The sequence below is a fragment of the Corvus moneduloides genome, chromosome 3 (assembly GCF_009650955.1).
Source record: "Corvus moneduloides isolate bCorMon1 chromosome 3, bCorMon1.pri, whole genome shotgun sequence".
In the NCBI taxonomy this organism is placed as follows: domain Eukaryota; kingdom Metazoa; phylum Chordata; class Aves; order Passeriformes; family Corvidae; genus Corvus; species Corvus moneduloides.
The window spans coordinates 60,203,435-60,345,663 of record NC_045478.1 but is presented as its reverse complement, the minus strand read 5'-3'; the positions used below and the strand labels follow the sequence as shown (position 1 = coordinate 60,345,663).

The window sequence follows — 142,229 nt, the reverse complement described above, 5'->3', positions numbered from 1 at the left end:
GATAAAGTCCTCACACTGCTCCACACAGAGCAGGGGAATAGCTGGAGCCGCTGCTGTGCACTGCCATTTACCGTGCCTATCTCAGTCAGTCATTTACAGAACACAGTTGCCTTTCCTTTGGATGTGGAAAACTTTGACCCCATCAATCTAAAGACCACATCGTGATGTTTCACCACATCTTGGATGTACTATGCTACCTCTATTATTCTGATTTAGATTAAAGGCATCTAATTCCCTTGGAGCTGGTTAAAAAGGTGTGGAGCATCAATGTTTCCCCTTCCCTTCCCTTCCCTTCCCTTCCCTTCCCTTCCCTTCCCTTCCCTTCCCTTCCCTTCCCTTCCCTTCCCTTCCCTTCCCTTCCCTTCCCTTCCCTTCCCTTTTCTGAAGACACACATCACATTCATTGATTTGTGAGTGCTTTATTTACTTTTACTTTGTTTGTAGAATTTGTTCCCAGGGGAAATACCAAGCAAAAGGGTATTATTAATTTACCATCGATTCTTACAAGTCAGATCCATAGTCATACCAAGCAATCTGCCAATACCACCACAGGACAGTGATCCTGTATGCAACGTATGTTGTAATGAAATTTATTGCTGTTGATACTTTCATGGAATATGGGATAATAAAATTAATCTCCACAGGCTTAATGCCACCTTTTGCATCTCAGTTTTCTTGTACTTTGCAACATCTGTTCCCATGGTGTCCTCAATTCCATCCCACCTTCCATTTCCCCATGGTAGGACAGCGCTCAGAGTGCGGCTGCTCAGCAATGCTGCTGCATATGCTGCACATGAGGAAAGGGAACAGGATTTTACCACATTAAGGAGCAGAAGCCTAGGATTTTAAGGAAGAATCTCTCTCTGCCCCCAGCGTCCTCCACAAGCTGTCCACATCCATCATGAGGTATGAGCTGAGAATCAGGGGTCAACGGAGGGACACTGACCTACCTCACTTCTGTCAATCTCTTGGGTGCCATCAATCACTTATCCAAAATGTTCAAGAGTTTTAATGTACCTGGTGATATTTTAATACCTTCATCAAGCATATGTATTGTGAAAGACTCAAGCCATGTCCACAGGGACATAGATGTGAACACCAGGAGTCTGGGAACACTGTTCTCGTGACCATGTGTGGGCTCAGGTGACTCTCCTCTGGCAGCTGCTTTCTTTGCAAGAGAGACTTAACACAAACCCCTCCTACATGCAAAGTGGTCCAGCAGTGGGATTCCTCTGAGCTTCTTCCATCTTTCATCCAGGAAAGATGGAGAACAATCACCACTAACAACAGATTAATTGGATTCAAGTGGCACTTCATTATGGTAAGCATTTTTTAAAAGGCTGTAATGTTGTGATCAGCTGGGTCAGCCACTGAACTTTGAGCAGATAGCAAAGTTTTGGGATCATTTACAATCTTGCTTTAGTCACTCCAGCAGGAAGGACTCTATTTACTCTGCACAACCCAGCTTTCTATTTTACATGACTTGTAAAGAGCATATTCCTCTGAGTGCCTATTTGAAAGGGTGTGTTCCTCATCGATGCTGTTTATTAATATTTCTGCATTCCCATCAGCTTTTTATCTCCTCCTTGCGATTAAATTGAAGATCAGTGGAGACAAAGAGTACTTTAATTTATGGGCCCACTACAAACAGTAAGGCAAAGACTTCCAAAGCAAAAAGTTTCAAGTCTGTCCCATTTCCCTTTCGGATTACTGTTTTCAAACAGCAGTTTCCCACTACACTTTTTTGCAACTGAAAGATGCTAAAACAACTGTTCTCTTTTACATATAGTTATTCCTTTCCAATGCTTTTTTTATGATGACCACAGAAAAATAATTTTCATAATGTCCATATACATCAGGAAACACTGGTTTTAACTGCAGGTGATGACAAATAAATGCTTTCCTTCCACACCTTCAGACAGTTCAGTCCAGCTACCATCTCTGCATAGCTGGTCTGACGCTGATTGCTTTCATTTCTACTCAGTAGCCCCCATGAATTAATCAGGAAGGTGGCTTCTTTCTGGCCTTTTTATGAAGAGACAATTTGCAGTGTGAAACCCACAGTGAAGGTAGTGTTAGCTCACACCAGACCCCCTCATATATCAGGCATTTTCCTCTTTTGATTCTTTGGGGGGCTGAATCCAGTCCCACCATTCTCCAAGAGCCTCCCAATTCTGACTTGAACTCAGTCCTTAACTGAAAAGCATGATCCCAGGTCCCAGAAACAGACCAGAAAAGGCAGAATAACAAGGTTAGAAGCAAGTATAACTCCACCAAAACAGAGGTTAAGATGAAGTTTGAAGCTTTTCCTTTCTTTTAAATATTAATACAGAAAAAAACACTATAATGACATCTTGTGTGTCTGGCTAATGCTGTGTACAGCCTGGTTTATGTTATTATTCAAAGCATGAATCATGTAAGTGGCATCTTTATACTGAAGCGTTTACCTCAATTATTAGTTCGCTTTTACAAGTTTGGAAATTAATTTTGGCACTGATGTTGCTCTGTTAGCAAGGTTGTAGATTACAGACATACAGATAAATGGTAAGAAGATTTAGCAGACCAAAAAAGCTGAAAAACAGTCCCCCAAAAAGGAAAAGCAAATACTGAGTCTGATAGCTCAGATAACCTCCTTTAATACAATAAAGTAAGTTGCTTTATGTTTGCATTTCAGATGTTTAGATACACGCCCCTCAAAGCAGATTCTGTATCCTGAATCAAGCAGCTCTGTGACGGGCCAGGAAAGTGACACTGCAAAGATTTCTGTTAAAGCCAAATGGGTGTCTGAAATAGCAAGCGAGCTTATCCTATGATGCAGGAGAGTGGGGAAGTGATCTGTGAAAGGCTTTGAGACGTGAAAGAGGAGAGGGCTAAGAAGGTAACTGAAAATTGGGACAAGATGCATCAGGAATGTGCCTGAATAACATGATATCATTTTTTTTATAGGATGGATGCCTTTCAGACGGAGGAATACAAGTCAGCCAAATCTCTCTGGACATCTGTATGATATCACAAAGGAATTATTAACTAAAACTGCAAAAATGGGAATCGGCACAGAAATGGATTAGGAGATGAGGACATTCCTGAGGAGATGACAAACGGTTCTCTCACAAAGAAATCTAACAAACTAAAACAGTTTTTTCAGGAGTGAGGCTAAGAATCAATTCACCATGACCACTGGCAGAGAAAATGGGAACATCCAGTAGTATTTATTGATATAAAACTGGTGGCATAATCAACATAGAGAAGACTCATGACCCAGAAGGCCAGGGTAATGAATCCAAACAAAATTGAATAATTTACAAAATCCAAGCTGATGCACACAGGGACAAGTTAGCCAAGTGTTTGCAATCATCAGGAGTCCTACCAGCTGAAAACAAGCATGGAAGGAGGCCTGTGTACATACGTTGTGTCAGGACCCAGAGCTCTCACCTGGCTCTTGTCACTCAGCTTCTGAAGCCAAACTGGGCAGTAGATGGGAAAAGGCAGGTGCAATACAGAAATTTCCAAAAAAGACAGATACAGAGTAGTGCCCCCTGGACATGGACAGCCCTGGGGAGACCTCGCAGGTCTGCTGTGCACAGCTTCCTCAGCTATTTCTGCGTTGAAGAAATTGAAGCAGTGAACATGAAGCGGATGCTGACTGTGGGGTTACTGGGGAGGGTGTATTAACACACCAGATGGGACAGGGTGGAATTTACAGCCAAAGGAAAGCTAAGGCTGAGAACAGACATGACTGACCTTTGTAAATGCAGTAATAGATTAAAAAGCAGAGAGGGGAAAAAAGCACCTTAAGCCAAGTACAAAGTTCAAGTAAGTATAAACCAGCCATAACTATCCTTTACTCTGGAGATCATGAGCATGTTCCTTACAACTGTGGTAGCCCTGTGCTGAAGCAATCTCCCAAACGTGCAGCAAGGACAAGAAGTCTCCCTGCTTCCTGGATGGACCTGGCTAAGGGCTTGGACACAGTTACATAATGGTTGTAGATGAGAGGACCAACCTTCATGACTCAGGAAATTTTTTCCAAGCCCATTTGTTCCATTTCAGCTGCAGAGGAAGGGCCAAGGAGTCAACAAAAGTTAGAAAAATATGGATGACATGTACTTACAGATGGGAATATGGAAGAAGGACACACCATTGAAATACATGGAGAAAGCCCCGGTGGATGGCAGTCCCCTATAAGCAATAGCATTTGCTTGTGAGAATCTATGTACATATAACTACAGCCATAATTAAACGCCACACTCTTTATCCATCAATTTTAAGATTCCTATTAACTCAAAATATCTAGTGAGACAATTAAAAACACCATTTCCTTCCTCCTCTGCTAATGACACCGGAACAGAAGTGGCCCTACCTGTGCCAGTTTGCATCATGGCAAGTGTGCATCCTCACTGTGCAGTGCAGAACCTGCATGGCAGCACCAGCTCCTGGCCTCCCTTCCCTCCCATAGGCAGCAAGGATCCTTCAACAGTCACCTGCAGTTCACCATCTCCACAAAGAGAAGATGGAGTGTTATGCCATGTTGAATTACAGATTGTGCCTAAGCACCTTGTGTAAAGGAGCAGAAAGCGAATACAAATTGACTCCAAAGTAAAAAAATCCCAGAGAAAGTGCAAAAGGAGCAGCACTGAATTTATTATACTTGACCCTTTTTGTTTTTCCATTTAGAGAAAAATTTGAAATCTCCAGGAAAATGTAGTGGGCCAGACTGCATTTGTTCCACCTGGATAAGAAGCTTCCTGAAAACCCTATGAAACAGCACAGAGTGCAGCTTTGCCTTTGCAGGAAAAAGTTATCACTGGTTGATAAAGGAGTCACTAAATGATCTGTGCCCAAGGCTTCAGTGTTTTGCTTTTAGTCTGCTTTGTCGAGGAGGAAGGGCAGGAGCAGAGGAATCTGCCAGGTTGGAGAGGGGATGGAAACCAGTGTTTGCAAATGTACAGTGTGCTGAAAATACTTACTGAACTTAAATAAAAGGTGAACTGCCAAGGACTATGATTTTTTTTCCATTTTTCATATGGCTGTTCCTTTGCAAGAACTGAACACGGAGTTGTTTGCAAGAAAAGGACTGATTTCCACTGAGAGAAAGAGGCTGGAGGTTTTCTCTTTTTAATTGACTTCATCAAGAACTTCTCAAAGAGGTGACCAGAGAAACAGAAAAACACATGCTTTCTAGTTCATATTTACAATGTTTTCTCTCTGAAATTCATGCACTGCTGTAAGACTGTGTAATACAGTAGTGCCTGGGGACAGGATGCAAGTGCGTGTTGGTGTGTACCTTGATCCCTGGAGGAAAATATCCCCTTCAATATTTTTCACATTTACTCAGAAATACCTAAACCCACTGCACTCCTTGCATGCCAAGAAGGGAGCCAAGAACTCAAGGATATTTTTTCTTCTCTCCAAATAATATATTTCATACTCAAAAGAAAAAAAAATCCCATCAGTCTGACAGACTTCCAGGAAGCAGGGGGATTATTTTTTGGTTGCCAGGGTCCAAGCTCTGTTTCTTTAGGCACTGACAAGAAAGGGGCTCTTCTACATCCCTGTTTACATAACTAATGAATACAGGAGAATGCTTAGCAACCTTTTGTCAAGCAGCATGAGATTCACCTTCTTAAAAACAGACTCATCAAGATGTGGTGCAATCATTTAGCTCTGTTTTAGTGTGTGTTAATAGGGGAAATTATTACTTTACTTCACGTTACAGAGTTTTTTCCATGTTCTCTAAAGGCTTCAGGTTTTTTAAAGGTACATTTTTATTTAACATTGATGACCTACTTTTCCCCTTTCTACTCAAGAAACCTTTTATCTGTTATTTCCTCATAAAAGAGCCTATTATGCTAAGAATATACTAAAATATCTTGTATTCTCCACATTCTGTTTCATCAACAAGGAGCTCTTAGATAATGGCAAAAGTGGTTCCCTTGAGGGAAAGGAAACAGATCAAGTGCAAGAAAGAGATGATACAGACAGATTTTTAAGGTGCTTCATTTAAGTGAACCCAAATGCCACAACTGCCATCTCAAAACTTACCTTCCTTCAGGGGTGAGCCAGCAGCCACTGTTTTCTCTAAAGGATAACCCCAGAAGTGGTTCATATGCAGAGGACAGCATACTGGCACCCCAAATACAATAACCAGTTTGCACAATATCACACCTGCTCAAGATGAATCTGGGCCCATGCATGAGCCAAAAGCAGGGACACAAAGAAGAGGGCTCTGTGGCCTCCCACACCTGACTGCAGCCACAAACAGTGAGGACAGGGCTGGATTTGGGGCCTACAAAAGTGAGTTTGGTCTTGCAGGTAGTTGATGGGCAAAGAGGGGATCAACTGGTTTTGACTTCTGGCCATGGGCAAACCAGTTCCCCCAAGACACCTCAGTAGCTGCTTGCTAGTTTACATCTGCCCATAGTGAAGCCCCAGCTCTCTTTCTATTGAAGTTTTAATTAAAAGTGGTTCAAGCTGCTCAGAGAGGCACCTGGTTTCCCAGGAAAATTACTGAAATACTTCCTTCACACTAACTTTTCCCTTCTCCCTGAAGCCAGCAGGTGACATCTGGAAAACATACAAAACAAAGAGAAGATTGTCATTTCAAAGGAATTAGTAACTCCACTCCATCTGTGTGGGCGCTGCAGCCCTGCTGACCTCCCGCACCACAGAGCCGGGAAGCTCTGCAGGAGCAGGGCCAGCACCCTGGCTGTGCATCACTTCCCCACCACAGATATCTCAGTGTGCCTTGTGTCAAAGGGAACAGGAATGTCCTGAGCCATAAGTGAAAGAGCATCCTGTGGAGTTTAGCTAAAACAAATACAATCTAAGGTGCTGGGTGGTATGACTCAATTCTAGAAGAGGATGTTTGTGGTATGAGAGGGAAGTCAGAGTGTTGCATGCAGGATTCTGCTCTCAATATGCTGGCACTGCGTTCTGCTGAGAGCTGGAGATAGTCCTGTCAACACCTCATAGCCAGCCACAAGAGAGCCTTCCCCATCTTGTGAGGAACATGGACATCAGTGGCAGGAGGAGCACACAGCATGGTCTTTGTTGCTGACCCCAGCGCTGCTGCTGGCTCAGGGCTCTGCAGTGGTGCTGTCAGAGAGACTTCAAGCATCACAGCTCTCTGCCTGCCTGCTCCACTGCATGGGCTTGACATGCAGATCTGCATTCTCAAATGCACAGGAGCAAAAGGAGAGGAATATAGAGACAAGAAGGAGTGAGACAAATGAGTAGGCAGAGGATACACAAGCCCTTCCTTCCAGGTCAGTATGTCACACGTTCACAAAAGTTGTGCTTCACATCTGCATTTTGTCAGGTGTACCTGCAGTCTCAGTAAGGGCCTTTCTTTTTCTCTACCAACTCTGCAAGTTGTTAAATGAGCTTTATTCTTCTCTCATCTTTTCTCATCTTTTCTCTTCCTGAGTCCACTGGCCTGGGACTGTCTGGAAGATTCCTCACGACTCCATCACCACTTTCCTACACAGACTCAGGCTGATTATTGCCTTCTTGTGACCCTCTGAAATGGGGGAAGGAATACCTTTGTGCTTCAAATACACAGTAATAGGTTTTAAAAAAATAAAATGAAAAAGACAGGTGCTTAGGGTGTGCAACAATGAATGCCATACATACACTGGACATCTTTTATTTAGAGACAAGAGATGCTGCAGGGCTGTAGATTTGTTTTACTACATGAAGCAAATTTGGTCTATGTGACATGGAGACACTGAATTTCCCCTCTCTGGTGGCACTTTGTGCAGCCTGGTAGGCTTAGTCTGCCTGTGCTGGCTGGTTCAAGTGGCTGTGATGCCAAGAGAAGGTAGTGCCCTTCTGCACAGTCTAGGGCTCATAAATAAGGAAAAGCACAGCATAAATAGCATCCTCTGGTCCCTAAATTCCCTATAGCATGCTGTGCAGGTGAATCTAAGTAACCACACACTTCAGGTGTAAGACAGAAAGGCATGCACAGGAGCTCTGTGAACCCGCCTGTGTTTGCGCAGTGGGAAAGAGCCAAGTGGGGAATCCACCTGTTTAATCTGCCAGTCCAAGAAACTAGATCTGAAGGCAATGACTGCATGGCCAGAAGCAGACTGGGATCCCAGATTTTGCTGTGTTTTGGCCCCTCTGGGGATGGGATTTGACCTTGGGCACAATGCCGTGCTCATGTGGCTGGCCAGCTTCCAGACCAGAGCCAGCGCTTGTCCTCTCAGCTGGGAGCAAGAGCCACAGAGCCGGGAGCATCTGGCTGCATCCCGCTGCAGGAGCACGTCCCTGGCCTGCCAGATTTTAGAAACATGTTTGATATGAAGTCCCTGACTCCTAGACTGAAACAAGAATAAGGATGAGATGGGACCTGCTCGAGTCACGTTAGCCTCGTCATTTTTGGCATATACTGAAATACAAAAACCCCCGTGCTATGCCTAGGAACTCATAAAAAAGTTGTACGCTAGTTGCAAATGCATTAAAAACATAACATGAAAGGGAGAATTATTTAAACTTTGCAGAGACTTGTTGGCTTTGACTTGTCTGATCAACAATGGAAAGTGAGGATGAGGAACATCTAACACTTTTTTTACTATGGACTTTAAAGCATGTTGAAGGAACATCCACAGCCAGACATTCCAAAACAATGCATAATACTCTGTGGTAAAAAGTTACAGTAATAATTAAATCACATTTTCTTTCAACACTGCTGGTATTGTAGTTGAGCTCAGTCAAATTAATGTCAACAAATGATTTAATGAGCAACATTATGCTGGCTGTGTAATGACAAATAGGAGGATTGGTACTGGTAGCTCAACAGAGGCTGAACCATTCCAACACGTGGAGTGATTAGATGATGCTTCAGTGTCCCACTCAGTCCTTCACACCCCGACATGGAGCTTTCTTTTGGACAGAGCTGTGGGAGAGAGAGCTGATATGACCAGCAGGAGGCAAGAGGCACAGGTGGCTCTGTGGTGCTCAGAGGAGATGAAAAACAGCTGTCATGTGGGAGAAAAGCCATATCTTTGCCATGCATATGGAGACTTTTCTCCCAAAGGACATGGTGTAATCAGAAATAAGAAAACTAAACTTAAAAAAAAAGCATAGCAATCTCAGTCTCTTCAGCAGGTGGGGGAAGCTGACAAAGGAGATGTGGGTGAGAGCTCTGACTTGTGGGAAGGAAAAGAGCGGCTGGAAGGTTGTGGGGGCACAGGGCCAGAGGCAGAAGGGCGCACAAAGCAGGAGATATGGGCAGGTACATCCAAGTCTCAAGAAGCAGGAGGTAAACAGCAGGGGACTATTTTTCTTTGAACCATCATGTCCCGAGGGTTCTCTCTTGCTTGTTTCCTCCTCTAAGCTTTCAAGGAGAAAGCTTTAAAAGTAGCAGAGAAGACAGATCAAAAAATCCAGAGGACCCACAGGAGAGACCTCCAAGGTAGACCAAAGGCCTCCAAGGAAAGTGACCTCCTGAAGCTGCTGCCAAACAATACCATATATACAGTATAAACACTCTTTCCTGCATTCTGGGAAATTATCAGAAGAGAGGTACATGAAATGTGATCAGTGCTGTCCTTTGCTGATAAATCAGCAACAACAAAAAATGGCATGTTGATTAATTTGACTAGCTTGGTTTGCTTCATATGTGGTCTTCCAGAATGCCAGGCAAATAGATGCTGAAGCAAAATCAAACTAAAAGTATTTTACCCTATGGGATACAAGGGAGGCCGCAGATTCATATTCAAACCCCAAGTTTCCCTTCAGCTTTTGGTTCTGAACTGAATCCAAAAACTCTGGGGAACTGTCTAACCTGCAGTCACATCTGCTGTGGCAAGGTTTGTCTCAGGACACAGGAAACATGAAAGACCACAACGAGGTTCTCTGAATTCTCATCCTTTCTAGACCCTGGTTTTCTTCATATTTACCTTAAGCCTGACCCTGTTCTGAAGATTGGCACCACAGTGCAGAATTCACCATGGAAGACACAGCACCTGCTGTCTCTGAATATCTCCTTAGGAGAAGGTAAGTTTTGCTAGAAGCCAAAACCTGCCCATTTTTATATAGGAGCTTCTCTGAGTATGTTGCATCCCATCCCCTGTCACCAAGCTGCTAGCCAGGTATGAAGAATGTTATCTCTCTTTGGCTTTAATACACCTCTATAACAACTCTAAAGAGTGTGGCTGGTCATTCTGCTTAGCAGAGGATAATCACCCCTACTAATAGTGAAGATGTCCAAATAAAAATTAATTTCCTGAGCTGGCACATTTCACCCAATTAATCTTGCAGCAGCCTGCCAAAGTCAGGCTTCATTTGCTCTTTGGGCTTTTTTTTCAGCCAGTACTACACGTGTTGGAGCAAACTTGCTTACTTGGATGTCATAACAACTTCTCAGGAAACCAGACTACAGGAACTTCAGAAAACTGAATTGAAAGTGTATCTTTGAGCTGCCACATAGCCTGTATCTCCCCTCTGTAGCATAAAGGGATAGCATACAGTCACATAAAGAAGTAGTTTTACTTACTTGGGCAGGGTAAGTTTATAACCATGGTTTCTAAATGTTTCCTAAAGAGCCAACCTGTCCAACGCTCTTCCTACATTTTCTTGGATGACATATGAGGCCAAGGATTTCCAGTTATCCAAAAAGCCAGAAATGGTGCCCAGAGTTGTTCCAAATGAAACTCTTACTGCAATATTTTAAAGCCATCTGTGCAGCTTCTGACCAAACAGACTCCCTTACCCTGGAGGGCAGGCTGTGGCATGGCAGGAGGGTAAGCCAATGCTTTCTATTTGCTGTCTGTGAATTCAGCCAAAAAGACTGTAGCATTACACATGCTATGGCATGGTCACAAAAACTTGCTGTTCCAACAAGAAAACAGCCTGGAAAGCCACTATACGTTATAAGAATCACAGACCAGTTGCTGTGACATCCTATGAGTTTATATCCCCAGAAGCAAATAAATTAAATGAGGAATGCCTTTGCTTTTCACACTGTAAAGGCCCTGTAAGCCTTTATTGCTGACTAAGCCAGTAGCTGTGCTGCACACACACAGCATGTTTCCCTGACTGCCTTCACTGTAAGACCTTCTTGTAGTTTAATCTGAACTTTGCCTGTCTTTAAATACTTTGACCAAGACTTTCATGCTGTGAAGATGGTTGATCTCATCCGAACTTTAGGCACCTAACAAGGTTAACCTGTGTAATGGATGGAAGCAGGGCTGTCTGAGAGGCTTAGAAGCCCCACGGAGGGGCAGCTGTCTATGACAACCTGGTCCTGACCTCCCTGGGTGTCTCTGTTTTAAGGCTGATGAGAAGATGCAGCTCCTCCTGTTCCTGGAGCTGTGGCTTCTGAGTGCTAATGGCTGTGAGGAAGCTTCAGACCACAGCAGAAGGATGGAATTTTAGGGGTCCCCCAGGATGGCATGCAAAGATTAGGAACAAACTCTGTGATTGGGAAAGCATGAATGAAACAGATCATGAAAAGGAGCTGAGGAATAACAGGGAATGATTACCTGAATCAGGAGGCAGATTTGGGAGATGGGAGGAAGAAGGGGGAGAGGTGTATACTGTCAGTGCAGCTATGAGGCATGTTTGGGGGTTAGATGAGGGCAGATAACCTGATGGGTAGAAAAAGAAACTTAGACCAGGAGCTGGGAAGAGGGAAAGACTGAAATGGAAGACAGAAAAGGTCTGGAGCTGGCAGCAAAGCAGGAGAGAGGTAGGAGCTTAGGCTAAGAGAAACAGGAGGCTGTAGTCAGTGACGAGATCCGATGAGAGAGATGATGTTATCAAAACCTCAAGGCTGGTTGGTGTGGCACAGGAAAGCTTAAACCTGGCTTTTTCTAAGTACTGAATGCTTGGCTTGCAATCTGTGCTGTGCTGTTTCAGAGCAGACTTCACACGTGCTTTCAAGTGCACATAGTTCTGAAGGCCTGATGAAGGGATAACATCCATGTCTGGCTGGTGTGACTTTTGAGGTGGACAAGTCACCAGGATAGCAGGACATCTCATCTCACCTTTGGCAAGTACATGCCCCTGTGGGGCAAGGAGTGTACACAAGAAAGCCAGCATGGATGGTATGCAGATGAGGAACCCAAGTGAGCAGGCAGTGGCACCAAGGTGATCACTCAATCCATCCCGGCCACAGGGACTGAATCCTGACTCTTACTTCCTGCTAACAGCTGAATTCAGATCAGGCATGTGCCAGGAACCAGCTCCCTTGACTGACGTGGAAGAAAAGATGGATATCTCTGCAGCTCGCTGCTGTCCATGGCTGAACGAGCACCTCCTCATGGTGCCTCCTCACCAGTGCACCGGGGGATGCTTGTGTGGATCAGCACTGCAGTGCACCCTCCTCAGGGACCAGAAGGTAGCCTCAGCTGGGAAAGGCCAAGTATCTAACTTTTCCTACTGCTTCTACAAACCCAGTTTAGCAGCGTGTGGTGTGCATTTACTCCCCTTTTAACCAGCCAGAGACTGCACTACCAGAAAGCTGGCATGGAACAGACCCTGAGGCACACCTACCCTCAGCCTCACCCGCTGCTGCTGTTTTAGCAGTGTCTTACAGATTTTTCCAGAAGAGCAATGACTTTGCAGGAGCCAGAGACGTCTCCCTGCCCACGGTATACCAGGCCAGCTGCTCTCCGCTGGACAGAGCCAGCGGAGTGATGTGACTCACACAGGAGTCGCCTGTCAGGAAACAGCTGGCGGCACTCAGCGGTGCTGGGGTGCTGGGCGCGGAGCCTTCTCCAGGCTATGAAAGGCATGCTCTGGGCCTTCATGATGGGCCATGTGCTTCAGAGCCAAAACTCATGGGGTTTGAGGCCAAACAGATGGACTTCACTGGGAGAGGGGGGAGGCCACCTGAGGAAGGGTAACTCAAGCCAACACCAAACACGTGTAGGGCTCCTTAGCAACCAGAGATTAGCCTAAGCATGCCATTGCATTGCAGACCTCTGGATATGCACGTGCTCTCTGTTACTCACACACACTAAAACCCTCCCTGGACTTCAGAATCCTAAGTGGCCTCCCTCCAGCACCCTCCCTGTGCTGCTCCATCCTGCTCAACAGAGCCCATGAGCCAAGTCCTGGCACTTCTTGTTGCTTTCCAGCACCAAGTAGTGTAATATCAAGCACCAAATATACCTCAGTCTGCCTTTTCTTTTTACCCCAGGGTATCACAGGCTCTTCCATATCTTAGATCTATGAGAGGAAGAAGAAGGGCAGCACAAGGGTTTCTAAATGGATACCATTACCACCAGCAGCATGCAAATCATGTCACAGTGCTGATGGCTTGTGAATATTCAAAAATGGCCAGAGCCAGTGGTGCCTGCCATGACTGGCGCAGCTGCTGCTGATGTTGCTAATTCAGAACAGCCTTACATCAGCAGGTGATTCCATTAAGGCTGTCCTTTAACTAAGCCCCAGCACCATCTGTCTGGGTTCCTTGGATGCAGTCCTTTGCTTGACTGCTCACAAGCTGCCCCATACTCCTGCATGGGTGTGTTGCATGCCCACTGCCTGTCCTGTTTTAGAGGCTCATGGCAGAGACATGATGAGAAGCAACCCAGGGAGCCCTCTCCTGGAAAGCATAACTGGGAGCTGGGCCATGCTCAACATTTGCTTCTTTCCCATATATAAAATCCTCCTCAAGATGGGAATGACATGTGCAGCAGAGAACTCTGCCTTCCTCTCAAATGCTTCTCCTTGGCTTGTTGCCTTTCATAGCAAAGCTATAACTCCTCTAGCAATTTCCTTTCATCAGGCATGCAGAGCTTGTCCTCTTGCTGCTACCTTCCCCAGCTGTGCCAATGCCCATGGCACTGTAACCCTGTCCCATGTGTGCAGGGGTATGTAAACTGACCTAGGGCTAGTGAAAAACCCCCACTCCCTCCCTATCTGGATCATGTGTTCAAAACCAAAACAGTCTGGAGGCATCACTGCTCCGTGTTCTGGGTCCTGTCATCAGCAGCATTGGCTCTTACCAGGACACAACCCAGCTGGTCCTTTTTCTGTGAGCTGCTCCTTGCTGTCATGATGTGATTGATGAGCAGAAAGAGCCATACAGAAGAAAGATAATAGGGAGCAAAGAAATGGGAGAGAAGGCAGTGGAAGAGAACAGTGGGGAAAACCCCTTATAATGTGAGAACAGGCAGAAAATGAAAAAGAAGAAAGGCAGGCGATGGTGAGCAAGTAGAGAGAAGGAAAGAAAAACTAAAGAGAGCAAAGAGTGTAAAGCAACAGGAAACTGAGGAAGTAAAAAAGGGAAATAATAGCTGAGGCAGTCCCCATCTTGAAGATAAACAATACAAGAGAAAGCCTTTTGGGTAGCACATGGTACATAGCTCGGTCAGGAGGTAGCAGATGCTGCCCTTTCTGGGGGTCTGGGGCAGTCATTTCTCACAGGCATGATCAAAGGCATCTGAAGAGACTTTTGAGGGAGTTACCGCAGTAGGATCAGAGGCAAAATCTGTCCTGCAAGCTGGAAAGGGTCATTAAATCAGTTATCAGAGAGCTGATCTCTTGCAAGTTCATGCTTGGTTTGTTTGGCAGCAGCATGTTTCTGTGCCCATGTCCTGCTCACTGCACTCGCCTGGGGAGCACAGGGAGTTCACAACACACCAGCAAGAAAACTTTCTGCCTCCTGAGAGAGTGGGGCCAATCTGTGCTGCATGCAGGGGTCTGTGCTCTCTTCCAGTGTAGCTATCCACCTAGTTATAAAGCTGGTCTCTCACAAAATAAAAGCCTATTTGAACTCTGCTTAATATATTTTTTCCATTGCTGAGATGAAAACCTTATGATGAAAGCCCACATTTTACCAATTTAAGGAATACTAAAAGAAAGAAATGCTGATACATTAAATGTCAAATCAGAGGAAATGAGTAAAACCCACTTTATTCTCTTTATAACCTTCTGAGGATACACATGCTACCAATCCAATTCTGACTTCATTACCTCCATGCAGTTCCACACATGGAAGGAGGCTGCAGGCATGAGTATGGGGGCAGAAGTTGTACAAGGAGGTTGAGGGAGTTCACAGCACTGCTGCTTTTGTCCCTGTGAGGACAATTACCCTGCTGAAGCACGTGGTTGCTGGCGCACACTAGGCTCGCTAGGTCAGAAAATGCTGGAGCCTGTCCATGGGCTCTTTGCTTTTGAATCTCAGCTCTCTGTGCTCAGAGTAACTAATTACACTGGTTTTTGGAAGGAGATTTTACTAATCTGCAAGACCTAGGGTAAGTTTTTCCAAAAAATCCCAAGGGATTTAAAAGCACTTCTTCTTGCTTTCTAGCAGAGGATAGATGCCTGCACTGCTCTAAAGCACCACCACAAATCAGAAAATGCTCACCAAACTATGCTTGTACATACTTGGTAAACAGACAGCAAAAAAAACAGTGGAGGAGACACAAGGGGGGATCCTGGCCTCTGTGTCACTGCAGGAGCAGAACTGGGGGCAGAAACCAGCTTCTCACTGCCTCCAGCTAGTGCCAACCATCCAGTTGCTACATTCAACAAAAATAAACAAAAATTTTTAAAACACAATTTCTGTTTTGGCCTGACATGAGCATTGGAAACACTCCTGGTGCAGATTCTGGACCCATGAAATATTTCTTCACTAAAAAGCTTCTTCACTCATAGGAAAAATTTCTTCACTGGAAGAGTGGTCAGGCACTGGAATAGGCAGCACAGGGAGGTGGTGGATACCATCCCTGGAAGTGTTAAAAAATCATGTAGATGTAGTGCTTAGGAACATGGTTTAGGGGTGGACCTGTCGGTGTCAGGTTAATGGTTGGACTTGATGATCTTAGAGGTCTTTTCCAACATTATTGATTCTGTGATTCTATAATATTAACTAAAAATATTCATCCTCAAGTTACAGTAGATAGGAAAAGTTTACAGCTGCTGTAAACTGATATCCCTATGCAGGAATCAGAGTTGGCTTTCTCAGAAATGGCTTTCAGAGAGCAATGGGAATTTGTGCCACATGAATCTCTGCTCTTGGGCAACCACTCTTTACATGTCAAACCACAAAAACATCTTTAGCATTAAAGGCTGAGCTGGAACAACAAACTCAGACTCTTCACTAATGAAAAGAAAAATTATCAAGAGATTAAGACAGTTACAATAGAAACACTATTTCTGATCCATTAGGGCATTTTGGAAGTCTTGGTTTTAAACACAAATCTTTCCCAGAAACAAAACAACAAAGGGAAAGGGAAGCAGCAATAACATGCAAATTAGACTTGACTAAATGAAGGCTTTTGGTAAGTAGAGTAACTAGTTCAATATTTTTAAACTCTTTGTAAGGATTGGGGTTCATTTTGTTTTAGAGCAGTAATGGCATGAAGGCATTTATAGGCATAAAATTGAGGAGAGAAAATTTTTAACTGCATCAGATGCAAAAACATCCTTCTAGACCCACACATATGCAGGTAAAGAAAAAGTACAAGTGTTGTGTCAAGAAAAAACAACACATACAGTTACATTGATGGTTTGTGGTGTGTATTTCTTAGATTAGCAAGTCTTTTAAATCCTGTTACAGTCTTTTAATCACCTTGCACTGAGGGAAGTTATTTCTGTTAGATAATGATGTGGTTTGTTGCATTGTGGTTGATGGATGAAGGTGTAGAGGGGTAATGCTGTCAGGCAGTACTTCTCCAGGGTTCCCCAGTCAAGGTTATAAAGAGCTCCCAATAATTCTTCACTGCCATTGGGGAAAAGGGTGTCATGACCCTTCTGACCCTGGAAGCAGAGTGTTTCTCATTTCTGCTGTTTCTCATGTTGTTACCTTGTCAGTGCAGGCTGCAAGGTTGCAAGAGGGTTTCAGCAGTTCAGAAACCTTTCTTCGCCATGACATTTGAGCATGACCCTTCTTGTTCGGATCCATTGTGCGTGTGATGTCTTGAAGCTGGATATGGATCTGCTACACTCTAACATCTCAGCTCTTCCTAGTGCAAAGCCTTTCCCTCTCCCTACACCACAACCATCCTGGAAAACAGTATTCTGAGATGGTGGCCACTGGGATTCAGCTTTACAATCACTCTCAGTAACAAGTGAGGGGACTGATCCTACAACCACACAGACCCTCTTACCCATGTCATTATCAGATCCACACTGTGACTTGGTTAATTAACTGTGGTTGTGCTCTTGGGCTATTTGAGGTCCATCTGTTGGAGCAGGAAAGCAGTCTCTGGGAGGAGGGGCACTGGTTCTCTCATTTCTGGATTTCTTCCTCTGGCTGTACCTTGAAGGATGTCTCTTCTTCAGGTCTCACTCTATGCAGCAATTTTGTGCCTCAAACTTTTATGGTGTTCCTTCAGTTTTACATCTCGTGGTAGCAGGTTTGTTTTAGACAGAGTTGGCCGAAGCTTTAGCAATGTGTTAATAGGAATGTGAAGCTGACATTTTCTAGAAACAAACTCAGGAACCACCTCATCTATTTTCAGTGCCTAAACTGAAGAAGAATTTAATATGTAAACATACAGTATCAACTGCCATAAGCTCTTTCAAAATTATTTTTATCTTTAAATTTTAATGTTATAAGTTCTTGGTCATAAAATCACACAAAATGTTTATTTTCTTTTAAAACAAAAGCTTTTTTTACATTCTTAGGAGATGATTTTTGTGACGACCTGCACTCAGTCTTGAGATATTCAATCCAACATTATATGAATGCATATTCATACAACTCGTAATAATGAAGCTAATCAGCATGTTATTCTTTCTCCAAAGGATTAACTTTTTCTTTTGTCACATCTGACTTTTAAAAACACCAGTCTCATCACTGGGTAGACTGCATTAACAGAGGAGATGAAATCAGTTCATGACAAATACTCAGTGTACTGTTATACGCTATTATTTCAAAGTCTAACTGCAAACTTCAGCTTTTACAAGCAGGACACCGGCCAAACTGCTTAGTTACCAAATGTGTTTGCATTTGTGTTTACAAACTGAACACATCCCTCCCTTCTTTTAATTAAAATAAAAAAATCCTTGTAGTTTGTTACGCTAATCCTGCACTTGCTCGCCAAAGGTTGGACAGGGAATGTCCTGTCCGGTCAATCACCAAAACTGGTGACTGCAGTTCTCCCCATCATCCCTTTGCCACACCCTGTGTCAGTGGAGACATCTCCACCCCACTCAGAAACGATCCATCTTCTCCAGAAAAAAACATGATGTATGCTAGGGAAATCAGCTGGCCTTTGGCAACTGCATATTTCTGGGCACTAGAAAAGCTCCCATGTTTCTGGTGTAAGGGGGGGGTGGTAATCCTTCCTTATCTGACAGGATTATTGTGAAATTACTGTATTTATTTTTGTAAGAAAGGCTGATATTCTCTGCAGTCTGAAGGAGAAGAGCCTGTCAAAAAAAACGGGGAGGTAGCTCTGCAGAGGATGCTGGGAACTGCCTGGGAAGTGGGATGAATTGATCCAGCAGAAAGGACATACCAATAGGATGCAAAGGTTCAGGAGAAAGTCAACATTTCATAGGCTAATTTTTCTGAGAGCTGATGGAAAACTAACAAAAAAACCCCTCCAACCCCTCACCAACCTCCCCCCCAGCCAAACCAACCAACCAACCAAAACCAAACAAAAAACAGAACCACAAAACCAAACAAAAACCACAACCAAAAAAACCCCCCAAACTAAGAAAAAACCCCTACAACCTGTTCATCATGTTACTACAGGAGACACCAACCAAGAATGACAGACTGACTGACTGGACTGGACAATACTGTAACATCATATTTTCTGAGGAGGTTATGTTAGAAAACAAAAGTGCACAGCCAGGGCAGTCAGCTGGGATTGTCTGTACCAGTACAGAGCCTTTGAAGAAAAAACACAAGCATTACACAGGACTAAGACCTCTTTGGCATGTGACAAACATAAATGGGAAGGAAAATGGCTCCTTCTACTCCTTCCCTTCAGAGAGGCTTTTCCAGGCTTCTCTGTCCCTGAAGGAGACACAACCCAGTATAGCTTTGGTGGAAAGCATGTAAACAGATGTAATATCAAACACTGATTAAGCCAAGCACTGAATTTTCCCTGGCACACATTACTACACAGTTGCAAAATTCCTTACGAGTCTGTAGAGGAGATTCCTGTACTGCATGATCAGAGACAAAATTCCCACCCACTTCAGCAGGGCTGGAGTTTTACCCGGTCTCTCATTCCTTCATGCCTTTTTCTGTCTGGAGGGGGAAGTTTGCACTGATTTTTCATATCATGGGCTGGTTTCTATATACAGTCAGTTACACCAAGCCACGGCTTGGCTCTGCACCATCCTTCAGGTGCAGCTCCCCGCCTTTATGCCCTTACAAAGCACAGCAGCCAGAGCTGAAGTAGCATCCTATTGCTTTCAATAAAAACACTCCTGTGGCCTTTGGATTTTTCAGTTTTGTTATTCCAAGTCAGTCACTTCAATTTTGTATTACTCAGCCTATATTTCAAAGTACTTTGCCCCCTGTGTGATCTGAAGTAAATTAAAAGTTATCATAAGCTAGAGGACTTAGAAAAGAAAATGTGCATTCACTGTCTGAGCAAATGTGCAGAAATCAAGTCCATTGTGGGGTTCTTGCCTTATAGAAATCCTATCCTTGATGTGCAACAGATAACAAGGCTGCCTGCCAGACATTTATTCTTCTTTCTCCTCATAATGCACTGAAAAAAATCAGGGGCTAAACCACAGTGATATAAGATAAGGATAAAAGTGACAGTCCAATCCACTGTATCCAAAAGCTCCAAGAGTCTCCACTATTCCCCGTATCAGAGCAGGCTGGTGGAAGTTCTGTGACACCAGATCCCTCCTCTGCTGCCCAGCCCAGGGAGCTGAATGAGCTAGAGAAGAGCCCTGCTGGATGCAGGTCCTACAGTGGGGCAGCCCATGGGACTGCCACATCTCATCCCACTGCTGATCAGGTCAGGAAGGAGTGCCCTGTTCCCACAGCTGCTGGCCTGGGTGCCGCTAAGGCTGGCCAACAGGGAAAACCACAAGTAAGCGGCATGCCAGAGGGAAAGAGGAATTCCCCCTCCATCCCAAAGTGTCCTGTGCTCACAGCGAGGCACCCAGCCCCTTCAAAGTGCTGACATCAGCAAAGGCATTTGCTGATGGAGGTCTGATCCAGGTGTCCCCACCACTACTGCAGAGCATGTTCCAGGTGGAGCCGCATGATCCCGCTGCCTGTGGGAACCATCACCTTGCACCCCTCCCAGAATCTGCTTGGCCCCCGCCTGGTTCTGGGCCAATCTCCAAGGCTGTCAGCTCCAATACCATCTCAGAGATGTGCTAGGGAGGGCTCTGCTTCCACTCACACTGGCCACTGAAGGTGCTCGCCAGACTCGACAAGGCCGTGAGCAGAACGAATGCATTTTTAGTATGTTTTCCCTAGGAGGAGAAAAACTACCACACTAAGAGAGAAGCTGTGTGAAAATTGAACAGACACACGCAATGCTTTGCAAAGGAGGTCTGGCTTTAGGAGTAGATCATTTAATAAGCAACAATTAAGTCTGCCGAAATACTTGCCATGTCAGGTCTCTCTCTCTATCAAAGGACCGAGCAGTGAAACCTGTATGCTGAATGGCAACCCTAATCACCTTCTATAAAATCACATTTATCTCCATACTTTGCTTACAAATCGTCAGCTGATCAGTTCAATTTAGCTGCACTTATCTGATGTTTATTGCATTTGCATGTCAGTGTTACTCTAAGAAACCAGCCACGATGGGTGTGAAGAACAGTGAAAACCTCAAACCACAAATAAGGGTGAAGATTTGTTTTTACAAAATGAAGTAAAATGAAAAGTATTCTAGGCATAGGTTGGAAAGTTTTTTGACACAGGTACAAAACTACTCTCAGACTGTGTTTTAAATAAAAAAAATTATGCAGAAGGACTGCATATCTAACTGAATAAAATGCTAGCACAAAAATTAGTATTACCATAAAAAAGGGTGTTAGGAGCAAGCACAGTCTGTAGGGCATGGAAAAGATGAATTAGTCAGTGAAGAAGCTTATGGTTAAAAGTTCAGGAAGTACAAGTATAGAAATTAAAAAGGCAAGTAGTTGCAAAGAAATGAAATATTTTTTTCTGCCATGTATAGAAGGTAGAAGGACTGAAAAGTGAGGCTGATGGGCAAAATGGAGAAGGTTGAAATGAGGGATAATCTAGACAAGTCCCACAACCTAAGTTTTTAGTAAAGATGGTGATCTTGAACATGGGAACAAAGATGTAATGGCTGACACTAGTTAGAGGGAGCAGGTGCCCAAAACTAGGATGTACATAAATTTGAAAGAAGATAATTCATGAAATGTCGATGGCACATACATTCCTTCTCCCCTAACTCTGGAGAACCTACAACTGGAAAAGGGTGAAGCCAAAGTAACTAAAGGCACTGTGACAAGTAGAAAAGACAATGAAACCTACAGTGCATTTCGTAGGGCTAACATGATTTTTGGGGTACAGAACAACTGCTTTCTGGAAAAAGAAAATGCAAAAAACCTGTTCTTTTTGACCTCGAGTAAAACATTTCCCACTGCATTTCTTGTGGGGATAGCTGCAAGTGACAGCAGACTAAATGCAGAGAACAGACTATGTTGGAAGGGATTGGTGGAGTTTATCCAGTTGAAAGTATTGGATCTCAGAACAACAATTTCAGAAATGACCTGAATGACCTGCTACAGTTTTTTGTGTGTTAATGAAATCTTTGCTAATGCAACAGAGAAAGGAACTGCCAAGAGAGAAGGACTGCAATGTCATTTGGGGAAAAAAAGGGATGACCTTGTGTTACGGCGGGGATTACTGTAACACGCATATATCAAACCAGGAGTCCCGTGGAAAGGAAATATATATGGACAGATTCGTGGTAGATGTTTCAGAGATGTTTATTTCCCCAGCCGTATGGCCGGGGCTCTGCTCAGGAACTCCTCCAGTCACGGGACCCGAGGGTCCTTCCCACACAGGGGAACACAAACCAACCAATGGGGAATGAGACTGACCAGGGGCAGGGAAACCCCGTGTCTCCCCCCCAGGGCCTCTCTCCCAGGGCTCCATGGCAGGGGGGGAGACCCCAAAAACCTTGAAGTCTGGAACAGTAGAAATTCAATTAAAAGTACAAAGTCATATACTTAATGTCTAGTAGGAAGGATCTCTGCTATATCACAGGAGTTTGTTTGTGTGAGAGGATGGAGGAGACAGACTGAAGTGTATTATTTAGGGTGATGTCAAGCCAAAAATGTGGTGCATCCATAAGAAGAGCAGATGTGATCACAAAATTAAACAGATATTTCGAACACAAGAATTCACAAATCCGTGAGATTACACCAACTTCTTGTGACACCTAATTTGTACTGCTATGCACAATTTTTTTGTAAAGAGTAAATTTAATTGGAGTAGTATTAAGCAAGGTTACTGGGGGGATCAAGTGACCAGAGAAGTTATTTGTCATGGTTTAGCATAGTTTGGGTTTTTAGTTAAAGAGGGCTCCATCAGCCGTGGAAGTGATTCTCTTGCAAAGAGGTGCTTACATCTTCCTCTAGACCTGACAGAACCAATCAACTGGCTAGTTTGAATATTGGCAACTTTTTTAAGCCACTTAAGAAGATTGACACACCTCTGTGATCCACATTTAAGAACGGACAAACCCCGGGAAAGCTCTGTTGCTTCTGGCGTTTGGACAGGTAACTGGGGGCCCGCGGCGCTGCCCAGCAAGGCCGGGCCGGGCCCTGCTCGGTGCAGCCTGGCCAGGTCAGCCATGGTGTGGCTTGGCTGAGATCTCAGCCGCTTCTGCTCACTGGACACCCAGCACAGCCCCCTCAGTGCGGACCAGGCTGGCCGGGACACAGCCACCCCGGAGCCGAGTGGCCCTGTTCCATTTGCGGCCCTGCTCCATGCAGGCATCCCGTGGCTCCGCCAGGCCGGCCCTCAGCCAGTGCGGCCAAAATTCATCTGAGGCTGCTGCCCGGCAAAGATCACGTGAGCAACAGCAATAAGGGAATTCCAGCTGCAGGGCCCGGGTGAGATCAACCCTTTTAGTGTTGTAAGTTTCCTCCAGAACAGATGAAGCCTGCAGACATCAATCCTCTCCCAGGTCAGAGGAAGAGGAAAGGTGAAGGCACGTGAAGAAAACACCACAGAGACACCAAAGTCAGTGAAGAAGGAAGAGCTGAAACCCTGAGGGAGGAGAAAGAGGAGATGCTTCAAACCTAGAAGCTGAAATTCTGTTGTAAAGCTATGGTGGTGATGGACTATGATATATCAGAGTACCCGTTGTAATTTCATGAAAGCATGGGGGCTGGAGCGTTCAAACTGCAATTGCGAGCAAAAGTATCTGTGCTAAAATAAGCAAATGTTGAAGTAGCTGTGATCTGGTGAGAAGCTTGAACAGAGAGAGATGAAAGTGATGAGGACCCTTGCTCCCAGGGAAGAAGAAGACCTCTGTTCCTAGAGATGAAGATGATCCTAGAGATAGATGAAGAGAACCTTTTTCTTCTGGACAGCTCAACCTTAAAATGGTACCCCAGTAGCTCAAGATTGGACCCTTGAAAGGAGCTGTGGGGAAAGCTGTAAGTCGAGGGAAGGGACTCTCACACGCGAGCAGAGAACCAACCCAGGTGGCTGTCTCACTGTGATACTGAAGCCATGAGAGAACTTCTTGTGGAGATGTCTCCATAGCATGAGCAAGAGAGACTCCTCTCCCTAAGTGAACTGAAAAAATTATTATAGAAGTGGTAAACTGACTGAAAATCTCAAGGGTTGCCTTTTTACATTGTCAGTGGGAGAAGGGAGAAAGGTGGGGGGAGGAGAAGAGTTCTGAAGGTGTGTTCTGATTTTTTTCTTTCTTTTAGGTCTGTTAATAAACTTCTTTATATTCTTTTAAGTTTTGTGCCTGCTTTGCTTTCTCCTAATTCTTATCTCACAGAAGGAAAATACGTAAGTAATGGATATTTCCAATCAAACCACTACATTATTCTACACGAGGAGAACAAAAAAGTAAGGCTGAATGTGTGCAATTGCTCTCTAAAGCTTTATCAGTTAAAACACAACAGGGATGGGAAATAGCTTTTTTTAAATGAAAGGTTAGTGGCAGCACAAAACCCCAATAAAATATGGTCCTTAAGCGACAGGATTTCCTGCAGCCAGCTCTGAAAAAAGGTTGGGGACAGGTATGCAGGCTTAAAACAAAGCCTGATCCACTCATCCTAGTAGTTGCTTTCAATAGTCATAGATAAAGGAGAGGAGAGGAGATTAAGATGCAGCAGAAAAAAAGTTACCTCTGAACTGCAGCTCTGACTTCACTGTAGAGGTCATTGGGTTCCAACCCCACCCAAGGCAGCTGTGCTCGAGTTTTTCAAACCAAGGCCAAAGCTTGTGACTTTGTTTTTGGCTGAAGGAGACAACAGAAGACTGCTTGAAATGAATTCTTGGAAGGAACAGGGAGGGTGGGAGAAGAAAGCTGCACATGATGTGCTGGTCAGGGAGGATGCAAAGGGGCATCTCAGAGGTGGTGTAGTGGAGATCCAACAATGGCTGGAAATACCTGAAAATCAACAGGATAAATTAAGGGTAGCCAATATGCAGCAAATGGGCATGCAGTAAGTGTGCCTGACACAAATAGCATGCACACAAATAGCACGGGCCCTTTGTGTCAAGCACTGAATACCTCTTCAAAGGCTTTTTTTTTTTTAAAGAAATGAAATTTACAACTCATCTGGGATTTATTTCAATTTTATTTTATTTTGTAGGGAAATGCTCTTCATTTCATCTAATCATTTGCAAATGGATGGAAAAGGTAGAATGTGTTTAGGAATCCCCAAGACATGTTTTACAAACAACCCTGAGACTCACCTACATCATTCCTGTGCTCTGGGTGAGTCACCAGCAGACATAAAAGTCAAGGAAGGAAGCACTGGGGTTAATGAAAAACAGCCTGCTTGCAGACTTAATTCTAATGTTAACAATCAAAGAAAACAGAAGATACAGTATTCCTTCCAAAAGCAAGAACACTCCATTTGTTCAGAGCAAGCCAAAACCTAAACAGGAATAATCTATTCCCCACAGTGTTGCAGAGGAAGAAAAATACAGAATGAGCACTATGCATAGGAAAGGTTCTGACATTTCTGTAGCACTGTCAATGGTAGCAGGAGCTGCATATGTGGAGAAGGGAAGCCACTCCCAGCCATGGTTAGTCTTTAAGTGGGTCTTCATTCACACAAGCTGTGGTCACTGGGTGGCCTTGCAGATTTTCTCAACATCCAGCAGTGATGGTGAGTGTCCAGCAGAGTGGATGTTCACAGGATACTGCTATCAGCATTCCTGCTTGAGCTTCCCTTTCAATTTATTAGGCTCCTTCATTTCAGAGATGTGGTTTTCCTAGTTTTCCAACCTCTTCTCACCCAGTAATGGTGGGCATACTGGGAAACACAGGAACTGGAAAAAGGAGACCCTGCAGAGGCAAAAGCAATGAAGCCTGACCACCTAACAAGAGCTACTGCATCCTGTGGCCCATGTTCTAATTATAGTATGTAAATCATTACTTTTATCCTTTCCTCTGTACTTCTCCTCAAAAGACTTACTTAGTCAGAGGGTCAGATAATTTCAGCAGCATAAAGAAGTGCCCTTTCCAAACAGGCCTGCCCTGAGAATGTAGGCCACTGTAAGGATGTCAAGTGCTGCTGATGCAAGCACAAAACTACCGGTTGTTGGGACAGCTGGACCCTGCTCTCTGGATGGAGCACTGCTGGCATGGTCAGCACCATCTGCCTAAAACTATTGCTGCATGGTGTTCCCCTTCTTCAGAATCCCCAAATGTGTCTGTGCTGGCAGAGCTCCTCTGTGCAGAAACCTGAGCTTAACATCCCATCCTGTCACATTCCCGACACCAGTCCGAACAGGATTTCATGCAGCAGGAATAGGTCCAATACCCTGGGGCACCTCTTTCAAAATAAATCTACAGATACTGTCTGCAAACAATATCTTGTGTGTCTATAGAGAGACAGAGAAGTCAATCAATCAATCAATGCACCTATCTGTATCAATCAGCATCCTCCGTCCTTTACCAGCTGCTCAAATGATCAAATATTCACCTGTAGACAGGTCATTAAAGGGCAGTCTCTACTTCGAGCCTACATCAGACTCACACCTCTGGATCTAGCGCCATTATAGTGCTCCTATCACATCTGGTCAAGTGCGACTCTATCACACGCATTCTGTCAGAAGGCATAGCTGCTAACAAGAAAGGAGGCTCCTGCAGATGAAAGACAGGAATTCAGCTGCCAAAGGAATCATGACCGGAGAAATTTCCCCAGAAAGCCTATTTCTTACCCCACATGTCACATCATTTGAAAACTTGAAATTCCTATAATCTTCAGAAATGGATAAAAGCAGATCCTTTCCTAAATGGCAGCTTACTTCAGGGCCAAGCAGAGAGTGAAATTTCTCTAGTGCAAGTTGCTTCTCCTCCTAAAGTCCTGAACCATAAGGCTTTGCACACAGTATCTGTTTCATTTACTGGCCTGCTTCAAGGTCTTCACTGTCTGTTAGAAAGACCTGCAGCTTGTTGAAATTATACGGCATCATAGTTGCTGTAAATTCCTTGTGCCTTCCCTTGGCATTTGGTCAAATAAGCAAATGTGTGAATAAAAGCCTTTTCCTTCTTAACAAGAAATCCTATAAAAAATAGAAAAAGAAATTACATCTTTACAAGTACCGGATAAATAAAACTAAATTTTTAAAAAATTGTACTTCCTGTAGGAAATGTTATGAGCTGTTTGCCCTGAAAAACAATTGAGAGCATTGACTCTGAAGTGTTTCACTAGGCTAAGAGTATGGAAAAAAGTTGCAGCAGTGGAAACTATTTCAAGACACTTCTGCAATGTGCATCAGGCTTGTTTAAGCATAACCCACCCCAGAGATGAACACAGAAAGCCAGACCATGAACATCTCTGTCCATTCTGCTCTGTGTCTGTCCATAGGACAGCGCTGCTTCTCTTCTGTGAACAAAGATTTTAAGTTGGATGAAACCACTAGGCCTTTAGACAATGATTAGTTCTTTTTTCTTTCACACTTAACTATGACCAAGCATCCACACCATGGTAGGTGATGCCATTTGGATGTGATGATTCTCCAATCTTTAAGTCCCTTTTCTGAAGGAGTATGAGGCTTGAGTATGAGCAAACCTTCCTCTACAGAGGTGGCTGCAACACTGGTGGGGAAGGACCTGTTTTGTCCTGATCTTCCTCTCTCATACCACCTTCCACTCCAGTATGCTGAGGCATCCTGGGATGAAGAAGAAGTGGTGCCAGCCACTGATGTGGGAATGGGAGCAAGGCCACGCCTGCAGAGGAGGTCTGTACAGGTGGCACCATCACAGCTGCAGAGAGAAGGACCAGGGGAGGATACATTTATGACGACTGAGGTTCACCAAATCATTTCCATAATATGAAACACTTCTAGAAGAAACACCTGAGCAGGTGCTGTGAGATATGGTAGAGTTCACCACCTGACATCCCTCTATTAAGATCCCAGCAGCTCTATGATGTTGATAGAGAAGTGCTGAGTTACAGCTGCTGAAAGGCTGGAACTTTTGTTTAATCTCTGAAGCAGCTCCAATTCAGAGTGATCAAAATCACTGGCAGACAAAGCCTGCATATCTTTTTCCAGAGAGGTGCTGATATTTTTGATATGTCACACTGATACATCAATATCTGACTGGAGATTTCTCATCTAGTCCTATTGATACTATAAATGTTCTGCAAGAGGACAAAGTTCATCATTTTTGCCTCAAAAACATAAAAGCAGACATAAATACATAGCAGAGAAGGGATCCACCCTGAAGTCTGTTTCCTTTGTAAGTGCTAAAAATATTTGGGTAACTCTTGATGCAGTCCCACAGAGTTAAGTCATTGTATGCTATTGACTTTGATGTAATAAACTTACTATTATCTACTGACATGCTTTATTATAGTTTCATACCCTGATTGACATAAACACTACAAAACCTCATATCTGAACTCAGATCAAAAGAGATTATGCACTAGCTCAAACAGATGCTTTTTATTCAGTTCTCTCAGAAATGCCTGGAATTTCTATGGCAAGCCTTCTTGGGACTTCTGCAGATAGCTGGTCATCCACTGAGCAGTCTGCAGATTTCCAGAGTTTGCGGCAGAACTTATGAGAGCTGGAAGGAAACTCATTTTCCGTATCTCAGGCCACATTTTTCTCTTCGAGAGCCCTGCATTCCATGGGTTTCACTGTCTGAGTTTAATATACATAACATTCAAATTTCTAAATGTGTTCTCAGTGAGAGAGGGTTTTTTTTGTTTGGTTGGTTTTTTGCTACCACAAATACTTTAAAGCAGGCATCACGATAAGAAAAACACTGGAAGAGAAGTGTTAGATGATAGAAGGGTGAAGTAACAGTATGATCATCTCTCAAAGGCTGATACACTCAAAGAAGTCTGCGCAAACTGGCCATTAATTTAGAAAGGAGGGTTAATAGGAGCTAACTGGCAAATTTTTTTGTTGGAGCCTGAAAGTCCCAATCCCTAGTGGCCACCAGCAACACCTCATTTCAACGCTTCCCAAGGTATGACACTCCTTCTGACACCAGAAACACCCTCTGTGTCAGGAGAGCAGACATGGAGTTTCTGAGCATACTGACAATTTTGACATTGTCTGACAATACCAACAGTCAGGAGGAGTTTCCTGTGAGCACAAGCAGCAAGTGCCCTATGTCATAAGCCTGGCACACAGAGTTATTTAGTTAAAAATTGGATCTTGACACACACCCCCACCTACATACCAGTAGTGCTGGAGCTGAGCACTGGGGTTCTGCAGTGACTTGCTTGAGTTGTGCTCCACAATCTCTATGGTTGCTTGTAAAAGCCTACTACCTGCTTATCAGTGGTTCCTGCAAGTGTAGGTGAGTTCTGGCAGCAAGAAATTGCTAAATGCACAATGACAGTGCAAGACAGGGTCTCGTTTCCTGTGCAATGCGTGCCACTAAGCTGATGCCACCCTCGGGGACAGGGGCCTTGCTATGGCAATTCTGTGTGCAAAGGTTTGTGGGGGCCTTGGTGTGAGGTCCAAGAGCAGCAGAAGATCCTTTCTCCTCCCTCCTCCTCCTTCACACCTTGGTCACCTTGGCCCCCTCAGGCAGCTGAAGGCAAACACACAATCCTGGAAAGATCCTAGTGCTACTCACTGTGTTCACAAATACCCTTAAGTCACTGCCCACGTCAGCAAAGCTGGAAGGTGAAGCCTGGCTGTAGGAAGGTTTACTAGAACTTGGCAAGTACTGGGTGACAGTTATCTCAGCAAACACTAAAAACCTGACCCCCTGCCCAAACACTGTCAGCTTACAGATGGAGGAGTGGCCATTCTGGGCTGTCCTGTGCCTGGCTCTGCCAGCATGGAGGGAAGAGCCGTGCACGGGGGGAATAAGGTGTCCCAGGGCTTGAATTTCGTTGTGATCCATCCCCCCTTGGATGCAGGCAAGGGCACTGAAATAGGCAGAAGAGCAGTTCTGCCCAAAACACACTTCTTTACAGGCAGCAGTGACATGAGAGCAGTCCAGAGACATTATGTCATCCTTTTTATCATCCATAAATCTCCTGCTTTCTGTACTCCTAGCCAAATCCATGACATGGATCAAAGTTTGCTGGAGAAGGAATAGGAGCCCACTTGTTATTTCTTATGAAATACCCTGTGGACCTGCTACAAAGGGATATCAAACACTGTTTATCCAAAACTATAAATCTTATAAGATTTAACATAGGGATTAGGATGTCATTTCAATGCAACTCAATTACGTATGCTGTAAGAGAAATAACTTTACCCTGAAGAGATGGCACTTGCAAGTTTTGAGAAACCAATGCCATAGAACATTTCCTTTGCTTCATATAAATACACTCACTAAAGACTTGAGCCTTTAGCTCTGCTGAAACCATCAAACAGGTAAGTGTCCCTTGTATCCAGACAAGCATCATGGGGGAGGAGGTGTCACCCTGAAATTTAGGACTGGTTTAATGTAAATGCAGTACCGTAGAGCAGACTGAAATAAAATTATTCAGGAGACATGTAGGAGAACAAAGATAAGGTACGTCCACAAGTAAGTATCCTTTTATCTAAGACATTGCTGCCAGTATCTAAGTATTTAAATCTCATAGGACATAGCAAAAATCCATGTTTAGCCAAGGTCAAAGAGCAGTTGACCACTACATTATAAAGAACACTCAAGGACATGTTCTTCTCTGTTGCAATGTATTACCTCAGTTTGATTGGCAAATTAAAAGAAACATTTAACTTGCAAAGTGAGTGCAAAAATGTTGGTGAGTTGAGAGCCCTCAAACACTCCAAAGCAAATGTGACAACCCCTGACAGCAGTCCTAGCATAATGCTCCACCCCAAATGGACTGTCTTAGGGAGAGGAAGATGCTTATCCGAGGCAGAGCCTGGACCTATAATCTAGCAATCCCTAAATTACCTTTGTATAGAAAAACCACTGTGGGGACTCAATGTTAGTGCCCCAATCCCACCTCTGTTCCTGTGGTACCTTCTATTTGTGACTTTTGCACCTTTACTAAGAGTTTTTTAAAAGCTATTGGGCAGTTGTAGCTGTGGGTGTGATGTCAGGTTGATGTCAATCAAGTGTGGGGCAGGAGGAACAAGTGTTCCATTGCCCTTTCCAGACTGAAGCCTGGTCCCTACTGCTGGTCTTGTGGACTGGGCTCATCCCATCACATTCACACCTGTACCCACCAAATAAAGAGCAAATTCGGGTTTATTGTTCTTCTTCACAATATATGTGAACTCAGACACAGAGGAAGGTGCCGAAGTGCCTGGGCCTCAAGGTGTACTTGTATGTTTCAGAAATCCTTGAAGAGCTGCTCACACTTAGAAAACTAATACCCTTAAGGGGCTGCCAAAGTTATGGTTTGCATGGTTACCAACAACATAAATGGCAGGTGCAGAAATGTGACTTTGCAGCAGGACTGGCTGCCAGAACTAACTCCTGTAAGCATTTTCTGACTCATTGGGTAGCCTCAGCCTTTTCTGACTCATTGGGTAGCTTCAGCCTTGCCTGTCACTGTTGCCAGGCACGGCACGTAACCAGCTTTCCATCCTGCAAAATCAGCAGAGTGACAGGAGCACAGATGAGGCAAACATTGGAAAGAACAGGTGTATGTTTGGCTCCTGCTGGGTTATTCACATCCATCATCAGCTGAACTCCCATATCCATAAACATTCTTGCCTTTGAGCCAAGAGATCTGTACATTGGCATGGATCAACATCAATACGTGTAGGGTATTAGCAAAATCACATTCCCTTCCTCACTTCAGTTCAGTTTAGTGGCCTTCCCTTTGTGCAAGAACAGATACCTTTGATTCCTGTTATGTGTAAAGTCAGCAGGAAAATTTATAGTGTTTATTCAGTCTTTGCAGGACAGGCATTTAGGTCTTTTTTTCTGAAGAGCTGTGCAGAACATTTTTTGATCCACCAAAGGAAAAGATCATCCTCCAGTTGATCTCACAGAAGTTCTGCCTCCTGAACACTAAAATCAGGTTTTTATTTGAAAAGTAATATACCATGGACAACTCAGCCCTCAACACAATATGGGTATCAACCATTCTTTCCCTGCAGCAAGGATGGAATGGGAGATACCTGCCATTGCATGGAAAGGAAAATTCCATCTCCCTGCTGCAGGGAAAACACCTAAGGTTAAACCTGAGCATTCTGTGATCCTCCAGAATCCCCATGCCTGATGTATCCTGCCAGCACACAGTCCTTATCAGTAGGTGTAAAGTAATTTTAAAGGGAGACTATTTTGTGGAGGAAGAGCTACAACACTGTGCCACCATGGACAGTCAATGAATCTGGTCAGAGCTCAGCGAGCATGATACAAAGGTGCTGTCTTGTGTGGATGTGGAGTGGGAGATGCCCATCCTTGTGTCCTGCAGCCATTAGCAGGTTCTGCTGGATTAAATGCAGCACTGATGTAAGAGATGGGCACAAGCATGTGCTGGATGTAGGTGCTGACACTGCTCAGTTTGGTTACAGCACCCTCTTCCCCTATACCTCACCCCTTATCTCATCTAGCATCAGTGGCTATCAAGAGCCATGTTCTTAGTAAGCAAATGGTATTTAAAATCTGCATCACAGAATCTGTAACTATTTAGGCTGTTACTTGATATTTCTTAAACAGTGCATCTGGCTTATTCTCACAGCCTGTGGGGCTGGAGCTCTTCTGTTTCTTACTTAGGCTGCTTACAGGAACATCAAATGAACTTTTTGAGAAGTATAGATTATTCATATTTATTTATATCAAGGACATGACTAGAAATTCTAGGCATGGACCAATGCACAGCTTTGTAGGGTGTTATTCAAACATGTAACAAAGTGATTGTCCACCCCACTTCAAGTCCATGATCAAAACAAGAGAGAAGAACAGAGCAGGCACATATGGAGCATAAGGAAGCAACCATGTATGACAAATGTTTACTGTATGACCTGCTGGGTTTGACTGATTACAGACTGTGAATGTAATTTTGAATGAAACTTCAAAATTAAACATAAGAATGGTTGTGCTGGATCAGAATAGGCTGCAGAGTTCCTTCTAAGTTCCCTCCTCAACATTATGCATGATCTCCTTGCTTTTCCAAGCCCAGGGCTGATACCTTTACTGGACTTCTCTGTGGAGATGGCTGCTCATGCAAGAGTGACAGCACATCCCCATCTATCTTCCTTGCCTAGTACTCCACATTCAGAAAAAGTGCATTGTGACTTAGACACCAATCCCAGAGGTAGCTCAGATCCACACACAACTCCCAACTCTGTCACTAGGGAATTTCCTCTGACCTGAGTGACTGCAACAAAGCCAAAGTTTGACTGGTGTACTTTATATAAGCTGCACATCATAGCCAGGCAATGGTGGCTTAAAACCCTCTCAGAGGAATGCAGAGCTGTTACTGATTTGCATAGATGCTCTGAAAAACAAATCCTTCCTTCCTTCCTTCCTTCCTTCCTTCCTTCCTTCCTTCCTTCCTTCCTTCCTTCCTTCCTCCCTCCCTCCCTCCCTCCCTCCCCAAACTTTGCTCAGTGAAACATCTTGCACCCATCTTTTGGCTCATTCACTTTACCGAGAAAATTTAAAGGTGGTAGAAGAAATGCAATTCCTGTAACACCGCACCACTTCCAGAAAGATACTCATGAAAACGAGATGCACATGTGCATTTCTGCCTGTGCCTACACAGCTACTCTTTCGAAGAAGAATCCAGCTGTTGTTCTTAGTTTTCCATTACTATTTCTTGCCCTCCCAATGGGTTTTAAAAGTTAATAGAGCTTCTTCAAAATGATTATAGTGTTTCCTTTTTCTGAATAACAGGAAAATATGATACTCACAGTAATGATTTATTTGAGAAATCTTTCCACTCACCTACAGTTATGAGTAACACTTAAACATGCTGTAAGATCATCAGTCTGAGATATCTGAGCAAATATTCTTCTTTCTGTGATAATTTGCAATGCAACTGAGGCTAATGGGATTTAATAGAGACATTTATACAAAGTGAGCAGTTTGGAAGAGAGTGTAAGAGCCCTTTCCAGGTGCAAAATATCTGTCACCTGGTCACCCTCTCAGCAGGTGCAGGTGGGTGGCTCCAGGGATGGAAATGCTTGTAAATATGGCACTCTCACCTCCTGGGAACTGGAAAAAAGTAAGGGTCCATCGCCTTCCTCTCAGGCATGTTGCTTGTAGCTGTTCACTTCCTTTCTTTTCTTGCAAGTTCTTGAAATAACACATTTAATCTGGAGTCAGAAGGGGTATTTCCTGCCAAACTATGTAGACTTAGTTTGATTCTGCTTCACTGGGTGAGAAACCAGACTTCCTTTTTCACACTACTTCAATCCAAAGCCAAATAATTTTTTCCCTTCGTCTGGCTTGACATAGCCTCACGAAGAAAAAAAAGTACAGCCATGTCCCACACCACCAACAGCTCAAGTCCAAGAGGAGAGGCAGGAGATGAGCACAGCCCTCTTGACTCCTGTCTTTGAAGAGGTGACAAGAGTGGAGGATATCTGTCCTGGTCCCCAAATTTATGGCAAGGGCTGTTGTTACAAATGCTGCAAGATGAGCTTCTCAATTCCATGATGGACCTTCATGTGGTGTCTGACATCTCATGGGCACCTGGAATGAGACAAAGACCATCTCTTTTCAGATACGCCAGAGACCAAAACAAAACTGGCATACTGACTGAAATAAAGAGGATCTTGGTAGTAGTTACTGAGTTTCTTACATCTCAGTAGCTGCCCTCCATCATTTCTGTGCCTTGGCATTTAACCCCATCAATAGTTGTGTCTCCATTACAAGTGAAACACATCAATCTCAAACCACAAGGATGTTTGTCTGGTGTATTGGTGGGGGAGATACATCAGCAATACACAACAGCATTAGTTGCTGCTCAGCAGGTGTTTGTGTCCCAGTCCCCTCAGGAGCTCCAGACACCCCAGTCTGCAAGCAGAACAGCCTCCACTACAATGAGCAGGAGAAATCACAGTGGCAGCATCCTCCTCCCAGCCCTGTTCTGTGTTCCAGTTAGCTTGTGGGTGCCTCTGCCCTGGCACAGGTACCCTGGTGTGGGCAGAAACAAGACTAACTTCCCCCCAGTGGTAAAACAGCAACTTCCTCTCTTGTGCTGCACATCTGGAAGCATCACTCTGACCACCTCAGCCAGCCAATCTCCTCCAGGCTGCTCAGGAGCAACACAGCCTTGTAGCCTGTGCTTAAGTGCAGGTACCTCATAAAGGGCAAAAGCAATTTCCATGGCAGTAGTCAATCTTTTCTCTCTAGAGGAAATCCTCCCAAAAAGCCTGTATCAAGTTCTGAGTGCTTGGGATTTTGGTAGAGGGTGTATAATTGATACTGAAGAGCAACAGTCAGTATATTGAACACTTGTGGCTAGAAGGGCAAATGGTTTGGCTGAGGCAATCCCCAGTAATTATAGGGATCACTGTAATTAGGAGGTTAATGCTGTCCCAGGAGCCTGGAAGAGGAGCTGTCTTCCTGCAGGGATCAGCAAGGAATTTCCCCTGCCATTCCTCACTATGCAGCATTACTTTGTCATGGGGATGTCCTGACAGACAGGCACCTTCCCCAGCCTCCAGCCTTGTGATCTGGTGGCCAGCAGAGAAGCACAGGAAATGACCAGTGCTGAGCTCCAGCCCTCAAGGGAAGCACCACAAACTTGAGGCCACCATGGAAATGAGCCACGGAAAACCTTTGTCTTACTCTAGAAACCACAGCCATGCCATTACAGAGCATTATCCAGGCTGTTCCACCAGTGATCACCATTGCACCCTGCTGTGGCTGCCCACATGGATCACCACTGCTTGGCTTGTGGTACATCAGTGCTCCTGTCCTCTTTGCAAAGTCACTCTGGTTTACCCAAACAGTGATTCCAAAAAACTCTTCTCCTCCTCTTCCCATGGCCCTGCAGCAAGGCAGCATTTTGGGAAAGTGCAGCTGAGGCAGGAGATGTTTGTCCTACAGCTGCAGAGGTAAGTGACAGGCTCAGGCAACAAAGCTAGACCTGAAGACAAAGGTCTTGTTCACCTTACCAAAACCTGGTTTTGGGGTGGGAGATGACAGTGAGGAGGATGTCATGAGTTATCTTTAGGACTTCCTAGTCAGGTATAGAGCTATAAGCATGGGCAGATTCACTTGATTATACAGAAATCATACATGTATATATAAATATATCTATATGTACGTAATAATATCCATGTGTATATAGAAGAGATCTCTGTACATGGCAAACCCATCAGTGAGCAGTCCTACTGTTTGAGCATGAAAAACCTTGGCTAAGATCACATTGTCTATAAAGAAGTAGAACATTATTTTTCCAACCTGTAGGCTGAGGTGACAGGCTGAGTTTTCCTCCTTCAGTTGAAGAATACTGAAATATTCAGAGGTCCCACATGGAGGGTAAATATGCCAATTCCATTAACTTCCTTAATCACTGTCACAGCTTCACCATGAAAACACATTTGTCCAGAGGTGAATTTTTCCCTAATGGGATAAACAGAAGTATCTGTAAGAAGTGCTGTGCCCCTTCCTCCTCCCACAGAAACTGCTTGAGAGCACAGCCAGGACAGGAATCTAACGAATGCAAAAGAGCACAGTGACAAAAGCAAAGGGCTCTCTTCAGTGGCCTGGAGCCAGCCAAAACCTTCCAGCTGTTCAGTTTACTTTCAGTGAGCACAAACCTGGCAGGTAAAAATGGAGAAACACCTTGGCAGTTGCTGCTGCAAGTTCAGGTCTTCCCTTCCCCATGCCCCACATTCCTTGGGGGCACCCCAACAGAGCTTTTGCCTTTTCCTGCAAGCCACCATCAGGCTACATGGATAGGAGATGACAGCCAGCTCTCTGAATTAAAGTGACAAGCAGAAGCTTCCAACCATGCTCCTAAAAGCCCTGTTTTCAGTGCAATTACTTCAATTCTTCTTATTAAATTGTCTGTCCGCTGCAGCTAATCAAACAGCAGAATGTTTTCTCTGTGAGTCAGGGAAGAGTTTGGTTTTGGTAACAATTAAAGATGACAAACCCATATTTTGCCTTAGGTAATTCAAGATGATACAGCCCAGAGCACAAGTGAAATTTGTAACCTGCCTGACAGTTATGGTCCAAATCTTCAACTGGGACTCTGAAAAAGAGATGGGAACAAAAGTGCCCTCAGAAAACATCATCAATGGAATTGCTGATCAATCTCACACCGTGAGATTGCTGCAGTATAATTCTCCAAACAGCAAAGGAGAAAAAACAAGCTAAACTAAGTTGCTGAGAACCAATGGACACACTGTAAGATTTTACCAGAAAAGACCTGAGGGATAAATGCAGAGGGATGTAGAGAACCTGCTCCAGGAGTAGCAGACGTACCACAAAGGCATGTGTTAAACGAAAATAAATTGCAGTGTGAGCAGTGGTGGAAAAGACAACACCCACATGGTCTCCAAGGGGAGGCTGGTGGAACAGGCTACTAACAGAACTTTGAAGTATCCATATAAGGATTTCATTATATTTGTGATGATGTTTCTGAATTCCTATTTCAGCCACTGAGCATAGTTGTAAAATATCACTCAGCAGATGCTTTAAGTCAAAAATTATATCTCATTCCAACATTTTGCCAGCAAGTTACAAACAAGTTTGTTGTGGCAGTGACATGCATTCGTGTTCAAATGTTTTATTTCATCTGAAGTTCACTTTTCACCCTCAAACAACGATTAGAGTGTGAGCACTTTTAAACTTCTATAATAAAATCTTTTCCTAGAAACACATTCATAAGTCTGCTGCCTGACTGAACTTTCAGCTAAGCCTCAGCCAACCCAATAAAAAAAGTTAGCCAGTCATTAATAGTATGCTGTTGATAGGAAATGTTTCAGGCAAAGCAGGTCCCATTGATGATCCTGCAAAAAGTGAACCCTAGAAGTCCAGTTGCTTGCTGAAATGTTCACACCCCCACACCGCTGTGTCTCCGGAGAGGACATCGTCTCTGCAGAAGTGCCACGTTTTCAGCACTAGAGCTAAGAAACATCTTAGGCTTTTCTATGTCTCTTATGTTCTGAAGCAACAGGAATAATTGTTCTTGGCAAGCATTCTCTCCAAAATGTGCAGATAGTTCCTATACAGTAAAAATGAAATATAAAATTGCACTGTACAAGAGGAAAACTTATAAAACAGACCTTCCTGAGAGGAGCCAAGCTAAACCTTTCTAGCAGTCTTGAGGAACCTGCTCTGCTTCAGCTCCTGTTGCCCAAACCACAGGGCAGTGTTGGGCTTGGCAAAACCCTGAATGCTTATGCTGTCAACCTGGTGATCCTAAGAGGCTGCTCTCCCTCCAGATGCAGTTCAAAGCCAGCACCATCATCTTTTCTGTGACAGGGCCAGAGGCTGCCCCCATTACATGGCTTTGCTTGTAGAGCAGCACTTCTACACATCTACAGGCTCATACTCTTCGTTTATTTCTAAAATCTCTCATGTGCTTTCTCTGAACAATTTGTTCCCTTCCCTATCATCCTTAGAGGTCTTCAGATGAAAAAATATCTTCAAGCTTATCCTCCTTCCTACTTCCCCAGTGATTGTACACCTTCTCTCTTTCCTTCTTTCACAGGCCTCCTGCCCACTGTGCCTGTGACTGTATGAGCTCAAACACTGTCCAGGTCTTATCTGCTCCATCGAAAACCTTCATTATGCATGATGTCTTGTCTGGCCACTGGCAAGCTTGTATCTTCCTGTTCTTCCTGCTGGATGGCACATGTCAAACCTGCCAAGGTGCATCTGCTTTCATGAACCAGCTGAAACTGGAAGTTTTTCATCATTTTCTTGCGCAACCAGAACCAATTTCTCTCACAACCAGGTTTAAGTTTATCCTAAGCATTCAAAGTAGAGCTTTTTAAAGAGTTTAACACAATACAGTGAAGAGTGTGAGGTCTGGGCTGCATCAAAAGAAGTATGACCAGCTGGGCCAGGGAGGGGATTCTCCACCTGTACTCTGCTCCCATGAGACTCTACTCGGAGTACTGCATCCAGCTCTGGGGTTCCCACCACAGAAAGGAGATGGATCTATTGGAATGAGTCGAGAGGAAGGCCATGAAGATGATTGGGGGTTGGACCACCTCTCCTTTGCAGACAGGAGACAGATTTGGGATTGTTCATTCTGGAGAAGAGAAGGCTCTGGGGTGACTCTTGAGCAACCTTCCCGTACCTGAAGGGGGCCTACAAGAGAGCTGGAGAGGCACTCTTGACAAGGGTGTGTAGTGACAGGACAAGGAGGAATGGCTTTAAACTGAAACCAGGCAGTTTTACATGAGATATAAGGAAGAAATCCTTTCCTGTGAGGGTGGTGAGGCACTGGATTAGGTTGACCAGTGAAGCTGTAGATGCCCTATTCCTTGAAGTCTTGAGGAGGCCAGGCTGGATGGGACTTTGAGCAGCCTGGACTAGTGGAAGGGGTCCCTGCCCATAGTAGGGAGATTGGAACTAGATGATCCTTAAGGTTCCTGCCAACGCAAAACATTCTATGATTCTATGAAGTCTCATGTCCAGGTGTTTCCACTGTTGTAAAGAGGATGGAGGATACACAGCTTGTTGAACAGCTGCAGCTCCACTGAGGCCTGAACCACCTGCTGCTGTACTTTGTGTTAGCAGTCATTGCTGAGTTAATCTGAACCATCTGGCTGCTGCCATCCTCTAACAGCCACACATTTCCTGCATATTTTCTTGTCATTGCAGTGCTGTGTCCCGGTGTCTTTGAGAAAACATCTGCCCTGAGGAATCCCCTTTTATAATATCTTTAAAATATGTCACCATCTGCTTATTCTTAAAATCTCTTCCTTGATCCCACCACAAGTAACTGGCCCCTCAGTGACCTCCCATTTCATAGCAAGGTGCTTGAGCAGGAATATTCATTTCTTTGCTTCACAACATGCAATACTTTCTGTCAGGTTTTGATCCACTGGTTTGTTCAGTGTATAGCAGAGAAATGCCTCTGCTTTAGCAAATGCCTCTTCTCTTGACTGCTGTAGGCTTCTCTGCTTCTTGGCATTGGTGCAGTGTCAGAAAGAAGACCTCCACCCCATCTCCCTCTGAACTAGCCCAACTCCAGGCAGAAATTCCTTTGGTTATTGCATTGTAACAAACTATTTTTCCCACTGCCCCAAAACCCATCTGCACTACACACCAGACAGGACCACTCTGGAATCTCCACTGCTTGTTCTTCCCCTTTGTCACTTTGTTTCTCCTCTGCTGTGTACATGCCACGCTCTTTTGCTGCGACCTCTGGCAGCCCACCATGGGCTGTCTCCATTTACTTTAGCTATTTTTAAGGCTCATTTGTCTCAAATAGTAAAAGCCAAAATGCACGGCATGTCATGGCCTTTGGACATCAGAGTGGCTGATTCGTTATACACCCCTGGATACTTCAATTCCCTATAGTGAAGAGGAAAAAAATGTGAAAATAGATTGTGAGGGCCCAAAAGCTGCTCCCTCATGCACAATGCGGATGGTTCTCCAGGTAGCTATTATTACGTTACAGCCAATTCCTGATAAGAACAGTTGATACCTGCTTTAAGATGATAACATTATCCCCAGGTCTTCTCCACAGATCAGGTTTTATCTGGAATTTTCTCATGTTTCACAAAGAAAGCCACCAGGATGCTCACAACTGCTAAGCAAATTGTTAGGGTTTTAGCTCCAGACTACCGGTATAAAGAAACACAACCTCTTTTTCCAAAAATTTGAGAGGCATAAAAATCTGTCTTACTAATCTGTCTTGAAACAGAGAACAAGGAGTAAACCTTTCCTTGCACCTGTCAAAACACATACTTTAAAAAGTGCGACATGATTTGATTTCCATGCAAATACAGGAAGATCAGAAAAACAGGCTTTGATTTCCTCAAGCAAGTTTATATACTAAGGGAGATTGATTTAGCTAATTTGAAAATGTGAAGCATGGAAAGGGTAAAACAGTTCTGTAAGAACAAATCCTGGGCAAAAAACATGGAGGAGGAACTGCCCGAAGAGAAGGATGTCACTGGCACCAGCGAAAGGGCGACAAACTGGACTGTAATAGCATTAACTTGCAAACTGGGAGAAACCCCTGGACTGGAGTGCTATGAGGATGAGTGACAGCCCCTAGACTCTGCTGGGGCAAGCAGATGACCACATGCAGAGAAGAGTATCTTTGGTTCCCCAAAGGGGTCTGCTCTGGTAGCTGTGGCTACACAGCCCTTTTAGCACCCCTCAGCAGAGCCTGGAGCTAATTTGTGGCAGGTGTTGTCTTTCTGCATCTGAGAGCTGAGCCCTACCCCAGCAATCCAGCTGGTCCTGGTTAAGGAAAGCATTGCAGAATGCTAGAGATAAATTCTAGCATCGTAGAGACCCAGAGGAAGTTACTGTTGCCATTGGACATTATTTTTGTTTGTTTGCATGCAGCATTCTAGAGCATTACCTGTGTTACTGTGAGGATCTGAAACTGGAATCTTTGAGATGAAAAGAAGAAATTGGTTGATTTTTTCCTTTCCTTTTTTTCCCATTTGCTTTTAATTTATTAAAATACATGTGAATTTTCCTGGAGATTCACCAGGAATAATTCCAGAGAGACTAATGCTCATCATTTTTCTGGATCCAATTAAATCTAACATCCACTGCCCTCATCACTAACATATGTTCAACAGAGCTAAATATTTCATCTTACTGTAAATTGCATATAATTTGGCTTCTTTGTTTTTCTTTTGTGGGCACCGATAGCTGTTCTCTGCTCTGAATTTGTCATCAATAAACCAGAACTCATCCAGAGAGAGCAGTTAACTGCTTGTGTAAAGTAATCTATCAGAAAAGGTTCCCAAAAATATTTGTAATGGACATTACAGAGAGTTACAACCATTTCTAAAATGGTGAAAATGTTGCAGTTCCTGCCACTGCTCGTTGCACAACTTGGCTTCTAAAAACACTGGCAGAACAGAAATACAGCACTGCCAACCTTTGCAATTGTATCATCGTTCCTGATACTGAACTTTTTTATGAAGTCCCCACTCCTGAAAGCATCTGGATTAGATGAAAATCTAAACTTTCATTTTTATAAAAACACTGTCTTCCTAAATCACATGGTTAGAAAAGCTTGGCAAAAATGGGTATCAACTCATCTGGTTATACCATCTGTAACTTAGACACCTCATACAAGCAGGTCACCTACTCCACTCTACAGTCCGTGAAAGAGGCTGGTACCTCCACAGATGAACTTGCCCCTCTCTACTCACTGACAGCTCAAGGTGAGCCTGAGCTCAGGCAGGTGGAAAGAATAGGGCACCTTCTCCTCCCCTGTGCTCACACGAGTCCTGCTTTGACCCCCCAGCAACTAGATTCAGCCCCAAATAACTTGGTTTCAAAGGAAATCCAGCAGTGGAAACAAGAAGCAAATCCATGTAGCTGTGTGGCCCCACCATCACCAGCACCCCAATATTCCCTCTCCAAAGATGATCTTAGCCTGAACCCTTGAATGGTGCCAGGTGTAGCCTGAGCCACAAAAGCCATCAGCTGCCCTGGCAGAAAGCTGTAAGAAAATAGAGGTGATGGAGCTGTGAGCCAGACTGGTCCCATGGGTGCCAAATGATATAGAAGAGAACAAGAACCACCGATTGTGACTTGGGAAATTTTACTTAACATTAGTAAAAATCTTTTCCTCAGGAGGCACTGCAGTGCTGGAGCAAGTCCCAGGTACAGGGTGTTCTTCCCTTCCTTGGGGGTTTCCCCAGGACCAACCTTGTCTGGTGTCAGTAAAGAGTAGGGCTGAACTAGGTGATCTTCAGGGGTACTCTCCTGCCTGGGTCTGGAGATACCATGATGTCCTCGCCCTGAAAGAAGTGGATTTCCCATCAGTGATTATGCCAGCCCTCCCTAGAGAGGACTTCTGAAACACTCCTCAGGTGCTGCTGGGAGTTGACAGAGAGCCTGTTTTGAGAGGCATGTGCTGGCACTTGCTCTCTTTTTGTTTTTAATACTCATCTTTTGTCTTCACTTTCTTACAGCAGCTGTGAAATAAGTCATAATGTTTTAAGAGCTTCCTTCAAAAAATGGTTGTGGCTCGGCTCCTCTCCTCTCCTCTCCTCTCCTCTCCTCTCCTCTCCTCTCCTCTCCTCTCCTCTCCTCTCCTCTCCTCTCTCCTGTTTTATAGCCCCAGAAGACTTGTTAGAGATGGGGGAAGTTTGATGATAGCTGGAAATATTGTGCTACTAGAGGGAAATGCAAGTTCTGTAAAAGAGAAGTATCATGTGCTATGTAACTTTAGTAAAAGACTATTTGAAAGACAATTAGTTTATCACAGGTAGATTAAAAGGGATTTTGAAAGAAGTGATGGTTAAGAAAACCTAGCATTTGCTCTCACTTTCTAAGAAAGATTCAAAATTTTAAAAACAACCAGCAGACAAGCTGGAAAACAAGAAGTTTTTTCTATGTAAGGTGTAGCTAGACATGGGAGTTAAGTATGCTACTGAAAGAGCAGGAAATGCCATGGGAGGAAGAACAGAGTAATGTCACAGTTTGAAGCTCAAAAGCCTATCAACATGGGGAACGCCTCCCCATAGACCAAAATATCACTGTATTTCTGCTTCATGAAAACCCCAGATGCTCAAAATACTGCATTTTAAGAAAACATAGGGAACAAGAAAAATGTCATCACAACGTGAGTAGCAGGAGTGCCTGGACACCAGAACTGGAAAGCAAACCGAGCTCTTTGGGGGTTGGAAAATCAGCCGCACTGGTTCTGGGGTGCGGCATCTGAAACACCACTAGGGTCTGCTGCAGAAAGCGTGCAAGTCTAGGAATAAGAGGAAGATTTTTTTCCAAGTCAAAAATTGGTACAAAAAAAGCAAACATAACCCTACCCCAGTGGAGCAACAGCCTATCACTGTGCGGTCGAACCTCTCACTTGGCATCTCCACAGCAGCATTACCTCATCTTGGCTACTGTGGTTGCAAAAGAGCAGAGGCAGAAACATGCTCATAAGGTCACATGCAGACTTAGAAGTTACATTAAGGAGTACCTGCGTTGCAGCCAGCAGTAAACAATCTCTGTCCATGTAAATTTGCTTTCAAGTTGCCATGTGTCCAGCACATGGGGAATACCCTGGGGAAACAACGCACTTAAGGGCAAAATGTGCAGGAACACACACAAGGGAGAAACGTCAAGAGCAGTGAAAAATTCACCCTTAATCATCTGTGTGTTTTTCACAGACTTGAAACAGAGTTTGTAAATGCAGAGTTCCAACACCCGAGCTGTAGCAGGATCTTGGTGGGACATCCTCCCTCTGAAGGGTCACCAACTGTGCTGCTGAGTGACTTCCTCCCTGCACGCATCTATTGGGCCTTGACTGAAAATGGCTGGCACAATGTTAGCCCATGCTGCCCTGCATGACCAGTCTTTTAAAAGGCATGAATCAAAATGATGGCAGGACTTTTACACTCCCAGGTTCCTCACAACACAACTAACTACAAGAACTGAACTCAGCAGAGAGCAGCACAGGGTAAACACACCCTGGGGCAGCAGAGAACGGTGCCCAGATGGACAGCTGGCAGGAAATTAGTTTAACCTTTCACTCCTGAAGCCACAGCATTCACATTTGCTCAGGAAAAATTGCCAAAAAAGCCTTTCAGTAGTTCTGATGGTCAGTCAGGACTTGAGACTATGAAACAGTAACACTGCCTGCCTTCAACCACAAAAGAGAGAGCTGCTGCAGCTTTGGAGGCCATTCTCCCCTTCTCAGAGGGATGGGGCAGAGAGGCCCTCAGGAAACCCACATGGGCTTTCAGTGAAGAGCAAGGAGGAGGTCAAGCCATTGCTGGACAATGAGCAAAGTGAAGAACACTTTGAAGGGTAGCTTTGTAATGTTTTTTACATTACTTTGCTGGCTGCATGGCAGCATGGAGCATCTGTTTCCAGCTACAGAACTGCTCATGGAAAATACTCTGGCGATGGCGAAGACTTCCTTCCCCCTCCCCAAAGCCTCCCCCCAAGCTGCACAGGGCTGGACTGCAGGCCTCACCGCTCAGGGCATTGTGCCTGTAATCACTGGCAATGGATTTAGACATGTAGTCCAATTATGTCCCAAAATTTGTGATTATAACAGGATGATTTATGCTGCAAACAAAAGAGCTAATGGGTCACAAGACTTGTCTTCCTGTGTTTCTATCTGTTTCCCTAATGTGTTTTTCCTCTTTCACTTTTGGGGAGTTGGAGTTTGGGGTTTTGTTGCTGGTTTGGGTTTTTTCCTGCCAGAGGAGCTGCTTCCTCATGGCTTGACTGTACCAGGGAAGAGGGAGGAGTCATGCCAGCGGGAAGCAGTGACTCGATGTGTCTTGTACAGTTAATTGGTTTTAATTTATGAGCTGCAGGCAGATGGTGGCTGCAGCATGTTAAAGCTTCTTTAGGAAATAACACATAGATTTTTCCCTCCAGTGCCTGAAAATTTTGCATCCTGAATAAAAAGTATGAGACTGCACAGCCCAGCATCAGCACTGGCATAGCACCTGTGTACAGCTGATGAGCCTTAGGCTCCGTTGTTTTCCAGGGCTTTTCTTGCATGAAGGCAGCTAAAGAAAAGCACAAGAGCTCCAATGAAATCAGAAAAGCTGATGACAACAGATGCTTGCTCCCTCTCACCCTCTGCAACACTGTCTCCGTATCTATTTATCTTCCCTGAACTGGTGAGAAACTTCAAAGGAAAAAGAGCAAAGTAAAAGCAAACAGAATCTTGGAAGAGAAGAAGAGCTGCTGCTATGAATAAAGGATGCCAGGTGGGAAAATCACAGCACAGAAATGCAGGGTGAGACACTACAGCAAGAAATATGGCTCTTCTGGTATACCTGGACCGCAGAAGGCAGACATAGTTGCAGACACTGTGTGTCAGAAGCTTGGCATACACTATTACCGTTACTAAATATTTCATCACCGGTCACTTGGAACATCTGGTTACAGAAAATGTTTGCAAGAAGATTGAGCAGCTCTCTGGATCTCACTGCTGACATCTGTAGAAAGGCAGATAAAACCTTTAGTTCTGTTCATGACATGAGAACTCCATCATCAATATCCTTCCACCCCAAATAAACTTGGCATGGGATGCTGCGGGTATGAAAGTCTACTTGGATTCAAGTAACAACTTTACACATTCATGAGACAGAAATACATCAAGAGCTATTACATATTCACTTCTAGCTGATACAAAAATTTCTGGAGGATAGGGAAGCATCCCTTTGTATTTGTCCCAGTCTTTACAGCATTCCCTGGATTCCAGTCTGAATAATGGCAGAGCTCATTTTGCTGGGCTGGGTGAACCTCTGTTCTGACCACTTGGTTGGTCTTATGTTCCTGTAAGATGCATTTTATGGCAAGTCTGGTCAATTATTGGTGGATCATTTCCACACCTGCTCTAAGATCTTCCTTCCATGAAAGAGCATATCAGATGTTACCTACACAGTAGTTTCCACTGGTGTAGTAGCTATTAAGTCTTTTAATGAGTCTGATTGAGCCAATGAGAGCTTACACACAGGCACAAAATGCCGTAATACTGTATTTTGACTTTGCTTAAACTTTTTTTATTTTCATCAAATGAAAAGAAATCAGAATAAGCCACTCTTTATCCCCAGTAGCCTACACCTATGCTGCCCTATATAGCCACGCTAGCTAAAATACGCAGTGTTAATTAATCCCTGGTATTTTGCATGGACATCAGGCCTTTCTTGCAGTTCCTTGGAGAGGGTCTCTTCAGCACCATGAAACCACAGTTGCAGCTGTGAACAAATTTTTGAGAGAGTATATAGAGGTGATACAATACTAGGGTCTAGCATGTCGCTCTGCATGCCACAGGGTTCCAGCAAACCCCTCTCTGGTTGCTGGGGGTTGAAATACTGCAGCATCGACACTCAGCATTTGTGCCTCAGATTTGAGGAGGTGGAGAGATATCTTTTCCCTGGGAAGACTGCTTGGAGTAATAGAATGCCTTCGAGGCATCTAGTCCCCATATGGGATGAGCACTTTGTTCCACTGCAGTCAGGAGAGCAAACCTAACTTGGATTTTGGACTGGTTTAGAATATAAGTATAAATAGGAATTATACCCAACACATACTTCACTCCTTGCAGTGACAGAATGTGCTTAAAATTGTTCTTTCCATTTGTTGGTCCCTGCTTCCAGTAAAATGATTCAGCCTTGCACACCATTCAGAACTTGAACCTTGCAGGGGTTATTTTACGTGCACAGGCTTGCAGAGATGAGAAACTCTTCTGGCCATAAGGCCATACTTGATGTTTAAAACAAAGTCATATGGAAAATATATTGCAAAGAACCATATTAGGAATCTTGAAGCTTCCAAAATGCAGTATTTAAAGCAGCCGGCTTCTACTGAAGGACAGTACAGAAGAAGTTGGTAAAGATTCATTGTATCCTAAACAAATCTCCAAGCAGAAGACAACACCCTTCATAATCCCAGTCTGATGTTAACCAGGTTCCTAACACTACACGCAGTATATACCCTAAGGCCAAAGCAACCAGCTTTACCAGGTCAATATGTTCAACCTGCCCTTGTACTCAAGAAAAGAAAGCATTGAAAGCCTCCCGGGCTCATCACAAAGAGCAGGACTGTGCCAATCCACATCATCAAAGAAGTGGAGCAACAGCACAGTTTTTGTTGGCACCACTTTGTGTAACTCACTGCTCAGTCCGTGCTGCTCCAGAGCCCGAGCACAGCCTCTGTGGGCAGGCTGCTGGGGAGCCTGCTGGTGCCGAGGGATGGTGCTTTTGCCCATTGGCGGCGTGGATCCATCCATGCCCTTGTCACCTGCAGGTGGGACAGCTGCCTTGGACTCCCCCAGGCTGCAGCTCTAGAGCAGTGGGGGCAGAAGCCGGCGGAGGCACAGCCGTGTCCGTGCCCCAGGTGCAGGGAGAGGGGAGCAGAGCCTGGGAGTCCCTTTCCCACAGGCTGGGTTTCCGGGAGCAGTGCGGTCCCCATCCAGTGGCTCCTGCCAGCACCGCTGTTTTCTCTCTGGGGTTCTCTTGGCTTCATCCTGTGCAGCTGTGCTCTCCATATCAGAAGGGACTTTTCACAGAAAAGTGAAATTAGCAAAAATAAAGATAGTTGAATGCATTTAGTTTCACCAGAGAGACTGTTTGTGGTTAGCAAATAGACATGAAATGTTATAACATAATTTCTAACAGTACCCTATAGAGATGACTTGTCTGTTAAACATGAAATAAAACTGGCAGGAAACCACCATATTGACTTAATAAAGCATAACATTAACTGACACCAAAAAGCAACTTAGTTAAGAAGCAGAAAACTTTACAACCTCAGTTATTTGAAAAATACAGAGGTAGCCCAGCAATTAAATCGAAAGTGATCATTAGGGTAATTTGCAGTATTCAGATCACTGCAATTAAATGTGATGCCATGAATGCATGGGGTTGGAATTTCTTTGACTCTATTTTCTCCTGACAACTTCTGATCAAAAAAATATTAAAATACTAACTGCCAGTTGAAAACCATACACTGTTTGGCAATATTCATTTAGAAAGATTTCTAGCTGAGCCAATTAAGGCTTCAGAGTTTATGGAGCACACATCTTCGCAGTGCATAATGGTACATACATTCTTGACATGCTCTGTGGCTCAAACTGGGTAACTAGAGGTACTGTCTGTGTCTAAGTGAGGCCCTGGAAGCAGGTATTATTAATCCTTTCTGGTTTTTAACAGGGGTTTTGCAAGAACATCTGTGCACAAAAAAGGTGAAAAAGATAGGAAGATGCTAAGCTGGAAGATAGTTTCTGGTTCACCCCTATGTTTCTGTAGTGTGTTCACCCTGGTCCTGACTTAACCCCTTGTGCTACGGGGCCCAGAATAGCCTCACAGTCTCTGCTGTTCTGCCTGTCCTGAGTAGCTTTGTGGAAAATCACAGGATGCTCAAATGGCTGGTGAGGTGGGATCAGTGTGAAATCCCAGAGAGATGAACATCACTTGTTCACGCTGCGAGCAAGCCCTTGTGGCAGTGCAGCTGTTATTATTTTAATTGCAATACCACAGTTCCAATTCCTGACTGTTTGTTTTGGGAATCCAGGGTACCAGATCATCTTCTGATGACTGTCAGCAAAGGCCTGGTATAACTTTACCTTGCATGATGTCAAAGCATGGCATAAGGGCCTATCCCCTAACTGGATGGGCCCTGACCCTATTCCTCTCTATTCTCCTCACTGTCTGAGGTGTCCCCTTTTTATCATATCTCATCTAATAGAACAGCTAGTAATTTGTTCACTTTTAGATGTACAGCTTCCCTGAGAGAGTCAGCAATTACCCCATTTCTCACTAAAGACAAGCACAGCCCATGTTGGGGTGTCAGGGTTGATTCCAGCTGCCTCTTTGCCAGGCTGACGCAATACTTCAAACACCCCTGGTGTGCAACAAGAAATACAGCTACTGTAAACATTTTCCCAGTACCTAGACAGCCACAGAAAGAGAGATAGGTGGGAGTTTTTTGGTAGTGGTGTGTGTTTAAAAAGTGTCTAGTACCATGGATTATTGCAAGTATCTCAGTCTCCTGAGCGGTAAGATATTATAAGGAAATTAATTAGGACAACAAAGTAATTATATGGAGTAAATATAAGTAAGTATAAGAGCAGTTGATTCAGCCTTCCTCCTTAAACTCTAGAGTTGTGGTGCCATTTGTCTAAAGATAGAAGACTTCAAATGCCAACATGCAAAGTTTTAATACGCTTTTTCCCTAAGGCTAAACTAAGAAAAATTGGCTGCACTTTCCTGGAGTTAACAGGTGACATTTATCGTGCTGCCACTTATGTTCAAGAACCAGCAATTTAACTGCTACTAACTGGCTTGGTTTGGCCCTCCTGAAACTGGAGATGGGCTGTGGTTTTTGTGCAATCTTATCTGCTAGAAGTGACTAATATTAGAATAACACAGGACTACAATCTTGGCATTTTGGAAAGCTGGTGAGATCCTATTCCCAAATTCTCCTCCTTAAATGCTGCTGGTAATTTCAGCAGTGTTTGTGTTATTACTATGATTTATATGTATAGGTCCCAGATAAGTTAACCACAAAGGAAAAGATAATTGACAAATTCTCCACTACTCTTCTGAGTTGTTTTTTCCTCTCCTGGGATCAAAATTTCTTTAGAAAAAAGATGATTATTCTCTCCCCGCAGCTATAAATTCCTCAGCCAGCTCCTCTGTTACCAAGCAGTCTGCTGGGCATATTCCAGAATTATTTCTGAAGTTTTCTCAAACTTCCATATAAGTCCAAAAATTCCATAGTCCTGCTCCCTGCCAGCATGACAGTCGACCCTTACTGCTTGGTATAAATTCTTGAAACGCTCAGTTCCACTGCGGCTGAGCAGCCAGTTAAATTAAGGACACAAAATCCGCATAGTGCTTTGGGAAAGTGCTGCCACAATAATCACAACCATCTCTCCAGAAGCTTCAGTTCTTTGCAGCAAACCAACCTGCCCCAGGAACCACAGGGGCAGAAAGCATCCAGCTATCACCACAGGGTCTAACACTGTTCACCACCAGAGGAAGAGGTGTTGGGGAGCAGTTATAAAAAAGAGGGGGGGAACCCCCCCAATATCTGTGCAAAAATACGTGAATGGTACTAAACAAAATAATGCTCCTCTATTGGAGGCAAATAAATCACTCCCAGCCTACAAGTCAAGCATGACTTAAAGCACTTTATGAAAATAGGTGCAGCATCCTCAGCATGGTCGTGTCCACAGTGAGGGCTTCCTACCAGAGCCTGGTGTCCCAGGCATGGTGTGGCTCCCACGCCTACCATGGAAGTGCAAGGCCAGTGTCTGCTCACGGCCTGTGCATCCCTGTTCCCTGCTAAAAGAGCAAGTTAGCCAACAATAACAGTGTTTGTTTTGTTGCCATCTCAGTAGACGCTCTAATAGAGCTAATAGGAAAAAGAAACCTCACCAGAGAAGAGAAAGGTCAGAAGGCTAATAAAACAAATGCAGCTATTGTGTGATCACTTGGCAATTCATAAGGGAGTGTAATTTTCTCTTTTTTTTTCCTCAGTAGCATAAAAATCTTCTAATGAATCCAAAATGAAATTTCAGCTTTCATGCAAAGCTTGTTACTGACAATCATGCCGTTGCAGAATTAGGAATATTAGAGATTTAGGTTTATGCTTATTAGATTCCCTCCTCATTTCATCTCTCTGGGTTTTTCTGAGGTTTTCTTTCAATCAGCTTTGGCTATCAAAGAGAAGTAGTGTCATACATGAGAAAATGTTGGCCAAAAAGGTAATTTTACATCAAGAGGCCTGTATTGTTCTTGAAGGGCACAGCTGGCCAACTGTTGCCCTTTTATAGCATTGCCCATCTAGGTAATTCATGGTTGGTTGCTCTTCAAGCTAGTGAGTGTTCCTCTGTTTGTAATCAAATACCTGCTGAAGTGTTTGGCTGTTCTAGGGCTTTGAGTCAACAAAACATAGTTTGAGAAATGGTTTTCTTCCAAGCACACTTCTCTCCAGCTCTATGTTGACACCATGGCACTGCTGGATTCAGAGACCGCCATTCCTGACTGTTTAAGTATACATACACACCTGTATCCTGTGTGCCTGGCAGTCACAAGGGACACACACAGCTGGAATTTGATCCTCATAGCAGTAGCAAAATCACTACAGTGCCATGGATAAGGGATTTAAATGCAGCTGCTGCTCCTTCTCTAGGAAAGATGACCCTGTGTTCCCCTGCCTTCCAGCAAGAGTCAGGGCTCTGAAGCTGCAAGAACAGCCTGGGGCTGTGGATGAGTGGGCACCTCAGGAAGACCTAACTGGTACCCCAGTGCCTGCCCTGCACCCAGGTAGGGCACACAACCAACGCAATAAATCCTCCTGCGCTGCCAGCCTTTGGCTCTCCTCATACTCTGTGGAGAGGGACAGACGAGACTCCAAAACAAGGCAGCTCTTGTAAAGGATCTGAACACAGGGCATGGTATTAGAAATAGCGCAGCACAAACTCAGGGAGAAAGTAGCCTGAAGGGCTACAAAATAAGTTGCATGGCCTCACTTAAGGAGGTTTGTTCCCAGGAACCACAACAGGAGGCCACCTGCCGCAATGAAACTCTCTCAGATCTGCAGAAGGATGCACTCAGGCCAGCCCTCTTCCCTGCTATGGACTCCTACAGAGCCATCAGCTGAATCAGCAGCATCTGCAACTCCCCTAACAGCCCAAAGACCTGGCCTAGTTTGACAAGCTACCAAACACAGGAGAAGGCTACATCCTGACTTCTTATATGGCAGGCTAATGCAAGCAAACACCCAAGCAAGCCCTGTGCCCTAGGGTGGAAGAAGGGCAGTGTTTTGGTGTGATACAATTCCCTTCCCAGCATACTGGAGAAGAAACTCACTGTACAAGAGAGGAAAACACATCTGTCATGCCAGCCAGCCCTCTACAGTAGTGGTTCTTTTTCCTAGGCAACGTTTATTACTTTAAAGGATCCACTTTGTGGCTTTTCCCATCAATCATTACTGAAGTTATGCCAAGATCACAAAAAAACTACTTTTGTAGTTTTGTCTGGTATACAAGCTTCATGGGTAACAATATATCCTGCCTCAACTTAACTTTACTTCTTTTCTCTATAAAAACAACAGCCTGAGATCCTCCACAAAGTTAATGGGATGCTGTGATAAATTAGTTCTTCCTGAAAGTTTCCTATCCTATTCCATGGAAAAAAATAAATTGTATTACATCAGTGTGATTGAGAGGGAGATTAGTTATTGCTGTCTCTAAAGCAAGAGATCATAATTTCTTTTTGAGGCTCTCTTGTATCACACAGAATTGGTTGGCTTTGGAAAACCTGGTTATTCCATACACTTTAGTGCAGAGGCTCAGACTAGCCACAGACATCCTACTCTACTGGGTTACACACATTAGAAAGAGGAAGGCAAGGATTTGATCAAAGCTTTCAGCTTCTGCAAGGAGAGAGGACTCAACTTCTCATCAAAGAGAAAGAAAGAGTAAAGCAGATTATGTGGGAAATGAGAAAGGAAAAAGATACTAAATTTACAGGCTTTAAAACACAAAGAGACACTGTGATCATCCATTTTCTACAAATTCCTGTGTAAGCCAGGCCACAATATGATTGATTACCTCCAAATAAATAGGTGTTAGTTCCTCTACAGCTGTAATTACAGGTGTTTTCAGGAAAAAACCCATTTACTTGCATGCTAATATAGCAGTATTTTACCAGCATCACCCATTCACATTTCAGGAATATATTCCTATATGCTGTTCCAGATGCTGGATGTGAACTTGTGCAAAAATCCCTCAGATATGGTCAATACATTCACTAGGGAACTTCAGAAGAATATGGGATTTCCCAAACCTCCTTGTTAGAGAACACATATTGCTATTCAAACTACTGTCTCAGATTTTTCTGCAAGCTCTCATTATTACAGCAATATTTATGACCATGCCTTAGGGGAGCAAGCAGACAGCCTCATCCATCCCCCACACAGTCAGCAGTTCCTGGACCCTACTTACACAGTGGGTTCTTTTAAGACTAAATTTATCTCAGGCCGAGGGTTCAGGCAATGACCTTCTAGACACCACCACAGCCCCAGAAATAATTGCTTGGACTGTTATGCCACATTAAATTTCATAACCTTAATCTGCTAAGTGGTACTGAAAGAAGAGTGAGCAAGTACTCTATCAGCTCCCAATGAAAAAATACAAAACACTTCTCAAGATACTCAGGCCTTCTCCAAATACATACAAATCTCATATGTTTTCAGGAAGCAGCAGCATTTTTCTGGTCTCTGTTGCTTATGTTCCTTCTGAAATGTATTGATGTCCTATCTCTTAAGGAAATTGCAATTGAAATTTCCTGTAGGACTTGTTAAGAATGAAAGTTTTATGTGCAGAGGGTGCAGGACAAGACCAGCAGGCGCAACTTCAAGGACTTCTGCAGCTCTGGAGATGTGTTGAGACTTGCCTGATAGATAGATCTCTGAAATGCAGCAGGCATTTTACTCCATGACACTCTTGGCTATGAACATCACATGTGAACAATTTAACATAAATCAGAGATAAATGTATTTGTTCACAATTTAGACCTCTACATTATTGACGTTTGAGAGAGCACAAGAAGCAGATGGGCTTACCATTGCCTGTTCTCTTCTGTCTTTTGCCACGTGGCAAAGAAAGTGACATAAAATGGATTATTTTGTTTCTGTGGAAATAAATACCATCTCCTGCTGGAAGTGCTCTTCCTGTGCCTTTGTAGATCATGGCTTAACATACAACTGTCTGATGGATTCATCCAGCTGCCTGCTCTGCATGACTCATGAGGATCTGGGCTGTGCAACTGCTGCCACTCAGGAAAGGTGGATGTTTGAACCTGGAATGGCAACACATCAGCTACAAGCAACTACAGGCTCTTCTGGGAGCATTCCCTTTGGTGATAAGGAGCAGCTGCCTCTAAGAGAGCAGAGGGTCCATACAGACATTAATGCTGCCTAGTTTCATGTTAGTCCAACTTGAGAGTGAAAACAACGCAGCGATAGGATACGTCTGGTCTAAGTGGGGCCTCTCTGTTATTTGACATATTTTTCTTAAAAATTACTGCTAATGAGGCTGGAGCATGCTTGACAATCCTTGACTGCAACCTGAGAACTTGACAGATGACGGCAGTGGAGGTAATGGGTTGTTTTGAGTGGATGGTGGTGATACTACTAACTTCTGTGGGCAGCTTTTAGTCTTCACCAAAAATATCCTGCAACAGATAACCAACTAACTGGCTTTCTACAAGCAACCTTTTTTTTGGTTTTGTTGTTTTCCAGTTATATTCTTTTTCTGATTCCTTCATTTGGGCTTTTTTTTCAGAAAACTTTTACAAATTTCTCACCATTGTCAAGAACAGTATGCAAATTAGTATGAAAGACAAAAACAGAGCCTTTCTCCTCTCCCTGTCTCTTCCACTGCATTTATTTTTCTGGTCAAGGTGAATGATAAAACCTGATTGTTTCTCCAACAGAAGGTGAGGTTATGTGGCTTCAAAAAAGAAAATTATTATCCCAGTTTTCTGACTGTAATCTTTTTTCTTTCCTTGAAAAAAACCCCAAACTAAAAAAAAACTAGTGCTGGGACTTTCCAGTAATTCTCTCCCTTTGATCTGCAGTCAGGTAGTTCTTTCTTCTTTTTCATGTTGCTGGTTCCTACTTTGTGCTAAATTTAATTTTGCACTATATTTAATTTTGCTCTCGTTAACATAACCCAAATGTCACTGCCAACTGCCACCAAGACAGTCATTCTGACTAGAGATGAACAAATTCATTGTGAATTCCTTTGGAAAAAAAAAATTCCACAGCCTGAATATCTGTGGAAGATGGAGCCTAAATTTGATCATGACGAAAATCAGTAAATCAGAGTTCTTGTTTAGCTGCTGTTACATGTTCTCTGACTCAGTCAACAAATTTGTTTCATTCCTGTTCCCCTTTCAAGCCAATAGAAAATAGTTTCATGCAACTGAAAAATGCTTTGGGCAAGACTGGGAGAAGCAAATAACTTACTTACTGAATATGGGGTGTTGACTGATTGAAAATGTCTCGCCAATTCATCTGAAGTCACCAAATGCTTCGAGCTGGAAAGAGGATGTGGGGCTCAGTTAGTGGAACGAGATCATGCTGAGGGCAGACGGCTCCCCTTGAGCAGTCAGGATACTGCCCACGGTATTTTTTTGATATCCAGACTCTCCTTATTCGGGGGCTACCTTGGGCACTGGTCTGAAGGGGGTCACCTTTGCCTGATTACCTCAACTAGTGAGCATTTCAGTCATTTTGGCTGCAGGAACTCAAAATACATCACCTCTGAAATGCTCCTGCCATGGCAGACAGGGCACACCAGTGGGAGATACAGGTTCAAGTCCATGTCAGCACAGGAAGAATTCCATGCTGCTCTCCTGAATTTTGGAATGTCCAAAGTGTCCACACAGACAGCAGAGGCAACGCTGCAGCACCCATGTCCTCCTTCTTTGCACAAACTGCACTGTTATCCTTTTCACTGCACCCTTTTCATTCATCTAGAAATAAATCAAAGAGGCAAGACGCAAGGTCTCATTTCCTTGTGTGTGTGTGTGGCATGTAAGGAAAGCAAAGCGTATTTTTCCTGAATTTCAGTTCAGAGGCTAACAGGAAGCATTCACTTTTATGACATTCATAGTGCAGGACAGATGTTTCACCTCTACAATATATCTGGGTAACTGCAAGCACAGTTCCAGCATAAGCAAGAGCTTTTTAAGGCCAAGGCTTTAGTGATGAAACACTATAGACATATGCTGCCACTTGGATTACCCTGGCAACACTTCCATGTAAACAAAGTCTAATGGTGGACACCTTCTGTCCTTCCAACACATTGTCAGATCACACTCTGCCACAAGGGATGAGTTCCTCTGCAGCACTCAGTCGTAGCAGGGAATCAAAGCATGGAAACCACATGAGCAGAGATTACACAGCCTCTCAAGTCTGGCAGCCAGATGCTGGCTTGCAAGAGTGAGTGTAACCAGATGGTTTTTCTGCCATTTTTTTCTCCAAACATTCAGAAGAGGTTAACTGAATGACACACATAGAGATAAATTCATTATCATATTTGCATATTTAGACACATACACATATTAGCCCCTTCAAAACTGTAATCCCTAAGGATTACAGGCAGGGCTAAGATTTTCAGATGTCAGGTCCAGCTCAGACTCTGCAAGAAGCTCCAAGTGAGTAACAGCCAGACTAGGACTTCTCCATATTGCTGCCCTGATGTCAGGATCAGCTCAAGGGGGCAGTCCACAGAATCCCTTTACAGCCGACTTTAAAACATGCTTCCTGGATGCAGTATGGGGACAGCTCATCAGCTGGCCATGGACATCTTTGCTCTTTTCTACCCATGCAGAACTGCCACAGTGAACAGCTTGGGATTTGGAATAAAAAAATACAGCAGCAAGATCACTGTTTGCACTGTTGTGCAAAATACTGGCTGCTGATGCAAAGTGCTCAGGCAAAGGAAAGAGGGCTTTGATGGGATAGTCCTATATCCCAATAGGATCTAGCTGCTTGGATACTTCTCTGAGGCCACAGAAACATGCTACTTTCTAATGAAGCTGACATCAGAGCCCGCTGGAGAGAAATCTGGGCAGGTCAGCTCAGAATCAGTAGGTGCAGATGTTACTCTCAAAGACCAGTTTCAAGGCTGAGCCCTCATCACTAGCCCACACCTCTGTCCGTTCCACAGTGCCTGTGCCAGACAGCCACATCTGGAACAAAACCATTTAGTTCCATTTAATATCCTGCGCTTTCTTGTATACCAGGCATGGGTTTGCCACTGACACACTCCATGTGCACTGCACAGTTTCATACCAGATGGAGAGAACGCATTTAGGACAGCAAGGAGTATCAGCAGATGGACAACAACCAACACTTAACTGCTACGACTTACATTCTAGATAAAACAAAATCCAGGAACAACTCTAATTTCCAGCTAGATAATACAGAAAAGCAGCAATTCTGGCTCTGAGCTGCTTTTGACTGAGCTGGATCTCATGAAGGCAAGCAAAAACTCCCACCAGAGCTTTTGACCCTCAGACAGGCTAATTCCTGTTGATTGCTCCCATTTTATTTAGTTATGCAAACAAGCACCAAGCCCTACACTTAAGCTGTTATAAATAATATCCCTTCATCCCCAAAAAAACAGATGAGAGTTTTAGTTTTTTGACTCTTATTCTTTCATAAGACTAATAAATAAGCAGAAATTAATGAACACATTTCCTTGTAAATACCAGTACAACTTATTGCAATTAAACCCAGGGAGAGGTGGGGGAGCCCAGATGGAAGAAAAAGTTAAAGTCCTTCTGACACAAGTTCCTCTCAGTGACTTGGGAAACGAACTCAAACACTCAAGGGAGCCAAGAGTCAAGCTCTTCTCCTGGCAGGCTGGCCAAGCTTGTGTGCATCTTTTATAGGAGGAAGAAATCGAAGACAGCTTGATGATGCATTCTTTGAAAGACTGCATTTCCCCTCCTCCCTACAGCCTCTTAACACAATTCTGCTAGAGGGATAAGAGTAGCTGGAAATATCCCAGTGAAGCATTTAGTCAGAAGACAGATACACAGAGAGACAGAGAGCTTTCTTAAACAATACCTTTATGAGCCCAAAAGGTTTTGTTTGAAACAGCTCTGTGTGAATGACCTTTGGAGAAGCCTGAGGCTTGAAGCCCACAACAGCTGCCTTCACAGACAAGACACCAGACTTCCCTGACAGCTGTAGGGCCTGGGGAGCTTCTGGATTCCTGGAAACACTGACAAGTTGTCAATTGTATCCAGTTTTGACCACAGCCAAAGTTCAAAATTCCTGAAAACTGGAACCCCTTGCTTTTAGCTACCTCAGGTCTGAACTTCTAGAGGCAAAACAAGGGTTGCAACATCACAATTTCCTGTCAAGTTCAAATATTGAAATAGTACAAATGAGTCCTTCTCAGAATTGTGAGACTACCTTCAAATCATGACACTTAAATGAACAGATACTCTTTTCTCTTGCCTTCTGATTTGCAGACCTCTGATGTGATGTCAGTGATATTTTTTGTAGTAAGTGAGTAAAAACTTCCAACCTTCTCTTTTAAAAACAAGGCAAAACTGAAATTCCTGTGCAGTAATCTTCTGATACTGTGAGTGTTGCAAAGGTTATGGATAAAAGTAGCTGAATTACAATGCTGCTTGCTTCTAGATCTGACCTTTTAGAGCTACAGTCCTAGCGCCAGTAGCATAAGCCCTTAAGATGCAGGCACTATGGAGCAGCTGGTGAGAAGCAACACAGCTGCAAGGAACAGAACTGCAGAGCTCGTTCCAAAGGAAGTGGGCTCAGTAAGGGACCTCAGGAGAGGTAGGGAGAAGCCAGGGAAGTATAGACTTGGTTCCCTCTCAGAAAGAAGGTGATGGGAACAAGAAAGGACTAAGGAAACGTAGTCTAACTGAAGACAGACCTGGACTTTGCAAAGTTTTTACCTTTCCTACCAGAACAAAACTCTGTCACAGGAAGTCAGATTCTTAAAGCCCCTGTCTGCAAATACCAAGTGCAATGACCAGCAACTTTTACATGTTTCCCCAGAGTTCCACAGAAATTAATACTGTAATTAAACTGTAATTTTTTCTTCAAATTTATATGCAACAGGAGCCCACAACTATGGGGACTGCCAGTCACTTCACAAAGCCCTAATGTTAACACTGCCCAAGTGCTGTGCTGTAGGGAGTTCTCTGAGCTCCAGGGATTTGCCATAAATCCAGACATGCTTTAAAACACTGTTATGGGACATATATCAAAGCTGCTTCAGTGGTGTCACAAGGCTGTGTGGGTCCACCACCAGCTCCAGCAGGTCCAGCAGCAGGTTTACCAATTTGTGCTAATTGGTCTATCCATCTCTTTAGGTGAGAAGATCCAGTGAAAAGCTGCTGCAGCAGCAGCCCTATAAAGCAGCACAGTTGTAACTGCAAAGCTCCGTGCCTCAGGTTGCGTACTCCCTGCAGACTTGGCTTAATTGCAGCAGTGTGACAGATTTCATCCCCTGCAGTTAAATCTGTGGTCTCTGGACTTGAAAGACCATTCAGGATGTCATGTACAGTGTCCCTACACAGACACGCTAAGAGCCTGATGAGGCAGATGGGAACCCTAGGAGCATCTTCGCTGTAGTTAGGACTACCTCCCTCTAGCCTCTGCCTGCCTGGCTCTAGTCACAGTAAATTCTTTATTTGACTGTATGTATTACCATAAACCACCTTCTCCACAGCAGCATTGTCTCCTCCCCACATACTGTTCACTGACGAGGGTCACCTTGATTATTTAGCAAGTGGAAATTCAAACACATCCCCTCCTGAGCAGTGAGAACACCCAGCCAGGTTCGTAACCTGACTCTTGGAAATGCAACTTGGAAGCCCGAAGACAACAGAGTAAGACAGACGGACACTCCCACCTAGTGGGGAAGGCACAGCTCTGGGTCTCCGGGACAGGAGCTGCTTCAGCTCTGCAGACTCACACACTCCTACCACAGAGCCCCTTGCTTTTTAAATCAACAAGAGTAATAGCAGCTATGACAAAATCTGAGAGCATGACTTTTAATTATTAAGCAGAAAAAAAAGGCAGGTTAAGCCTAACAAGTCACCAGTATTTTTATCTCCTCAGTATTAGACATGACTGCAAACACAACTCTTTCAGTTTATAGTAGCGTAATGATTAACTTCGGCAAGGTCAATGCAACAGGCATGTAAAATATTAGCAGAATGGCACAGTGGCATTTTAAACCTACTTTGCTACACTAGAGAGAACTAAATTCTTGAATGCAAACTAAAGACAAGTAAGTCTTCAGTAAATAAAGAGGCTTTAATGTCTATGAGAGCTTACCAGCTCACAAGCTGAGTCAACTGTCCATATTTTCTGGAGACAGTTTAGGGGTTTACTACTTTGGGGGGTTTTTAATACATGCTGTAGATAAAGGTAAAATAAAAATTTGGGAGGCAGAAATTAGAAGCTGGAGCACAAAAGCATCTTCAATCTATTTCCATTTCTGCATGCTCAGTAAAGACACCCACAGACCCCTCCTGCTTCCGAGCAGGATGTAGGTGCCATCCTGAGGGCTCACTGGGGCTGTCACGGGGGGCGGCAGAAAGGCTGCAAGAGCTCAGTTTGGCTGACCTTGAATTACTCCAATCTGTTCTGGTACAGAACAAGATATGCACACTTTGTGATTCACATTAGCCTTCAAATGTCTTTTTACAGGCCAGCAAAAAGTCACAAACATGCGCTTGCATTTCCCAGCAGCATATTGCCCTTTTGGACCCAACTGCATGTTTCTGAAAAACACTTCGGCCACCAAAACCAGTAATGTGCAAACCAAAGTCTCTGTGTGCAGCAGCTTTGCCACCTGCAAGTATTTATTATGGGATGCACCTGATGCACCCTGTTCTTTCAGGCCATGACACACTATCATTTCCCAGGTTTTGGGTTATGTACTGCAATTTGTTCCCCTCTCTAAAATTATTCCAAGGTTTTATTTGAACATACTGTGGCCTACACACAAATTAACTGTGTCTACAAACACAGCATCTTCATCAGCGACGTGGCTAAGCCCTGGGGACTGTCAGGATGCAATTTTGCAACTCTTCTGTTTGGTCCAGGTCAAAGACCAATCCAGCATGAAATTTGCAAACTCATTGCTCCTGTCATGCGGATCAAGTCTACAAATAATTCCATGCTCATTGATGAGCTCTGCACAGTTCAGGTTGGGGATGACTTTACACACAAACCTATTTTTACCACTAGGGCTAGGAAGCTCTAGGTAGAACAAACAGTTAACTTCATGTTTGAGTAATGGCTTTCAGATTTGTCCAGACAGGGCATTTGAGATCAGCTGTAAGGCTTTCCCTTCCTATTTCTCAATTCATGTAGGGAGACAAACCTGGCCACCACCACAGCAACTACTGTAACACAAAGTGCTAGTTCTCAGCAGCAATTCCAAGTTTACTGCCTAACATGGATTAGTAAGAGGTTTATGCACTTCCACTGCCCAGTCAACATCTTTGCTAGCAGACTTGCTAAATTACAGGCACATACTCCAGCTCATAGTGCCACAAGAACCACTTTCTCCAGATTTCACAGCAGTATGGAATTAAGAGTTTAACCAAGCCCTTACTTCAAATGAACCACATAAGAAACCTTTGTCCTTTACAGCTGTCCACCAGAACAAGCATTAAATAATTTTCACTGCTTCACTGTCCCTACTATTTACCTTCAACAGTTAGTAAGCTCTCATCTTCCTATCCCAGACATTCTCATTTGTTTACAGCCAAGGACTTTCCACATTCGGACTGACACAGGACACAAGGTAGCAGGACTGACTCACCAGCTGACTGGAAGCAGGAGAGGAGCTGAACTTTCTCTTAACCTGATGCACAGCAGAAACTGAGCCTTACCAGCATGTGCTGGGTTTCACACTCCTGCCTTTAGAGCCTCAGCAAGCGCTGGCTATGCTTGAGGAGCTCTCCATAGTTTAAAGCCTCACCACCCGGAGCCAACTCAGGCTTCCTCAACAGCTTAAGCACTCCTTTGCAGAGCACCAGTCTACAGGCATACTTACCTCCTGTTCCTTTGGAGTGTGCAGTACCAGGATGTCTGGCATACACATTACAGCACTTGCTAACAAAGCCCTGCCTCAGCAGTCACTCATTATGAGGAGCACTCCACCAGTTTTTCAATCTCTGCTATGTGGTACTTCACCGTATGTAATAAGGAACAGAAAAAAACTCCAGTTTCCTTCACCTTCAAGCAGACACTGTGGGAAGTACAACATGCCAACCATTTTTTTCAAGACCATGGGCATGCTCTATTACACCATGCAGGTTACTTCATCCCTGCTTCAAGCATCAAGTTTTATTTGCTACTACTGCTTCAGGAACACGGCTGTGCAGAGACAACTCATACTTGATTCCTCCATGGAATCAGTCTCTTTAGTTAAAGGACATTCTAAGACATACCTGAACAGCTAGTATGAAATGAGTGTCACATGCTGTCACTGAGGCCCTATATGAACAATCTGCCTGAGCCAGTACTGTAATCTCTTGCCCAAGCTAATGCTTCCAACACCCGTGCGTCAGTGCGATACACAAAGATCTCACTTAAGAGATGCAGGAAGGGGTAGGGATGACTGAAGACAGTCAATTCAGACAGGCACAGCAACACCTATTTCCCCTTTCATTTATCTTTTCAACCTTTATGAAAGCTCTGCAGCCTGTAATACAACAAATTACAAAAGGCACTTTTCTCTTCCAATTGTTTTAAAATCAAGTAACTAGACCAGATATTACTAAAAATGAGTCTCTTGCAGACAGTTACAGAAGATTCTTCTTTTGAGTTTTATTTGTTTATAGCAACAGTAGTACATATTTCCACTTAGGTATTTTAGTGCAACAAGGAAATCCATTACCTTATTAAGCTTCAGCAAGGTGACCTATGTTTCTATATGCAATGAACAGATTAAAGTGTCTCCCTTTGTTGCACAACAGTTTAAAGCTTCAGAACTCTTAAGTAAATACCTCTCACAGAATTAAACAAGCAGACCCTTTGCTTGATTATGAAATGCTTTTGTTGGATGAGTGAAGTGCTTACTGCAGTAGAACAATTCATTTGTAAGCCACAGGCACTACTACAAGAGTGGTATCAGAGTAGAACTGGTGACATTTTAGTAGTCTGTGCAAGAATTCCACTCTACTTTTTGCAAGTTGCATATCTTGAAGATACATTCTCCCAGTTGATCACATTCCAGATGGCTTTCAAATAATCAGGTCGAACATTTTTATACTGAAGATAATAAGCGTGTTCCCATACGTCAATGCCTAGCAAAGGAATGAGACCTGTGAAAAAAGAGGATGAATTTTTTAAATGCATGAAAACACACTTTACATGTTAAGTTTTATGTTGCATCCCCAAGCTGTTCCCAGTTTCTGAGTCTTACTCTGCAGGAAGACAAAGAGCTCTGCAGCACACGGGTCCTTATTGCAATATTTAACAAAACTGTGCTCACACACACACTCTGCATAAACTGAAAGAGCTGATTCGGGTAAACACGTATAAATACTCTGGAACTGCCCTGAAGACATAACCAAAACTAGACGAAGTAATTTTTGAAAGGTTTGTATCTTTCGCACAGTTATGCAAGCACTTTCATGAAAAATTACATTATAAAGGTTTCTTGCTATGCCAGCTCGCTTCCAATACTTTAATTACAGGCTATTCATTAAGTGCCTAATTACCTCCTTGCTTTTGTGCTAAAATACCCTTGTTACTGAATTTTTAATGGTAAATTTTCACAGGAGGGAGGGTGAAACTTACCCCCATTATGCTCTATGTCCCTATACTAAGTCTATAATTTCTTTTCCCCCTACTGATAGGCAATACACAAACTGCTGAAAATACATTAAATTCCTTGCCATTCTCTATGAATTCTGTGGAACATGTTTTAAAGGTATCTGCAAAATTATTTGGGTGAATGGACATTGCAGGCAGATTCTCACTGGCCATGACCTCTTCTCTCTGTAAAGGATGTCCAGCCTGCCATTACCACTTCCATGTCTCTCTAAGGAAGTAAGAATATCTTGGATAGAGATTATTGCCAGTGCTGTACTGCTTGCCCACTGTAACATTTAATCACATCCTAGACTAGTTTGGTTGACACTCATTACTCTTTGTCAATATAAAGGAAGCAATTGTAAGGCTCCATTTTAAACCCAGCCATTGGAACAGGAGTTACTATGTTCATCTTCCCCTCTCCTGTTGTCTGGCCTTCACTGACAGTGCTGTGAACAGCTCCTCTGCCAGAGGAAAAAAAATCTGAAGGCAAGAGGCTTAATTTAATCTTGCTTGATATGTGCAAGTTACTCCAGCTACTCAAAAATCCAAGGAAGCTGAATCTAAAATATTGGCCAATTAAAAAGCACTTTCACAATATGGCCCATCTATTTTCCCTTGGACTAGAAAGACACTTAATCCTACTGCTCTTCAGAGTTTTTAAGTCCTGCTTTACAAATGCTGCTCTAAAAACTGCGTTTTCACTTCTGCTAGAAGAGACATTTGGTTTTCCGGATCTATTTATCCATCAATTTCTTCTCAGCATTGTCCATAAACCACTTTTCAGCTCTCATACACTTGCCTATCAAAGCTACAGAACCAGAAGGGAAGGAAAGAAACTTGACCTGTTGTTCCTTGCAAAGGGTCTTGATTTGCACAAGCTGCTATCTGTAGGCGCCCCTGCTCCTTGTTATAGCCAAGCCACCCCCAGCCTGATCCTTGAACACCGACTGATACAGCTGTCAGCTTCTCCTTGAAGTTTGCAAAGGAACCAAAGTCACGCTTGATGGCTTCCATCAGCTCTCCTTTAACAGAAAAAAAGCACAAAAAGACCACAGCCATATAAACCTCCATCAAAACCTCTGAAGTTTATCACAACAGCTTTTGTGAGATCTGTACTATAGGGCCTTTACCTTTAATTGCAGGTCACTTGTAGGCAATCAGTACTCTATCCTCCCCAAGGGGATTCTTTCCTTTAGGCTTTAACTGCTAAACTATCCCTATCCAAACTGGAGCAAAACTCCAGCCACTAGGCTGGGCGGGTCTGCAGCACATTTCTTCCCTTTCTGTGAACCGAATACACACAGCAACTTAATTAGCACAGCTTTGTACAACTATTTTCTCTTATGAAGATGGAAAGGATATATACAGCAGCAGCCAGGCATTTTGCAGCGTATACATAATCAGCTCTAGAAATTTAAAATATTTGGTACGGGACTAGCTTTTTATACTCTTGGCTTACATCCAAAACCCCCTCAATACCTCAGAATTTTGGTAACTGTCACATAGAAAGGTGAACTAACTCTGAAAAATAAAGGTTCTCTAGACTTTTTCAAAGTGAGAAAAGATCATCAATTCTACCTATTAATTAGAACTGATGCAATAAACCACTGTAACACGCACTAACCTTTAGGCTCCCCCCCTCCATTAGGAGAAAGGTTTGTCCAGAAGATGGTGTGATTGATATGACCCCCACCATTGAACTTCAGTGCAGGCTGAAGTGACACCTGAGTTGTAACATCACCTAAGGATGCAGAAGATAAAAATACATAAATAAAAACATTATCACCACCACAACAGGCAGGAAGTTTCTATTAGGCTTCCACTGATCTCCAAAATCTTCCTATGAGCATATAACTTATCAATAGAAAACATAAGGTTTGTACTGTTAGCTGTATTTTAGACAGTCACAGACAAACTACAATAAAGATTTATTATCTTTGACCTTTTCTTATGCTGTAATAAGTGATCTGCAATATTGCAACTATTGGGCAGCCCATACTACATATGTAAGACCTACTGCCATTCTACAGCAGAATGAAACAATGAGCACAGCCAGAACTCTTTTGACGACCCAGCACTTATAAATTCTTCAGTATCATCACTACAAGGCAAGAGTATTACTCACCCATTAGCTCATTGATTTGCAAACTAAGAATTTTTAAACTTCTTTAAACAATTTACAGGGCAAACAGCTTGTGCTTGAGAAAAGTCAGTAAATACAGTGAGCACATAAACAAAATGTTGTTCTCTTTCCTATCTTTTGTTTCACTTGGGGTTTTTTTGGAGGGAGATACTTTCAGAAAAGTGACCCAAATAATTTTACTACACAACAGAATCCTGCATCTGAAATCAAGATTGAACAGCTCTGTACTTCCTCTCCCTCCACAAAATGCTGTATTCCTTGAAGAATTCACTGGTGCCTTGTGTCTCTGAACAGTGCTGCACCACTTCAATACAAATGTTGTCATCATTTTTTTGGCTTTTAAAAGCATTGAAGCATTTCAAAGGTTTTTAAGGCTTTTTCCACCACTGCAATACATTCTTTAGTAAGGAATCAGTGGGGGCAGCTGTTTCCTCCACTCTCAGGACTGAGTGGTAAATTTTCCAAGTCACCTCAACAACACAGACATGAAGACAAGCCTCAGACCAGTAGCACAACTCAAAGCAGCAGTCTATCTGTTACTAAGGTTTTAATTCAGGATTCCATGTTCTCAGCATTTCCTCACAACCTTCACAGATGGCTACAGCACTGAAACAAAGCATCCAATGCAGTCTGTAAAAACATTATTTGCTGGATTTAGATATCAGGTTAAGGTTAACAAGTCTCTCAGAGCCACTCAGATGGCATCTTCGGGACATTTTCCCTGAATTTTGCATGGCTTAATGACACTTGCAAGTTCACCCAGAGTATACAACATATAGCAAGCCAGAAACTAAAAAATAACTTAGAAGTCTTTAATGTGTTCATCACTCTTTATTCCACCATCCTTTAGAAGAACCCACTCCTCAGGACTACTAGGAACCAGACATGCCATTTGACCATTGTCCTTGTAAAACAGTATTTGTGCTGCTGAACTTTGCATTGGGGGAAAAAAAAACCCCACAAACAACTGAAAAGGGGTAACTTGCCCTTAAGTTACAGCAAAAGTTTATTGGAATTTATTGGTATAGAGTCCATGGACAATTCAGTAAACCAAGACAAGAAGCTCAGAGGTGCTCGAGAGCAGTCAGCTCAGTTTCTCAGTCTAAGTCATGTAAGAGTACAATCACAGGTCACATCATGGCCGAAGAAGAGCAGGGAAAACTATGGTAGGAACAAGTTTTCACTGAAAGTAAGTTTCAAGTTAATATCCTTCAATTAGCAAATCTGACACATTTTGATGGGCCAGTAGTCAGGACCAGTTGATGCTGAAACAAAGTCCTGCGCTGTCACAGAAGTGCACACGTATTTTCAAATGAACTGACAACATAAGCCAACAGGATGGCTTTTATTTGAGTTTTCTATGCAGATACAGATAGGTGAAGAACATGTTAAAGATAATCTGAAGAGAATACTTTACTTTCTGTTGCTGAACATAAGACATTGACAAGGTTCTGCTGTCTGGAAAAGAGATATTGATCCGATGTTATATAATCCAACACTGATACACAGCCGAGAAAGATTTTTGCCTGTGCTCAGTTTTAAGTATGAAAAAATAACAACAATATCGACAGAATGAGGTGACAGCTCAGACTTTGCCCTGGTCTTAAAACATTTTCTAGTTAGAGTCAAAATACTGCACACTGTATACTGGGATACCAGTTGGGAAAAAACCAACCAAAGAAACTGCACAATCATGAATATCCCAAGTAACTCTTTGTCTGCTTTGGTGCGCACGACCACAACCAATACATAATCCATTAGGAAAATAATCTCTGCAGAATCCTTAAGGAAAAGTTAATCTCTACCTCTACGTAAAACATTCCAACAGCAAGTGATGAGATGCTATCAAAAGATATGATTTTTTAAAAATAACTCAAAGGATCCACAACGCTGCAAATGCTTCTGATAACCAGAAATTCTGCCTCCAATAGTGGCTGAAGCCTTGGTCATTAAACAGCATCAGTAACAGCAGCAGCAGACACACTGCTTTCTTACAGTTCAGGTTCCCTCCCCAGTTGTGTTTGCACTAATTACATCTCCAGAATACACCTTTCCTGGATCTGCCACTGGCAGGGCAAGGCAGCAGTCAGTCTTGATCATCTGACTCTTAATCGAATCTCATCAGTTCATTAATTCAGACTGTACAAGTTATTTTTAGGCTTACTTAGGTACTTGAAAATCCCCATTCTCTATTCGAATACACTGGCAATTAATTGTCAAGGGATACATGGTTCAGGTTTACTCAGATTTTGGCAATTCTAACTTTCACCCAAGCCGATAAATTCCACTGTGAAGCTACCTGGCAAGCAGAGGAAACTGAGTCTATACAGTAATAATTTATCTGAGGTAAACTGATACCTTTTAAGAAGATCAACACAACAGCAACCCAGAAAATATTTCACCTTCTTAAAAAGATATACACATTATTTCACACACTTTCATCAGTTCAACTGAAATACTCAAAATTTAGAAAAAATGCATCTTGTGTTTTAGGGTAGCTCTGCTACAACTGCAAAGTTTCGCAGAAGGAAGCATATCTCCAGTTTTGAGATTGTAACCAAAAATTCCATGATCACTTGCTGCATATTTTAGTGTCTCACATGGGCTTGTGACCTACATGACCCCTAAATCTGACCCAGTGACATAGCTGGCACCCAAATTCCAGTCTCTCCACTGCTTGCTGTATACATTAACTGCACGTTTGTTTTACCTCCACTTGTAGGCAACCGAGATTACGTACCAAGAGTAAGCAGAGCATCTGATGTGAAAACTATCAAGGCCCACAAATTTCACTTTATCTAACTTTGCTATTAACCTTTTACTGCAAAGTACTTGTTCAGCAAAATGACTGCCATTTCCTACTGACTCAAGTCTTTGTTTGGTTCAAGTTACTAATGCAATATGGACTAGATCCACAACAATCAGTAATTATCTTCCTCTAGTTTTACAGCACTATAGAGAATGGAATTCATGCTTTTTACTCACATTTGATTTCCAATTTTCAGCACCACTGAAGCTACAATGAAAGATTTTCTCCTAACAATACTGCAGTGGCATAATCCAAAACTTTTGTAAGAAAACATTTCCCTCTTTTTTTTTTTTCCTTTTGTAGTTCTCCTGTATCATCTATGCCAATAAGCTTCCATCTCACCTGTTGACTGTGGATATACAAACCTTTTGCCAGTGCCTCTTTGTATTTCTCCTCGGCAACGTTCAGGTTGTTCACATAGGTAGCATGATGCTTGCTGTGGTGCAGCTGCATGATCTCTGCATTAATATGAGGTTCCAGAGCAGCATAGTCATATGGCAAGTCAGGAAGAGTGTGCTTCTGCCTAGACACCAAGCACCCAAAGGGTGCTACCAACTTAGCACTGCTTCTGAAAGAAAAAAAAAGAAAACCAGAAGGAAGTAGTCTTATTCAGTAAAACTTGGGCTTTGCCAGTGAAATAGACTGAAACCACTAATGTTATGATCAGCTGCTTTAAGTACCTGGGGTGATATCCTAGCCAAAGAAATCCAATTTCCATTTCTCAAGAGCTCAAAGCAAGCATACTTTGCAGCTTGACTGCAAAGATGAATTCACACAAAGGTCACAAATACAGGGCTTTGCAGCGTGATGTTGCTGCTTCTCAAACCGAGCCCCCAGGCCACTGCAAAGACTCGTGCACCCTCCCAAGCATGCAGGTGAGGGAAAAGCAGGGACAACAATGAAAAGCCAGTAGTAACCTGAATGACATTCAAAGCTTCACCTAATCTTTATTGATTAAAAATAGAAGCAGAGACAATTGCCGAAGTGTCCTTCCCTCGCTATCCAAAAGGTCCCTATACTGGGAAATAAAAAGCCTAAAAAACCTGCAGTCACCGGGTTCCCAGGACTGAATCTCTCCAGCATTTACACGGACGTTTCCCTGTCCCCACAGCGGGTACCGGAAAATGATACGGGGCGTCACGGCCGCGATGCCCGGCACAGACACCACGCAGGTTGTGTCATCCTTCCCCATTTTAACACCTCGTGCTTGTCACGCGACATGACAAGGGCCACGACGAGAGGAGAATCGCCGGGCCGGCAGGACGGTCACCTCTGAGGCCCGCCGCCGTATCGCTGGTGACCTTGCCATAAGCCAGGGACACACCGCGAGCAACGCCCCCGGGACCCTGAAGGGAGGCCGAGTGTGGCGACCCCGGCCAGCAAAGACGAGAGGGTCTGGCAGCACCGTGTCAGGCGACCAGAGCCCCTCGGCGGAGGGCGCGGGCAGAACCTGGGAGCGCTCAAGGACGACCACCAGCAGCCCCCGCGCGGGCCGGGGCCGACCCGGGGAGGCAGCCGGCAGCAGCGCGACCTCCCTGCGCGCGAAATGGCGGGGGGCAGACACCGAGGGGCGAGAAGACGACCCTCCCGCCGCCTCCTCCCCCGTTCCTGCCCTCCCGTCCCCGGGTCGGCGCCGGCCCGGGCGAGGGCGGCGCGGCCGCCGCCTCCCGGCGCGGGGCTCTGCCCAGCCCCGCGCTGCCCCCGGCGCGGCGCGGCTCTCACCTGCCCGCAGCGGCAAAGCGGCGCAACATGGCGGCAACTGCAGCCGGGCGCGACGCTCACGGCGCAGCCGCGGCCCGCCCGCCCTCCGCCCCGGCCGCGGGGGCTGAGCTCGGCTGAGCCGCAGGTGACGCGCCCCGCGGTCACCCGCTTCCTTCGAATTTGTGCAAATACCATTTCTTAGCAGTGGGTGCAGCACGTCGTTACGACCAGAATCGCTCAGACAGTCGTTATTTTACAACTCAGGCCGTCAGTAGTTCCAGCCGAGGCGATAAAGTGCCGCCCGGTGCTTCTGCCACCGTGAGGATTACAGCAGCACAACAGAGCTCGGCTTTGAAAACCTGCCTCGCAAAGACACGGTTCTGGCAGTTTGGTGACGGCACCGGCACCGCTAACACTACTGTTTCAGCTTTTTTGTCTACGACTTAATTTTGTTGGTTAACTTCTGTTCTTTTACCCCTTCTTTTTTTTTTTTTTTTTTTTTTTAAATCTTGCTTCCCCAACACCTGCTTTTCTCCTGGTAGCAATTCAGGCCTCTGGTGCTCATGAAAATGCTTCACCCAATTACCTTAACCCACTCAGCTAAAATAATCGGTAGTTAGAGCAAATGAGTCCAAAGATATATTAAAAACTGGCTCTCCAGTGAGGTCAGGGAGGAGAAGCTCATCCCTCCGAGTTAGGAGGCACTTCGCAGACAAGATAAACATTAGGTAAAATTTAAATTGAATGGAATTCATCTCTACAACCACAAAACCTTCGATTTTTATAATTTGTCTTCTAAAATAAATACATATAGTCTTAAGATCTTACAGCACCCACATTTACCAGACTATAAAAACTCAAATTTACAAAAATTGAATGGGGGCTAAGCATGAACAATTTTGTTGAGAATAAATAATCTCATCTTGCCAGTTGCCAAGAAATCCATCTGGAAAGACCCACACAGGGAATCCCAGCCCACTGGAAGGCACAGTGGTTTCATCCCTCACTTCTAGAGGCATCACAGAAAAGGGCAATAATTCAGTTTCTCTGAGCAGCCAGCGGTGCTCTTGCAGGAATATGAGCACTGAAAATACCTGCTTTATCAGTAGCTACAATACAATATAAGGCAAATTGTCCAAAATCAGCAAGTTGTTTCTTCCTCCCTGAATACTGAAAATACATACAGCAAGATATAGGCACCATCTAATTTTTTAAAGAGGAGTATGTTGTATTTATTGGATCAATAAAATGGCATCTTTTGTTAAAATGAACCAACTACATTCAGGATTATTAAGTGTCATAATACGGGCACCAATAGCCAGGCAAAATCATTAATATTTCAGGCATTTGGATGTGTACTATTCCACTGCAGTTCACTAATGCTTGTAGCAAGTGCTCCATGAAAGCAAGTCAATTATGTAATTATATTATTCATTTTATTATTAACTGACAGTCGCTGTTTTGCTTTCATTTTGGAAGAAAAAAAAAAAAAAAATCACACAAATAAAGCACCCAAGCCTGCTTATTTAGAAGATACCTTCTAAGCAGAGGATGACAAGGGGAATGGCTTGTCTTTTTTTTTTTTTTTTCAACAACTTTAAGTCTCATGGTATAATTTGTGTTCCTTTTTTTTTTTTTTTTTAAACTATTTAAAAACATGCCAGTCTTGAGAAAATAAAAACCTAATGTAAAGATGATTTTAAAGTCATTAATGTCCGGTAATACCTGACAGATTTAAGTAAAAAGCCATCACCACCTGAGAGCTATGCCTTTTTTTAAGGACCACAGATTTCCTCACAAGGCTTTGCACCATGTGATCACATAAAGCCTGATTACTCTACTGTGTTATGAGCATTTGAAGCTTCTTAAAAATACTGCATTTTACCATGTACAGGATCGAGGATGTACACAGACACATGCTACATAAGCAAGCAATATAATACTAAGATCAAATAAAATTCACCATCAGAGACTTCTGGGATCTAAAAATTCCTTTGGGTGCCAGATGCCAGTACCATTTTGTACAGATATTTGTCACTTCCCTTTCATGCATTCAACTGCTATTTTTCAGGAATAAGGCCTGAAGCAACATGTGAAAAGCAACAAGGTATCACCAATGGAATTTACACTTCCAGTGACCACTGTGAATCTTGGTGATCTTAGAACATTGATGTGAACCCAATGAAAACAGCAGTGGTGCCAGCCATGGACTAGCATGTTAGGTAGTTAGTTAATACAGACAACAGTAGCTGGTAGCATTTTAATTACATCAATTTGTCTTTGACAGTATTACTGCAGACACTAATTTATGCCCCTTAAAAACGCTACCAGAGAAGCCCTTCTATAATCTAAGAATTTACTGTAACTGTAAATTTAAACAAAGTCAAGTGTGCTCCAGAACTTTGGAGAAATACTGCTTTCAAACAAGTCTCTTTCCACAGTGACCTGCAAAGCAGTAAGCTATTTCTGATAATTTTAGTGGCTACATATGCATTTATTTTATTAGTCATCTGGTAATTACAAGATTCACAGGTAGAAAAATGTTGAAATTGGACTTAAGTCCACCCTAAAGTACACCACTAAGTACTTTTGTCTTACCTTTGAACAGTGCTTTTTCATCTTCTTGCTCATGTGCTACCATCACTAAACTAGTAGATAGAAAATAAACACCAGAAATCCAGGTTCTGAAATTCATAGCTCATTGCTACTGCACAAAGTATGTTTAATTAAAGGAAATTTTTCATTCTCTGCACGTTAAGAAATCAGTTTCCTCAGGCAGGCATTTAAAAACAAAGTTTAGAAGGCTGAATTGCCAATCCGTTACATTTTTGTAGTTTAAATTTGTGCATTTACCTGTTAGGTACTTCCAGCTTTTCAGTTTGGCTTGTTTTGGGGTTTTTTTTGTAATTGTTAATAAAACCAGGTTCAAACTCCAAGGTTTACTTTCATTAAGTTCTCCTTTCCACCTCCCCCCACCTCCATTTTCTGTCAGTAACAACAAAACCTGTGCAATAAGCACCATGAGGCTGTCCTGAAATTAGTACTAGTATACACCTATAACTTCATGTGTTTGGCATATGCTGTATCAGATAGGACTGACATAGAAACAAATTCAAAAGCAAGTACTATAAATACACCGCATACAAATAAGCCATGTAAAGCCAATGCAGAACAATGAAGAAATTACATTATTAAAAGTTTTTATTTAGGTTTGGTCAGTACAGGTAAGATAATATTGGAGTCACAGAGCAATATGCATCAACAGGATACAACAGTTCTTAAAAACTGAGTAACTATGCACACAATTCATAAACATTCGGTCACCTAAGGAGAAAATGCACAGATGTATGGTGGGAAAAACTGTAATTAACACTGAAACTACTAGAGGACTCCCTCAGTAAGTCCATCTTTTTAGTGATAAAACTACTGTACTGGGCAAACTTGGCAGTCATAAACCCACAGCTATTATGACAAATCTTGAAGGTGGTGTTAAGTATAACAGTATGAGTAAGAATGCCCTTACACAGCACAGGTTCTAGATATACACAGATTTGTACAGACATCATTTATGTTATACTTTATGGAAATAATTTCCATTTCAACTTCACATTAACTCATATAAAAATAACTTGAGCTACACAAACGTCCTTTTAGCAACATTCAACGTAATTAACTGTTAAAATTTCCAAAGTGGCAGAGGTATTGAAGCAAAAAGAAACCCACAAAAAGGCAAAATTGTGACAAGTATGCACTAATTTAAACGGCTTCTGGACAGTATCCTCTCCCAATTTCAAAGACACTGTATAAAAATTTTGCAGAAAAATGTTACAAAACTGAACCCTGCACATTTACACTGGAGTCCAAACCATTCTGGACATGACGAGAACCCACAGTTCTGTTACCTTTCATGCTCACTGTTTTCTCCTCTTGAGGATCATGATTGGAGTCTGTGTCATTTGAGTGGTGAGTGAGAGAGTTTTCACTGCCAGTGGGAGAGTCTACACTTTCATACCCAGTACTGAGCTGGTTTATGTAGCTACCACTTCCTCTACCAGTTCTATCTTCAGAGTGGTTGGACAGCTTATTACCATTCCCTGGAGAAGCTGGGAAGTCATCTTCCGTGCCGCTACCCTCCCTATAAAATCCAGGCCCAGACGTCCGCTGATGGGAGGAGCTGCCATTGCTTGGTCCGTTTGCCAGGCGGCTGCAGTCTTTGCCCACAGCCTCTCCCTGCTCTGTGGGCTCAGAGGATGGAGTCCTGCTGGTACCTGGGTTGGAGGCCTGGGACTGCTGCTGCTGGTACTGTGCCAACTGCTGGCGAGTCTCCTTCAACTGCTGCTGAAGAACTAGAATGGTACTCTGCATACCCTCTACCTCCTCATCAAGCTGGATGATGAAGTCATTCAATTCTATGTAAAGAAAACACATTTGTTGCAAACACTTAGTAGCCCATATATAGCTTGGATCTCAGACAAGAAATTAAAATCCCATAACTCATTATTTTATGCTGAAATTTTTCAGTGAACTATTTCTTAGCCATCAGGTATGCACTGGTTTTGATACTCTGCCTCTGAAGGAGAAAACGCTTAAAAATTGTGGTATCTACCTGTTTTCTATATTGCTATTCAAAATATGTGAGAAAAATTTAATTGCTGGGCAAGAATGGAAGGTATTTAGAAAAAAGCTCAATTACAATAATTAGTATTTTGCAAGTAAATCCTAATGTGTCTTTTGCTCAAGTATAAATCTCTAGCAGAAATACTGTAAAAGTGACCATGAACCACATCCATACGTAACAGATCTGAGTTACTGTCAAACCCTATTCAGTAGCCAAAAAGAAGGAATTATTTTTATCGTATTTTGAGGAGGTTTCAATTCTTACTGTGCTTAATCCTTTAAATCCTTCAAGCGAGGACACGAAAAGACCTTACCAACAAGAGTGTTAACAACCTTCACAGGGTGTTTTAATATTTATGTATCAGAAAAAGGTTTTTACAATTAGGACTGCATTCTGGAACAAAACAAATTTGATCTCAAAACAGTATAAGAAACACTGACTCAGTCTTCAATCCAACTGCACCATCAGTATGACAGAGCAAATAAAATGCAAACTGCTTAATATTGTGAAAATAAAAAAAGTGTTCTTGCTGCTATGGAAAACAATCATTAGGAAAACTTATCACAGGAATATCGATATCTTGATTCATGTATGGGGAAGAAGCAATTCAGTGCTGGAAATTACTACATAAAAGCAGCAGTCTTTAAAGAATGTCTACACTTGCTTCAATTACGTACTTGGTGAATTCTGCTGAAGTGCATTACCAAAATAGTAGTTACTATTCCCACAAAATGACATTATACAGTCATCTACCTTGAGAGTTCTAGCTATTTTATACTGTTACTTTCTCAAAGAGATGAAAATATGATCTATCCTTAAAAATGCAGGACATCCCAGATTTGATGCCGTTATCAAGTTTCTGGTATCTTACAAACTTCACATGTAAAACAAACAAAAAGATATTCAGGTCTATGTGATGTCTAGATAGGTTATATCCCCAAACTTCAGATAACCTACTCTAACATTGTATGAAGAGCCACTGACACTACAAAGAATTTGAGACTGAAGACTTTTAAACTTGCATTTTCCCCTCCATTTGAATTATGCAAGAGGTCAGAGTTTTTAGACAAATTCAATTTAGGTTTACAGTGTCGCAAAATTCAGACTGTAAACATGATGAGATTTTCATTCATCTGAGCTACCAAAGGGAAAAAAAAAACCCAACAGTTTTTCATATTCTTAGGCGTTGTTAAAAGTTGCCAATTTTTTAAAATAAATTCCAAATGAGTCAGAGTTAACAAGAAGCTTTCTGTTCTCAGCGCATGCCTAGGCTTTATGTAATGTTAACAGCCTTCATCTTGCCAATTCACCAGTAATGCGTGGAGTCTAAACATTCCCTATTAAATAGCAAGACTTACAGGACAAAAATCTTGATTTCAAACACCACATTACTGGAGCTGCGAATCCCACCAGCTCCCCCAAAGTTAAGGATTCTGTTTGTTTAACTAAGACTACCAGTTAATACTATTGTCATATTTTACTCAATATTACCCTTTCATACTGGCAAAGATGGTTTTGTATTATGTGTATCATCACAAAATTAAACTTGCAGAAGTGCAAGGCAACTTCTATTTTTGTTAAAAAAATCCCTTACCATCCTGACTGCTTTTAAGTTCCTCACTATATTTCTTCTGTAAAGCCAATTCTGCCTCAAGCTGTGCAATACGTCCTTGGGACAGCTGCCTTCCAAGCTCTTGATTCTCCTGGATAAGCATTCGACACTTCGCCATTAACTTTTTCCCTGTTTGGCTGCAAAGGAAAGAGCCATCTATCACAAAACAAATACAAAACCTTCAGTTATCTTCCTCAATCACAATTACAGACAAAAAGGAGATGCAATTTCTGCATGTCACAATTCAAGGAACATTATGCCTCAACATAATTGTCATAGCAGAAAGTCTCCCTATAGTTACCACATGCTGTTCCATCGCCAGTTGATCTTCTGTCGCTGTCCCACAAAGTGGAAGGCAAGTTTTATTACTGAAAATATGAATAAGCATATTGTACTTTTTCTGATACCAACATCTGGATTATCAATATGCACAATCTTGTATGTACTAATTCTTAAAGGAGTTACATATTTGATTAAAGATGTGCTTTGCAATTCAAAAGAGCAAGGATTGCACAGCAAATTATAAGCAAAATCATTCCCCATTTGCTGTACTAGTGAAATTTAGTAATTGAATTTGAATGAAGAAAAGGAAGTTGCTTGGGGGAAATAATAAATCTCATGTTCATTTTTCATACTGACATCCATTTTTCTTTAAGAGGTTTAAACATTCATTTGAATGCTGTCCAGGTACTCTTGTTTAAAAAACGAGATGTCTGTTTTTCAACTCAGCTTATATGTTTGACAGTCACATGCAGTGTCTGCTTCATGATTTCTATGGTCAGCATTTCTAAAGTACATCTTGTATGGTGAGGAGGAATGAAAATGTAGCTAAATGTTGGAAGGACATCAAGGAAAGGGTATATTATCTATCTACTTCCTTTAAAATTACGTATTTCAGATCATAAGTAATGATCATTAGGCTGTTCAGTTTCTGAAGGAAATGTGGAACAGGTAGGAAAACTTAGTTTGAACTGACAGGATTTCCTTTACTAAATTGGTAACATTACACATCTTTAATCTTCATGATAAAAATCTCATTGTAAAGCATTATAGGAAGTAGTATGCAAATTAATATATAGGCAATACAGCTGACTCCACAAAAGAAAAATTGAAGTCCTCTAGGACTCTTAGTCTGCCAAGTCAGGATAGCATCCCCAAACAGTTCTCCTTTTCATAGGCTCAGCACCACAATGAAGCTGTCATCTTTTCTATAGAAGTGTAAGCTCTGCCAAAACCCCCAAACTTGAACAGTTTTATTGTGAATTCAATAGCAAGACTTGCATTACTTTTCAAGACCAAGAAGGTCATTTAATTTTTTGTATGCTTTTAAACAAGTGACAAATACTGGAAAAAAATTGAGAATTAAAAAAGTAGAACAGGACATTTCTGCTACAATCACAGCCACAGTTCTCTCCTGCAACCAAAATACCCAACCAGACGAATTTAAAACAGCAATTTCCTTAACTACCTTCTGACCACTCAAGCCTTAGACAACTTTTAAGTTCTGCCAACTCTGCCCCATTTAACATTTTTCAACTGACTTTCCCAAATCTTTCAGATGGGCTGCTCCAGAAGGAATCTGGCTGTGTAAAGTCCTGGAGGCCTGAAACTCTGCTAAAGGCAGCAGCCTGTTTTCTTTCTTGATGTGATGTCCAATGCCAGGTCCTTGAAGTTTAAATTGTGCTGACCTAATACAGTCCAAGTCGCACATTTAAGATGCAAGTTTCCTTAGAGATGTTCATTCTGTGTAAAGCAGGACCACTTTGGAGATAACCAATGTGACAGATCCCAAAAGTTATTAGGCAGACATGATTTTTAGCCATTTGCAAATTCCTGTTACTGTATTCATCATCACTACAAGTAGAAAAAGTTTACAATGCTTAAGTCATTTAATGCTTTTCTCTTCACAAACCAACATCAATTGCAGAATCAGCAAGTACCAGTTACCTTGGAATTGGGACAATTTTAGAATCCCATTAATATCTTCAAGTTAATTCCTGCCAAAATGTAAAATATTTATTACCTGTATAGAAATTTGCATAGTTACCTATAATGCTATTTCTTCCCATCAAAATTTTTCCAGATGTTCTGAGCTAGTAGAGAGTAACCCTTACAATTTACAAAAAAGACAACACATTCAAGAACATCAAATCCAATAACTATTAAAATAATTCCTATTAACTGTAAAACTAAGTTCAGCATTGTTTTCACAAATCCTCTGGAACATACAGGCAACAAAACCTGTAAGAATGTAAGTGGTTAAATTTCAGAAGACTAGAATTCGTTTTACTAGGTTTACCGCAAAATGACATTTCAACTAATTTTTATTCCAAGTTTATACTCCGCTTAATGATGGTTAAAATGGCTTAGCATAGCCATTCCTTTGATTATGTGCCCTTTTATTTCCCCCTCCAGACATCAGTAATGTTTATGCTGCACAGCCTTATCTACATTAAGGTCCAGAACTAACTCTGCTTAGGGCTGCAGTTAACTTGTTATCCACCCCAAGAACATCTGTTTAGGATGTGAATAGGACCACTGACTCTTTCAAAAACTAAGCCAGATGCCATGAAATGAGTAGTTGTGTACAAGGATGGGCAATTAATGCTATTAAGAAGGGGGGTGCAAGATGCAAAGAATGAGAAAAAACTACAAATATTTTACATGAGCCAATTTCTTTACCTTTCAAGAAATAAAAACCAGTAAAATCTTAATCCAGTTAACAAAGACAGCCTCAATTATTTACCAGGCAATAACTCTAACTTTCTATATTCCAGCCACTGCATGTATGAATTATGCACATTCACACCACTGACTTAAAATTATATGATGCAAATTATGTATGATGCTACAGAAATAACGTTTTGACACTTGAGTTTGAAAGGAAGTCACAAGTTACTTGTCTCTCCTCAGTTGCACACACATTTAGAGCCTGAGGACTTTAGAAAACAACCAACCTGTATCTAAACGTATTAAATAATTTTCTCAACTCCAAGTTAGAAACAAGCAATCTGCATGGCATGTCTCTTTCAACACATTATAGTGAGCTTTACAAATGGCTTGGTAACACATTGACAATTTATTAATATAAGTCTTACCTCTGTTTTGATGCTAGATCATTAAAATCTTAGATACTGCTATAGCAAAATCATTCCGGATGTATCACTTTTAAAAAGGTAAAATTTTTCTGTGGATTTTTCTTTTGCTGTTAAGTCATTACTCATGCAAAAAAAAATAAACCTGCATAAGTATACTACTCTTTGATCCCGTATTAATCATCTGAAGCACAAACAGTTAAAGATACTTCCAAGTCAAAGTTATTAATGGCATCTTAATAAAAGTCATCAAAACAGTTAGAATACATCACCTTCTGTGACAGCTGAATGTATCTTTTTAATTTAAAAATGAATTTTTTAGGATCAGACTGAGTCATAAAACGTTGCCCAACTGTTTTGAAAAAATCAAAACCTCAGATTACTAAATAGAACTCTATTTGCTATGGGAAAAAACAAACACACAAATGCTACACCAAATCTACATTTTGCTTTACAGACCTCAGATGTGCACTCCCAACTGTCCCAGATTGCTACTCTTACAAGTAACTTGGGACAACAGAACAGAGGCATCAGTAGAGTAGCAAAAACTCCTTCACTGATTCAACCAACAAAAATGCATGCATTTAAGGCTTTTTTGGTTTGTTAAAATACTGACTTCGTTTTCAGTGAACGAGACAATGCAGAAATGACAACCTGTTCAGTTCTCGTTCATCCCAGGAGTTTCACAATACAACAGTAGAACCAGAAGTGTTCCTTGAACTCTATATTACAACTATTTCAAGGCACATTTTATAAAGAAGCACAATACAAAAAAACCCAGGCATACAACGGAATAAAAAACACCCCACCAACACTGAAGACAGTTGCCATCATGTGCCTTCTGTATTGAGCATTTGAGATCAGTTCTTAGTATGAAGATCGAAAAATTCTCATTTCTGCATGGAAACATGCAGTGAAATTCTTATCACAACCAGTTTTTCTTATACATGCTAGTTGTGATCAAATATATATTGCTTCAAACAATTTTAAACCTGCTTTTAGATGGAACGTACATTTTTGTACAGTCCTAATTTTGAGGCGTCCACAGTATTACCAACCATCCAGAAAACAGTTCATTATTTAGCAACAGTGACTTAAGGCTGCATCAAGTGCTAGAGAGCCCAAAGGCTAAACAGGCAAATGTGTACACTACCACTGTTGTGATACCAAATAGCACTCTCATGGCTATTCAGAACTGGTTAGCAAGTAAACTCTTTAATGCAAAATTCACCTCATCAAGTTTTGACCCAGCAGTTCAGTGAACAAGCAGGAAGTCCACAGTCTTATTGGCAAAACTGACTTACAGTGTCTCTAAGTCACTAGGCTCAAGGTTAAGAGCGAAGCATATTCCACTTCTACATTTTACGGGAATTTTACATGTTCAATTCATGATTTATAAGCTCTAGGTTCTCTCTCCTCCAAACTGTCTGTAGACACAGTGTGCCACAGACTTAAGACTTCTGTTTCTCCCTCTATTTTCTTCAAATAGAACAATTTTGCAAATGTCTACATGTTCTAGAAAAGATTTTTTTTCGAAGATGGCCATTTCTTCAGAATAGTCCGACGCTGTCAGGCCTCTGAAGCAAAGGGGGAGAAAAAAGCTGAAACACAAGGTTCATCTGGTAAGTTTTACATTAAGCATTACAAGCTGGACAGTATAAGAATGTGGCTTTTGCCTCAAAACGTCTGAGTCTTGGTGTGGAAACGAGTACTTGGCTGTCCCACCATAGCATTCTCGTAGTGGGACTGTCAGGGAAGTCTTGACTGGGGAGTATTTGTTTTGTTTACCTATCAGGCGTAAATTTCCAGGCACTCAGTTCATTTTGGGCTTGTTCCAGTTTGTCTTTAGTCTGTTCCAGTTCACCTTTCATTTTTAGGAAAAACAAGTTGATGGCTGGGTCCACCATTGTTGATCGCAGTTGGGCAACACTAGGCTGCTGAACTTGCTTGAGGTACTGAATCTGATTCTGCATAAAATAAGAAAAAAAGGCTGTTATTAATACAATATTAAAGAAAAATTATAAGTAATTTTGATACAAATAAGAATAGTCACTCCAAAGTTAACATCAAGATAGCTTGCCTTCTTTCACACTGTAACCCAAAAAACACAGGACAAAAATCACTTGTGCACTCCTTGCACCCCTGTTCATGTACATGCTCACCCAAGCCCCCATCCTACCACCTGCCATGCTTAACCTTTCAAGGCAGATTCCTCTCCAGATCCCAGATCATTTTCTCCATGTCAAATTACATTTGTCAGAACAGTATCTGGAGCATTAGAATGCTCCCTTTCTTTTGTATCTTCCTGCACTCTTTTTGGAGAACAAAGAGCATATGGAAAGAATTATCTGCTTAAAACAGACAGTTAATTCCCACTTAAGTCCAGCATAAATTATTAAGGAACATTACAGCTAAAACTGACAAGAAATATTTACAAACAAGTAATAAAAAGGTTTTATGAACTTCTAAGGTTTTTTGCAACTGCAATAGTCACTTCTGATGCAAAATTGTGTATTTTATAAACAACAAAATTTAGAAATATTGACAGCAATTAAAAGATTTTGTTCTCTTTCAATAACCACAAGCCAAAGGAGTTACAATTTTATGTGTTTAGAACCCAGACACTTGCAATAATCAAAATTTCAGAAGTAATAACTGAGAGGTTTTCTTTTAAATATAGTATTTATTAGTCAAAACTTGAATGTCTATAAATGGGATTAACTTTAGGTTTCTTAAATTCTCATCCTATCACAACAGACATTATCTTGAATTGTACTAGGCATACATGTTTAGAATCCTGCTAATCACCAATATCGCACCAACCTGCACAGAATGTGTTAATTCCTAAATTCAATTTATTATGCTCCCCGTATCATACGCATTTCTTCATCAGCAAGAGGTGACCGGAGTTACCTGACATTAAAAGACATTAACTGAAAGTCAGGTGGTTTGCTTCCTGGGCAGACAGTCCTGCAACCAGACTTGAGAGCAACAGAGTTTCACTGACAAACCCTAAAGGGAAAGAGTCTCCCTGCACTCTTTGCTTTTACATGGGCCAACAGCACGGCCAGAAGCACTGACAGCTTAACTATGCTCCTGTACATGCAGTTACTCTGTTACGGGGTCTTTATATGACAGTGATGAAAACAAAGTACAGAAGCCCTACATACCTTCAGTGTGCAGTAGCAACCTCAGTTACTTCTAAATTGAGTATAATGTGTTTTAATTTATATATTGTTAAGCAGCAAAAATTCCTGGATTTTATTTCAAGTACATAGTTTCAAAGGTACTGGAAGAACTGAAATATTTCCTTTGACACATTAATTTGGTATTATCGAAATAAAAATACTTAGCTACTTAAAAAACCTAGAATCATCATACTTTAGACTTTAAATAGACAAACTTTTATGTATCCAGAAAGAAATATAAAGGGAATAAAGGACTGCATATAAATATTTTCAAGAAATAAAGCACTCAAGAACCCACATACAAACATTGCCTAGAAACAAGAAGTCCAGATTAAGGTTATGCTAACATTTCTTGGAGGGCATTTTACCCCATGGGTCCTTTGCCTCACTGAATGCGCAATATGCTGCTCACTGAATAAAGATCAGTTTAATTCATTGTTATTGATGTGTATTTTCTAGCCACTCGATTCTTCTGCTGCTGAAGTATTTCAGCAACCTGTCAATTCTTTGTGATGGCTACAGCTAGTAGACAGTGAAATGGACAACTTCACTGGCAACATATTTCAGAAATATAATCATGATACAGCAACACTGTTTTCAATCCATTTTTAAACAGGCATCACAAGGTAGGGGGGGGGGGATAAGGCCATGTTCCTTGTCTTACTAAGGCCCAGATTCCTCCCTCTTCCACTGTAAATCTAAAAGCTGCAACAGATTCCTTGAATCACTAACACATAGAATTGCTGCCACTGCTCCTCAGTCATGCCAGAAATGCATTTAAACACTCCAGGGGACTCAACCAATGCTGCGCAATCCCAATCTCATTGGGATCTCTCCAGCTCACACTCCTGAGACCAGCAGATGGCACCTGCACAGGACTTCAGCTCAACCATCATTCCTAAAGCAGTCATGTAGAACAATTAACAACCCTTGCTCATTCCATCCCCAAACTTAAAACCATTCTTTCCCTCCACTTTTTCCAACTCAAATTTTCTCAATCCCTTCACAAGTGCTTCCTCCAGCTGTAACTCCAGAGTTCTCATCTGTAAGGCTGTTCATCCATGAAGACCTAGCAACCTCCTCCCAAAATGACCTTTTCCCAAAGCAAGCCCAAATGTCTTCCCTTTTCTGCCTATTTCCTGATTATGTTTGTCTTCCTGCTTAGCCAGTCCAAACCTCACATTCTTGCTCCCTCTAACCACTTTCTGGTATGCGTCACCTCCCACTGATATTCAAGGTGGTAAGGGTTAGGGAGCAGGAGAGTTTGCCTGCAGTCAGGACCAACTTCAGGCTACAGCTGAACCTACAGGAACAGTCATGTCCAATGCCAGACCCCAGGGAATGCCCACTCTAATACCTGAAATGCCTACTGACTTCATATTCCCAAACATGAAAGCACACACAAGTTGGTATTTTTCAAAAGCCCATCAGATGGACAAGCAGGGCTAATTTTCATGAACAGAATAAAAACCTTGGTATCAGCTTTCTCTCTGTTCCAACCCAAGGCAGGACAGCACTGCAAGCGGTCCATTTAGAGGACATCAGGCTGTGTGTTTTATTTGTGTGGATTTTTATCTTTTTGTTAAAGACAGACAGTAACATTTTCAATCCCCTAGTTCCCACATTCTTGGAAATAGTTGCATGCTTTCAGCTGAAATCATCCAAAGATAGCTACAAGGAACAGACTCTAAACATGAAGAATTTACAAAACAGATCACAGGTGCCTGAGAGAAAATGTAAGCAATCTAAGTGAGACCAACTGTATATCCTTCTTATAAAGAACGAGTAGGAAGGAATAAAATGCAAAACTCAGAAGAGAAAAAGCACAACAGAGCAGTAACCTAAAGCACAAGAGTAATGACTATCTCGTGCTACAGTCCAATTGCACCCACAGAAAGTTCCACCCATTGTTATCTGTTCCATAAAAACCATATTTGAGCAACAAGTATTTCCAAATGTCTATCCACTTATTGACTTACAGTAACTGTGCAGTAGCCTGGGAGGGGGTTAAGGCCTTTCCCTGAAGTAGCATTAACTTTACCACCACCTCTGCCAGAAATAAAGCTTTATGTAGAAACCATAGCCAATACCTTACCCACACTTCCCTAAGAGCAGCAACCTCTTTTAGGTGGTTGTTCCTGCTGGAGGAAGGTAGCTCAAGGCTACTGCTGACAACAGGGCACACAAGATGTTCAACACCTGAACTTCAAGGCAGCCCTCAGTCACCCTAAAACTGTGGAGTAACTTTGCAGCACCTGTCACAGACTTTTACTAAGCTGCTGGCTCTGAAGAAATCCATATATTCTCCTGCTAGACTCAGCACAGAGCACAAGAGAGAATGGAGCTATGCGCTCCACTCCCATTTCTTTCTTCAAGAACAGCACTGATACAGAATAAGGGCAACGATTCTGCTACTCCAACATGCACACCTACACTTTCAAGATGACAACTGGTGATTTTCATAAGCTAAAAACACAACAAAAAAGCTACTATTTTTAAAAAGGGTGAAAATTAAAACACCAAGATAGAGCTCATCACATCTTATTTTAAAACAGAGCAGGTGTATTTTAACAAGCAAGGTGTTCTACACAAGTAATCAGAAAACTCAGTCTTTGACAACTACTAGCAGTTGAATATGGTATGGTATTAAGTTTTTAACCATTTAAATTTGATAGCGGCAAGTTTGTAAGAATAAAATGTCCCAAAAACAAATCAGTAGTTTTCATGAAACTAAACACCATAGATGCTCAGTCTTTCTAATTAAAATGTGACAGGAAACACTGAAGGCTTACATATAAGTGTTACTGGTATATTTTACGTGTAAGTATGGATTATAAAAAATGTTAACTCTAATAAAAATATGAAAAAATTGTTTTATGGATTAAAATTAGGCATGTCAAACAACAGCCCACGGTGAATAGTTTTTATTAAGTGATTTAGCAACCTACAGCTTAGCTTTGCATCTTATCCAACACGATCCTTCAGACCTTCTTGAAACCATGTGCATTTTTAAACTTGAAAATACTTAATGGTGACAATGCCTCCGTTATAGCTTTTACACCTCTTCTTCAAGGATGCATCTTCCTATTTCCATATACTATGGAGATTACAACCTTGGTGTTTGTTATTCTTGAGTCAAGAGCAGGAAAAGTATGAGCCACCCGAGTGTGTGGGCCTATGTCTGTTTTTTGTTTCTTTTTGGTAGGTTGTCACCCACCCTTTTTTCTTTTTTAAAATATACTGAAAATAAAAGCTCTTCAGAAGTTCTTCTGTGCAGATGTTCTGGAAAGAGTATGCAGCTATAAACATCTAACAAAGTGCAGTCAAAAACCCCTATAGTCTTCATACTGTCAAACTCAAAACATTAAATACTTTAAAGTTTATAACTTCAAGGGATGAAGAAAGGTAAATACCATACACATGAATTTGGTTTTGGTGAAAAACATACATTTCTTTTTATTTATTTTTAGTATTTATTGGTTTAGCTATATGCCTGGGGAGGTGATCCTTCCACTCCACCTGGCACTGGTGAGATATGTGGGGTACTGGGTCCAGATCTGGACTCCCCAGTACAAGAGAGACGCAGACATATCAGGGTGAGGCCAATGAAGGGCTGTGAAGATGATTAAGGGGCTGGAGGATGTGACACAAGCAGAGACTCAGAGTGTTAGGGCTGCTCAACCTGGAGAAGAGAAGGCTCTGGGGATGTTATCAATGTGCATAAATACCTGACGGGGAGTAAAGGAGGCAAAGCCAGTGGCGCTCACTTGAAAGCACAGGTGATAGGCACAAACTGAAATACGGGAAGTTCCACTTAAACATAAGGAAACACATTCTGCTGTGCCAGTGGTTCAGCACTGGCACAGGTCACCAAAGAATTCTGGAGTGTTCATTTTAGGAGATGCTTAAAAGCCAATAGTGCATAGTCCTGAGTAACCTGGTCCAACTAACCCTGTTGTGAACAGGCAGGCTGGACTAAAACTCCAAGTCTCTTCCAACCTCAGTGATTCTGGGCTTCGTTTTTTGCCACTGCAAAGTTTAATCTCCTCTTTTTTTCCCCCCCCTGTTTAAAGCACTACTTACTGTGAACTAAAGTGATCTTATGGTCTTAAGAGCAATGAAAGCACTGTGTACAGAGTTCAGTCACACTACTATACCTGACAGCTCTGAAAACCTTCAGGCAAAAAAGAAAGGAAGACTTAAAAAAGCAAAGGAAAGTTATAATACTAGTTATTAGTTTTGCACAGAGCTTGTATTTTTCTTAAGAGAAGCTCTGAAGAGTGTATTACTGAAACTAGCAATAAGCTTTTTACAATCCTCTCAGAAACTGCCAGATTCAAGGAGAATGAAAATTATGTTAAGGTAATCCAAAATGAGATAGCTTCAAGAAACCAAGGCTAAACACAAATGAAAAAGTCACAGAACGTTGCCAGAAATAAAGGAGAGAGAAACAAAGATCAACAAAAAATGTATTTAGAACATTAGTCATTAAGCAGAGCTGCCAAATTTCAAAAGAACTTTGAACAAGTCAGTAGCAACTTCACCTATCCAGCCAAACAGAGGCTTACAAATACCTTGTTATCCAAAGGCAATATAAATATCAGCCTAAAACCCCCTAAATGAAACCAAATAAACTCAATCACATCCTTACATTTTAATTTCTTCCTGACTCTAATGATACTCAGAAGTAACATTTTTGTAGATATGCACAGTAGATAAATGCTAAAGGAGAGTAAGCATGGCACATGCAAGAATTAGCTTGAAGTAAAAGCCCTTCCAACCACAAATGCTGCTGAAAATCAACATAAATAACTAATATTAGAAAACCCCCACACTTTAAGAAGTGATCTTTACTAACTCGATAAAAGCTAAAGTACCCTGCCATTTCTTTAAACACAGAAAATGTGATGCTGTAGATCCACAAAAAACATAGCACATAGTACTGGCTCAAAAGCTGATATTCCTGTTGCAGGAGTATCACACTCATCCTTTCTAAATACTTACAGTACACTCTTGCATCTCCTGTTCCTTAGTTGCCAGCCTCATCACCAGAATGTTTTCTCTTCGGGCAGACTCCTGCTGTTGCTGTTTCAACTTCTCTTCAGATTCTCTCAACCCCGTCACATCATTAGCTAATACAAGCAACAACACACAAAGCATGTTTTATACTACCCTCTCATAGAAAGTTTTTAAAAGACAGCTAAAAGAATCTGAAGACCAAATTCATAAACAGAAGTCATAAACAGCTATGCTTTTTGCAGTCATGTTAATAACTAGCATAAACAAAAACCAATACATCATTAAGTATTACAAAAACTTGACAACAGGTGGCTTTAAATCCATACCCCTGGTCCTTCTTTAAGACTTACTAGAATTTTGAAGATGTTTCCATGTTTATATAGGAAATAACTTTTAAACTGCTAGCTTAACCAACTATTATTACAATCTGCAGTCTGAAACTTGGGAAGGTGGAACTGCCCAGGTATGTGTAAGAAGAGTTGAGGCCAGGGTGTGGGAGGAAGAAAGTCTGTACTCTGGCAAAAACCAATCTACAATCTGTAAAACAGTGCTGTTTATGGAAATCCTCAAACTGGTCTCAACACTCCATGAGCAAACAGTAAGACATTCAAGAACATTCTGTCACAACTAGACTTCTGATCCATGAACATTTATGAAAACTTATATATGAAATATGAGAGAAGGCAGCACATTTCCAAATTACTCAAAAACATATGCAAGCAACCCAGTACCAACTGTATACATTCACTCTGCTACTTGTCATGTATAAAAGAATGAAAAATTTGAATAGTTTAGATTTTCATTTTTTTCCAATTCCTTGAGAATAATCAGCTGCAAATATAACCTGAACATCACAAATTGCTTCAGAACAATGATTTCTAAATAATTCTTTGCAGATAATTCATTAACACTGACTACTATGGCTTGTGTTGTTTCCAAAATCAAGAAACTGGGAATGTTGAAACAACTTATTTATCTATGTTTAGACAGTTTGAAATGTGAATGGAATCACCTGCTTCTATTTGCTATATTTTAGTCTCTCCAAAACTCAACACATCATGAGACAGCACTAGAAGGATGTAACAACAGCAAAAGAGAGGATATCCATCCAGACTGACAAAAAAACCCCTTCAAACTCAGTGGTACTACAACTTCAAGTATTTAGACTGAAGGGGTGAGTGGAAAACAGGAGAACACTCCATCTCTAGCTGCCAACAAAGCTTTTAAAAGTGACTTAGGACTGGTTGTTCAGTCATTCCCAAAATGTATTCATATTTTCTCATTTCGGAGTAGGATGTTTTTCCCATATTATCTTCCAAAAGACCACGTTTTAAAGACCATGTAAGAATGATCAGATCAAATATTACTTGCGGACTCATTTTAGACATTTACTTCTAAACACTATTTCCCCTCCAAGTCTTACAATCCTGTAAGACTACTAAAGGCACAGATATTCTTGGGAGTATTTTGGTAGATAAAGTTTCCTTTCCTAACGGTAAAGTTCTGAAAGTACACCTATTTATAGGGTTATGCTTTGAAGCTTTTCCCTGGCCAGCAGTCTCAGTCCTATAGATGCAAAAATAAGACTTTTTAGATGGTGTGATAAATTTGCAACTGGAAAAGAAGTTGATAAGAAAGCTGGGAGAGGCTGAAAACCTACAGTAGAAAAAACAGGGGCTATTTTCCTGACAAGTAACTGACATAATACATTATTATCTCTTATTTCTAGCACTTTTAGAAAGCACAGATACTACTTGATCACTCTGCTTTATACATTCAGATAACTTGCATCATTTTGAAACCCAGCTAACTTACAATTAAGGTCTGTGTACTTGCCCTCCAGAGCTTGCACATATGCTTCATACTGTTTCCACCTGTTGCAGATGTAAAAAGAAAAAACAAGAATTTTCTGAAGCTCAGTTTATAAAATCAAGGCATCTCATCCTAAGCTTTCAGAGTACACACTGATAACATAATCAGAAAATGTCAAGAGAGAATTACAGAATTGCACAGAAGACAATTCTAGTTTTAAAAAAGGGGCTTTTAATCGTGGAAATAGTTAAATCTGCTTTGTATCTCAGAAGAATAAAACAGTAGCCGTGCATTACAACACTTAAAACTCACATCTTAAAAATTAGTAATTTAGACAAACACTGGAATCAAACACTAATTACTTTGTTATTTTTGTAAAGTACCCTATATATATATATCCTATTCTCATAGAACAATTCAAACAAAATTCTGTAATAAAGTGTGATAAAAATACAAGATTAACTATGTTACCAAGTGAACAAGACAAGCAAAACTGTATTATAACACTAGAAATGGTGGTCTAGGTTAGGCAGTTGTATCAGCTCATTCAGGTTAAGACCATTCTCTGATTATATTCATCATCCATAAGCCAAACAGTTCAATAACTCTTTGAAAGCATGTTATTTAGGCAATTCATCTGCAGCCAAAAAACATCACTTAAAAACAGCATTTTATACAAACCATCAAATCAGTAGCAAATAAAGTCTGCCATAAAGTTTAGCATGGAATGCTTTATGAAAAAAGTTCACAGCGTGGTGGTTTGGGATTTTTGAGTAGTACTCTGCACTTAACTATGTGTGCTCCTCTTGATGGTACAACTGCACATTATAAAGCAAATTCATCTACTAACTTACCACTACAGAAGAAGGTGTCTGTTCCCTCCTCCCCATCACCTTCTCTCCCTGACACGTATTTTATGCCAGACTCATCATAACTGCTCTATTTTAAGTCTCTAACCTACACCACTACCTCAACTGAAACTGTAAAATCTACCTCTAGGTAATTTTGACCATTTAGTGAATTCAAACAGCTCATTAAAGGGTCTAAAAAGCATCAGAGATCTGTAACAGAAAGCAAGATCACACCACTGGGAAAAGGAAGCATGTAGTATCTTCCTTCAAGCAACAACAAAATTTTACATTTCTTCAGCTGAACATGAAAACAGCATGAATGAACTCTCAAGCTCTGTAAGAGAGCAGAAGTATTTCTACTTAACCCTTAAACTAACCTCTCTGCTCTAAGAAGTTTCACCATTTGACCATTAAAAATTCTGTTTGTTCAGGAGATTTCAATCTCCCAAAAGTAAAACTGAAATGGTCTACTAAACAGCAAACCTAGTAAGAATAACCTAGTTTTACATTTAAAAATTACATGCAATAAAACAATTGGTCTTCAAATACACAGGACTACTTGACTTTTAAGTTACACCTCCACAGCCCAAAACCAGTAATTCTACCAAAATTGTGACACCCCCACACTCCTGTAACATACAGAGCAAGTGAAATGAGGACCTGAAACACAAGTTATGTAGACATGACAGACCTCTACCTGAAAAAAAAAAGAACCCCCCAAATAACCACCCACAAACAAATCATGCAGCCTACGGTGGCCAAGAATGCTATAGATAACACCTCTAAGTCACCTCTCAACAACTGCTAGCATTTAGGCAAGAACTAAACTCCTGGAAAAGAAAGCCTAGATGGCACTAGGCCATGTCATGGATTTGAAGTCATATGCCCACCAACTCTTCTAGAAAACGTTAACTACTCAGATGCGGTATTTTGTCAAAAACCTGGTGAAGACACTTGCAGTTCAAGCAACTTGTATCGGGTCTGGCTGAGACGGAGTTAATTTTCCCCAGAGCAGCCTTCACTGTGCTGTGCTTTGCACTGGTAGCTGGAATGGTGTTGGTAACAGATCAGTGTTCCACCCACTGCTAGGAAGTGCTCACACTTCATCAAGGCACATTCTCCAATATTCCCCCCTCACCAGTAGGCTGGGAATGAGCAAGATCTTGGGAGGGAACACAGCTAGACCCTTGACCTCCTTGCCCCGGATTATGCCTTCCAGTACACCTGTAGAAGACTAAGGCTCATCAGTGAATCTGAGTGGAGGAAGAATGACAAAGGCTAAAAGCCAGCTTTTTTTCTCCCATCAGTTTGCTTTCCACTCAATATGGTAGTTTATGTCCATAATCTGATGGTTCAAAATTAATAACCTGAAGAGCTTCACTGAAGCGCTACTTGGAAAGGCACTCAAGAACACAGACAGCAGAACTGGGAGGACACTCCTGAATCTATTCTACATTCAAGGGATCACAGTCTCACAAGAACTGGAAGGTAACTGAGCAGCATTACGTCAGTTGCTTAATTCCCTTCGTTCTCTAACAATATTAAGCAGACTTTATAAAGGTAATTTGAAGCTATGAAGTCCTAAATACTTTTTCTTGAAGCACCCATTTTTTATGCTGCACTTTGGGGTTCACCGCAAATGACAAGTAGTTGGGAGCTGAGACACACACTGCACTCAGGCCATTCCAAAAAGGACTGGCTCTAAGTCCCTGTTGACTGAAGTTCACTAAAAACACTGTATTTCCTCAGAAATGCTTGTGCATATCTGAGTGCTTCAGTGTTTTACCAGCTAAACAATCAGGGCAATACTGATCAGATTTTTAGCTATGATCCACAGAGTATTTTTTTACTGCACTCCTGGCTCTTCTTTCTCTCAGAAGCTCCTACAGTCAAGGTAAGTAACTACTGCACTGAAGAGGGGAAAGACTAAGATGAGTTCACAGCCATGAGACAAGCAGAAACTCAAGGTCAGATCTGAAGTCTCTCTGTTGGGTCCTGCCCATGTTCAGTCAACAAAAGTTAAAATGAGCAAAACTAAATTATGTACTTCATAGAAAAGAACAGTAAAACTGGGACTCATGGCACAGAAACTGACCAAAAAAAGAGAGAATCTTTTCTACATACGTATTTCATCACTGCAATTGTACAGCAATGTTGACTTACTACCTAAAAGGCCAAAAGGTGATGACACACGTCCATCTTAAAAAGCATTTGCCTCACCAAAGCATGGACCAGAAAAATACATTCCAAGTCTCAAGACAATCTAGTGATCAGTACATGCTTTCCTAAGTCTCAAAGCAGTAGAAATGACATTGATTAAAATACATGTGTAATAATAGTATTTTATTCCAGCCTACAGATGAAGCCAGCAGTTAGTGTAATAATTGCTAGCTTTATGTGAAATCACGATTAGAGGTGAACTTACTAGAGACACATAATTCACCCCCCCATACAAAAAAACCCCCAGTGTTTGAAAGACTGATCAATGCAAACTAATGAAATGGACATGATCAAAACAGAATTTAAATTTCAATTTCTGGGTATACTGAACAGTCATTCTCCTTAAATTCATCAAGTGCCCTTTCTGAAAGCATGTTAGTTTTTCTACACACTAAGATGATGATTCAATAGTAACATTGCTGTCGTTAGCAAATTCCCTTCTGCCTCCTTGTTAACACAGGTGAGCTGCTGACATACTTTACCTCCTTGGGTGTATTCCATCACATTCTTGAATATATGTTGGAAATTCATCACTTCTACAGCATCAACTAATCATTGCAGTTATAGAAACTGATTACAACTGGCAGCCTTTTTGTGTTTTCACACTATCAGTCAGAGAGCAAGTGGCACAGAATCTATGCTCTGGTACCTTTCACATGAATTTTATTGCAGGAAGTAAGGGCACGGCTTTGAAGACTTAGGAGTTTACTACTGCCAAAGATAATCTTGAGGACAGAAATTTCTATGAAAAGGATCACAAGGCCAAAACCACTTATCGAAGAAGAATTTTTTTCTTACTGTTTAAATAAATTCTTCTTTACTACCCAAAAGACTGGATACTCAGAGGAAGACAGAAACCAGTTTAAGCATGTAGAGCCAGACTGTGTTCACTCCCTGGAAAAAACTGTCACCCCAAAAGTAGCTGGCAGGATAGTTTACCCAGAAGGGAGAGTAGCTGATCACCATGTACATTAAGTGTTGCATATGTAACCCTGTGTTTCTACACAATTTAGTCTTTGTTCTATGAAACAGCAAAATTTACCTTGAGACCCTCATAATGCTAATAACTCAGCGTACAAAAAGCCAAGAAATAGTGTTTACCAAAATGCACAGACTACTCCAGCAGATGAACAGATGCCCCACAGATGGTTAGTTTGGATAGCTCCTGGTTTACAAATCATAAAGTTCAGGCATACACAGACAAGCAGCTTGGGACGGTTTCTTTAAGCAGGTGGTCTGGGCAACAGGATTCCCTATAATTGCTTTTGTGGTGACATTTAAGCTTTCTAAAACATGAAAAAGATGGCCAGGCTCTTCCTTATGAAAGTTCTAGGTGATGGAAACTCTTTTTAACATTTTTCTGTTAATATTTGAACATGCTGAGAAGACAATTGAATGGACTGAGAAAGTGCAAAACATACTGGAGAAGTAGAGAGTTGACATTTTTCTGATGTTTAAAGTAACTTGTGATCTAGCAAGGAATCTAAGCAATCATATCTTCTGTAGCTACAAGTAAGAAAAAAACCCCACTCCTACTCATGTTTTACAAAATGCTACTAAGGATTTTGCCTCTTGGGAAAAAGTGTTCCCCCCCCCCCCCAAACTACAAATAAAAATACTTGAGGCAAGAGAACAAATTTACAGAAGAAATGTATCATGAAACATGTAAAAGTTTTTCAGAACAGGATGCTAAAAGACAACAGAAGAGTAAATTCACACATCTTCCACTGAAAGTTCACTAAAATGTTGAGAAGGAAAAAACACTTTTTACGTTACCTTAGAATAAGCTCATCTCTAGGTAAAACCTTAAAATCTGCTTCACTAAGGCGAACCTATGAAGCAAAACAAAAGCATAACTTATCAAGCTGTCATGATTACCTGGAAGGGTGAAGTCACAAGTAATTTTACACATACCTTCTTTGGGAGAGGTTCTTCATTCGTCATTGTGAACTCTGAAGGGAGAGGAAAAAAAAAAAGGAATTTTATTTAGTGTAGTTTCTAGTGTACATGGAACACTGAAACAGAATCTTGTACTTCTAGCCTTAATTTTTTTAATTTGCAGTATTACACCACTGAAATATTGATTCCACACAATGCAGCAGCAGAGTACAAAACAACACTACAAGTTTGCTCCTGTAATCTAGATATATTCAGATGCATTTTTTCTAAAAGTTAATTAAAACTTTCTATTTATGTCTAAAAAGCCAATCAGTAATCAATTCTTCCTATTTAACTAATCAAAACCTCCCAGCTTTGTATCAAACTGACACGTAGTATATGTCTACATCTACATAACACTGTATTTTACACAGCAGATAATCAGGGTCTGAGGAAAGCGATTTATACTACTACTCCTCCTCTTTGGAATAAAAGAGAGTAATTTGTGAACATTACACGTTCTTGCAAGTACTTACATGCTAAGATTCTAATAAGCAGGAAGTATTGTTATTTTAAAACCCATGTAAATATTTTCAGGAAAAGATGCAAAATAAATGGCTTAGATAGATCATCAAACTGAGTTCTTCTAGTGCATACAGAGAACAACAGGACTGCATTCTGCTAGGTTAAACATTCACACTGCCTTGAGTTATATGCCTCCTTATCTCAAAAAGCAATAGACAGTATTTTCTAGAACTATGATTATGTAAAATACACGGAGTTCATAAATCTTACAGGCATTCAAGTAATAATGAATGCAAGGTTTCCTAGAGGCATGCATCTTTGCAATATGCTTTCCAGTGGAAAAGCTGCACATAACTTTAACAGTTGACAAGCATATAAAGCTGCACATGTACCAGGGAAAGGATGTGTCAACTCCTTGGTTGTGAACACTTAGCTTCCAAGGAACAATGCTCTTAAGTAGGAGATATTTTATTTTCTCAATGATTTTTATGGATTACCTTAGTATTTTCAGAATGACTCAATGAACTAATTTAACTTTTCCAAATCCTAAAACTGTTGGTCAGTAAGACGAGCAAATACATTCCAGCGAAGTAGAGCCTTTTCCATCTACACTAACTGACACCACTGACAACTACACAGCACCCTACCAAACAAGGTCCTGGTTAACAACAAACAAAACAACCAACACTCACTCCCTTCCTATAATAAATGCTGACATTAGAACCCACAGAAAGAAAACATTCAGTAGAAGCATCTCACTAATGAATGGCAGCTTCCGGCTGCTAGGTTTAGTAACACGCAGGCACATAAATGCTTCCCTAAACTTGGAGGTCCCCCCCACTCCCACCCCCTTCCCTCCCACTCACAAGAAGTTACTCAAGCATTTTACTTTAACTTCTGCATGCAGCTCATTATTTGAGACTGTTTTACCAAAAACGTACCTTAAATGCAAAATACAAGTGTAACAGACTACTGATACAAATTGCCAGTGCCCAACTCAGCCATTCAGAGTAACTTGAGAGTGAGTACACAGGGAATGCTTGTGACCCCTGTATTTAGGCTGCCACCTCTCCCACAGTAATTTTCCTAAAGATTTTTAGAAATTTGAACTCCTTTGGAGTTTGGAAGTAGTCTTGAAGATCTCAGCTAGTGTTAAGTTTCTTACAGAGAGAAACATGCTCTTCAGATGTCCCACACAACTACAGCTAGCTCTGATTAAATGGTGCACACATTACATCAAGTCATTACGTGCGTGTTCCTCAAAAAAGTACCAGAAGCACACAAATACCAAAATATGTGAATTTGCCCAAAGACTTAGCTTGTAAATCCTGCTGCAGCATACAGCAATTACAAATATATGACGGCTGTCACAATCATGACTACAAGAATCAAAGGCTGATGTTTCATCCAAAGGTAGTCAACCTTGCATCTCCAGACCTGACACAAAATTCCAGCACCAGACCAGGCTACTCTAACCTCTACACCCAGCACATCACCATTTACAAAATCACCTTTTGCTTTCAGACAAGAGCACAAAAGTGAAGGCTGAAGTTATGGGCCACTGCATTAGAAGCTACTGTCTTACTGCCACCTGTTATTATGTGCCATGATAGAACCACACACTAAAAAATAAACACACACTAGTGAAAAATGTTCTGTAGGTTATTCTGGAAAAGTTAGGTTACTATTATCTACAGATAAACACTTAGTGCTCTTTCCACACATACGAATTTCAACTCACTACTGCCCTACAAAAGCCTTTTGGGAACCTGGAGTAACTTACCAGAAGCTTAGACGTTTACTACTGCTGTATCCCTGCTATCGTTGTGCTCCATGTTTCTTCTCAGAAACATTAGCAGCGCCAGGCTGGCTACAGCAACTGTCACGGTGATTTGCCTTAGTTTTCAGTTAACGACCAGGTGAATCTGTATGCTACCGACCACAACAGTGCAACTGAAATGTTCATTCTTTGAATTTAATACAGTAACTTCTCAAGCACTGTGCATCGAGAGATGCTTCTTATCACACAGCTCTCCTCTAAAAGAGATCATCTCTCTCCTACCCATATCAGAAATATCTTGCAAGAACATGATGAAGTGTTACTTTCCACAATAAAAAGAATCAATGTAAACAACATTCCTGCATAACTGACTGGAATTAACATGATTTTATTTTGTGATTTATATTATGAACAGCTTAACTGTACTATCCTAACTAAGCACTTTCATGATTTTGCAGAGACAGTGGCTGCCACACACCACTCCTGCATTTCTGCTCCTGGCAACAAGCCACATAAAACCATACTCCATACTTAGAGCAACACTGTCACAGGCACTGAAAGAATTTTTATGAAATCTCAGTGGTTTAGGCTTTTATGGCAGTTTCAATTAAAAGAGATGTGAAATGGGGAAAGCGCATTAATTTTAGTAACTCTGGTAGAAGCCCGCACACCTTTTCCTACAAGGTTTATAAAACACAGGATTTAAAAACTTCTTAGAAAACCTCAGTGAACAAAAATACCTAAATAATATCAGGTAAGAGGCCTTACTAGTTATGCCCGAACTGAGTCATTTTAATGATAAGAAAAAATAGTTTCATGGGGAAAACCCCAGCATGGGCTCCCAGCTCCCAAAGCACGTACGCGTGTGCATATATATACACACGTATAATTTAGAGAATCACAGAATCATTAGGGTTGGAAGGCACCTCTGGGGATTACACAGTCCAACACCACCCCCTCCGCCAAGGCAAGATCACCTAGAGCAGGTGACGCAGGAACATGTCCAGGTGGGTGCTGATTGTCTCCAGAGGGAGACCCCATGACATCCCTGGGCAGCCTGTTCCAGTGCCCTGCCACCCTCAACGTAAAGAAGTTCTTCCTCATGTTGAGGTGAAACTTCTTGTGTTTTAATCTATGGTCACTGCCCCTCGTCCTGTCCCTGGGTACCACTGAAAAGAGTCTGGCACCATTCACCTAGCACCCACCTTTAAGATATTTGTATGTATTGATGAGACCCCCTCTCAGTCTTCTCTTTTCTAGAGAAAACAGGCCCAGCTACCGCAGTCTCTTCTCACAACACAAATGTTCCAGACCCCAATTAGTCTTTGTGGCCCTCCCCTGAACCCCCTCCAGCAGCTCCTTGTCTTTCTTGTACAGAGGAGCCTTTTGATGTCTAAAAAGAAAACCTTCACAGTAGCACCGTAACTGGTCAGCCCTCACACTCGCCTCAGCAACCGCGGAGGTGCCGCCCCCCCCCTCCCGCGAGGCGCAGCCGCAGGTGTTTGACAGACCCAGCTGCTGTGGCCGCCCCCCAGCCCAAGCAATGTCCGCCCCGCCGCCCTCGCTCCTCTCCAACAAGGGAAGCGATAAGCGCGGCTCCCGGGGGCGCGCCGGCAGCCCAAGGCAGGGGGAGGAGGATCCCGGTCGCGCAGCCAGGCCAGGCTTCGGGGCCTCGCACAAAATGGCTCTAAGTGCTTCCGCTCCTCCCCCCCTGCGCCCAAGGTGAGGGATGGAAGCGCCGCTGGGGTTCGGCACCCCGGGACCGCGAGCTGCCCGGTCCGTATGTCCCGCCGGGGCGGAGCGCCCGCACGGCCACTCACCTCCCGCCCGCGGCGCGGAGGCCCCGCGCCCCTCGCACGCCGCTCGCCTGGGCCGCACTCCGCCTCACATCGAGCGGGGGCGAAACGCCGCCACCTCCGCGCCTGCCGCCACCAGCTCCGCTGCCGCCGCCGCCGCCGCTACCACCAGCTCCGCGGCCGAGACCGCCGCGCCCCCCCCCCCCGCCCGAGCTCCCCCACGCGCCGCTCCCGCCCGCTCTTTATTTGCGAGTTCTCTGCGCTACAAAATGGCGCCCAGGGAGGAAATGAGCGCCCGCCCCGCCCCGCGGGCGGTGGCTGCGCGCGCACGCAGCGCGGGGCGGCGGCAGGAGGCGCCGCAGCGGTGCCGGGTCGCGGTGCGGGTACCTTGGGCTGCTTGTGGGGCGGCTACCGCGGGGAATCGTCGCTCGCCCCGCCGGGAAGCGGCGGCTCCCGCGGGTTATTAGAGCGCCGATTTAAAGACCGTCGGTCAAACGGGCCGCGCAGCGTTGGTATCCCTGGGGTGCCGCGCGGCCTCCTGCCGGCGGGGGGCGCTGCTGTCCGGCCGGAAGGGGCGAGTGGCGCCGTCTCCCGCCAAAGCGGCTGAGGGGAGCGGGAGCCCGGCGCCTCCTGGGTAAAGCGCTTGGCGCCTTCCCGGAAGGCTGGCGGAGAAGATGGGATATCTGGGAAGGAAAAGTGCGCGCAGCAGTAAATAAAGTGCAAGATGGGTGCCGGGCTTGTCAGCGTGACTGTCGGGGCTGCCTGCCCCCCGGCCGCCGCTCGGCGGCGTCGGTGCGAGCCAGTATCGTCAGTGGCTAATGAAAGATAAAGGACTTAAATTTCACCTGCCTCCAAAGAAATGAAACATCCGTTTCCTCGTTTGGGAATAAAAACCAATAAAGTACAGTTTGCCCTTTATTGCAGTCTAGCACTGAGCTGGTGCTTAAATAAAGTTCATCCTTCTTACCATCCGTAAGCTTCACATTCTGCAAGCTGTGCTATTGGGTAAATGCTTCTGCCTTTTGCCGGCAACGTCGTAAAGTTGCTGCAGGCTAAAATAGTCTGTCAGCTGGGTTGCACAGATGAAACTGATTGTCACTATGTCAGTGCTGAAGGTGCTCCAGAAATCTCTCCTGACTGCTACTGGTAGCAGAAAGAATATAATCACTACAGAACAGAACCCAATGCACGTGGTCCAATATCCACATGTATGTGTATACATGAATATACAGATTTTTTTCGGTGAGAACTTAAAACGTTTCAAAACCACGCTACAAGTGATTTGATGTGGCTACCCAAGGTAGGGTGGTAAGGTGACCACAAGGAGAAAGGACCTGAATAAATTCCTTTGAAGTCTTACCTCATTTAAAAGTGAAAAGAGATACACTGTGATTATTGTACACTGTTTCCTGCTTCTGCTTTTCTTGCAGGTATTTGTTTTAAGCATTCAAGATACCAATTAACAGATGAAGCCATCGCTGGATATGGCAGCATGAGAGATGCACTGTAATATTAGAGTAGGCCTTAATAAGAACATTAATGTAGCAAATTGACTTGATTTCCTCATGTGCAAACGTAAACATTACAGTACTAAAAATGCACATAAACCAAGCAGGATAAGAAATTGAAACTTTTTCTACATAAAATAGATGCAGAGGTACACTCAAGGCTGCTTCTATTCTGTGTATAACATACCTAACATTTTCTGTCTATCAGTGGTGATTTAAACTCAAGATCTCCCAGTATTTTGTCTAGAGTTTGGCTACTTTCTGTTACGTTCAGAAGCCAGACCTCCTTTGTGTCTTCTTAGTAGTACAAATAAAGGGTCTAGCTCAGATACACTCTAAGGAGTGGGATGGTAAACCTTCCACCATTGTTTGTGTTCATGAGCACGTAGAAAGTATTCCTGCATTTTTTACCCCTTGTCAGCACCTAGTTATTTTTAATTTATCTCTGCAAGTGTAGATTACATTTGTGGGAAATATGCTAGCTGAGCAAGAGGCAGGCAGCCAGGGACATGTAGAGATAAGTGGAATCATCCTGCAGAGCTTAATATTCTGGGATGTCTTCCTTCAGTATTTTCAAATTAGTAAGTGTATTATCAAGCTACACCTATAATTTTTGTTTAGGGAAATAAGGGCAACAATTTGGTAACCAGTCCTCTGGTACCTTTGGGAAGAGGACATTTAACTGAAATACTCTTTTGTTCTGTTTGCTCATCACATTACACAGTGAGAACTAACCTGGGACTTTCTAGTGCTGCTGGAACAAATGTGTTGACACCCACCTTGGGTTGTATCTGGAGTAACTGGAGTAAATTAGCTTTTCAAGTAATAGGTGGTATCATAACCCCCAGCAGCAGCATCGGTCCTTGCATGAGAGGGCACATCATGATCTGTCCCACACAAAAGCCAAACTCATATATTGATTCACCTATAATGATAAAATGGGATAGGAACCAGATTATGAATGTGTGGGCAGGACAGCTCACCCCTGGGTTTTAGGTTCCTTGAATGACGGTGTGTTACTCATTAACTTAATTATCCATTAACTGGATGGCTCCTCCTTGGTTTTACCTCCTCAGTTCTGGGTTTCTATTCCACCCCTTGGTTTCACATGGCAGCCCTCTGGACCAACACAAGCACCATAATGTTTCCCAGCTCTGAGGGATGCTGTTTGTCCCCAGGGAAGGCAGGCTCTGAGGGAAAACGCTTCCTACTGTAAAATACTCATAAAAATAATTAGTCTGCAGGTCAGGAAAGCGAGGAATTAGAGGGAAAATGAGATAAAGCCTTTCTCAAAAGTAAAAAGAAAATGCTTGGAGTACCGTACGTACATTTCTTGGCATTTTAAAGGACCTTGAAGTATCAGGAACTAAAGAAAGGCCAGTCGGCTCTTGCAAAGGCTGTCCTTGACTTGCAAGGACAGGAAATGGAGCAAGGCAAACCCATGGTATATCTGCAGCAGAGAATGAGCTCTCAGGTGCACTGGAAAAGGCTGCTGCAGCCTACAGGTGTGGGAGAAAGAGAAAACCTATGGATTGCTGCTCTGAGAAGAAAGTGATACAGAGAGGTCCGTCAGGTAATTAGTTGTTAAAGATCTGGGCAGCAGAAAGCCCAACTTTGACATCAGTGAACTCTCTCTCTTTTAGAGAAGCTTCCTGAATACTAGGCTGCAGACTTAGTGCTGTCTTTATATCTCCTTAAAACAAGCTTTTATGGCTCTTAGTGGAATTATCACATATTTTTCTTACATCTTTATAACAAGAAGTTACTAAACTTCTTCAGAAAGCTTTTACAAGGATTATTTTTAATTACCAGTAAATTTTAACAGTTTTTATATATATGCGTGTGTGTGTGTATATCTATCTATACATCTATATATCTATATCTATATATAACTTCCTGGAAAGCATATAAAGTCAGCTGTATGATAATGTACAGCTACACAGACCCAATTTGATTTGCATCTCTTGTCTCTGAGATGGCAGCACTTGCAGTGTTCCCACACCCCTATGAATCTATGTGTGCCTCAGAGTGGTCAGGTGTTTTTTCCTGTTAGGGACTGACCACGCCAGTGAGTGAACTCCAGAGCTTGTCCTGAAGACATCCCCTGACTGATAATCCATCCAGATACAATTACAGCCAAATGGTGACTCAAGTTAAATTAGTTTTTGGGGATACTTGATAAATACTGCAAGCTTGCATTTGGAGTACAGCTGTGCACATAGTTGCTAAGGATATAAGCCCAGGTATTTACTACACTTTTTTTTAAACCATAGAAAGGCTGAGATAGTTTTAATAGTGCAAAAGTTTTCCTGTCTGAGGGGAAGACAACATTTTTTTAATTAAACACCAGTTACATTATGAATATTCTCTTACAAAGATGGATTCAAAGGAGACACAGATTGCTCTTAACACAGCCAAGGACATTTTATTGCCTTGATTTTTCCAAGGACCCTGTCAGTCAGGTTGGAGATTGAGAAATTTTAGAAAATGTTGCTCTTGTCCTCACTGGGAAAACTGTGTCCTCTGAAATACGCCTTATGTGCTGAACCTACCCATGGACAACTGAATGTCAGTCCACTGCTAAGAAAACCTGGAAGAAGAATGAATTGTCTTTCTACACACGAAAAAAGGCCTGAAGGTGCTAAAGGTGTCCAGGAAGCCTGAGTGCCCTAAGCAGATATTAGTACCAATATTTGTGTATAAGACTTTATAGACTGGAGAATTTGCTATTGCAGGAAAGTTGTGAAATCTATTTTTTAAAAAATTAGAATAATCTCATATTAAGATTTATGAATTTAAAGTAATTGGGTTTTGTTTGGGGTTTTTTTCCTTTAAGAGGTGTAGCTTCGTTTTTATTACATTCACATTCCCAACAAACCTGTTTTTGCAAATATTCATTGACCAAGTGTCAGATTAAAGGAAAAAAAAGCAAGGGCTTCAAATTTTGGTAACAATAGTGATCTTTTTAAAGGTCAGATTTAGAAAAAAGTTATTTAGCAGGAGAGTAAATCAGTGAACACTGAAATCCTCTTTTTGTCTGTTTCTAATAAAACTGTGACACCATTAGCAAATGAAAATGCAAGAATCTTTGCACCTTGAGTATTTCATGGAAGGCACATGTCCATTTGATTGTGTTCATAGCAAAGTAGCAAATAAACTTTGTGCAACTGATAGCAAGTAAGCTTTCTGTTCTGAATTGATGACTTCATTTCCCAGAGTTTAGATTTCTAAGAAATAGCAAAATGTACCAGCGTAGGGCAGTAGTTTGCTACTGAGTATTATGCTGCTCATTAACTACATTGAATTTAAAAGCACAGCTGCCTACTCCCATTCAGTTTGGTTTTCTCTGCATTTAAATAACTTAACTTTGATCTGTACCATGCATGTTTCATAATTATTTGCCTTTGAGCAATTGCTACACTATTTTGCTACGTTACATGCCCCTTTTATCCATTTGGATCTCAATCCTGGACACCATCTAAGCAGAGTTAAATAGAATACTGCAAACCTGATAGACATATCAAGAGAAAATTAATATCTGTTGGTTTTGGGTGCCCCACCATCACAGCCTGGTTTGTCACTAATGTTGAGCTGCAAAACAGTTCTGCTGATTAGGGCTGAGAGCAAAAGTGCAGCAGATCAGCTCACTGAGGTGAGCTGGCCTGAAGTCCCTAAGGTCGCTTCATATTTGAACTTTTTCCATCTGCTAGTGAAGTGTGGGGAGGGAAGGGGCTGAAGTCTTGCTTTATGTTCCATTCAATATTTGTGGTGATATTTGTAAAGTTTTAAATACAAGAGAATCCTGTTCATAAGGTGTACTTCAGGTGTACTGTCAGTTGTGGACTTTGAACACCTGCTGACATTTAATCTGAGCTCATCTCACATTATTGACTTTGTATTTACATCGATGACCTTAAGTTGTAATCAGTCAAATGTTACATTAAGAATGACATATTGGTATATGGTACAATTGATAAACAAGGTTATTGGTGCTGCCCTCATATGTCTGTGTTATTCACTCTACTGAATTTTGAAAAGGTGCAGGGACTACATTCAGTCATAAAAGGCTGCTCAGGAACCATACAATATTTTTCTAAAACAATCACTGTATTGCTTAAAATCCTGTATTCCTGAGTTTTGCTTGAATGTTAGTTCTACTGGTTGCTCACTGATAGCCTTTTGAAAAGACACAAAACATGTTTTTCCCCTCCAGATTTAATCGGAGGTTTTTGTCAGTGTTATCAACTGCTCTGAGTGCACAGCATCATTAGAGAAAAGCAGTGGTGCATGCCAATTAATGCATCTTTAATGCATCTCCTTAAGAGACTGGTACATCGATCCACCTAAGCATTTGGCTGCCTGCAGGATTTTCCAGAGATTTCCTTTCCTGAAGATATCTGAGGGGATTGTTCTCTTGCTGAAAGCTAGAAACCACAAAGTAACTGAAGAAATCTTATGACACATGGGTTTCCTGCTTTGGCCTTATCCTTCACAAAGACCAAAAAGGAGGAATGTATTTTGAGTGTTGGAGTCCTGCAGCATGTTTTAACAGTGTTATTGGTGAAATCTAGGCCAACATTCTTGCTCACCATAGCTGAAGCAGGATTTTTTCCCTATCTAGTAATGCTGTAGCTTTTAAAATTTTAAAGCAAGAATAGAGGCTAATAGGAGTCAGAAGAATCTGACTTAAGTATTATAGTGCTCCTGTTGCTCATTGTGCCCACACAGAAGGTTCAGATGCATTTTGTGGATGCAGATTTAATACTGCCAAATTCAGATTAGCAAACGTGCAGGATGTGACCACAGGCATACCAGTACATTCACATTTATGTTCTTTGGTGTTTGTCATCACATACTGTGTGCTTTTCTAGGATTTAATTTGTACTTCTGTTCTCCCTGCGAAATCCTATGGAATTTTACTACCTGGATAGAAAAAAAAAAGTCTCCCAACTTTGTAGCTAAGGTAGGAGCAACAGCACATTTTCCAACCATCTTCTTGGTCTTCAGATGCAAATTCAATGCAGTGCTTTGGCTGGCATGTCCCTTAGGCCAGGTATCTGAATGAGGAAGGAAGGAGTAAGGACCGAAGTTCTAGGCTGTGCGATAGACCAGTTATTTCAGCCCGTGTAATTTTTTTTTTTAACTGTTGTTAGTTGTTTTGACTTACTTTCTTGGTTCCTCCCCTTATTCTGTCCCGTCTTCCTCCAGATATCTTAATATTGCTGCTCCCCACCTCGCATCTCTAGGCTTCCCGCCTACATTTCCCCGCAGAGAAACATTCCTGCCTGCCTGCCCTGCTGTGGGTTGCGGCCACAGGCTGTAGCCTCCTCTCCTTCCAGCTCCCTGGCTGCCAGGAGCTCCTGCGGCCAGCGCCTCGTCCTTCCCGGCTACCTCGCCTTTCCCCTTGCAGCGTCGCTTCCCGTGGAAGCAGCCTGGGAACAGCCCCCTGCTTGCCTCTTTGGGAGGTCAGACAGGAACAGCTTTTGGACCAGCGGCGAAGCACTGCCCATGCTAACATAAATATATTATATGTATGTCAGGCTTCTGCTAAAATTAAGAAAAAGAAATAAAAAGGCCGAGTTGGGTGTTGGTAATCGCTAGACATCAGTTGCTGAGCAGATCAAACTAGCGATAGGCAGTTTTGTATCTTTTAATTCAAATTATTATTCTTTCTTCCTGCTCACGCAGATCCTATGAAATAAAAAACCTGTCCTTAAAGCCACAATATGACAAGACAGCACTTGACCCGCATGCCTTATTCTGTAAATAAGCAGACGGAGCTGGCAACCGGCGGTGCGCAGGCAGCGGGTGTGCGAGCGGGGGGCACAGGGAAGTGACCGACCCCGGCAGCCTCGGCCTAGCCGGCGGAGCCTCTCCTCCCTCCGCCCCCGGCTGGGAAGGGGCTGGGAAGGAGCCGGCCAAGGCCACCCTCGCCCCATCGATCGCCCCAGAGGGCGGCCCGGCCACGCCACCGCCCGGCCGGCCCCCGCGCTGTCCTCAGGTGTCCGGCAACGAATCCCCTGCTCGTGCTCCGTCCACCCGCCCCGCCTGGGGCGGGTGAGGGGCGGGACCGGCGCCGACTCCGCTTTCGCCCCGGCCGCGGCCGCCGCTCCGCTCTCGCCGCCTGCGCTCCGCTCCTCTCCGCTCCTCTCCGCTCCGCTCCCACGGCCGCTGCTGCCGCCATGAGCGCGGACCCCGTCGTCTTCGTGTCCGCCGCCAGGACCGCCGTGGGTGAGAGGCAGCGGCGGGCGCGCCGGATGGCGGATGCTGCCGCCGGGGCCGGGCGGGTGTCCGGGTGCTGAGCGCTCTCCCTCTGTGTTCCCCTCCCAGGGTCCTTCAACGGCGGGCTGTCCTCGCTCCCCGCGCACGAACTGGGCGCCGCCGCCATCCGGGAGGTGCTGCGCCGGGCCGGGCTGGCCCCCGAGGAGGTGTCGGAGGTGATCCTGGGGCAGGTCCTCACCGCAGGTACGGGCCGGCGGCGGGACCCCTCCGCCCGCGGCCGGGCTCACTCTCTCCGCGGCCGCATCTCTCCGGGGTTGTCCCATTGAAACAGCTCGGGTTTCACATTGCAGGGACGTTATCCCTCGCCATTGGGAACGCGGTGCCTTAACAAAGGACTTGAGAGGCGTCGTGGCTGCTTCTCCATACGCTCTGGGTGAATGAAAGGATGGGTTTTTGGAAAGGATCTTGTGGGGAATAGTTCGGGTTTTTTTTAAATCCCTGAAGTTGCCAACAGTGTATGTGTGAATGTCAGTTTCTTTTCTTTGTTACAACATCCTTCTCACCTTGGTCATCTCAGCTCCTAAATTTAACATCCTGAGTAATGGTAACACTGAGATTTTAAGAGCTAGGCCTTCATTTGTGTTTATCTGCAGGACCGATGTGCAAGATCTATGATGCCACTTGTTTGGAGACAAACATTTTGATTCAATGAAAATGTAGCTGGCAGGGAATTGTTTGTTTTGAACTTGCTCCTGCTTTTTCCAGGGTAATGTTTAATCAGCGTAGTCATAGGCAGGTTTGTATTTTAAATGTGGAGGAAGGAAATACATATTTTTATCTTAAAGATGATTCAGATTCCTCTATATTTTTAGCTTGCGGAATGATGTGTTCTCCTTGTCCTTTTCTTTGTGTACAAAGAGCTTTGGCCTGGGGAGATGCAGATGAAGAGTGTTTTCTTAGAATATAGTGATCCTATTATCTCCATCAGGATCACAACAAATACTGGAAGCTTTCAGGTCCATCTGTGCATAGTTGTGCTTTTGGTTTCCATATGAACTTTCAGGGAAAGTTAACTGCTGGTGAGGTACAGAAGATGTCAAAAAGAAACTTTTCAGCAAGAAGCAATTTAAATGATTTCTCATCTTACACATACAACAGGCTAGGGCTGATCTGAAGTAGTGTTTCATCTGACCTGGCATCAAAAGCAGAGTTGCAGATATAAAACTAGCAGTAGCAGGTATTAGTTGATCAGCAATATAAATGAAAGAGGTTTCTGTTTATAGATTACTGCTGGGCACTTCTCTACCCACCAGCTGAAAGCAGGAGCAAGCTCTAAATTTTGGTGGAATTGGGGTGTTGTTGTGAACAGTGAAAAGGCAGACATTTGTTTTTTAAGAATAAAAGAAAAATGCTGCCTGTTCCCACAGGTGCTGGCCAGAATCCCGTCCGGCAGGCCAGTGTGGCTGCGGGAATCCCATACTCTGTGCCCGCCTGGAGCTGCCAGATGATCTGCGGGTCGGGCTTGAAGGCAGTGTGCCTGGCTGCTCAGTCCATACTGACGGGAGACTCCAGCATCGTGGTTGCAGGAGGCATGGAAAGCATGAGCAAGGTAAAGCATAGGATCGCAGTCACATTGCACCAACGTACTGGGAGCAAAGAGCCCGATGTTGAAACCCCGTGTTTCCAGGCTGGCGCCTGGGGGCCGATCGAAAGGGTTGCTGTGCTTACGAATGAATTTACACATACAGCAGTTGACTTCAGTAGTGTGCTTTTAAAAAAAGGAAAAGACCTGTAGCTACTGAAAAGGTGCGCTGCAAACACACACTGCATTTAAAATTCCATTTTCATTTCCATTCAGCTCTGTTGTGATGAATGATTTGCCTGTGACAGCTGGCAGTAGACAGGATTTTCGTATTGCAAGAAGCCCAGAGAAGGAATAACTGAAAATGTTATTGTTCACCAAGCAATTAGAGCCTGGAAAGAAAGCAAAGCAGTTTTATTTCAAGGTGTTCATCCCAAGGCTGTATTCAGGAATGGGTCTGAGATGGTCTGATGCCCAAGAAATGGATGGCCTCTTCGGCCCGGGCTCAGCTGCCTGTGCAGAGAGTGATGTTGACATTCCCTGGCAGCAGAGTGCAGTTGGGAACTACCTGGAGCAGGCTAGTAGGATGGAGAGCCACAGCCCCAGGAATGATAGATTTGGTCTGTGGAGAGGAAGCAACACTTGCAGTGTGGTGATCTGCTACCAGGGGAATGCAGAGGCCAAATGGCACACCAGCTGGCAGGCTCTGGAGGGACAGGCAGAGCAGGCAGCTGGAGAGACTGCCAGGATTTGGGATGGGTTCCTCCAGCCAGCAGGCAGGGATTTCTTCAATGGTCTGGCTGAATTGTGTACTGGAGATGTAAACATCTGACTCGTTTCGAAATACCCTCTTGCAGGCTCCTCATGTCATTCACATGCGAGCTGGGGTGAGAATGGGAGAGGCTTCCTTGCAGGACACTATAATCCTTGATGGCCTTACAGATGCTTTTTATCAGTACCATATGGGCATAACAGGTAAGTGGTGACAGTCCGTAAAATGAGATGGTCAACTGAAAGAGTTCACTGACAGGAAATTTCAGAAATCTAAAGTTACAAATAATGTGTTTCAAGCTCTCCTTATGTTTTAGTCATGAAAAAGAAAGAAAGAAGTACATAATATTGAAAGGCATTGAAGGCATTTTCCATTTTGTTTGTAAAGCTACTGTTTTGGGTTTTTCTTCTGTCTGAACTAATCTGTCTGCATCTCTTCTACATCTGAGAAATTTAATTTCAGAAAAAAAAAATAAACAGAATAATCCCTGTATGTAACTGGAGCATTCAGCAGCACAGATTTACAGTGGGGAGGAGTTACGCAAAGTGTCCCGTTGATATGCGTGGTTCTACAACTTGAGGTTATTGCACCCTGGATGGGATGGTCAGCCAACTGCTTTTCCAGACCCTGCTTATGAGACAGAGTGACTTCAGAACTGTTAGCTTTTCTGAAGTGGCTGTAGAGAAATCTGAGCATAGTAATTCAGAGAAGCAATAAGCTAGAAAAGCTTGTTTGTATTTGATTTGATTTGATATATCATCTGGGAGGAGGTTCCACACAGAAATTTTAAACCTCAAGTGAAAATATAGTAGAGAATCATGAGTAAACAAAATGAGGAAATCTGAATGAAAACCATTCAGCATAGTCAGCTGCTTCCTACAGCAAACATTAATGACTACATTTGTGCTTACAATTTTGCAACTTAAAATTTTGGCATTTCCTGATGGCAGTTTGCATTTTGTTCCTGTTTCAGCTGAAAATGTGGCCAATCAGTGGCAAGTCAGCAGAGGGGAACAAGACCAACTTGCTGTACAGTCACAAAACAGGGCAGAGGCAGCACAGAAAGCTGGCTATTTTACAAAAGAAATTGTTCCTGTTCTTGTACCTTCTAAAAAAGGTAAGTGTGAGTGGATGATGAGAGCTGACTTTAGGGAAAAAAATCTGTTTTCTGCTATGTCTCCTGTAATCAGTGGATGGTTTCCCACTTACACATGCTTTTTGTAAGCATGTAGCCTGTTGCTCTCTTTTTCAGCTTTCAGTAGTTATATTTTAAATAAGAGAGAAGCAACTCAAATGTGGAATATCTCAGTGTAGTTTTCTGCAAATACTACCACTGTGTTTTACTGGAGATAGAATAACAACCTAGACAAAGCACTAACTTAACATAGGCTTGGATATGGTACCAAAATCAGTAATTTTCATTTTGTTAAGACTCCTGCTGCACCAAACTTAAAACAGTCATGTTGATCTGACAAACCTTGCCCACCTAGTAAAATACACAGTGACAATAATTAGGGTTACTAGTTAATTATGTAGTCAGGTTACATATATTGGGTATATTTCTCTTTAGGTGACGGATATAAACAGACCTATTAAGATGTCTCTTTCTAGGGCAGAGGAATTCCCCAGCTCCTTGTGAGTTAGATGCAAAGACTAAATTTTCAAAAAAGACATCAAGAATCAGTGTTTCAATATTTCCATTGAATAGACCCTGCAGAAAAAGTCCTGGCATTAGGCAGGCTGCAAACTAATGGAGGGATTTCATGATACCCGTTTAGATGATAATATTTAGTGACACTTGACAGCTCTTTGTAGCGAGATTACTAGAAGTATTGTTTGAAATACAACCTCCTGCGGAAAGAGAAGCTATTGGGTTAGGAAAAGCAAGAACAATACTGACTTTTGCACAACTAGACAGTATTTTAGCTGCTAGTGTTTGTCTTAGAAAATCTGAGCTGTCTGCCCTGCCAGAAGGAGCTGGAGGGTTACAGCAGTTAACTCCCTTGAGTTGGAAGCTGTCTCCAACATAAGAATGCCTTGTTGGTTGAAAGGAATATAGTGCATATTCCCACTCAGCCTGTTGTTTTTGCTGTCGTTCTGTTTGAGATGTGTGTGTGTGTGATTAGACCCTCCTGTGAGCATAATGCTCTGTTTTGCAGGTCCTATAGAAATTAAAACAGATGAACACCCTCGACATGGGAGCAACTTGGAAACAATGGCAAAGTTAAAGCCCTGTTTCCTAACAGATGGAACTGGGACAGTAACAGCAGCTAATGCTTCAGGTTGGTCCATCTGGCTTGAATGAAATAGAAAAGAACAGTAGGTGCTTATGGCTCAAGGCAGGGTCTCTGTGAGAGGTGTGGCTGCTGTGTGTTTACTGCTTTGCAGGAAATGGCAATGTGTTTGACTACGTAGGTAGAACTCCATTTTAGATGTGGTGGAGGATTTCTTTTGTTTCCTTGTTTTCTGTGAAACAATACAAGAGTTTGGACAATAACAGCAATATTTGATAGGCTGGAAAGAATATTTCCTTTTAAAACTAAGAGTTTCTGATACTGCAGATCTGGAGAATGGAAGACTTAATGATTCATGTTTGAAAATGTTACTCCTGTGGGACTGCCACAAGCAGCTTTTAAACATCTTCCTTTGTCTTTATGCTGCCCCTCCCAAAGCCTGCCTAATAAATCTGATGTACTTCTTTTTCAGATTGTACTTTGATTCTTCCACCTGCTCATTTCCAAATAGAATCAACAATGTGTCACATTTACAGCAATATAGTTTGAAGTGTTTGTGGCAGAGAACAGACTTGGCTGATATGAACAATACTGACCTAAACCAGTAAATGATTTGTGATTTTTGTTCTGTCTAGATTGTGATCTTATGCAAGCAGGAGAAAGTGGTACAGTAAAAGCTAAAAGCCCAACAAATACGTACAAGTTGTTTGTTACTCCACAGGTTTAAATGATGGAGCTGCAGCTGTTCTTCTAATGAAGAAATCGGAAGCTGCTAGGAGAGGTCTTATGCCTTTGGCTCGGATTGTATCTTGGGCTCAGACAGGCATAGATCCATCTATTATGGGAGTAGGGCCCATTTCAGCAATAAGGAAAGCTGTAAGTAATCACTCATCTATGTATCTATTATGTTAAAACTCTTGCTTGTAATTGCTTTTTGTTTTCTAGCCATGTCTTGGTTTCACCCTGTTCTGAAGAAAACTTAGTAGGAAAAAAGTAAACCGTGTGAAAAAAAAATACTCAAAATAGTGTAGTATATAAGATTTGGAATCCTAGTGCTACTAGGGGAGTACCTACTTGTTGGAAAAAGAAAACCCAAATGTATAGGTGTATGAATGGACTTCAGAGCATAAACTAGTCAGGTTTGTGGAAGGGTACCTAGATAACCTAGGAGGCTGAAGATCAAATTTCAGGGATGTGTATAATTAACCAAATTATGGGATAATTTGGTCCTGCTGTGATATGGTTCTGATGCTGTGTCTGGCCAGGTTAATTTTCAGATCATTGCCTGATTGTATTTGCAATAGTACAACACTGAGGAAAGGGCCACTGAGTGCCATCTGCATTAGCAAATGGGATGGTGCCCTTTGTGTTTCAGTTTGGCCTGCAAAAAGCTTGGAGTTTACAAATTGGATTCCTTTCAGGTGTAACTGAACAGGAAGGTGCATTCCAAAGCCACATCTATTGTGCTCAGACCATTACTGCACCCACTGATGTACTCAGTGCTCAGTCCACAGGACAAGGTTCTCAATGCCCCAGTGAGCATCCCTGCTGGTACCATGCTGCTTGCTAATACAGATGTAGCCCATGGCAGCCCCAGCTGATTATTTGTTAAAGCTTAGCTATGAAATTGAGCATGAAAAGAGCTCTTGTACAGCTAAGAACAGATTTACTTTAATATTCCTTATTTTTTTTAATACTGTGTAAAAGGCCTTATTTTGTTCACCTCTGAAATGTCCTGGCAGTGTGGAGCTCTGATTTGAACTCACCAAGTTCTGTGGCTTTTGACAAGAAAATCAGAACTATAATGCTAAAGCTTTTTCTTATCAGATTTCAAACTGCTAGTTAAAATGAAGGGTGCAGTAACTGCATATACAATGAATTTTAGTTTAAACTGTGGAACAGGCAAGCTGTGCCTGTAACTGTATAGATACTATGAAAAAGGGCACACTACTCCTTCGTAGAGCATGGTCCTAATAACAGCAAGTTCATGGCTTTGATCCCATATATATGGGCCTTTCACTTAAGAGTTGGACTCGATGATCCTCATGAGTCCCTTCCAGCTCAGAAGATTCTGTGATTCTGTGATTAAACTTCGTAATGGGCGTTATCACATGTTCACACCCTCCATATATTACGCTTATCACTTCAAAACTGTAGCACTTTATCGTGAGAGAATATGTTGAGTGTTACAGTAACATAGTATATATCTTAAGCTTTTTCCAGAAGAATGGGATACTCCATACGGTCTTTATTTTATCTAGTAGAAAAAGGCTTTCCTCCTTGACTGTAGCCTCAGAGGTGCACCAGTCTGGCTAGCCTATGTTGTGAAATGTCATTATGATTACTCTGCTGATAAAGTATTGCTGTTAGAAACAAAGTGAGTGGAAGTAAAAATGTACATATGTGAAACATGCCTAAGCCTGTACCAGAGTAGGCAATTGCATCACAAGTTTCTCAAGTGAAAATATGAGCCAAACCATCTTCCAAAATAGTCACCCATGAGAAGCTTGAAGTGGCAACTTTCACTGTAAAGGCAGGAGAGACTGGACAAATTGGATGTGGCACTGATCACTAATGGTTGACACCTCACTATTTCCAGTGTAAAAGTCTCTAATAAGTAGAGACTCCCTAATGGAGTCAGACTACATCCTAAAAAAATTGCTTTTAATCTGTTAAAGCCTACTTTTGAATCCAGTGCTTGTTCTAGTAAGGGCACCACATACAGCTGGATTTTCACAATTGCACCACCACCCCTACATGTGTAAATTTAGTCAAGATTTTTATGAGCAGCCAGCATTATTACTGTACATTGTACTGACTTGTCTGACACTGAAGTTTTGTGTGTAGTCTTCAAGGATTCTCTCATCAACACTGGCTATAAAAAACTTTTCCTTCAAATTTTTTGAAGTGGTAGCTTCAAATCACCCAATTTACATCTTAGGAGAAGCTTCTTCTGGTGCTAAGGAAGACCTAAAAGATAATAAGGTCCTATTTGTATTGTTTTCTCAGATTGACAAAGCTGGCTGGACTCTGGAACAAGTTGACTTGTTTGAAATTAATGAAGCCTTTGCATCACTCTCTGTTGCAATAGCAAAAGAACTGAAAGTAAATCCAGAAAAGGTAATGATTTGTAAGCTGCCATTTATTTGTAGGCTGGCATTAGTTTACCTCTTGTAACTCAAACTTACCCCATTCTGTGCATCTGGATTGTAAGGGTGAGCACAGCTCTCTTGCAATCACTTTAAGCAAAGAGGGTGGGAGCCCCAGCAGGCATTTCCTCACACTGCTCTGTCTGCTGGCTTTGCTAGCAGTTTCCCAACTGAACAAGTTCCAACGTGTTTGCAGTGGATTTTTATGCAAATCTAGGCAACTGCTCAAGCATAGTTAATTCAGAATTTGAAATTGCTGCTTCACGTGTATTTGCCACAGTATTCTTTTAGTGATGGCAAAAAGCACAGGTATTATTCTCCCCTCCCTAAATTTACCTGTTATCTTCAGAGTGAAGACAGAAGAAATACTGGTTATTACCAGCTGTTGCACTCACATGCACTTTCTTGTATGGAATGGTGTTTGTGGTTTCAAGCTCACACATAGTCAAGGGCTAGATCCCAGCGAAGTCATTTATGCTTAAAGTCAGCTAAGCTAGTTAAATGTTTTGACTGTCTGTATTGGCTTTTTTTTTCTGTTTTAGGTCAATATACAAGGTGGAGCTATTGCTCTTGGCCACCCTCTGGGCGCCTCTGGTTGTCGCATCCTTGTAACTCTTCTCTATGCACTGGAACGAACTGGTGGAAAATGTGGTGTTGCTGCTCTCTGTATAGGAGGAGGAATGGGAATAGCCATGTGCATTGAGAGATAAATGTGAGGGAATGAATGAACAGCTAGTGTTAACTAGCTTTGAAACATTTTACTAATAAACTAATAAACTTCTAATAACAGAGCCTAAAACTGTTTTGCCTAAAATTAAGTAAGTTTACACCATTACTTCTTGACAAAGAGGTTAGTGGTTATTGCAGGCACTCTAGTTGTTAACACACACTAGAGCTTAACTTCTCACTGCAAGGACCAAACTTGCTTTCAAAAATTAGTTTGTTCACAAGAAAATAGCAGCAACATTCAACCACTTGTTTTATTAACATTTTAGTTATAAGAGTGGGAAGTGTAAGTGAAACAAACATAAATAAAGCCTAAGTTATTCTTCAAGTGCTCCAGACTGAACTGCATCCTCATAGCACCCTCCTCTCTCTTCTTTAGTTTCAGGGTGCAGTTTGATAAGGTCATCAATTCGGAGAATAGTAATTGCAGCTTCTGTTGCAAACTTGAGGCTCTTGGTTTTGACCATGGTTGGTTCAAAGACACCAGCTTGCTTGTTATCACGAGGTTTTCCATTGATCAAGTCAAGACCAATCCTGCAAAGAAGGAATGCTGTCAGATGGAGAGGGAGAAACAGCAGAAATACAGCTGGGAGTATCCTGTGTAACTCCTGCTTCGTTACAGCAATACATACATACAACTGAAGGGCAGGGGCAAAGGAGTTCACTGAAAACATACATTCTTTTTTTACTATGCAAATCATGGTTCAGTGAACTGGGAGAACAATTTTCCATCTAGGTCACCACCCCACATCACTTTTACTAGCCTTCTAACAGACAGATACTTGCCATTTCAGATTTTTGCGATCTGGGTTAACTTGAGCCTCGTTGTGGAATGCTCTCAACTTTGCAACAAGATCTGTGGCATCCTGAGCAGCATTTACTGCCAGTGTATTTGGAATTACTAAGAGGGATCTTGCAAATTCTGCTATTGCAAGTTGTTCACGTGATCCCTAGAAAGAGGAAAAAAATTTTAAACCAATAGTTACAACTAGAGAGGAAAAAAATACAGCCATGATCAAGAACAGCGCTAACTGGTAGGGGTTTTCACATGCAAAACCTGTGTTTCAAAGAACCAGAGAGTCTAATTATCAGAGAAAGAATTAACTCATATCCTCCATTTTAAAGAACCATCTTAGATTCTATAAGATGATTAGGTTTTCATGAACCACAGAAATTACTTCTAACAGATGAAAATAAAAGCTTGGAGATTAATTGTGCAAATCTAACGCATACACACCATTGAGTCTCTGTGCAAGACTTACCATGCTGGTTGCATAATTTTCAAGATATATTGAAAGTGCTGCCTCTACAGCACCACCACCTGGGACAACAGACTTGGATTCCAAAACCCTTTTGACAACACAGAGAGCATCATGTATAGATCGTTCCATTTCGTCACACATGAAGTCATTGGCTCCTCGTAAGATAATTGATGCTGAAGTACGAGCCTTTGTACTAAGGATAAAAGGAATCAGAAGTCAGCTGTGCTGAATGAAATCTAAATTAAAATTATTCTTGGTAAATTTTTTCTTCTAAAGCAGAGTTCGGTTGAGCCTCATTTTTTCAACATTTAAAAGAAAATCTTAACATTGTTATGCCCCCTTGCAGGATACATACATTGTAACTTAGTAAGTCACAATTTTAATTTCTAACATGCAAGAACCTTTGAGTTTTAGTCTTTTAAAGAAAGCTACCTGTCAGAGTATGATGACGTTTTCCCATCAAAGAGGGGAAAGTGTACTTAGGTATTAAGAAAGACCCCTTTTGCACAGCCCTCAAAAAAGCTAATGACTGCCAACGTAATAAAACAGGCTGTCACCAGGTACCCGACACACGAGTGCCATGGGCAGAGCATTTCATTCACACACAAATGACACTACAGGAACATGAACACCCAGAAGGGATATTGAAACAGTGGAAAAGTTACTATCCAAAGTATGTTCTCATGAAATGAACTGATACTCAAGTCTTCAGGTACCAGACAGCAGTGACACCAGCACAAGCGAACACTGTCTTTCAAAACAAATTGAAAGATTTAGCTCGCACCTCTTTATTCAGATGAAATTAACTAAGTACCTATTTCCCTTCACTGTCTCTAAAGGGAAGCCAATTTAGAAACATTTGTTTATAAACAAAAATTTAAGTAAATCTGTCTAGCAATCTGATTGTCTCATATGCTGGTTGACAAAGAGTGTCCAGCTCCAGCAAAAGAGATCAAATACTGATACTCTCACCTCTAATTTGCACTGGATTTGTGTACCCTTTCCCATGTGTGTAACTATTCCAACCACTTAGATAGCATGAAGTAAATAAGTGGAATTTTATCTCAAACGTAGCAGAGAACACATACAGAACTTGAGTGTTTTTAGAAGGATCCTTACTTCTTGATTAAAATCAGCTCATCATCGCAGATTCTCTCTTGGATCACCTCTTCTGCCTGTCCCAGCATTAATGCCTCAAAACTCTCCTCACCTTCAAGGTTTGCAAGGGTTGAACATATGGTTGCTTTAACAAACAAACAACAAAGTGAAGTTAACATTCAATTTCTGCACATCATCCTTTGCCCACTACCAATAGGCGTACAGGAAGAAAAACAGAAATAAAAGCTGTGTTAAATAGATTTTTCTTGAACAGCACTTCTAGTTCTCAGGCAGCAATTCAATATTTTAGTTTATAACTGATAAACTGGCTGCTTCTTTTGTTCAACTTTTACAGTGCTTCCTCTTCCACGGCCAGTACAAGTTCCCATGCTTTACCACAATGAAAATATTTTCTTCCAAATTTAAGAACTGACAGGTAAAAATCTGTACAGGACCAGATTTTTTTTAAAGTATGCATTTAGTGATTTAGGAGTTCTTCATTCATCTTGAACTATGTAAACAATGTACTTAACTGTCTAAACAGAGGCTTATGAATGCATGCATAATAAAAACTTCTAAATAAATACAGATTATGGCTCCCATTTCCACAAGAGGCCAGTCTTGACAGTGCAAGGCAGCTTCTTCTCCCTCCCCTGTAAATCTTCAGCAATCAAGTCTTACAGTAGTCATCTACTTTGACAAAGGTCATTTAAAAGCAACAGTAAAGCTAAAAAGAAGTGGCTCAGCTTTACTCATCCTGACCTTGGATGTTAAGAAGCCGTATTTTAAAAATCAGTAACAAGTACCCTAACAACAGCTTCTACTTTGAAGAATAAATTTATAAACCAGTTATTCGTATACAGACATACCTCCCGATGCCTTAGCAATCCGCTTAAGGTCCTTTTTTACAACTCTTCGTACTGCCATAGCTCCAGCATCAACAAAGTATTTCAGACACATATCATCAATACCTCCAGTGGTGAGAATAACATTGGCACCAGTGGCCAGAATCTTCTGGATTCTTTCTTTGGTAATATCTGACTCTCTGCAAAGATTAATGTCGAAGTTATAAAAAGGTATCCAAAAGTATACCATCACATCCTGTCAGCCCACTTCCTGAAACCCTTAATGCAGAGCTCTGCAAGAATGGACCACTGCACAAACATACTTGCATCTCTTGAAAACTGACTTAATACTAGTTCTGCCTCCAGAAGTGAAGACTTCTTCCATTAGTATTTGGTATTGCTGGGAAATGCTAACATTCAAAACATTTTTTACCTCTTGCACTCAGCCAAATCTACATCAAGCCATCTCAACTGACGAGATCAAATCAAGCCTGTGAAACCCCACTGCCTCAGTTATTCAAGCTTCCACACACCTCTGCCTTATCTGGTCCAGCTTCTCAGGGTCTGAGATAACAACCTGAACACCAAGCTTCATTTTTGCTTTCTGCAGGCTGAAGTCAAGGCATGCAATCTTTGCATTAAGTATTCTCTTGGTCATACCTGATGAGGAAAAATAAGAAGAAGGATTTTGTCAAATAGAGTTAACATAACATCAAGTTAGCATTAGAGATTAAAATTAACATTACTTCCACATTTCAGATTTCTACTGTTTACTTCTCCACCTCCAGTTCTGCCCTACCGCAGAAAAAGCTAATAAAGACTTTCCTGTGTTACCTTTTTATATATGGTCCCCAAAACATGAATGACCATTACAATGTGACCTATCAGTCTCACATCCTGTGAGTTACCTAATCACAGCAAGGCTCTGCTAAATGAAACAGTCCCCCACAAACCTAGCACTGGCTCCACAAGGGAAGTGCTCAAGTTCCACCAGAACACAGTGTTACCTTGCTGACACTGAGCTACAGCAACTTACCAACACTTTGTGCATCACTGCTAGCTGGCAGACTCTAGTCTAAGAAACACTGGTGAAGTGCAGTATTTTGTGTTCTTGTTTAATTGTCCTGGAACTGAAAACCCACATGGATTTGCAACGAATGCAGCCAGTTCAAAAAGCCACACAGAAAGACGAAGAGGACTGAGCTGACACAAAAGATTTCTGAAACACAGCCTGTTCTTACCCTGTGAGCCCACCACGCAGTTCAGAGCATAACCGTTCACAAGAATGCTCTCTTTTTGGCTGCGGCCATGGGCCTTCAGAACATTAACGGAGTTGATGGGGTACCGAGCCTGACCCTTCTGGTCTGTGTATTTAACTGCCAGTGCAGCATCCACCACCATGTTAGCAAAGAAATCACCATCACTGAAAGGCTGTTAAGGTTAAAACTGAAGAAGGAAACTAGTATTATGCTTAAGAAAAAAAAACCAAAACAAACCATGAACAGAAATAACTGAAAGTGCTAAAACTAAGTTTCCAAAAAAGAACTTCAGAAAGGCAAGAAAGTGCTAGCTCTCCAGCTCTCTTTACCATTGTCTTAAAGGAATGAGTCATTCTAAAAGCTGAAACACTGCTAGAAAAATTATGACAGACTACCATGATGCCTGCATTTTATGTACCTTTTGTTCCTTAAGTAAAATACATATCCTATGTTTGGCCAGCACAAAAGCTAAAAATGCAGGGGTTTCTGTGCCCATGGAGTAAAATTCAACTTTCTTTCCTCCAGATTCACTTCCCAGGTACTTCTGTAACACATTCTTCCACTCACACAACTCTTTATCTAGTCTCCCTAACAAGCAATGCAATTATTAGGAAACAATACCCTTTTAAAGCTATCCTGATCTGCCAACCCAGATTTAAATGAACTGGGAAGAGTTTGAACATGTTTTCCCATGCCAGATCACAGTTATCTGTAAAACCCCTGTTACAAACACAACAGCTTCACTACTGTGTCATGTTCATAAAAACTGCTGCAAAAGATACTCTGGCCTAGCTACTCAAGCTCTCTAAACAACCACTCTCACTTCACTCACTTGATCAAGTTAAAGGATACACTCCTATAATTTTCGAGGACATTGATGTTTTAGCAGCATTAATTAGGCACTCCCTGCCCAGCTCATCTGTGTTAATAACAAGATTTTCATTGATGTAGCGAACAGCTTCCCTGTAAAATAAAGACAAATGCACTGGTCAAGAACCACTCCCACAAAAAGACAAAAACTTACATGTTTTCAGCTCTTCTAAATGTTACCTCGAAGAACAAAGGGATAAAATCAATTAATCTCCAAGGACAGTAACATGACAGTCATTCCATTACGTGATTACAGAAATACAATTTAAAAAAACCCCAAAACACACGAAAACCCAACCCAGACCAACAAAAACCCCACCACCCCTGCAACAAACCACCAAATTCCACTTGGTGCCAAAAAGTCTGTATTAACGCAGTCACAAAATACAGAAATTCAACTGTATCAGTTTCTTACTTGCAGGCAAGTCGGTATCCACCAATAATGGAGGTAGGATGAATTTTCTGTTTCACCAGCTCATCTGCATTTTTGAGAAGTTCTGCAGCAATAATTACCTGTTTGAAATACAAACACTAAATCCGTGCATCCCACACAAGCAAAGAAACTACCTTGTGCAATGCACAACTAAAACCAGTTTCTGACATGAGGTGAGAGCCTACCCAATTCCAACCCCCACCAAGGTATCTAAAGTCTCAGGCAAGTTTTCGACACTCAGTATCCTTGGTACTTTACTTTTACTTCTCACAGTCATTAAAAATTAAAAAACTAAATTCAGCCTCTATCATCAACCTTTGAGACAGGAAAAGATCAATAATGAAACAGAAGTAAGAAAATTCCCTTCCGGAGCACCACTTTGCATATGGAAACTAGTATCTCTAGAGAATACTAAATCTAAACACTGACTTTTGATATGTCTGCCTGTAAAACTTGCTACATACCACTGAGGTGGTCCCGTCACCAACTTCTTTGTCTTGCAGGTCTGCCAGCTCACAAAGGACTTTTGCAGCGGGATGTTCCACTTCTAGCAGTTTCAGAATGGTTGCACCATCATTAGTAATGGTCACGTCCTGATTTTCAGGAATCAAACGTGAATATGATGTACATTTCTATCACACTTTCACTGTTGTGTTTCAGAACATTCATACAAATAGAAATTAATTAATCTTCACAATTGCCCATAAAATAACTACTTATACCAAAACTTTTCTGCGACTTTTTAACCAGGAGTCCCATTCTAACAACGGAAATGTTACTAGTGCAGAATCTGCACTTTCTTTTGATCAGAAAAACCTTTTTGGTACAGAAACTCATCACACATTTTGCAAATATTGGATTAGTAGTCATGCAATGACCTCCCTCTAACACAGTATTTTATTACAGCAGCCTGGAAAATGACAAACTTTCTACAATTGCTTGAAATATTTTGAAGTACAAAATATTGCTTAAAAATTTGTTATGAGATTACTAGATTTTTTTTTTTTGTTGTTGTTATTTCTCCTAATGTGGAGATCGGGACATACAAGTCAGCACCTGTTAAACTTGATTTAAATGATGAAACTCACTTCTTGCAATCTGACCAGTATTTTAAGCGGCTACAAGAACTTACCTACAGAAAAGAAATAACTGTACCACATAAATTACCACCACAATAGATAGAACTAAAATGATGTAACACACATTATCCAATACTCAATTTTACCACAGTTCTCCTACCCCTCTCAGAACCATGGAAAAAACAGGCACGTGCACATTAGGCCTATGAAGCACGCTAAGTAGAAGCACTTTTACACAGGAATACAAATCCTCCTGACACTTCTTAAAGTAATATTACTTACCCCAATATCATCCACCAACATCTTATCTAGACCAACTGGCCCAAGAGAACTCTTCACAATATTGGCAATAGCAGATGCAGCAGTAACTGAATAAATGAAAGAAGTAAGAAAAGAAGAGTTTTATCTTCCTATCTTCAGGATGATTCTCAGATTTATAAGAAACTGTGCCAAGAACCAACAAATCAGGAACTTGACAACAAGTGATCTCCTCTACGATTACAATGCAGCCTATCCAACCTGAAGCTTTACCTTACTTTGCTAGGCTTGCTGCTACTAAAAAACTACAATCTGTGCCAAACTTCACTCTTCCCTCCTAGCTGGTTTACCTAGCTAACCTGGCAAAACTGACTGACCAGAAGAAGAATGCCTCCTCTGCTGTCTGGATAAGATGGAGTCTGAGGAGGACTGAGGTCAGAGGAGCAGTGGTGTTAGATTAGGAGGGGTTGGTAGCACTGCTGCTTTTGACTGCAGCAAGCAGAGACTTCACTTTCATTTAGTCCTCAGTTCTGGGCAGACAGAACAATGGTATCACCACGCATCAATTAGTAAAACATCTTTTGGTCCATATCAGGTCTGTGACTGAAATAAAACATTTACTTCTCCAACTAAGTCACCAAAAAGTGACCTTTGAGTCACTGCTAAAACAACACAAAGCCTCCAAAACATCGGCTTATTTAAAGGTTGTTCTGCCATCTTCATATAGGAAAAAGATACAATCAACCTTTTCCTTCAGACCATGGCAAGTTTTTCTCTATCCCACAAGCATAGCCACTTTATCTAGAAATTGAAAAAGTGGTAGTTAAATGGGAATAGTTACAACTCAGAGACCTTCAAACAACACAAGAATTTATTTTGTTTAGGAGGATTAATGGCAGCATTCTGTAAGAAATAACGTTGTACTAAAGGTGATTATGCGGAATCTAACTCGTGAATTAAAGGAAGACTCATAAATTTTAAGTGGTCTGCCTAAAGTATCATCAGAGCTACATGAACCAATCTCAGTTTGATCAGGAAGCAAGTCTTCGGCTTCTTCCTTTGTCTTTTGGCTACTCAAAATCTGAGATCGGTCTCGGAATTTGCAGCCTTCCCCCAGGACTTGGGGTACAATCCTGAGCAATGGGTAGCGCATTTGAGAATTACAGTTACAGACACACATCTCGACGGCGGTCCCCATTTTCCGAAGCAGGTTATTTCCCTGTGCCGGTCAGCAGGGAGCTTCCCCAGCTGCCCCAGAACTCCCCGCAGGCCTTGCCGGCTCACGGCGTACGCGGTCGGGACGGGGCAAAGCGACCTCCGTGCAGCAGCCGCCCTGCCCCGCTGTTTGCTGCTACCAAGGGAAGGAGGGCGGGGGACGCGGGATCGCGTCGCCACTTAGACTCCTGCAAACGGGGCGGGATGGCGTGTGCTTCACGTCCACCTCCCTCCCTCCTTCCTTTCTTCCCTCCCTGCACGCAGCGGCGGCCCGGGACGGAAGGAATCTGTCGAGAGGAGCGGCTGTTCCCGGGCAGACCAGGGCGGGTGAGCACATGGCAGGGGTGACCATGGCCGCGCCATGTTCGCTTCTTCCTGCCCCTCCCTTCCCCCCCCCCCCCCCGCCCCCCCCCGGGTCTCGCCGGAGCGCGCCGCCGTTACCGTTCTGCGTGCGGACCGAGTCACCACTGGTCCGCTCGCCGAACACGGCCAGGGGCCCCTCCATCGCCGACATCTTCCCGCCCGGGCGCGGCGCCACACGCACAGGCAAGAGACAGGCGGGCGCGGAGCGGCGGGACTGCCGGGGCGGCGCGAGGCACGCTGGGAACGCGCCCCCGGCCCGAGGGGGCGGTGGGACGGGGCCACGCCCCGCGGGGGGCGGGGCCTCACCCCGAGCCTGCCCAATCCTGGGGCGCGGCGCCGCCCGGCCTCGAGCCGCGATTGGCGGGCGCGCCTGAACAAAGCCGCCGCGCGACGGGGCGGGGCCGGGGCGCTTCCACGGGCTTCTAGAAAGTGTCGCGGGCCTGGGCGCGCAGGCGCGGGGCGGTCCGCCGGGGGTGGGGAAGGGTCCCCACTGCTCGGCATTGGGAAATAACCCGCTTCGGAAAGTGGGGGCCTTGGCATGCGTGTCTGTAACTGCGGTCCTCAAACACGCTACCTATTGCTCAGGATTGTACCCCGAGTCCTGGGGGAAGGCTGCGAATTCCGAGACCGATCTCAGGTTCTGAGATTCCAAAAGATGGAGAAGCTGAAGACCTGCTTCCTGGAGAAACTGAGATTCAAATACTCTGATGATACTTTAGGCAAAACAATTTTAATGAGAATTACTTAAGTCGTGACTACGACTGCACTTGATAATGGCAGCATTGTATTGTTTGAAGGTCTCTGAGCCGTAACTGTTCCCATTTTCCTACCGCTTTTCAATGTCTAGGTTAAGTGGCTATGCTTATAGGATAGAAGAAACTTGCCACAGTCTGAGGGAAAAGTCTCAGAGAGCGGTGGGGAGATGGGGAAGGGGCAATGGTCAGTATGGGCATGTAATGGGTGCAGATTCATAGCACGTGATGTGAACAGGCTTCTTGTATTTCGACAAACAGGTACCTTAAGGGGCCAGGCATGACCTGCACAGCCAGAGGTATGCCTGCCTCCTACAGCAGTGTCCAGAGTTCATCTGTCAGGTGGTGCCAGGGTCTCTCACCAGGCCTTCAGCCTTTCAACACAATTTGCTCTTAGATGGGTCATTAAATGCGTTTTCAGGACTACAGCAGTTAAATACAGCCCCAAAGTAGGGTTCCTGCATAGTCAGGCTTGCAGAAGGATGCTTTGAGAAGGCAGAGAAGCTCTGCTGTACCTGTGTGCTGCAGGAGTTGTTGGAAAGAAGCCTAAAACAGGATGATGGTAGTTCCCGAAACACCTATTGTTGCTCTCACCCACTCCCCTTTCCCTTCCGCGCCTTGATCCCTCTTCCTTAGACCCGCTCCAGAAAACGCCGACCCAGTCTCTGGAGGCCGGCATTTCCTAAAGCCCTCTTTCCATGGGGAAAAGTTAAAACATGATTCCCCGAGTCGGGGAAGTGTTTTCTGCTCTATTTTGTGAGATGCGAGTGACACACGGGCACCCTTCCCCGGGGAGCGGGCGCTGGGGGCGGCTCTGCCGGCGCACCGGGAGCGGCCCCGTGCTCGGCGCTTCCGCCCGACCCCGCCGGCGGCGGAACTCCCGCGGCCGCTTCCGCGGGAAGCGCCGCCCCTCGCGCATGGCGGCGCCCGGGTGTCCCCGAGTGGAGGGAGGGGAGTGACGGCCGCCCGGGGCTCTGGCCGGTCCTGCTCCCCATGGCGCTGAGCAGCCGCCTGCTGCTGCCGGCCGGTGGGCTCCGTGCAGCGGGTAAGCCCAGGGCTCGCCGTGCCGGCCTTTCCCGGCGGCGGCTCCGCGACCTCCGTGCTCCCGGGGCGATCCGGCGGCCGGGGGTCTTGGCGGTGCTGCTGTGCCAAGGATGAAGGGTTTATACCTTGTTATTTGGTAGTTAGTGATGTCTCTGGTTCCTTGTGTACTTCGCTTTCAGTGTTTTGTAAAGCCTTGGTCGTAGTCACGCGTGAGTTTGTATTTTATGTACGAGCTCAGAAACGGCGTTAGTATACTTGCAGTTCACCTCATAAACTGGGGAAACAGGTCGAGGTCTTGTCATCCACCTGTTAAGTGCTTAAAAACTAAAAGCAAGATGATTTTGTCCTGCTGACTTCTCTAAGCTGTGTCATTCTGTACTGTATCCATTCTACTGTCTGCACTACATGTTTTAATCTTTGGTGCTTTTTTATCTGCTCTCCCTCCCAAGGTCTTCGTTTTGCATCAACTACAGCCAGTCTGAAAACTGAGCCCGAAGTGGACACAAGTGAAAATGAGGTCGTTGCCCCAAACTTCACTAACAGAAATCCTCGGAACTTGGAGCAGATGGCCCTGGCTAGGAAGGAGCGTGGCTGGAAGACAACTTGGCCAAAGCGTGAGTTCTGGCACAGGTCAGTCAGGAAGTCACTGCCAGAAATGAAGACTCCAAAAGAAAAAAACCATACCAAAACAAATCCCAGAAACCCACATACAAAATGTGTATTTTGGGTTGCTGAATCAGTTATCACATTAGTGTTTCCTAATCAGCAGGTGTCTTCTGTGTTCAGAGAACAGTGGACTAGCAGCATGTGAAAGTCAGCATATGTGGTCAAGATTTTTCCATCTGTTGTTAAAGCAACAGTAATGTTGCTTAAGCAACAGCTTTTTAACTCGGGATTCTCTTACTCCTGTGCTTACCATGCTTCATTGTTTTATTTGAGGCACCATAATAGTCTGTCTGGAGTTGTTTTATGTTTGTGGGTTTTGGTTTGTTTTTTTTAAGTTCATTTTAAGCTAGTATTTCAAAGTCTTTATTTTGTTCTTGTGCAGAGAGCCCCATCCAGTTTGTTCATACCAGGAAAGCCGATACTGTACAGTACAATAAGAAATAGTTGCTCCTAATAAATAATCTATTGTTACGTGTGGAAGCTTATGAGGTACTTTCTGCCAATTGCAGATGTCAAGAAGTAGTTATCTGCTGTGTCAGCACAAGCCTTAAAGGGACTACATAGTGACCTTAAAGTCCCATTTCTGCTGGAGCAGTTCTTCTCATCATACATAGATCTGTTCCACACTGTGCAGGTGTACAGTGCTTAGTTTGGAGTGGTGCTGGTCTGAGGCAATGTAGGCCTGTGGCCCTGAGTAACTGATGAAAAGTTGCTCTTGGAATTTCACTCTTCTGAGCTAGTAACAGGAGTTGTGTGAGTCAACACAGGCAGGCAGCGGGAACAACCACAAAACTACGGCTGAAATACAAAGAGTACATTTATTTCACTGCCTCTCTAACTGGAGGATCCCAAGGCAACACCAAGGCAGAGACACACAGGTGGGAATGCAGGCATTGTTAGGCCTAATCTGTGCAGGTGGTGGGCCTGCTGTTGGCACCCATTTATTAAGAGCATTTAGGCTTACCATCGTGCTGTGCTCTCCCCCGTGCTTTTTATGATCTCCGAGCTTTGATCTTCTGCCTATCAAAACAGGGAGCTCAAGCACATCCATGAGAGTGCCTCCAAGTCTCTTCAAACACCTATGTTATGTCCACACAGAGATTCTACTTCTCAAAACAGACAGAGGATAAACATCAGTAGGCATAATACATGGGGTTTCCCACAATGTTATTCTGCAGGCCTTTCCATTCCCAGCTGCAAGGTCACTTGAGCAAATCTTCCTCACCATTCTTCTGCTTTTAACCCTTTGCTCCCAACTGAGTCCTATTATATGTCTTAATAAGTAAAATTACAATATAATGTAATACACCAGTACATTAAATTTTATTTAATAAAATGTAAGCATTTGACTGTGTTCTCTGGAAAAGACATTATAATCCCATGTTATTTCTTTCCTGCACTCAGATTACGGCTCGAGCGGACGCAGCATTACGTGGAAGCCTTTGTTGAGCGCTCTAACGGGGATGTTGTGGTATCTGCCTCTACCCGAGAGTGGGCCATAAAGAGACACTTATACAGTCCCAAGGGAGTAGCCGCATGCAAAAACCTTGGCCGTGTAATGGCACAGCGCTGTTTGGAAGCAGGAATCAACTTTGTGAACTTTAAAGCCATTATCCCCTGGGAGCACCATTGTGACTCGGCAAGTACCCATCTCCTTATTCCTTTGGCCCTTTTTTCCTTTTTAGGTATTAATTTTACTTCTCTTCACCATTAATTTTCTTATGTGGCTTGACAATCCCTCCTTGCAACACTCAGCAGGGTAGCTTTAACAAGCTGCAGTTCCTGGCATTATGCTTCCATGAGGCCATTACCCTCTGCCCCTCGATGTAACGTGTCCTCACCGATATTTCAGTGCTGCTGGCTTTTAAAATTTTTAAAATTTATTTGTGTTTATCTTTTAAACAAGATTCAGGAATTCGAGAAAGCTATGGAGGAGGGTGGTGTTGTTCTGCGTGAGCCACGAAGACTCTATCAGTAAAATGGAGATTGTTGGGAAGACTTTCAAAGGAATGAGGATCACTTCTTTTGGTTTGTGTATTGGCAGAGGGAAGGTCCAGAGCTGGCAAAAGTTGAAATGTATCATCATATAATAAAATATTTCCAAATGGGTAGAAGTGTTTCATATTCTTTATTCTAAAATGATCAACACCTTTAGGGCTAGAATAAACTTACCATAGTTCAGCCTGACAGAATTTATTAATAATTCTACATTTTAAAAATATATTTTATTTTTAAGATTTGACTTTCTTTGTTCTAACCTGAACTCTGGAAATGCTTTGGTATTTGATCCCTGTACACTGCCAGTCTAATCTAGCAAAATGTAGTCATTATATGAATGTTGAGAACTGTGATGAAGTAATGTGCTAATCTTGGTGAAAAGTTTAAATTCCTCTAACTCATCTTTGCACCTTTCTTGCAATCTGAGATTCTAACTGCTTAACGACATGGATAGGTCTAGGAGGGAAGCTGCACAAATGCCTGCTGTAGGGAGTAAGAAGCGCCATTATCTCCCTGTGTTGGCTGCGTGCTGCAGGCTGGTGCTGTCAGCGTCTCTGCCTGATGGCTCGGCAGAGCTCCCGAGCATGACCAGGCTGTGAAATCCCCACACTAAGTATGTCTGCACCCCTCTGACAGGGAAGTTCAGGGAGGCCAGCCTGGTCAGTGCAACTCGTGTAGCTGTGTCCCTGTGCTGTACCTGCTGCCTCGTGTTTGCGGGCTCTGGGGCAGGAGAAGGGAACGCCTCGGTTGTGTGCCGGGCTACAGCAGCCTGCGGGGTAAGCCCGGCCCGGTTCTGGCATCCGTACTAAATCCTCACCGTTCAACTGACATAATGAAAAAAACACCGCAGTTTGACTGGATTCTTACCTAGTCGTTGGTTCATAGTAACAACTCTCAGCCAGTGACGGCCTCTGTGCGCTCTCTATTTCCGGCAGACGCGCAGCAGGAGCTGTGTCTGCGCTCCCTGTGAGCGCGGGCTGTGCGGGGCGGCCCCGCAGCCTCTCCAATTTCCAGCCTAAACCTTTCCGTCTTTTCCTCCCGCCGCTCAGGTCACGCTGGAAGCTCCCGTGGTGCTGCCTTTCCCATCCCTTACTGTGGATCGGGCCCGCCCCGCGGACAGCGCCGGGCACGCAGGCGCGCCGGGCCGCGGGAGGGCGGTGATGGAGGTGGGCGCCGAGGGCTTTGCCCGGCGCCTGCCGCGGCTCAGGCGGCGTATCCTGCGCGCCGCCTTCGTGGGTGAGAGTTCGGGGCGTCTCGTCCGGCCCCAGTGCTGCCCTCGGCCCCCGCCCGGCCGCGCAGGGGGCGGCTGGCCTCTGCCCGACGTAGGGACCCGGGCGCTGAGGGGTGTTGCAGCCGATAATGGCGCTGCTGCGCCCAGAACAGCGAGCGCTGAGGCGCGGGCATTCAAACAGGCGAGGCTGGAAAGGGAGCCCTGGCTGCGGTGCTGGCCTCGGCTCGGCGGGCTGGGGGCTTGGGGTGTTACGGGGTTCGGGAAAGGGGCACGAACACAGCACAGGGTGAGGCAGGCTCTTCCTTAGGGGCGTGGGGGAGGTGTCCCTGCCTCATCCTGCCACAAGGGTGAGGTAGCTGGAGGTGTAAGCCCCACAACCTTTTTTCTTGAGCTTGCTGCTGGTGATTTGACAAAGGTTACGGTGAAGATAAGTGTTTGAGAGAGCCCTTTCCTCTTGCTGGTGAAGCACATGCCTCAAGTTTCAGATTCTCTTGTGTTCTTTCCATTTCAACAGCCCTTGATATGGAGTTTACTGGCTTGCATTCAACTTCCGTACAAAACAACGAGCCCAGGTAAAGCTGTTGGACTTGAAATGTGAGGAAGGCTTGTTGCTCTAGCCCTGTGAGAACAACCTGTGCATAGCAAACTTTCGTGTGTCTGCTCTCCTTTCCCCAACTCTGGTTTTGTTCCTAGCCTGTTTGACTCCCCTGCCGAGCGGTATGTGAAGGCCAGGCAGAGTGTTCAGCGCTTCACTCTTGTTCAGCTTGGTAAGTGCTGCTTTGACACGGAAAGTGATTTCCCGAGGTCTTACAGGTAACTGGGCTTCTGCTAACAGGTGGGTCCGGCAGGTGGCTCTGGCCTGAAATCACTCATTCCAGAGACATTTGCTTGTTGGGTTTTTTTTTCCCCTTTGATGTTTAACACTATCAACTTTTTAATCAATAATGTAAACTCAGGTGGGCTATATACTTTTTACTGGTCTAAAGTTGACCATATTTAAGGGTTGCAGTTAAAAATGCAAGGCTTTTAAATCAGAGGATGCAAGCAAGAAGCATATGACAGCAGCTCCTGTTCAAAGCTGTGTCATTTGATAATACAGTGCATGATGAGGAAGGGGACTACGAGGAAAATGAAGGCTCCTATTTCTGTCATTCCTAAAATAACAAATCAACGCGAGAAAGGCCCTGTGGAGGAGGGCTACTGACAATTAACAACCAGTAAGGAGTCAAGAAGCCAGCTCGAAAACAGTTTGAAATACTGCTTAAAGTCCTGGGGTATGTAAGATCTTAGTGTGCCTTTTAGGGATTAACAGAAGAAAAAAAGAACTGGGTAAGTAAAACCCATGTTTCAGTCCTCTGTGGTGCCCAGCTTGTTCCAAACATTTTTGTAGTGTAGTAGGACCCACAAACTCAGCTGTGTATGCACAGTCAGAGACTCATCACCAGCTCACCTCTTGCCCATTGCTCAGTCTATTTGTTGTTTAATTCAGATTTGACTCCTTTTCCCACGTAGCAGTAAAGGCTTGTCGTGTTCAGCTCTCAGGGATCTGGGGAGTGGCCCAGCAGTTGGTGCTAAGATTGGCACAGTGACATTTGTGAATGGAAAACATGTACTTCTTGAGGGGTTCCCCACATCCCTTATCTAATTTGCACACTGTCTGTAGACATCCAGCTAAACACTGCCATCTCAACAGAGGTTTCTTTCTTGCAGGGCTGGCAATATTCTCAAAAGAAAATTCAAGCAAGTAAGTAAAAAAGCAGTTTTCCATTACAGTGAGGATAGTGCAGTAGAGATTTTATACATAATTGCCTTCGGGTGGAATTATTTCTTGTAATTATCTTCTAGAGATATTTTTCTTTTCATTTTAGGTATGTGGTGCATTCATACAATTTTTTTCTCTTTCCCTCAACACTGGGAATAAGGGATGTCGAATTCACCCTCTCTGCATCTAGTATTCAGTTCCTGTCTCATTATGGCTTTGACTACAACAAGGTATGTAATCTCTCTGCCAGAATTGCAGAACAGAAGAAATCTGTGCAACTGCAGAAGAAATCAGGATTAATATCCCTAAATGTTAGGTTTCTGGAGTAAATAGCATCTTCCTAAACTATGAATGCATCATGCAGTTCATTATCGACAGAGGGGTAGTGAGTGCTGTTTTTTCTGAACTAATGTAAAGGCAATAACCACATCCTTGGCAGCCTCAGACAGATTCTCCTGCCTCAAAAAAACCCCAAAAACCTATCTGTTGTGAGCCAAGGATTTACTAAACAGACCCTGGTGGGTGTCTTTACATTCTATGAAGGTGCAGAAGTATCAGTTTACCTACATCCTGTGTATTGCCACATTTCCCATTAAATTCAGATTCTGTCATCACATAAGAGTACTGTTTTGCAATTTTGGGCAGGAAGCATCTGATATCTTGACAGTTTGAATTATCTTATGAAAGGAAAGGTAAAAGCAGAGCAAAAAAATTGATTATAGTTGACAAATATCCTTTCCTTTCCTCCATACCTGTTGGATTGCCTACAATTTGGTTGTCCTGACTAACCTGCTAACTCTCTAATGTGCTGTGAGAAAATCCAGGGGAATGTAACCAACCTATCATTTTCTCTCCCCTCAGTTCCTCAAAGATGGAATCCCATACATGAATGAGGTACAGGAGAAGATCCTTAGGCAGCGCCTCTTAGCAGGTACCTGGAAAGTCTGCAGGTGAGCACTTTTCAGAGAAGTGTCTCCTCACTCAGTACTGACTACGTTCATGGCTCAACTTCACTCAGATCACATTTTGTAGAAATGCTGAAACATGTTGGTCTGAACGCCTCACTGCCAGCTGTTCCAGCATGCCGTGCTCTCTGAAGGAAGGTCAATGTCACAGGATACAATGTGGAGAATTGGGTTCATGCTGGGAAGTGAAGCTTTTGCATTCCTGCAACAAGGCTGTACAGGCTTCACCTGTAAAGAGCACTTCTCACACTGCCTCTTTCCTCTCATCCAGCACTAGCAATGCAGACAGGGATGTCCTGAAGAAAGCTATTGACGAAGTGACCTCTTGGATAGCTGTAGCAAAAGAAGAGGATACTATGATTCTGCAGGATCTGAATGGTATGAAACAGTGCCTCCCTTAGGCACCTGTGGGCTCTGAGTGGCTTCATCACTTCTCGTGAATCTCTGGGGCTGCTACTGTCCTTTCTTCTGTTAAATTGCTCTGTTGAGAGGGAAAGCACCAGTGCCCATCCTGCCTTTACAACTCTTTACCCCAGTTTACACTTCAGCTCCTGTCGGGAGTTCATCTCTGGGCTCTGCTTTTCTGCTCTGTTGGGGTGGTGGGTCTTTCTGAAGCCTAAGTGGATGTCTGGATGCTTGGAGCATTGACTTACATTTTGTGCTTCTGAGCAGCAACTGGGGAATTTGCTAGAGTAGTTGCTCTGAATCAGAATAATCTTTTATGTGTTTTAAATCCTGGGTGATCTTGTTTTTTGTTTACTTTCTTTCCCTCCTTTCAGAGTTTAGTGCCTGTCACGTGGAGCAACAGGGAACCCCACAGAGACACATATATGCCAGTGGGGATAAACAGGCCCCTTACCCCCTGTGTTAGGTTTTGGGAGCACTATAGCAGAGCTGAGGAACTTCTGTGCTGACTTGAAGGACAGGGAATTTTTGCAAGGAATAATTTGTGGGTTTACTCATACAACCCCAAACTTAATCTTCTAGGTCAGGGAATAAAATATAGAAAAGGTTAGGAAGAGCAGAGTATTCAAGGCTTTGTCTGTTATGTTTATTTGCAGAGTATGCAATAGGAGGGGTGGAGACTGTGCTGTGCTTTTTATCTGCTTTGTCAGCTAGATATGATACTGATATTTTAATAGAGTCTGGCAATGGTGAGCACCTGTGATAAGAAAGACATTTATTTAAGTAAGCAAGAAGACTGATTCAGGTGTCACTTTTAATGCTATTCAGAAAAGGACTGGGTTAGTTCCTTATCAGCTGTGAGGGAGAATGCATTGGTATCCCTTGTGTGCTTGGCTTCTCGGTTTGTTTCTCTGAAACTGTCCAAAACCAGACAGTGTCTTTTTCAGAGTAGGAGCCTTCCTCCCTCTTCTCTTCAGCTGGTCTTTTCCCCCATGTACTTACAAAAGCTCATTTGCCTGAAACTTTCACTGTAATTTTTGGGGTTCTTTTTTGTGTTTTTTTTTTTTTCTCTGGGTGTTTTTTTTTTTGTTTGGTTTGTTTTTTTGTGTGTGTGTCTATGTTGTTTTTTGTTAGTTTTGTTTTCTTTCTGTCATGGTGTATGGTAATATCCCAGGGTCATATGCTGAGAAATATTTTTCTATACACTGGGGGAGAAACATGTGGTCAGTCCATCTGTCTAGAAGAATGATGTGTTTTCCTTAATACACTTTTCCTTGCCTGTACCTCTGAAGCTTTTACTGCTTTTACTGCCTTTTTTTTTGTGTGTGTGTGTCATAGGCGATCATGTGCTTGAAGTTCAGCTGGTTCTGAGGCAGGCTCTCGAAAATGTTTGGACAGAGCCTCTTGGAGACAAGAAGGTGAGATGGAAATGTGGACCTTTAAAAAAGAGGATTTCTCTCTGGACAGATAGGACTGGCATTCTTGCAGGGAGTCTGAAATGTTGCTTGTACTTCTAATGATAGGGTCAAGGAGGAGAAGACAATGACGAAGGAAATGTTGATTTTGGGATCCTAGGAAAAGGGATACAGAAAACCGAGCAACTCTGGTTTCTGTTTGTCCTGTAGTCACTAAATCCCTTTAAATGGAAATGCTTGGAGCACTTTTGGAGGCACCCTCTCTGTGTCTTCAGACTTAAAATTAGGTCCCTCTTTCAATACCTCCACAAGAATGTACAGTTTTAGCCTTTTTTGTGGTTTTCCTTTGTTTACTTCTGCCATGAAGTTGCTTTGAAGATTTTTACGCTGTGATTTGCTGTTTTGCTATTAACTACTGGTATTTTACATTTGGTGCAATATTTTATGTATTAAAACTATGGCTGTGGACTTCTCAAACCGTGGTTATGAGTACAATGTCAGTTAGTTGCTTAGAATTAGCTTACAGAAATCTTTTTTTTTTGGATTAGTCCTGCTTTCGTCTGATAACCAATGTCCCCAGAATGTCAGATTTACCCAGCCTTCTCATCTGAAGCATTGCCTTTGGGGACTCAGCTTGTATGATTGCTGTTTGTTTCTGGGTTTTTGGTAGCATGAACTTGCCATATTGGTATCAAGTTAAATGAAATTAGGTTCATTTGTGCTCAGAAAAACCCTTTGGTAGGAATCATCCTCTTAAGTAGAGAAGCACTAATAAGACTCACTTTGAGGAGGCCTGTTTAGTTACTGGAGCATTGATCTCCATATAGAAGTGAGACAGTCCCAAGGTCCTAGGGGATGCAGTTTTTCTGTCCTCCAGTGCCTTGAAGCTGAACTTGACCTCAGCATTACTGAAGTCCAGTAAGTAATGAACTAACGTGGGAGGCTGAGATACTCAGTAACTGTTCTTTTTAGGTAATGGTAAAAAAAGTGAGTCCAGAGCATCGTCAGCTTCTGGAGAACTCTTCTTATGACCACTGTCAGAAAAAGCTCATTCTCCTGTCTGCCCGGGGCTTCACCAACCTCTTCCAGATACTGGTTAAAGCCAATAAGGTAAAATGCCTTAACCCTACTCTCATTTTTCAGCTCTTTTTAATTAGCTGTGTTAAGTGCAATATTAAAAATCCTGGTGTTATGGTTTGAGTCACCATCTAAGAAAGCTGAGCAGATTCTTGCCTTTTGGGCAAGCTGAGCTTTTTCAGCATGAGACAGACCAGGTATTGGACCATGTGGACCATTGGTCTGACTTTGTGTGGAAATTCTTATGTTCTGTATGCAGCCTATCAAATGCATTTCAGCTTTAGAAGACTGTGGGTGATGTGCAGCAAAGACTGTCCCTGCCCCTGTGAGTGAGCATATAAATCTGAACGCTGGAACATTGTTCAGCTGAACTGAGAATCCACCTGGCTCCTTAGGTCTACTGAAAATAGAATGCTGCTGAGACAATATCCTCTCAGAGAGTCCACAAGTTGATTTCCTGCAGGCAGTAGTCCTGTGAGCCTTGCAGCCTGAATGACTCCTGTGCGAGTGTGTGTGGATGCTGTCTGCTGGAGGAAAGGGTTACTCCTGTTGAGTGTGCCTGTCTTGTTTATCTCTGAGTTCTCTTCAGAAATGTACTCCAATGGCTGTTACGTTTACATTCCTCCTGTAGCCCCTGGTGGGACACAACATGTTTATGGACCTTATGCATCTTCACGACAAGTTCTACAGACCCCTGCCAGGTACTGCTGTGCATAGCTGCTGTCCCGGGCTGCTGCCTTTGCACTGGGGGTGGAACAGGAGGTGCCGTGGCCACTTGTCACTACAGACACCTGCAGGGCTTAGCAAGCAGCAGGGCTGGTTGCCTCTTCTGAGCTCCAAATGCTGGAGAGTGCATCGTTGCCTGCTGTCACTTCTCTTTCCGATTACTTTGCAATACCATTGGCTTTTCCCCAGTTTCATGATCCCTTTTTCCACATGTGCTTTGCTTACAGAAAGCTATGAGGAGTTTAAAAGGAACATTCACAATCTGTTTCCTGTCATCATAGACACCAAGACTGTAACAAAATCTGTGCAGAAGGTGAGATGCACAGGTCTTTTTGTTTGAAGTTCAAATGTGTTTCGCCCAAGAGAGGGGATATTTTTCCTCAGTGCCCTGTGGTTACAGAACTGCAACCAGTTCTCAGTGTTGCCTTGGGATGTTCTAATTTTAGGTTTTATTTAACAAATTGGCAGTGCAAGTAATTGAACTCACCATAAGGTCTGTCTTGGTCAGTTTTCTCATACAGTCTTCTTTTATAGAAATGTCTGTTTCCTCGAGTATCTAGTCTTTTGGAGGTGTATGCAGTTCTGTGCAGGTAAGTGGTGGGCAATAGAGTTTCAGCAATCCCTGTGTCTTCTTTGGAAAGATATTTCATAGTCAGCCATTTCCTTCCTCTCAAATGTTTTTCAATGGGACTATTGTCTTTCTAAATTTAAGAGCAAAGGATTTGCACATCTTTCTTATAAAGTAATTGTGTAGTAAATTATTTCTTCTGAGTCACTTCTCATATTGAATCACTGTTATTTCCTTGGTCACAGATACGGTTTGCAGACAGCCGTACACACAGCTTGAGAATTATGTTGCTTATGTTATGTTCTGAAATGAGTAAGATTCAGTTCTTGGTGAAAATACATCCTAATTTCAAATGCCTGTCCTAAGAGACAGCTGCACTGAGCCCAAAGCAGTAACTAAATACGATGTTCAAATGGAGCACGAGTAGATATTGTATCTTGTGAGCTTAGTCATGATGTGGTGGGAGACTTATTTCACACTTCTTCCGTGAATTAATTTTTTCCATGTCAATTTTGCTAAGGAAAGGAAAATTTTTCCTGTTTCCCATTACTCCCTACTCCCAAGAAGGAGATGCAAAATTGTCACTGAACCATGCCATAAATCAAATCCCTCCTGATGGGAGACAATTTTCTAAAAGTTCTTGCAAGGAGTTTCAAAGATAAACTGAGACTTTTCCTGGAGTTTCAATGCTGCCAGATAGTTGTTTATTAAGTCTTATCAGAGGAACAGAGTCACTAGCATGACCCAGGCATAACATAGAGCACAGAAAGCAGGAGAGAAGTCTAATTATCAAGATTTACACAGCCTTTTAAAGATAATTTAACCAATGGTTACTAGAAACGTACATTATTTTCACTTTCCTACCAATTATTCAGTAACACGGGCAGGAACTGTGGAATTCTCTATCCAATCACTCCAAACTACTTTTACTGCATAACATGGAGTAGTAGAAGAAGGAGAAGAAGGTTTAGAGAACAACAACAATTCTCCATTTTGATATTTTTTACTCTTATTTATTTACTACAAAGAGAAGCCCAAAACCTCTAAACTTTTCACCCTGTGACAATCTTACATAGTAGTCTATCACCTAATTCACACCACTGTATTTTCTAGTTCTTGTCTGATCGTTGGTAATTTTTTCCAAGGTTGGAGGTTAAAACAGTGTTGCTCAGGGGGGTAAAAACCCTTAAACAGGCAGAGAAATATTCTTGGCACTCTGGGTTCCTACACAAAATTAATATATTTTTTTTAAACAGTACTGGGATTCTGAGGTTTTGTTTGTTTGTTTATTAGCAATTTCAGACTGCATATTCTTGTTGTTTGTTCTTTCTTTTATTTCAGTCATTCCAGGAGTATCTGTTTATCCTCCAGAGTTCCCCATTCAAATAGAACCATCTAGTCAATCCCTTTCCCTGCAGTTTTAGTTCTGCTTACATTGGTTTTTGTATGCAATTAGACCAGATTTGCTGCTTACAAGTTTTGAGTGAGGCAAGAGACAATGGAAGTATTTAGGAGTTAGTTTTCAGGAAGAAGACTGGTAGATACTACACAAGTAAGTATTTTGGCCTTTTCACAGAGGCCTACCGAAGTTCCTTTTAAAGTCTCCAGTAGCTTTTTCTGAAATGAAGCTACAGGTCACTAGAGAACAGTAACTTTTCTCTGACATACTGAGGAAAGACCAAAATCTTACATGTCCACTTGTCGTCAGCAGCAACCTAAATCCCAAAGGTCCACCATGCCCTGTGATAGCTCTTGCAAGTGGCTGCTCAAGATACGGTATGTTCTTAAGCACATCTTCAAGGTCAGATAGATCAAAGGAGGTTTGTTTGACTCTGTGGATGTCCACATACAAAGCATGGCTGAATAGCAGTGGGTCTGCTGAACTTGCCCAGAGCTGCTGATACACGTTTTAGTCCAGACCCAAAGCCTGGGCTCCTGAGACGTGTGTTCTGCATGTCCCTGGTAGCTGCTGAGGGTAGCACAGGGCAGGTTTGCATCATGCTGCTGGCACAGACAGCATTTACACTATGTTGGGCTGAACTGAACGTGATGTGGCTGTGAAGAGTCAGCAGCCCTTGGAAGGGGCAAGGGGAGGTGGGAAACAGCTGTCTTAGAAGGGAAAGTAGAAGGAGCTAATGGCAAAGTAGCAGGAGCTCGATGGCTGGTGTGCAGGGTTAGTGAAGCCTGTGCGGGAGGTTGTGTCCAGGACATGGTGTGATACTGGCTATGAGGCAGATGTTTTCTGGCTTCTCCTGGCAGCATTGTGTCCTGCACCACAGGGCCTCCTGTGTTTTGAAATGGTTCCCGTACCATTAATGACACAGATGACACAGTTTGGTTTAGACTTTCATAAAAGTTGCAATTTTTTAATGTGCTAAGCTTTTCGGACATTCATGTAACTGCTGCCTTTTTTTTTTTTTTTTTGGTGTTGTTTTAAAATGCATGCTAGAAGCACAGACTTTTTACTGAGTCTAAAGTTTTCAGGGTGAGGAAGGAAACAGAGCTGATGGGGGGGGGGGGGGAAGAACCTCCAGAATAGTGGATCTTATGAATTAGGATTCTGCAGTGCAGCAGTTTTCACAGCATGCTAAATGTGTTTACTTCTTCTTGATTTTGTTGAACACTTACAGCTGAGAAGAAATCTCCTCATGAGGCAGGCTATGATGCATTTCTCTGTGGTTCAGGTAAAATGCTTCTTAAAAACTCCTTCAGAGTTTGTGTTGGGATTTGGCAATCCTTTCCTTCTCTGTACATCTATTTGATGTTAAGAAATACTTGTTTATATACAGTCTGTTGCTCTTAGTAACTTAACTGCACTTCAGTGCATTTTTGCTTTCTATGTATTTAGCTCTGTTTCTCTAGCTGTGTTCTAATGCCATCTCATTTTTCCTTTTTCTAGTTCTTCTGATGTCAGCTCATTTGCTACTGTGCAGATCCACAGAGTGAGTAATGTTTTAAGTGTTGACTGAAAATTGCATTACGTGGATGGGTCCCATGGAAAAACAGTCTTCCTTTTGCTCTGGCTGACTTTTTGTATCGCAGGCTGGCCTTCCTTTTGGACAAAAGAAAGTGTTATTGGAAATGTCATGTTCTAATTAGATTTTTATTTTATAAATCTGAAAGTAGTAGTTTTATGTCAAAGCTGACATTTTAAAAATGAAATCAGGGGCCATGTGATGGCTCAGAGGTTGGGAAATGACGTTGTGACTTCTTTATTCTTGAACAAGCTCTCTCAAGTTCAGTTCACTTGGGTAAGGGTCAAATAATTTTCCATTAGTTTCCATTTTTGAAATCTCTGTGAATCGGTGCCTTCAGTTAAGTTCCCTTTCCTTGCAGCTTTTTGACTTCTGTAGGAAGATATTAAGATCTGAAATACCTATTCTGTCACTAGTTGAAGAGCTTGACACTGTGGAGCAGTGCAGCACTGGAGAAACAAAACTTTGTTCTCTTTTGTTTTCTGATTTAGTGATGCAGTGGAGGCTGATCCTTCTTTCTCACAGTATCTCACCGTGTTAGCCGAGCATGTGAACAAAGTGAATTTCATCCGAGGTGGTGTTTCAAGCATTGTGCGTATGAATTGCAGGTCTGTGACCTGTTTGTGGGGTGCATAGGTCAGTAGCCTACTTGATGGCTTCATTAGAGGAGAGGAATCCACCGGTGCTGGGCCCACCTTGGCAGAAATTGTCATCATACAAGTGACACAGTGAACCTTTTAAAATGTCCAGTGAGTTGAATTTCTGCTTTGTGAAATGCATTCATACTTTTATTCTGTAAGATGGCATTAGTCAGTTTACATTGCTGTTTCTCAGGTAGTTTCTCCATGGTAGTCATGACAGTTTGCTTTTATGACCATATTTAGATGAATCTTGGGGCAAAAAAAAAAAAATTACACCAACAGCTGTATTATACAACCTGTCATTTATTTGTCATGTTTTGCATATTTTCTGATTATATTAGTAGTGCCTCTGTAGTACTTCCAAATTCAGATAGGTCTCAATGTTGTCCATTTTCCAGAATTTTTCTGGGGAAGATGTTCCCTGCCGTCATCCCCCTGCCTTGATTGTTCATGTCCAAGGCTGGCCAGGGCTGACTGAGAGACAGATTTACCAGGAGTTTAAAGCTCGTTGTCGCTTTGATGTCAGACGGCTTTCAAAGAACCAGTTCATTCTGCTCTCCAGTCAGTACAAGCAGTAAGTGATCAGAAAGTCTTGATTTTCAGTCCTTTGTTCCCCTGATCCAGGCCTTCATCCCACCCTCTCTCTGCTGTGACAGCTCTTGGACAGAAATTCCTGCCCTGAGCTGTGGGGTGCTGCAAGCAGCCTGCGGGCTGAGGCTCAAGCCGTGCTTTCATTGCAGCGTCAGGCTCGTCCTGCGGGATTACAGGCACCACCCTCACCTGCAGGTCTCCGTCTATCGCCACTGGAGGCACTCGCCGAGCGTGAACTGCCTGCTGCAGTGAGTTGCGGGAGCACGGGAATGGGGAGAGGGGGAGCATTCCTTTCAAGTCCGACGCCCTGGCACAGCAGCTGCCTGCCACGCCTTTGCAGTGTCCTCCTGCCAGCCCCTCGGGGGAGAATGGGGCTCAGAAGAAGGTTTGCGTGCTAACTGCTGGGTGGCTGCTCATGAGCTTTCAGCCCTGGGCAACTGGACTTTAATCTTGATCATGGTTACCCTGGGAGTGTTACACCGTGGATAGCACAAAACCACTTACATGCTGTAGTAACAGACAGGTGGTAATCTGAATTAACTGTAAGCCAGCTCTACTAGGCTTGATGAGAGGGAGGCAGAATCTCAGGTGTGGGATGGATGTGGGGTTTTTTTCTACAGCTGAGTTGAAAGCTTGGTAGTGGGAGAGAATTCCAGGTTCAAAGTGCATCCCTCTTGTGAGATGGTGACAGAAATGCTCATGAAGGGTGAATTTCTGGCCTGACATGGTTTGGAAAAGAATCTAAGGGCTTAATAAACACAAAATTAAGCCATAAATATAAGTAGCCTAACGGCATTTTATTATTCTTGTCCCTTAGAATCTCTGGTATTGTGGCACTGTGGTCTGTCTTGGCCTTTGCACTTGGAGGAACTTCTAGCTGTTGACTCCAAACGACTGCTGTAGAGATGAGACATGAAGAACAGTGACCTTATTTCTTGTGTTTGTTTTGTTTTGTTTCATTCAATAAAATATGAAAAAAAAATAAACAAAAAAATGAACAAAAAACCCCCCAAAACTTTGAATTGTTTTCCTGGATATGTGTTTTTTAAAGGGGGTGTGTTGGTTTGCAGTTTGTGGTATTTTGTAATCTGCTCAAAGCATCACCTTCTGAAGAGGGAGATGATTGTTTCAGTGCCTAATTTACTTTAGTCCTGTGTTGGCTCTTCACAGCTATTCATACCCTCAGCTTGTTCCCAGTGCTGGTGCTTGCTGCATAAAACACATTGCTGATAAAATTCAGGAAGTTATGAAATGAAAGATGCTATTTTTAGCTACAGTTGTAAAGCAGGGGAAATGTCACTGTTTATCAAATGAAAATGGGCAGAGTTGATGGAGAAACCACTCTTGGGGCTCATGACAGATTCTGGGGAATAGTAAATAATTTGCAGTGCTGTCAGTGCAGTATCAGACGGTGGTATTTTCAGTGGCAGTGTGGCTGAGGTTTGACACAAATAAGTGGAATTTATCAGGTTCCAATTTGTGGAGTATAGAGAGGTCATGTGAGTCAGCACACATTTCTGTTTGCTTCTAGTGCGCAGCATGTGAGCAGTCCTTTATCCAAAGTAGCATGAGACATGCTTTGTGCATCAGTTTCTCTTGATACAGCTGGAGTATTTGTCAGTCCAGGGACTTCGATCTACAGAGATTTTTCTTATTCATCTCCTTCTCAAAAATAACCTGTTGATCCAGGGTTTCCATAAAATAGTTCCTAGATGACATTAGTCACACTTAATTGGATGGGGCCCACGATCACCTAATAGGCAGAATCTGCCTTTAATTGACTGTAATGTGGGAGTTGCTGCTGGGGACCTTAAGGCAGCAGCAGGGCACTGCGGTGTGCCTGAAGATGATGTGCTTTCTGCTGCTGAGGGCCTGCTGCTCTGCTGCTCTTGAGGGGAAAAGGGCAGCACATCTTCAGATGTGGTTCTCGACTTCTGCATAGCTTGTGGTTTACAGCTCTTGTTTCATAAACAAGTTCCTACAAGACAAGTAACTGACTTCTTGATGACCTTTTTTATAACCCTTCAGTGATGGGGTTC

General features: G+C 42.8%; 6 protein-coding genes and 2 non-coding genes across 14 annotated transcripts; 4 read left to right on the top strand and 4 right to left on the bottom strand.

Annotated features, from left to right (window-relative positions):
- Positions 1–62,434: 62,434 nt before the first annotated feature.
- On the bottom strand, positions 62,435–70,404 carry SOD2 (superoxide dismutase 2). Its single transcript, XM_032101824.1, has 5 exons — positions 70,127–70,404; positions 68,770–68,972; positions 65,077–65,193; positions 64,295–64,474; positions 62,435–62,956 (listed from the first exon to the last, which is right to left on the bottom strand). Exons 1-5 carry the CDS (start codon positions 70,153–70,155, stop codon positions 62,811–62,813), a joined length of 675 nt encoding a protein of 224 aa, XP_031957715.1. The 5' UTR covers positions 70,156–70,404; the 3' UTR covers positions 62,435–62,810.
- A 2,884-nt stretch (positions 70,405–73,288) lies between these two features.
- Positions 73,289–98,694, bottom strand: WTAP (WT1 associated protein). The gene is made up of 8 exons (XM_032101823.1): positions 98,524–98,694; positions 94,435–94,472; positions 94,297–94,352; positions 89,453–89,511; positions 87,623–87,750; positions 81,219–81,397; positions 76,318–76,472; positions 73,289–74,514 (listed from the first exon to the last, which is right to left on the bottom strand). Exons 2-8 carry the CDS (start codon positions 94,462–94,464, stop codon positions 73,931–73,933), a joined length of 1,191 nt encoding a protein of 396 aa, XP_031957714.1. The 5' UTR covers positions 94,465–94,472; positions 98,524–98,694; the 3' UTR covers positions 73,289–73,930.
- A 7,391-nt stretch (positions 98,695–106,085) lies between these two features.
- Positions 106,086–114,765, top strand: ACAT2 (acetyl-CoA acetyltransferase 2). Its single transcript, XM_032101821.1, has 9 exons — positions 106,086–106,238; positions 106,338–106,472; positions 107,657–107,838; positions 108,669–108,786; positions 109,557–109,700; positions 110,743–110,865; positions 111,539–111,693; positions 113,827–113,937; positions 114,509–114,765. Exons 1-9 carry the CDS (start codon positions 106,190–106,192, stop codon positions 114,674–114,676), a joined length of 1,185 nt encoding a protein of 394 aa, XP_031957712.1. The 5' UTR covers positions 106,086–106,189; the 3' UTR covers positions 114,677–114,765.
- A 156-nt stretch (positions 114,766–114,921) lies between these two features.
- Positions 114,922–123,623, bottom strand: TCP1 (t-complex 1). Its single transcript, XM_032101815.1, has 12 exons — positions 123,453–123,623; positions 121,821–121,906; positions 120,924–121,052; positions 120,442–120,539; positions 120,009–120,119; positions 119,139–119,320; positions 118,431–118,557; positions 117,922–118,097; positions 117,074–117,197; positions 115,955–116,147; positions 115,479–115,642; positions 114,922–115,226 (listed from the first exon to the last, which is right to left on the bottom strand). The coding sequence occupies exons 1-12, from the start codon at positions 123,523–123,525 to the stop codon at positions 115,010–115,012; spliced, it is 1,680 nt and encodes a 559-aa protein (XP_031957706.1). The 5' UTR covers positions 123,526–123,623; the 3' UTR covers positions 114,922–115,009.
- Positions 122,496–122,631, bottom strand: LOC116442324. The gene has a single exon (XR_004239515.1). It is a non-coding gene; the product is annotated as a small nucleolar RNA SNORA29 (small nucleolar RNA).
- A 565-nt stretch (positions 123,624–124,188) lies between the features above and the next one.
- Positions 124,189–124,348, top strand: LOC116442325. The gene has a single exon (XR_004239516.1). It is a non-coding gene; the product is annotated as a small nucleolar RNA SNORA29 (small nucleolar RNA).
- Positions 124,349–125,017: 669 nt separating this feature from the next.
- MRPL18 (mitochondrial ribosomal protein L18) lies at positions 125,018–127,945 on the top strand. Its single transcript, XM_032101822.1, has 4 exons — positions 125,018–125,171; positions 125,620–125,800; positions 127,241–127,475; positions 127,743–127,945. Exons 1-4 carry the CDS (start codon positions 125,120–125,122, stop codon positions 127,812–127,814), a joined length of 540 nt encoding a protein of 179 aa, XP_031957713.1. The 5' UTR covers positions 125,018–125,119; the 3' UTR covers positions 127,815–127,945.
- A 101-nt stretch (positions 127,946–128,046) lies between these two features.
- Positions 128,047–141,207, top strand: PNLDC1 (PARN like, ribonuclease domain containing 1). Of its 7 annotated transcripts, none has more exons than XR_004238747.1 (19): positions 128,047–129,070; positions 129,580–129,637; positions 129,759–129,832; positions 130,776–130,809; positions 130,934–131,057; positions 131,689–131,777; positions 132,064–132,170; positions 133,536–133,615; positions 134,585–134,722; positions 135,321–135,390; positions 135,643–135,728; positions 135,950–136,005; positions 137,692–137,759; positions 138,614–138,667; positions 138,883–138,925; positions 139,450–139,532; positions 139,998–140,173; positions 140,340–140,438; positions 141,008–141,207. XR_004238747.1 is itself a non-coding variant. In XM_032101818.1 (19 exons), exons 1-19 carry the CDS (start codon positions 128,995–128,997, stop codon positions 141,072–141,074), a joined length of 1,545 nt encoding a protein of 514 aa, XP_031957709.1. In that variant the 5' UTR covers positions 128,047–128,994; the 3' UTR covers positions 141,075–141,207. The 7 variants fall into 7 exon arrangements, 5 of the variants coding, with proteins under 5 accessions (XP_031957709.1, XP_031957708.1, XP_031957707.1 ...); XM_032101818.1 differs by having other exon boundaries at positions 130,988–131,057; positions 139,450–139,549; XM_032101817.1 differs by having other exon boundaries at positions 137,695–137,759; positions 139,450–139,549.
- The last annotated feature ends 1,022 nt before the right edge of the window (positions 141,208–142,229 follow it).

What these genes read in the sequence shown, in the direction of transcription:
- ACAT2 (XM_032101821.1), top strand. Translation starts at nt 106,190, where the DNA reads ATGAGCGCGGACCCCGTCGTCTTCGTGTCCGCCGCCAGGACCGCCGTG. An exon ending in GTACCATATGGGCATAACAG is followed by an intron (nt 108,787 to 109,556) that starts GTAAGTGGTGAC and finishes TTCCTGTTTCAG; the next exon opens with CTGAAAATGTGGCCAATCAG. An exon ending in TGAAAGTAAATCCAGAAAAG is followed by an intron (nt 113,938 to 114,508) that starts GTAATGATTTGT and finishes TTTCTGTTTTAG; the next exon opens with GTCAATATACAAGGTGGAGC.
- SOD2 (XM_032101824.1), bottom strand. Translation starts at nt 70,155, where the DNA reads ATGTTGCGCCGCTTTGCCGCTGCGGGCAG. An exon ending in TGGAGGGGGGGAGCCTAAAG is followed by an intron (nt 64,475 to 65,076) that starts GTTAGTGCGTGT and finishes TTTCTGTTAAAG; the next exon opens with GAGAGCTGATGGAAGCCATC. An exon ending in CCCTTTGCAAGGAACAACAG is followed by an intron (nt 62,957 to 64,294) that starts GTCAAGTTTCTT and finishes CTTTTTTCACAG; the next exon opens with GTCTCATTCCTTTGCTAGGC.
- WTAP (XM_032101823.1), bottom strand. Translation starts at nt 94,464, where the DNA reads ATGACGAATGAAGAACCTCTCCCAAAGAAG. An exon ending in AGAGATGAGCTTATTCTAAG is followed by an intron (nt 89,512 to 94,296) that starts GTAACGTAAAAA and finishes CATCTGCAACAG; the next exon opens with GTGGAAACAGTATGAAGCAT. An exon ending in AGGAGATGCAAGAGTGTACT is followed by an intron (nt 81,398 to 87,622) that starts GTAAGTATTTAG and finishes TATTTTATGCAG; the next exon opens with AATCAGATTCAGTACCTCAA.
- PNLDC1 (XM_032101816.1), top strand. Translation starts at nt 128,995, where the DNA reads ATGGAGGTGGGCGCCGAGGGCTTTGCCCGGCGCCTGCCGCGGCTCAGG. An exon ending in GTACAAAACAACGAGCCCAG is followed by an intron (nt 129,638 to 129,758) that starts GTAAAGCTGTTG and finishes TTTTGTTCCTAG; the next exon opens with CCTGTTTGACTCCCCTGCCG. An exon ending in CTCTCCAGTCAGTACAAGCA is followed by an intron (nt 140,174 to 140,339) that starts GTAAGTGATCAG and finishes CTTTCATTGCAG; the next exon opens with CGTCAGGCTCGTCCTGCGGG.
- MRPL18 (XM_032101822.1), top strand. Translation starts at nt 125,120, where the DNA reads ATGGCGCTGAGCAGCCGCCTGCTGCTGCCGGCCGGTGGGCTCCGTGCA. An exon ending in CGGTGGGCTCCGTGCAGCGG is followed by an intron (nt 125,172 to 125,619) that starts GTAAGCCCAGGG and finishes CTCCCTCCCAAG; the next exon opens with GTCTTCGTTTTGCATCAACT. An exon ending in AAGCGTGAGTTCTGGCACAG is followed by an intron (nt 125,801 to 127,240) that starts GTCAGTCAGGAA and finishes TCCTGCACTCAG; the next exon opens with ATTACGGCTCGAGCGGACGC.
- TCP1 (XM_032101815.1), bottom strand. Translation starts at nt 123,525, where the DNA reads ATGTCGGCGATGGAGGGGCCCCTGGCCGTGTTCGGCGAGCGGACCAGT. An exon ending in CTGCGTGGTGGGCTCACAGG is followed by an intron (nt 118,558 to 119,138) that starts GTAAGAACAGGC and finishes TTTCCTCATCAG; the next exon opens with GTATGACCAAGAGAATACTT. An exon ending in GATTGCTAAGGCATCGGGAG is followed by an intron (nt 117,198 to 117,921) that starts GTATGTCTGTAT and finishes TGTTTGTTAAAG; the next exon opens with CAACCATATGTTCAACCCTT.